Source organism: Chelmon rostratus, chromosome 19 (genome assembly GCF_017976325.1).
Source record: "Chelmon rostratus isolate fCheRos1 chromosome 19, fCheRos1.pri, whole genome shotgun sequence".
Classification (NCBI taxonomy): Eukaryota; Metazoa; Chordata; class Actinopteri; order Chaetodontiformes; family Chaetodontidae; genus Chelmon; species Chelmon rostratus.
The window spans coordinates 16567637-16711815 of record NC_055676.1 but is presented as its reverse complement, the minus strand read 5'-3'; the positions used below and the strand labels follow the sequence as shown (position 1 = coordinate 16711815).

Below are 144179 nucleotides of genomic sequence, written 5' to 3'. Positions count from 1 at the left end.
AAGTCCCCTAACAAGCAAAGCTAGCAAAGTCAGAATTATGACTAAAATAAATCAGAACCCAAAGGAATTACAAAAAAATTTATAGGAAACTGTATATTTGCATTGCCAGGTCCTCGACATGTCAGCCCATCTCATTTGATAGACAAGTGATACAGCTGTGGCTGTTACTTTTGACTTTTAGCCAATCACAAACCTTAACGTTTTGTTGAAGTCCATGCTGTTCTATAATGGTTAACAACCAGAAAATAGGACGGTCTTAATTATGACTGCTCTTTTTCTTTTGTTAATTTCAGGAGTTTGGACTTCATTAAAGCTAATTGCTCAATTTGATCGTGGCTTAGCCATTAACAAATGAAATATAACTACAAAGCGTATCATGCGGTGGCCTGGAACAATAACTTTTGTTTCTTAATATCATCTGATATTCATTAACCCCAGTGCAAATACTCTTAAGTAGCCTTAAGTACTGAACCAAAACTCTGATGAGGCATTTAGTTCTCCTGTCTGATGTTGAATAAATATTATTACAGGCAGGAAATAGCTTCATGGATGGCTTTAAGCAAGACTTATTTGAGATTGTGCAGTGCAGATAGTGACTGGTAATCTCCTGCACAGGGTGAATGGGTCAAACATGAAAAATGTTCTTGCCTCAGTAAAGACACTGGAACAGAATGACGAGACTTTTATTTGCAAACCTCCTCCTCATTTTCAACTCATGGCATTTCCAAGGAAAGGAGGAGAAGAAGAAATTGAGTGAGCTGAGGAGAGATTTAGGTCTTTACCAGTGTTGGAAAAGATATTCAGATCTTTTACTTAAGTAAAAACACTACTACCACACTGTGAAAATACTCAAGTATATGTACAAGTAATATTGCATTTAGAACCTTGATTAAGCAAAAGTATGTAAGTATTGCAGCTAAATTTACTTAAAGTATCAAAAGCAAAACTACTCATTCTACAATAAAATGCTTCCTGCCAGTGTTTTACTATTATGTTCCTGGATAATTATTACTGTTGCATTAATGTGTATGTTGCATTTTACTGCTGTAGATGCTTAAGGTTGAGCTGTTGGGTAGTTGAATCTACAGCAGTGCAACATATTCTATAATATCATCATTTGTTTGTCATGCGAGAACCACACAGCTCTAAAAAGTCATCTTGAGTCCAGAAAAACAGCCTGTTTTCAGCTTTGTGACGATGCATTTTCCAGCTAATCCAAGAGGGGTTTTAAATAGTTTATTTAGCTTAAGAAGTAGGAGAATTTTCTCAACTCATAACGGAACACTTAATCCTTCAGAAAAATTCAAAATCTCCAAATCTGGAGAAACATGGACAGGAAGGGTCTGAAAAATTGAACTCTGAAATGTAACAAGTAACTTTAGCTGTCAGACAAATGAGGCAATATCTGCCTCTGAGACATAGTGGAGTAAAGGTGCAAAGTTGCACAAAATGAAAATACTTAAGTACCTAAAATTTGTAGTTACATTCCTCCACTGGTCTTTTCCTTGGTGTGTGAGCTGTCCTGACGTTCACCATAACCTGCTTTTTTCCTGCTTCTGGAAACTTGGAAACTGCTGCCAGAGTGTTCTGTTAGTGCTCTGTCTCCTTTTACTCAAAGCTTTTTATCTTTGTACACTACCTGAGGCGAAGTGGCCCCATCAGAAGAGTGATAGAGTAAGGGGGTCTGGGTAGGCAATGTCTCATAAAGTGTGAGCAAGCCGTTCTGAATTTGGGATTTCTTCTTTCTTCTATTTCTGTCAGTGCTGTCCTTAATACATCCTCATCAGTGCTGGTCTGAGCCCCAAGGGCGATTTGCACTGAAGCTTTGAAAGAGTAGCTGCCTATGCCTGTACTGACAGCCATGGAAATTTGGGGCACCTGGCGGAGTGAAGGCATGTGGTTTGCTGACTGGTGAGTTTAGCGTTTGGGTCCAGCTGGAGAGCATTAAAAACTTTCCTGGAGCTCTTTTTCACCGCCTTTGAAATGACTTCCTTGGCCTGCGTAGAGTTAAAACAAAAATCTGCCACATCTGGCAATAAAGTTACAGGGAGCCATCAAAAATCAATGCACGCTTATAATAATGATAATCATATCATTATAGTATACATGCAACAAAGCCAGTAATGGAACATCAGTACAGTTAACAGTAAGACATCTATAAGCTACAGAGCATAGCCCAGTAAATGACACCTTACAGGAAGGTTAATGTTTATGGCTCTGGTGGTCATGTATGTAAATCCTCAGTGTTTTCTCAGGCTTGCGTCCTAACATAAGCACCCAGATCAGCCTAGCCCAAGCTTATAAAAGGCTGCTTTGGATGTGTCTCATTCAAGCAGACATCCTCCCACTCAGATGGTGAGTGTTGCTGGATTTAACGCAGAGGCACGTTAGGTGAGCTGACTTTGCTGGCCACCGTTTTTCCTGTTTTTCAAGTGGCTTACCTCACCGGAGAATGGGTCTAGAATGGACTGGAGCAAGGCAGCAGTCTCCGGCTCTGATTCGCTGTACGGCTGCCCTGTGGAGAAGCTGAGTGTTAACACTGATCAGCTCAGTCTGGGGTTGATAGTTCTGTGGTTCTGGCAAGACGTAGCCGTTTAATGTTACAGGACACTGGCTTCTTCAGGTCGTTCTCCTTATGGTCTTTGGTTATGTCTGACTGAGCTGATCATTGTGCTGGTGCTAGCCTGAGGAACATCTGTCCTTGCTTTAACCCCTATGGCACAGCATGACATACCTGTGTGAACCCCTGACAGGCGGTTGGGTGCTTTTTGAACACCCTTTTATGCTTAGTCAGTGCTTATGTCTGAGTACATTACTGCAGATTTGAGCCAATCTGGGAGCATTTAGCTAACATTCAGGGAGCTAAACACCCACACACATGTCTTCGTAAGGCGGTGGAGACCAAAACAAAGCTAAAAGGTAGCCAACAAAAACTCACTTAATGTTGCTTTAAAATTGCCATTTCAGCTTTAAAAATGCATTTCGAAATGGCATTTGCATTCTGTATATAGGCTAACACGTGGACAAAAGCATGTTATACTGCACAGATGACCATTGGCATGTGCCTGCTGCTGTTAATCCAAACACATTCACAGAAGGGATGAATGATGCCACAAGGATTTCACTGCCGCTTACACTCAAGGCATTTGTTTCCAAAAACATAAAAAAAATTGAAGAGGAATCACAGCAATACGCCAGGTGCTAATAGAAAATAAAACAGAAGGTTCAAAGAGGACTAAGACTGATAATATCGATAAGGCGTTTATTTTAGATTGTAGACCTTCTATAAATAGCAATGAAAAATTACTATAAATATCAAAACTCCTTTTTCCACTATCTTTTTTTCATAGATTACAGTATGGAGACAAAGCCTCCAAAGGCCTGTTTGTGTGCGATTCAAGAATCATTTTAAAATAAATACAACTAAAAAGCTTCATATGTAAAAATACTTGCGCAAACATGATCTGAGCATTTTCACATCCCTTCTTTCTGTCTCCTTACTTGTGTTGAAATGTGCTGGGCCCTACATGGAAAATGTGTTTTGGCTCTTTTGCCATGAAATCCTGCACACAAAGACCACTTATCAGTGCGTGTTCTCGTTGTCAGTACATGTTTTGTTTTGCTGAACTGAATCAGAGATGTGGGCAGCTCGGTGAGGCAAACCTAACCAGTAGCATCCGGCTCCAGCTTCTCACTGAGCCTCATGATCGCACTGGCGGGACGGTGCAGGAGGGGATCAGAGAGATGCTCCCACACGCCCCTCCCATCCAGAGAGGCAGAATCCATGTGATCCCTCCCTCCCTCCCTCTCTCTCCCTCTCTCTCTCCCTCTCTCTCTGGCTTTGACGTCAGACGTGCTCCTGTTCGGTTGCTATGGCAACATATTTCCCTATACCCCCTTCCTCTTCCCTCCCTCTCTCTCTGCTCTGGTAGGTCCACAATGGTACAGCCAGCATCTTGCAGTACAATGGTTGCAAGGTGGTGAGCTGGGGGGGAGAGTGATTCAGCATCAGCAAGCCTCGGTTCCGTCCACCTCTGCCTTTTTTTCTTTTCTTTTCCTCATCGCATTTTTTTTTTTTTTTTTTTTTTGGGGGGGGGGTCTTTTTTTCCCCCCCGACTCTTCGCCATTCTTTATGAGCGTTTAAATGAAGCCTTGAGCTATGGTCACCGCGATGTTTCCCGTCGGGATGTTTTGAAAAGGACTGTCACCGGACTGGGATCGTCATCAGCTGGCACGGAATGGTAAGGCCCGGGTGGGTTTGTTTAATGTGGATGCTTGGACCCCAGCTGCTGGCAGGGTGGAGTGATGAATATTGATTGGAAGGGAAGGTTAATGAAGTCCACTAGCGATGCCTCGACGGGGAACGGACAGGGACCAGAAAAAAAAAAATCAACCCCATCTTGATGCGTTCACGGATGTTGAACAAGCAGCGCGGTGCGGAGATTTTATTATGGCGTTAGTCTTGACCTGACAAAATGTTGTGCATCCGCTCTCCATCTCCATCCACTCAAACATCCTGCAGCAGGCTGAAATACCACAGCTTGATCATTAGTTTGTGGCAAAATGGACACCGAGAATCAACATCACATAATAGGCTGCTCTCCAGGCTACTTATCTTCGTTATTGAATATTCTGACTTTAAAATCAGCCCTGTTTAATCAGGCATTTATTTCTGTCCACGTATTCCGACTAATCTCACACTCTTGGCTGTTGTGCAGCACGCAATGCATTTTTGATTAGCAGCACAGGAGTGGTGCAAATGGATGAAGGGTGAGTGATGCTCTTCAAAACACAAGGCTTGCATGGGCTACATACTGTATAGGCCTACATGCAGAGTTTGTCCATCCTCCCCCTCAGAAGTCAGCTGCGCACCTTGTGCATTATGCAGACCACCACTACTTCGCCAGGGGTATGGGACCAGCCTCAGAGCCATCAGAAGTGCTTGGAAAGCAGATAGCCAGTGTTGTAACAGGTATTTTTCTTTTTTCTCCATGGTGGTGGTTTTGGTGCTGGAGCTTTAAGTGTTTGTGGAGGCTTTGTCATCACTCGAAGCCATCAGAATGCAGAGGAGATGGGATGTTATTCACCCTAATGTGGGCTACATTCTGTGCAGGACACGTTGGATTAGAAGAGATGAAGTTACAGAGGAAGGTAATTTGTCTAAAGCTCCTGCGTGGATTATTAGAAAGACATTTCATCTGAAAGTAAAGCCACATTGCCTGTTATGCTGATCGCAGTATACAAAAGGTGTTCTGAGCGCATCACACTGAGCTCTCAGGCGTTTGTGAACACAGACAACCGGGTTTGTTATGTTTGTGTTTCCAAATTTCACATCCTTCCGCGTACTTGTTTGGTGCATGCCCACAGTCATAGACTAATTACTGGTGTTGTGCCGTGCAGGGGGGAGCCGGAGTAGGTTTAAAGGTGTCACAACAAACTCTCTGTGTTCAAGGCAGGAAAGAGAGAGAGGTTTTAGCGCTGTGACCTTGGGTGCTGAATTATTCAGGAGCAGGCTTCCATGCTTGTGAAAGTGCTGCAGGGAACACGCTTAACAATTAAACAAAGCTTTTTATGGGTGTTTCTGCAGTGGCTGAAGTGGAGTGACATCTCTCTGTGAATAGATAAATAGGTTGCCTCTCCTCTTCCTCTTCTTCATCATCGGCTCGTGGTAAATCATGTGCCTTGAATGGTTCTTCCGTGTATGTCTGCTGAATTGCTAAAGTAGCTTCATCTGTATTTTTTGAGGTAGTAGCCACTGCAGGTCTGCACAAAATGATATTCACTGATATTGATTTTTGGGTAGGCAGCTTGTTTATCCAATGGAAAATCATCAATGGAAACAGCCAACAGCAGGCTAACGTTATCTTGCAGTACACGATGCTTGCATTTTAATTCCATTTTGTTTTGCAGACTTGGGAGCATCAGTATACTAATCCTTTGTTATGTAACAAAATGAAGCAATGTATTTAGATGAGATAATGGTGGGATTGCAGGCAAGATTAATCAGCCAAGTGAGGAACTAATGATTGTTTTCATTATCAATTAATCTGCTGGTTATTTTTATTTGATTATTTGTTTGGCCTGTAACATATTACGAAATGTCTTGTTTTATCCAACTAATAGTCCAAAACTCAAATAGGAAGGAACATAGAAACGTGGATTTCATGAGAGAATGATAGGAATTACATGTGTTGGAAATCAATGAATTTGTTAAACACAATCAAAAGGAATAGTCTACAGGATTTGTGGTATGAATTAACTATCATCGAGATATAAGGCCACCTATGTTTCCAGACAAAAAATGTATTTAATTTCTGCCGCGATGGCATCTCTCATTCAAAACAGCAAGAAAAGACGTAGCTTGATGATGTTGTGAAGTGGCGTGGGATCATGGGAGTTGTTTTCATTGTTAAACAACAACGATTGCTGATGTTCACGGACGAGGTAATGTATTCAAGTTTTATTCACCTTACCTTCAGTCATGTTCACTGAATTCCTTCCTCGCTCTCTGCCGTATCGTCTGCTGTTTCATGTGTTTTACAGGAAGTTAACAGCAGCTCGCGGGTTAAAGGGGATATGACGCCACTGACAGGCGACCAAATTAAACGCACCATTACCTCAAACAAAATTTCTCTGTGTTTAAATGTTTAGGGTTGCAGCAGTATACCGGTTTCACTTTATACCATAGTAGGAATATTATGTATCATACCATGCACATTTGCTTATCTATGGCATTGAATTCTGCCATATTATAATTTAATTTATAATTCTAGCTAATCTAATCATAGAACATTTATTTAAAAGCTCACAGCTGATGTTATTTTTCATTTATTACCTAAGTAAGATGCCATAGTGCTAACATGTAGTTAAAGTTAGTTAAAGTTTCATGTCTGTTATGACATAATGATTTGTGAAATTAAAATAAAGCATTTGGTAAACTGTCTGTTTTTATTGCTTTAATGGTCATTGTAGCTGATAATAATAACAATAATAATACTCATTGTGTAATACCATGATATATCCTGAGATGGTCATTGTGCAGCTGCAGCCTCTAGTAGGAAACATTTGTAAACATATTGTAAAATACACAACTAACAGAAAAATAGACAGCATAGGTCTGGTTGATTTAATGTTTTAATGGGGAAATGTTTCATAATATAAATTTGAATACCAAACCAGTTCAGCATAGCTGGTGTGAAGATTGATGGAGGCTGAATGTGAAGGACTCCTTCCAAACCCGTTCCTGCTGACCATCAATTACTTAAATGTCCTCATCAGTCTTTTGGCAGCCATTCTGCTGTGGTTCTTATTATTTTACGGAAGGTCAAAGTCGTCATCAGAAGAGGACGGATTACTGAGGAGCACTGGTGTAGTCTGTCATCACCCAGTGACCCTGGCTGAGGATGGTTCCTGTGGTCTTAATAACCCCCCCCTCCCAAAATATGAACTCAGATTTGTTCAATTCAACAGTTTTGTCATGGCACAGAACTGAACAGGGAGGGATGAAAGGAGATAGATGAACAGTTAGGTGGTTTAGGGGTTAGCTAGGGGTTGTATGAGAGAAAATAGATGTATGTAAGGGTGAGGAGATTGGTTACCCTGCATTGTTTTTGTGAAGTGTGTGCTGCTACCAGAGCAATATCAGTATGATTGGCTGGTGTGCTTGCATTAGCAGGAATGAGTTTATTGTGTTTTCACATAACTGGGTTTTATTTACCCTGCCTGATGTTGATCAAAATGTGCCTCTCAAGGCTTTTATGGTCGGAACTGCTGATATTAAATTGCACATAATTATCGTAACTGTTTTATTATGTTGTCGGACCATATTTAGATTTGAACTGGAAGCTGTATGAGGGAAACTCTTTCATATCACAATCAGTGAAACTACAGCCTTATTTTGTTCTATTTTTTAAACCATAGTCTTATAAATGAAATTAAACTGTTGCTGCACGATCCCCCCAGGCTGCAGTATTGCTTACCACTACAGACAAACAGAAAAAATGTGCCTGTAGAGCGAGATGCACAGTTACATAATTGGATTTGATCTGACAAATATGCAGCTTTTATTTGCTTTTTGCAGACAGCTGAGTGCAAGACTTTAAGCTGTGTTAGATTCAGGCCCAATCTCCGTGCAGCACATCTGTGAAGAGAATTAAGAGTCACTAAGGGTCAGACATGTAGCAACACAGAGGCCATCAAAAGGATTTTAGAGGGGTCATTCACTCAAGACTAAATACAATTCTGCCTTGTATCAGAAATTTTCTCTCAGTTTGTTCACATTAAACATTGGTGTTACTAATCGCTGCTGAAGCTAAATGCACAGCAGCAGAAGAAAAAAAAAATCCATAATCCAATTTGTTTGTTGGATGCACTTATGATCGGGGCATATGAAATGTTAATGCATCAAGCACAAGGTGTGGTACAATCTATTGAGAGAATAGGCATACTTTTGCAGCAGTGGTCTATTTTAGAAAGCATTGTCCACTGTAACCATGGCATCAGAATAGCTCTGTGATCATGTCAAAAGATATGTTTTCACCATCTTATGTGTTATAAATGAGTATTCAGGAGGCTGGTTTACAAAAGGCTGCGTGGTTTCAATGGAGTCTTCCAGTCTTGGCCTCTTCCTCTGCTGAATATGTGATTTCAGGCTCTGTTTAAAAAGCTGTAAATCAGATGGATGTGCCCGTGCACCTGCCAAAGCGGTATATGTTGCTACCATGCGCCTTATCAGAAAATTGCTGTGCAAGCGGTTCTTCGGCTAACATGTTTGTTGTTTACTTAAAATGAATCAAGGGATGTGAGTGAGACAACAGATGAGAGCAGAGACAGAGAGGATAAGTGTATTTCAGCTGTAAAGAAACAAATCAATAGATGTCAACGAGCATTCAGATTCTCGCAGCCTGTAGATGAGCTCGGGAGTCTGCGCTGTCTTGTTTTCCTGGCTGGATCTGCAGTTTGAAGTGCTTCCCTTCCCCTCCCCTGAGCCCAAATGGGAGGCTGTACTGCGTTTGGCTCAGGCTGCACAGTAAAGGCAAGGCAAGGCTGCATACTGCAGGAGAGGCTGAGGCTGCTGAACCAAACACTCACAATGGAGCTCTGAGGGAGGGGGAGGGGAGACGGTTGCAGCGAGACTGGGAGCCTGGGAGCAGGAATGGTGGGAGCGAGGGAGGGACAAAAGGGAGGCAGGAAAGGGAGAACGCAGGCTCTCATCATTGTTGAGGATGAAGGGGAGAATGAAGACGTACGTGGAGAACGTCTGTGGCATTAAAAAAGTGTGTGTAAAGCTGAATGACAGAGGGAAGGCGAGTGGTGAGAGGGGAGGAAGCAAAGATGGATTCGACAGGAAACAATAACACTGGTGTGGAGTGGACATGTAGGCAGGCACATTGTGTCTCATCAGTGCTCTCTAGTGCTATAGCAGTCAATTAATCCATTTAATGCACACATAAACATTGTCTTTTACTTAAATCCTATATGGCACTAAATCCTGACAAGTCTCCCTGTATGTATCGTATGTATTATATCATGGGCTATACTCAGAAACACTCGGTAAGATTTGTACTGAGCGCAGAGTGAATGCTAGTGGGATTTAATGGCTGCTCATGGATGCACCTCATTATTGATCATATTCACACGGCAGCCATTTTCCTGTGATGTCACACTCAGGGTGGGAGGCTAAACCGCTGTTATCAGAAAGCATAATGTCATGCTGCTGTGTTCCAGGTTGTAACCCGCATAAATGTATGGAATCTGACAAAGCGGCATCATTTCATCGTTTCCTGATTGATCAGCATCTGAAAAGACTGAGGGACATCGGGTCATATCTCAAGGTAAAACAACATATTTGATCACCATTTAGCTACAACAGCTAACATTAGCTTTCAGCCACTTCCTAGCTAATGTAACGTTTGGTAGTGCTGCATGATGTGATTGGAAAGGCATGAATTACTTCTTAACCAGGGCGTGTGCAGAAGGGGGACTTGAAATCTGATTGGCCACCCCATGTGCCACCCCCTTATTGTAAAGTTTGATTGGTTGTCTGCCCAGTGAGAGGCGGGACCTTAGTTTGAACCAAGTACTTTTGAATGTGCATTGGTTTTTTGTGTATGTAGCCTGATGTTGGAGGTTTCTTTTCAGTGAAAAAACTTGTATGGTGAAAAAAACATAGGAATGTGAGAAAAAGTAAGATACTGCAATTAAATTACATATGAGAATTGTAAATTAATGCTATTCTGACCTGTGTGTGTGTGTGTGCGCTTGTACATACTTGCCACCCGGGCATAAGTATATATATTTCAAAATTAATTCACGCCTTTCCTATCGTGTCGTGTATCAAATGGTAATATTAGCTAGGAAGTTGTATGCTAACGTTAGCTGTTGTCTAACAGTTGCTTACAGGTAATCAAATATATTGTTCTACCTTGAGATTTGGCCCGATATCCCTCCGTATTTTCACTATTCATTGTCTTTTCAGTTGCTGATCAATCAGGAAGTGGTCAAATGAAATTGATTTGTCAGATTCTGTTTCTTTATATGACTCGCAACCTGGAACAGAGCAGTACGACATTATCCCTTTGAGCTTCTGAGTGAAATGTGGCCGCCGTCTGAATATGGTCTATTTCAAACACTTGCTGCTCTAACACTGTTGAAACACATATTTATTACATAACATATATTTATTTTTAATCTAAGACAAGATGTTACTTTTTTGACAAATCTGTGTAAAAAAGATTTATTTTTCATATTTGATGTATTTCACTACTAATGTTTCTGTGAAATCAATTTCTAGTCAAACACGCCTTTCAGTCAAGGGACATTTTCAGTATATATTGGCGTGACATGTCCCCTGGCTGCAAGTCAAGTAATGAAATGGACTTTCGTGACACATGGGAAATATCTCACATCCTGTCCTTTAATCATAGCATGTATGTCTTCAACCTCACCACTAAAAAGCTTTGAATGTGCTCATACACCTGCTGTGCCGAAGCTAAAAAACGTGGTCATATTGATTTATTTTTGTCTGACGTCATGGTGTTTCTGCTGATCCCCGCTTTGTTGGCTAGCATATAGTAAAATATTTATATGGATGTTTTGCATTTTATTGTAGGGTCAGGTGCTTCTGTCCTGCTGTGGTTGATCTAATATGGTTAATCAGGCATAGGGCTTCATTATGTGTCTGTAGAGAAGGCATACAAGGTTTCATGTAATAGGGTGTAATATTTGTGATGAAATGTGTGATCATCAAAGGAAGGAGAAAGAGGTTAATTGTCCTTGTGTACTTTTAACTTTTTATCCACGCAGACAGACGCTCATCACCAATAAACTTTTACTTTTTACTGCAAACACTGCAATCGTCATAGATATATCACAGGTGTAACTCATAATATTAAAATTAGCTCCGTTCTATTAAAGTGTACCGGCGAGCCAGCATGCATAATAGACATTTATAATATCATATACCAGGTATCATATTCCTGTTATTGTGCATCCTGACTCTGTGGTATGTCTTACTGGAACACTTAGATGCAATGGAGCCATCATTTATGTCATTTATGACACCGGCACCTGTCTCTGGCACACATAAATGGAATCCAGCCACTGGTAATGTTTTCAGTTACACCTGTGTTCAATACGTCTAAATGTCCGGTGTCTAAATACAAGCATGTTCACCTTTGCCTGGTGATTTTTTTTTTTTTTTACCTTTTGGCCTCTAATGATGCTGCATTCATGTACAGACTGTAATTGACAGACTGTAAAACTGCTCATGTCAGATTTAAAGACGAAGAAATTAAGAATTTCTGACACCATCGATAGCCTTCACTCTGCCTAAGGAGTGTCAACAAACTGCCGGAAATATGGCTGCAATGCCACCTTCACTAGTGGTTCCATCTAATAATTGATCTAATAAAATCCAATATTAATACGAATAGAATCAATGCAGCTAATTTTATAGGAGCTACACACTGTTTTTATGACTTATGACATAACAAATGTAGCTATTTTAATATATTGGCAGCATAAACAGAAAGATGTTAGGAAACATGTGCATTGGGTTATAACAGTTTAATTACATTCGATCACGCCATCATCATTTGTTTAACAGTAGTGGCTCTCAATGCTGGACCCTGCAGCCATCCAATCAGAGGCCCTTGGCTGCTAAACTAGCAGGTAAAACAGAAAACTGAAAGCATCCGACAGAAGATCATGCCAGGGTTGATACTGCTGGGAGGACCCTGCCTCATGCAGCATGATCATTGGCTTGCCTGAGGCATTGTTGTACCCACAAGGGCGGATGTAACAGAACGCCCAGGATCCAAATACCAAGGACCAGCCACAACTGCAGAGCACACACACATGCATGCACACACACCAGCACAATTCAGCATCAGCAAGGCCAACGCTGGAGATTAATGGTCTGCTGTATCAGTAACATGCATTAGCCCATTCAAGATAATTAATACCTCCTCTCTGTGTCTTTTTCTTTCAATCTTGAGTTTCTTAAGCTTTTTTCTTAATAAAGTTGTCTCATCAGTGTAACAGACCCGGCCTTTTGTTATAGTGCAATCCATTTGTGTCTGAATGTGTTTGCAGGAGAGAGACAGAGGCTTGTGTGTGTGACTCTGTTTCAGTGTATGTATGTGACACAGAGCTGCATTTGGTTGTGCTTGTCTGCAGAATACTTCACATCTTTCCATATATTCACAAGAGGAAACTGAGTGCAGTACAGTATGTTCGGATGTCTGCTTAACTAGAGAGTCGGTACCAAATCAATTGCAGCTGTTACATCCAAACATGGCACAGTAAATACATGTTGGTTTGGGCTTGATGGTCCTGTGTGAAATTGCTTTGGCACAGGCTCTAAGTTGTCTCTTAACTGGTTTGAATTTGTGATCACAGGCTAGAAATTCAAAATACACGATCAGACATCAACAGTCGATACCAGAGGAAGGATATGCCAGTGCTGCTAACGTCCTGCTGACTGCTACAAATTGCCAATTTTATACAATCTATATTGCAAAGAGTCCAGAGCTCCTGAACATCCTGCAGAAGCATTGTTGTGTCAGGAAGGCTGGGACTTAGGGGGAACTGAACCCAAATGCAGACACACAAGGGGGCGCTAGGTTCGATTAATAAATTTATTAAACAGAGGGAAAACACAAGACAACTAAAACTCAGGGAACTAATGAATAACGACACACAAGGGGAACAGAATTCACACCACAACGACGCAACACAGGGAAAGACAACACATTAACACAAGACACCTGAGAGCTAGGGACCAGACTATGAATAACTATCAAAGAATAAGATAACAGAAAACGCTCCCGAAGGAGGAAAAGACAAAGGCTATAGAAAACGGAACTGACTGAGAGAACTAGATAAGAAAATCTCTCAACTCAAAATACATTCCTAGAAAACAGAGAAACAAGAATCTAAATAACAAAAGTAATCAAACAGAAAATCACTCTTATATGAGGAGAACAATTCGGCAAGGCTATGAACTAATAAAGGAAAACAGAAAACTAGGTTATTAATGTTTCAAACGAATAACACGCACAACGGAACTATGGCCTGGGAAACTAAACAGCTAGGGAAGGGCAGACAACACAGGATGGGTACACTACATAAAACAAGACATGAACACGAACGAAGAAAAGAACAAGATGACAAACTAACTAGGACTGTGGCAAACTAAAGACAAAGACGAACCAAGGAACAAATCAGACATGAACAGAAACACGGACATGAACAAAGGTAACGCAACAAGAAAACACAACTCGGACAGAACAAAGGAATCACAATGACAAACACTCACTTACTGGCTAGAACTGTGACAAAGAATCATGGGCAACAAGGTTACATGGACATGGCTAGGAAACATAGACAAGGTAGTGTTGACGACGACCCGACAAAGACAAAGGGGAAGACACAGACTTAAATACACTAGGGAGGAACACTAATGAGACACAGGTGGAAACAATCTGACAATCACACGGGAGGGAAAACACAGGAAGTAAAGCAACCCAAAGACACATGACATGAACCTTCAAAATAAAACAGGAAGTAACCAAAACCAGGCAAAGACAAGACACAATGGGAAGCTTAACAAAATACAAACAAGACATGGCAAGGATAGAGACTAATACAAAACATGGCATGACTGAGACAAAAGTAACTAAATGAGGCAATGGCAAGAATCAACAAGAGAAACTAAACAAAAACCGGCGTGCAAGGCACGGGTCATGACATGTTGCTCCCTAAACTCTGATGCAACGCTAAGCAACACTCCCGAGGAAGCCTCAAGAGCAGTATACAGGAGGGAAAACTTAAAAAATTGTGGCTGTTTCTCTTATTGTGCAAAGGTTATCTAACTGCGCTGTCATTCCCCTCATTCTGTTCTTTCACTGAAGATCAAGCTACCGTGGCATGACTTGCTACCATCTGTTTTTTACACTTGCAGTCAGGCTGGATGTCGAAAGTCTCTGCTATTTTGGTACAGCCAAATTGTGCGTGTGAAACCAGGTATCAAAATCAGTATCAGTTCCAGCTGTGATTAAAATGATACGCAGCTATAGTTTTTACTAGAGCTACTAAACAAACAATGGAGTAGCACTGACGAGACCTGTGGAGGTAGGAAATACTGCTCTTTAGAGACTCTGATCCGCACACGGCGCAGCGCTGCACGAGGGGTTTGTCAGGAACAGCTTTCATTAAACGTAAATTAAGTTGATCAGCAGTTTGGCTCTGATGCTGTCTGACCACAGCCCTGTTACTGACTGATCCTCACCACAAAAGACAGTCTTTGACAGTCCATCACAGTCTTAATGGCAGGACAAGACTCCATGTGCAACTGAAATGTGGCTAAAAACATATCTTGTGCTATATTGTAGTTTTTGATAACTTTATCGTCAAACTGCTTGTGCTTTTGTTTATTCAACCTCTCAATCACCTGTCGTTGGTTTGCACTGATGAGACACATTGTAGACAGACTGATATATGGACATGTTAAGAAATGGTGCTGAGTGTAGTCTTAGCTGCAACAAGAGCAGCATTTCAACCCACGATCAGCAGAAACTGGTCAGAGCGCTGAACAAACAAGCTCCGAACGTGCTCTTTCGCTTGCTGTCGGACTCACAGAGGGAACAAATGGCTGTAGCGTGATTTGATTTGTCATTTTCATCGCATCTTCGTGATTAGGCTGCTCCTGATCATTACACAAATCAATTTGTCTTCCGCGTGACACGACAGTCAGCCGCGTCCTCGCTCATTATTGTTAAGCTGTGTAAATGACAGCTCTGAGGTAAATCGTTTGTAGCCTTTAGTTCAGATGCCGCATAGTTTTACGGTTCAGCTTCAAATTTTTCTGATCAGTTTATCAGGTTTGAGTGAACATGAAAGATGTAGTCCAGTTGAAATTGGAAACATAAAAAAGGCGGAAAAGTGAAAAGCTATAACATCATGATTCTGTTTTTCTTTCCTCTTTGTCAGCGTTTTTCTCTCTTTCTCACTAAAATGGTGTTGAAATAGGCCATTTCCTTTTTTCAGTACTATGAGTATGTGCAAGTGAAACTACATATTCACCATATAGAGTATTTGTCATATATCTGGTGAGAGGTCTGTGCTAATCAATGGATCCTGATATCAAAACGCATTCATCAGAAATCAGCCATTTGCTTAACAGCTGACATACGATTTTACAACTTTATGAGCTATTTCTACATTCATGAGGCTGTTTCATAGTGATATCATTCGATTTATTATATTATATTAGAAGAAAACCACCATCACCAGTGTTAGTGCATGAATGTAGCACTAAAGAGCAAGCTACCGATCTTCATAGAAGATCCGGGCGGTGTTTGAATCATTACAGTGTGTACTGCTGGAGGACAAACATTTTGGCTGTGTGATAGCTTTAATATCGTATGCACACAGATGGTGACAGATTAAAGCGGCACAGATGTAGCTAGCTTGGTGGCGGGGCTTATTCAGTGTTGACCTGTTAGATTAATAGCAAATATTGTGCTGGTTAATGTGGCGGCAGCGATGTTCGTCATGTCAAACATACAGCTGTGATGTGAAATGGCTGCAGCGGTGTAAGGGATTGCTAAAACCCTCACATAATACCCTTCATTCTTTATTATGTCTCCTCCTCGTCTTTTTGTTCCTTTGACTCTCATTGAATGTCGTGAATGATTATTCTGCTTCCTCCAGTAATGTAGGAACTATAGTGAATCAGTCCATAAATGCTCCACATTTGAGGGCATATGCACGGCTTTGGCATATGGCCCATACAAATGCAGCACACTCAATGTTAAATTGCAGACAGCGGGAATGTCAGCGATCATTTCACTGCGTGAAGGTCAACCTAAATAGGCCAAACCCGATACCTCACACCTTTATATCCCACATCTCTTTTTTTAAGGCTGCCCTGTAAGGAGACGTGCAACATTACTGGGGGATGTTGAGGCGTTCGTGTCCTGGAAGTCCTGCACTTACCTCCTGACAGCAAATTGCAAAGCCACATCATTTCAACCGCTCTTCTGAAGTCTGTGAAAGATGCGGACACACCAAGCCATCTGGGGACATTTGGTTGCAAAAATCTTTTTGCTGTTGCTTCACTGCCAACATTAACGCCACATATCACTTTATTCAGAAGACATGATCATTAGCACAGCGGGAGCTTCATTACCTGGAAAACCCTTGAAGCCAGAGTCACTGTGGGCTGTGGCTGCAGCCCATATAGCTCCGGTTTAATGTGGGAGCCACTATAGTTCTGAGCTTTCTTTCCTCTTTTTTCCTCCCTTGAAATGTTTTGGGCGGATCTGCCAATGAAAAAGCTCCAGAAAATGTGCAAATCTATATTTTAGCCAGATTGACCCATTAGCTGCAAGGCTACTTCTCAGTAAAAGCCTCCAAACTTGGCTACACTGTTTTTATGTAAATGTAATGCCTGACAGTAGAAGCGCTTTGAAAGCTTCCTTCATGTATGAAAGCAGTATTAAATATAACCCTGTGAAACTGCATGCATTATATCATCAGTGTCTAAATAAACTCATAACTCACAGATCCCCTGAAGGTTGCAGAGGTTAATGAGTTCAGTGTCAAAGTGATAAAATGTGTGTGGGTAAGTGCATACAATGTCAAAGAGAAGAGGAAATGTTCATCATTTTGGTTGTTGCCTGAACTATTTTTATCATTCAAATGGTGATGCACAACTCCATTCGACTATACATTTAGTTTTTTTTAATAATCTATAGACACTGTGGACATTTGTATGTGTAGACTTTCAACAGGGTACATGTTTAAGCATTTTAAAGGAGTGACTCAACATTTTTGGAAATAAGCTAATTGGTTTTTATGCTGAGAATTAGATGAGATCAACACCACTTTCATGTCCGCATGTTGATTATGAGGCTACAGCCAGCTGTCGGTTAGCTTAGCTTAGCATAAAGACAGGAATCACTGAGCTTCACAGGTGCTGGTAGGCTGATTTTGCAACCTTTGGACAGAGCCATGCTAGCTGTGTCCACGTTTCCAGCCTTTATGCTAAGCAAAGATAACAAGCTCCTGGCGGTAGCTTCATATTTAATAGACAGACATGAGAGTGGTATCAGTGGTGGAATGTAATTAATTCATTACTGCACTTTAGTATGATTTAAAGGTACTTGTACTTTGCACTTCTTACTCCACTACATTTATTAGACAGCTTTAGTTACTAGTTACTTTTCAGACTTCAGTTTTTCATACCCTTTCTGTCCAGTAAAAACCTGGTATCTCCAAATTTGGTGATTCTGAATATGAAGTTGTCTGATAAAATGACAGATTAAGTGTTTCTGAGCTAAATAAATTATTTTAAAAAGCCTCTTGGATTAGCTGGAAAATGCATCGTCACAAAGCTGAAAACAGGCTCTCCTTGGTAGCACCGGCTATTCAGGTCATTTTTCAACACCAGCATCTTGAAACACAAAGACATTGGTTACTTTAGCCATGATATTGAGAAGAATCGATATATTGGTCAATTCTTGTGTTTCAAGGAGTGGGTAGTGGCGATTTGTTGTTTTTCTCACCTTTATTGAGAATGATGGGGGCAGAGTAGAGAGAAGGGAGCCGTCTATTTTCAGGGAGGAGTCAATCCGTCACTAGCAGAGGTGTAAATAGTACAAACAAGGATTCCATCACTGTGCACATGTTGAACTCTTTACTCCGAAAGACCTAGACAAATGAAACTGCTCTGCTGTATATTATATAATGTATATTGCAAGTGATCAATCCAGGTGTACACAAATGTCTACATTGCAGCTCATTCTCACTCTGGCTTTCCCCTCTTTGTGTCTTGCAGGTATTTATGAGCAGACATTTCTTATATAACTGCAGCCAACCAATCCTGGATGTGAAGATAGCCTTTTGTCAGGTGTGTGTTCCTTACAGGTAAAAAAGGTACAGTATTCATTCACTACCACTTCCCCTTCATTGCTCTATATCAGGCATGTCCAAACTATTCCATAAAGGGCCGTGTGGCTGCAGGTTTTCGTTCCAACCAAGGAGGAGCACACCAGGCCAGCCAATCAACATCAAGGGATCACTGAGTTATCAGCTGAAGACTGAGCTCAGCTAATTAAGCTGGTGTGCTCCTCCTTGGTTGGAACGAAAACCTGCAGCCACACGGCCCTTTATGGAATAGTTTGGACATGCCTGCTCTATATGTTGTGCTATTGTTGTGTTTTTGTGTGTGGTAAGCAAGACAACAGTGTGAGTTTACAAACACTTGCATCTCTGTAAGAATAAAGATAAAATGGAGCATAATCCTGTTAGATCCTTAATTTGAAGTCCAAAATGGTTTCCGCCAGCGATAGTGTTATTTTGTTGCGGAAAAGATCTTTCTCAGAAGGTGAAGAGTTTCCAGCCTCGTGTTCATAATTAATTTCACGCAGAGCTAAATTTAATTCAGGCGGACCGGATTTTCCATTACGTTCAATACCTCAAGTGTTTTTCTGACACTGTGATCTCAACTAAAGACAAACGCAGTGAAGAGGCTTCCTACCTGAAGCTTAATCGCTCGTCTCCTCTTGAGTTGTAACAGTGGAAATGAAAAACTCCAGTGGGGATGTAATTTCATAAACTGTGCAGTCACAAGTGTGTGCATGTGTGTGTGAGGGAGGATTGCGTGGTTTGCTACAGGCTATTCCACTGTAGCTCAACTTATTACGACGCTTTGCATGGAGTGTCTGCATTGCACGTGCATGTGCAGCTTGGTGTTTAATAGCCACTGTAGGTGCCGCTGGCTGCGCAGTAAACGCTGCAGTCCAGTGTATCAACATAATTGGATCATAGCTTTGGATGATTTGCCAGCCATGTTGGATTGAAATGCATTACAGTCACATATATTAATTTTTCATGGCATTTGTGGGAAGTGTTTCAAACTTGTTCCCCTCAGTAACACACAGCTTTGTTTGGTCTGTCAGCTGTGTTGTAATTACCCAGCCTGTAATTAACTGATATTTTTGTTGTGGCACCGTTTGTTCAACTGCTCTGCCCAAGTAATTATGGCGTGATTATTGTGCGCACGTTCATAAAAGAATAATGCCTTTAGTCGAGTTAATACAGTAAAGTGCCTGTGTTGTCCTTACATGGCTATTGTAGAGTTTACATTCTGCATGGAAACAGTGTAAGTGTAAACTCAGCTGTACGTATGTCATGTCCTGTTTTTGTGACCTTTCCGGTTTTACCAATTAGCCCCAACACACACTTTTTTGTTGATTGGAAAATACCAGCGTAGACTCATATTAAACGCAGAGTAGATATAGACGCAGCTAAATACATATTGCTGTTTGATAATGTACAATCTGAATTTAACAGTATCTTAAATGGTATTTAGGACTTAACGATTCCCTTCCAGGTGTTCTATTAATAGCCAGGTAAGTAAAAGCAGAAATCATCGCCATCGGCACTAACAGAGTTTTTCTGTCTTGTTTGCGTCGTGCAGGGTTTTGGAAAACAAGTGGATGTGTCATATATTGCCAAACATTACAACATGAGCAAAAGCAAAGTGGACAACCAGTTCTACAGTGTGGAAGTGGGAGACTCCACCTTCACAGTTTTAAAACGTTACCAGAATTTAAAGCCCATTGGCTCCGGAGCTCAGGGAATTGTTTGGTAGGTACTCAGCGCTGGATGTCTTTTATGTCCTGTTTTACATCATATCATGCTATTTGATGTGCTTTTTTATGCAGTATTTAATTTGCAATTATCTCTTTTAGCTGTTTGTTGTCTTTCTAATTGTCTTGTAGTTTATTGCTATGGGGGATTATTAAGGGAGGAGAATCTCTGCTTATTGTTTTTATTGTTTTCTGAGAGCAGCAAAATGTAATTTTAGAGAACTGTAAGACGTTTCCATGATTAATAACGGTGTAACTTGAAAGTCAAAGTCCTGAAAACCCTGTAATGCCCCATTATGCCCGACCAGTCGTAACATCTGGAAGCACAGCGTGCAGCCGTGTGAATCATCTTTGCAGAAGTGTTGTGGTGAAAGAGAATAGATCATCTCAGGGTAAAGCTTGTGAACATGTAGAAACATTTTATGAACAGTTTTATTTGTTTAATTAGAGGATCAATTGGACATATTTTTTTGTTTTAGTCCTCTGAAGGTAAACAGGTGGATGTTCTTTTAAATAAATCTGAATGACTTTTATGATGCAGGTAAATGTTTTCAATCAATGACAACAGTAAAACAGGCCTATATTTTAAATTATGATCAGCTGAGAGGCACTAAAGTTATTATTTTAAATTCAACACCCTCAATTAAATATACTTGTAATTAAAAAGTACTGATTAGCTGAACCACAGAGTAATGAGGTGGTAAATTGTTTGTTTCCCAAAAGCAAATTGAGGAAACTGGTGGCTCTCCAGCAGGAAAAAAGCAAATGAATCTCTTCATATCTTAATTATTTTGGTGAATTTTATGGACCTTTTTGAAGCAAAAGTGCATGTTTCCTCTGAACAACTGATGAAACTGTGAAAGCGTTAACTTTATTTTATATTAAAGACAAAGATAATTGTTGCTGCTACTTTAATTATGTGTCAAAACGTCAATAGTGTTCTTCAGTAGAAGCTAAGTAACAAGTAGAAAGCATGTTAAAAGCCAAACACAAATGCTAATAATCACAACATTTAGTGGACGAATCAGGATGTTTTCAAATGTTCAAATCTTTTCAAATGTGGAGCATGTGGCCACTTATGATATTTTCATTCACCATAAGCTTATATCCTCTGCAGTGCTATGAGGTGATGACAGATCTGTTTAGAATATGGATGTGAGGGCCATAAGGATGTGGACACTTAAGTGAATCCTTAATCCGGATTGCAGAGAGAGCTCGTGTTCATTGTAATTCATCTCATGCCTGCCCTGTCAGAATGCAGTGGAGCCACTGCCAAGGCTCCACTTAAAGGAATGCATCATACAGACTAGTCAAATGACCAAACAGACCTTTAAGTTGTATTTATGTTAACGCAGTGTCACTGTGGGGCTGCACCTGCCTTGCAGAACCTCCCTGGATTGGCCCACGTTGTCGTTTTTTACCCTCTTATATAGTGTTTTTAAAAATCTCTGGCTCTCAGCACTCTAAACCCCCTGCCCTCCACTCGCCCTCCTTCATTGTCCTCCCTTTGCTTCCCATGCCCTCGGCCCTTCTCCCCTTCCGCTCCAAAGCAATTTTGTGCATTTGCAAAGGAGCTTGGACGGGCTGTAACTGCTAATGCTGGGACTGTGCCCATCTAAAGGATATTGTAGAGATGGATGGCAGGGAGACAGTGCAAATCTAATTTAACCTGCTCTGCTGTGTGCTACTTGGCTCTGCCCGCAGCTGTCATCTGGTGTCATATGGTGACGGTATTACCGCAACCAAGCCACATAAGACCCCAAAGACTGATATAATATCTACTGATTATAGAGATCAAATGGGACACACTGTGGAAATAGTCTCATTTAGATGTTAACAAACACATTAACAAAATATCACAAGACTGTGACGTGTGTTTTTATGCTGGAAGAATGGGTTTGTCACAATATGATTGCTTACCGTGCATTATCTTCAGCCTAATTCCCAAATAGATGCCATAATCACAATGACATAAACATCTGTTTGATTTTGCACAGACAATTCCTTTCTGCTAACAGTTGTAACACGCATGCACTCACACAGAAAAATACAATGTACGTCCAAGAGCAATTACACAGTAAGTATGCTTTCTGCTATTCTTATGCAATCAGGAGTCTCTTGCCCCTGTAAAGACCGAGAACATGGTAATGAGGGAAGACTTGTGTCACTGGCGCAGCTAAGACTCACTCTGCCAATGGTATCGCCCACAAACATCCCAATCTGTGCACATCTCTGCCCTCATGACTTATGTGCCCGGTCAGGATGAGCTTTCAGAAGCATCTTAGGGGGGATGAAGGCTTTAAGTAGTTTAGCTGGTCATGACATCATCTTTCACTCAGCTAGAAAAGTGATGACGGGCTCAAATCCCTATTGGATCAATGCTTTTATGAAGCCTCCATTGTTTCCATGGTCACACACCACCCCTGGCCCACACTCTCCAGAGACAAGACGAACCACAGTGCATCCAGCCCAGCCATCCACAAACCCACACGCAGCCTCGTCTTCATCGGGGTTGCAGCGAGCCTGGATACAGATGCCTTGAAACTCAATTTGCAGCATCTTTCAGGGAGAATTTGTCAGAAAAGGCACAGTCTAAGACGTAGCTGAGACTGTGATGTGCGCGGCAGCTTTACGGCTGCTTGTTTCTCGGCGGTAGTGCTTTTCATTGAAAGCAAACATAAATCCGCACAAAGAGCTGAATTCCCAAAGGGTCTCAGGGGTTGGGATTGTGTTGAGCCAGCAGAGAACTCACTCTGCTGTAATGACCTCCAAAATGGGTTGAGCCACTTTGTGGAAAAAGAAACCATTTAGGTTATAAGTTACATTTATCCCTCCTGCTATTGTACAATTTATTGTTTTTATAATACAGCAACTTCCACAATATTAGTAATAATGCTAGAATCATAGTCATATTAGAAATGGGAGAAGTCAGTGTTTATGATCTGCATGGTTGTAAGTGCAATAAAAGGAATAGTTCGACCTTTTGGGAAACACACTCATGTGCTTTCTTGGTAACAGTTAGTTGAGAAGATCAATGCAACTTTCATGTCTGCACAGTAAAGCTAATGCCTTGAGTTAGCTTAGCTTAGTGCACAGGCTGGAACAGCTAGTCTGGCTTTGTCCAAACATAACTATACCTGCCTACCAGCTCCTCCAAAGCTAACTAAAAAAACACATTTCATCAGTACAAAACCTGAAAAATGTCAAATGATGAAGGTTATTGATACCACTCTTATCTGTAAACATGACCCTGGGGCCAGGAGACGCTTAGCTTAGCTTGGAGCTGCTATCTTCGCTCTGTCCGAAGGTGAAATGTGTTGGATTATTTCTTCGCCGGTGAAGACTGCCTGGAATCTTGTGCTGCATTCATGTAATTTCACCAGAGTGGGAACAACAGGAAAACCTCCCGATTATCTTGAGGGATATTCAGGCACTATTTCAAGATAGCTACCCCCGCTGTTAGACCTTTCTGGTCAAATAAAGGATAATTAAATACAAATACATTGTGTGTAGCTCTAGATTGTGATTGTATGAGTGTGAATATCAGATGTGATTTAGACTGACAGTGATATCAATCTGCTCATCTAACGTGCCAAGATGGTAAATAAGCTAATTTCCCCAAATGTCTGAATATGATTTGAATGCTTCTCTGATACTAACGAGGTCATACCTCTGGAAAAAGGTTCTCCAGATAAAATGAAGAGTTTGAAAAAAGTCATCTGTCATTTTTTTCCACACCTCTTTGTTTGCTCCAAGATGTGAAAAATAATCCTTTTGTTTTTTGTGACCGATGACTTTCAGGGTGGATTGGCGCAATGTCATGCGATGGCGCACGGAGTGATTCACCCACCTATGAATACTAAATTCTCTGTGGTTGTTCTTCTGCAGTGCGGGCTATGATGCTGTCCTGGACAGAAATGTAGCCATCAAGAAGCTGAGCAGACCCTTCCAGAACCAGACCCATGCCAAGAGGGCATATCGGGAGTTGGTGCTCATGAAATGTGTCAATCACAAAAATGTAAGTGACTCAGCTGAGGACTAACAGGGCTTGGAAGGAATGTAGGAAGAAGGAGAATGCATCCATTGTCCAAATGAAGCAGTTTTACCCCAGTCACTGTCTGTTTTTGGTTCTTGATAAATCCCTTTGCTACAAAACAGAGTCGAGCAACTGCAATGTTGTGACCGTGCTAAATTCACTGCCTCCAGAAATGTACCAAACTGGCAGGAGAGTGAAACAGAGAGCACTTCAAGGCATGAATGTAATCTCCAGTGCCGCAGTTTGTTCCCGTTTCTTCCTCTCCGTCTCTTTTTCCTCTCATCCTCATTCATCCCCACTCTTTTGTTCCAACTCACTTCTTCGGTTTTCTCTGTCTCTCGCTCAGCAGTGTCCTTCATCAGGGTCATTACCAACTCGTATCCCCGTGCCTCGCTGTAACTTACATTGTTTTAACTGCTGTATGCTGATCTCCTCCCATGTTCTTCTCTCCTTCAGATTATCAGTTTATTAAATGTCTTCACACCACAGAAATCATTAGAGGAATTCCAGGATGTGTGAGTATAGTAAACCTTTGCATAATTACATTTCCATGAAAATGATTAATTTAGCTCATGTAGCAGGTAAAGAAAGGCTAATGGTTTTCATTTAAGCTGATATATCATATGACTAAAGAATGGGACTGATTTTATTATGCATAATGTGCTTATCACTCCTTCACACCTGCAGCTGTGTAGTCGGTGAAAGTCCTGTAGGTGTAATATGAGGCTGCTGGATGTATCCTGTTCTCAGGCTGAATGATGAATGAGAGTGCTCTCACATTTAGAAGCAACTCATGAGATGGATTCAAACGTCTTTTGTGTCAATTTGTCAGCCAGGAATTGTAAAGGGGCTGCAGAATTATCAGTTAACTCATCAGTCACGCAATTAATAAGTCTGTCAACCACTCATTCATCAATAAAACCTTTCCTCAGGTACCTAGTGATGGAGCTGATGGATGCCAACTTGTGCCAGGTGATTCAGATGGAGCTTGACCATGAGAGAATGTCCTACCTGCTCTACCAGATGCTGTGTGGTATCAAACATCTGCACTCAGCCGGCATTATTCACAGGGTAGGAAAGCGAGACGCCTCAGTTTTCTTGTGTAACCTCTGAATATGGGTCCTGTGTTTTTCTATCTTTTGGGATAGCAATTCGTGGTCCAACATCAGCAGGCTGGCCATAAACCTTGACATCACCTTGGTCACCCATTTGGCAATCCGAGACACCCAGGTGGCACAGAGGAAACTGCACTGACCAGGGTTTAATCCCTGGTGCCTCCAGCTGGCTTTGCTGGCTGTCCCGGCCAACACAGTTGGCAGTGCTCATGGGGTGGGAAGCCTGTGAGCAATCATGTCAGCGCACCAGCAGATTTGACTGATTGGACAGAGCACCTACACAAAGGGAAATAGGATCTAGGGGATATAGCATGTGTTACGTCCTCCTCCTCCTCCTCCTCCTCTTCCTCCTCCTCACTGGCTGTTTAATTGGAGGAAGCACATGGCCTTTTACACCCACCCCTGGTCACCAGTGGGAGTTGCCACAGTACATGAGGAAATGGCAATTCCAGATTGGAAGAAAAAGTCATCATTACTTAAGAAAAAGAAAGCAACCCAAATTATTGCTTTCAGCTTCACAATTTCCAGTCTCAGATATTCTGATTACAACTAAATGTGACCAACAAAAGCAGGTATTTATTTTCTAGTGGACAGAAAAGATTGATGCCATTCTCACGTCTGTGCAGTAAATCTGTTATCTTAGCTTAGCTTAAAGACTGGCAACAGGTGGAAACAGTAATTTTCTGCTAAGGCTAGAAATATGGTTTTAACAAACAAGATATAACACGGTAATTATTGAGCCTTAGAGGTGCTGGTAGGTGAAGTTTGTTAGCTAGCTGTTTCCCCTTGTTCCAGTCTTGAGCTAAGCTAAAGCCAACAATTCAGTGTTTAGCAGACATATATGAGAGTGGTATTGATCTTCTCATTTAATGCTGGGCAAGAAAGCAAATGAGCGCATCCATTAAAGAGACCGTCCATTGAAACCTGTCAGTAGAAAAGAGGGTTTCCCCAAAATGCACAGTTTCTCATGCCAGTCATTTCCCATCTCCAGGACCTCAAACCAAGCAATATAGTGGTGAAGTCAGACTGCACCCTGAAGATCCTGGACTTTGGTCTGGCCAGGACTGCAGGCACCAGCTTCATGATGACCCCTTATGTGGTGACTAGATACTACAGAGCCCCAGAGGTTATCCTGGGCATGGGATACAAAGAGAATGGTGAGAATTCATGATAAGCATGGATTAAATTCCGACATATTTCATGGATAACACTAAAGTCTATATATTGTTCTCGATATTAATGCACACAAAAAGTCTATTGGTGTATGTGTCACAGTATTTGCTAATATAGTGTAGCATAAATGAGTTTATTGGAGCTATTTCTTCTCTCAGTTACTTTCTGGTGGTGGCAGTGAAGAGTGGAAACTAAAGTTAATACAGACTGGGAGGCAACATCTACCTGTAGACTAAAGCTTTTTAAACAACTGCATAACAAAGTCATTTTATGAAGTGAATTACATTAAAGCAGCAGCATGTCTGTGTGAGCGTGATGTATTTTTAAACCAGTGGGAGCCGATGACTTACTTGCAGTAAAAGCTGCAGTGGAACAGACAGCAGCAGCAGCTTCTGACTGCAGCAGAAAATGCAGATGTTTGCCTTTTCATTGGTATTAATGATGAGGAAATAAATGAAAAAAAAAAAATCCATGAATGCCCCCACATGAAAGCATTATCTGTGAAATCTTGAAGACAATTCTGGTTGAGTCGCACTTTGCAAATGATCCAAAGTGAATTGAAGTGTTGCAGGTATGAGTCACTGATTAAAAGCCCCCAGAACATCAGACATGTGATTGAATGCCAGCTGAAGAGTTATGACTCATTAGCCATATTCCTCCCATGGATGGAAGCCTGTAGACTCCCAGGCTTTGAATTTCCTGCTGCTACTTAGTCCGTCTGAGGCTCTGCTCTTCTCTTTTTCTGCTCTTCTTCTCCTCTTTGCCCTCATCTGTATTTCACTCCAGTTTATCTCTACATAACCTGCTCCTCACTAATAATTTTTTTCCTCACTGAGTAACAGCTAGTTTCTAATCACTGTTCTTCTCCCAGAAAGCTTGATGTGTTTAACACTAACCTTTGCTTTCCTCTCTTCTCTTTTGCTCACCTCTTGTGCGCGCAGTGGATATATGGTCGGTGGGGTGCATTATGGGAGAAATGGTGCGCCACAAAATCCTCTTCCCTGGCCGGGACTGTATCCTTACTAACATGCAGGGACGCTATCTGATGGTAACACGATTTTTGTTTGTAGGTTTATGTCTGCAAAAATATATACAAAAATCCATCATTCTTTGTGCCAAATGCCACCATCGACGTTGAGTTTCAAGTGTCTCAAGGTGGATTCAGCTGCTTTGGTTCCATCATTTTGCATTTCTCAGTTACATTCACTTTGAGGATTACTCTGTACCAGGCCGGATGTTCTCTGTATGTTACAGAGGTGAACTAAACCACACTCATATCTGGCTGTCTTTGTAACATGTTCGTATCAATTCCAACTGATCTCCTTTTAACAACACTTTTAATTTAACCTGCAATAACATTACAGAATAAGCATCATAAATAGAATAAGCATCATATATTCTCAAGTCAGTGTGTTTGAAGTTAATTCTGGTTCAATATTCACATATTCCGAACTACATGTGCCTGTACGTCAGTTCGGATCCAAACTAACCCTTTAAAACATTAAAGTCGCAAAATAACACAAACAAGCTAACTGAGGCAGCTGTAGACCAACAATTGCCGTGTTCTGCGAGGTAAAATCACCGTTTTTCTCGAAGGAGTCTGGTGGCTTTGGAGAGAGCGATAAAACGGCTTCAGCTCCCCGTCTAGAAAAGGTCTATCTCTCTAGGGATCCTTTCTATAATGTCGTCTGACACTTATAATAACAATCTGAGCCCGTCTTTTTAGTGGACTTACTTTGACAGACGCGGGTGCCTCAAAGGATTACGTAGCAGCCACTGCAGCCCACTGCCGGCTGAGGCGACCAATTCCGTTTAGACGCTAAAATATGTAAAAATAAGGCCCAGGTTTAAAAATGAAGAATTACCCTTTCAGCTTTATTCAGTCTCACATTTTGAAAAAAGGAAGTTCTCTCTCTGTCTCTGAATATTTAAGTGTGTTATTCAGGGTGTTTCTGGAGTGCTACCTGTTGTGCTCTCCTGCTGTGAGGGGGCTGTAATTGCCTCCCCAGGATGACTTCTTTCAGTGGGAAGGATTTGGATAAATAGTTCCCATGCTGAGTTTGTGCACATGCCATTTGAGCGTGCCCACACATGTGAGTCAGACATACTTATTTAGCATTCAGTGAATAATTAATGTGTTCATTTTGAACATCTGTTAATAGCAGCTTAGTTGAACTGACTTGAGGAAAAGTTCAAAGGTTAAAGGTGTAGGCTGTTAGCATTTTAGCATCCAACTGAAAAAGTGAGATGGCTGCCATCATGAGGAAGTCTAAGGATAAGTTTTTGAGGTATTCTGTATGTTCTTTTTGTCAAATCATCCCATGAAAAGAGCAAAACCAACAAAGATTTGATCCTGCTGACAAGAGCTATTGTCAGTGTTGCCAGAGCCTTATAGCTAATTCCTCATTGCCATGTAAAACAATTAAAAACATGTGAATGAGCCACACCATTGCACTGGGTGATATACCCCTTTATGTGGTGAACATGGGTATTGTAGTTTATATTGAGTCTATCTATAAAACTACAGTGCCCAGCTGTTTTAGGAAGTTATTTAGGTCTTTTAAACAATGAAAGTATATACTCGTGACACATTTTGTAGGTGTTCATTAGGAACAAATGAGCTTGAAGCTGAGAGCCACAGACAGAATCTGAGCATATTGAGAGACGCTAATGCATTGTTGGTTTTTGATGTTTTCGCAAAAATATAAAACACCACCAACCTCACGCCTTAAAATCATGCTTTTACTGTAAATTGTCGAGAGGCAGATGAGCAGGGAGAAAAACAAGAGCAGTGTGTCTCTTGGCTGATGCTGTGGTCTGTACATCCCTGATCATGCAGCCCTTGAAAGATTAATGCTGTGGAGAACTAGAAAACCCCTGCAATGAGCTCTGCAATATCTCCCTTCTCCTGTCTCTGCTCTCACAAGCACCTGGAATGCTCACCATCTAACACTCCACCCCTTCTCACTGTAGATCAATGAACGATAGTCATGCACACTTTTGTTAATCTTCTGTTTATAGATCAGTTTTGGACGGCTACCCTGTTGTGGCTAATCTTAATTTACTTCATAGGCTTTTCGACCTGAAGTATTGATCTGGCTGAAGTTATCTGCAACCTCTTGAGTGTCGGTCAGATGATGATATAGAATAGCAGTGCACATACACAGGTTACAGCGCAGTGAGCCTCAGGGTGATGAGGTGTTCAATGGCCATTTAGTTCAACCGTGTGTTAAATAAGTGGCTATGGAGTGAAGGTTTCTGGCTTACAAGTACAGTAACATACGCAGATACTGTACATGATGGCATCTCATGCATATTGTCATGTTGTAAATGTAGAAAAAAAATCATACTTAATTTTAGGACTGTATTACACTCTGTTATTTGCTATTAACTTGGAAAAATAAAGTGCTGAGTCATAGTGAAAAGGAAGTTAAAGCCTCTTTAGCTTCATGTGACATATTTGAGAGTGTAGCAAAATATTTGGTCGGATTTGCTTCATTTGATTGCCCCAATGCAGGTGTGACCCACTTTGTTAGGAGAATAAAGGTGAAATGAATAAATTAGGCCAATGTAAACAAAGCTTTTGCTGGTTGAAATCCAGACACACCCCTCCCGCTAAAGATGCTGCTCTGCTTGCTAGCATGCTAGCTAACTACAAGCTAACGGTCGAGTAAGAAGAGATGTGGCCTCATACTTGAGATGCATCACTTCTTTTTCTACCACAAAGGTATAAAAGCTAATATGAAAAAAACATAAAATAAAATTGGCTGATACTTTCACTTATAATTTAACCCCTTTTGAGAATGACATTTTTAACTGTATATTTTGTGTCAAAAATGTGCTGGAAGTGAGATGCTAGCTAACATTAGCATTATAACATTAGCAAGATGTGGACGAACTAACCAACTTAATGCTAACATTAGATGTTAATCAGCTAAGGTGCTCTTAAAGATTAGCGTGTTGTATATGCCGATTTTGAGTTTGAATAGTAAGCATTATATTAGCTTTTTATCTTGAGTTGAGAAGGAGTTAAAAATTTGAACTCAAGAGAGGTAGGCTAGGCTATAGGCTACATCACAATCTGTTTCACATTGTTTTCTGTATATAGCTTCTGTAGCAGGCTAGCATCACCCACACTTGATGTGATGTCAAGCAGGTTGTATTTTTTTAGGTAATTTAGTACGTATTTGTTTCACATAACAAAAGATAACATTTTTTTGACCTGGCAACAACATTTGATTAACATTAAATAAAGTACTGATTTTAAAATCTGGTAAAATGAAAAAAGAAAAACGGTATAACCACGTCATGTATTGGGACCCTGGTCTCTTTCCATTGACATGAGTTCCGCAGTTCGCCAAATCACACTGATGAGATAAATTTATGTTGCCTCCCCTGAGTACAGGATGACTCATCAAATATTTCTAAGTTTTACTGGAGAAGAAAATAGATGATTTTGATTTAGCATGCGAAGAGCAAACAATCAACACAAGGATACAGGCTTAGAACATGGAAAATCGACTTAATGAAAGTCCTTTAGGACATAAGTTTTAAGTGGTTTTTGATAGCTGGTGGTAATGCGAGTGTGTGTGTGTGTGTGTGTGTGTGTGTGACCCCAGTGGACATGTGGTCAGTCGGCTGCATCTTTGGAGAGGTGATAAGAGGGACAGTGCTGTTCCCTGGGACTGACCGTATCCTTCTGACCTCCCGCCGCTCCCTCGCTCTGTTTCACATGTAAACCTGAATATCATAGAAACCCCGCTTTCTTGAGAGCAGTCAGGTTCAGATGCATGATGCTTCAAGACATGAATAACTCCAAACACAGTGGAGCGTTATGCATTTTGCAGCGTGCACCGACACACTGTGGAAAAACACCTCTAGCTGTCTGAGTGAATCCTGCAACTTGCCAAAGAGCCATGGATAAGAACCTTAGTAGATAAAAAAAAATTGCCTCGCTGAGCACTGTGTGGATCATGGCCAATGTGCAATGGAGACAAAAAGGAGGTGGAAGTGTGTGGCGTTCCAGCAAGATGAAGTAATGGGGATCTCTGGTGGCTCTGGCAGCTAACTGCCTCAACTGGCAGCCTCTGTGAGAACATGGGGAGAGGAGGGGGTAATTCTGAGTGTGTGGAGGGGTAAGAGAGGAAATATTTATCATCAACAGGGAGGGGAAACAAGTTGATGTACCCCACAGCCATATTTGCACACACACACACAAGCACATGTACAGGCGCACATGTCTCTTGCTAATTTAAAACTTGTATATTCTCATCAGGAGGCTCTTTTATGACCCAGTTCCTGCTTTTTAGATAAGCTTACAGTTGAAAGGGGAATATACATTAAGTATTTCATGCATTTTAAACAGACATGAAAGTAAAAAGTTAATGAGTTGTATGGAATAAGGGATCACTTGAGATATTGTGTCCCAGGAAGGCAAAGAATAATAATTCCCACAAAACCTGAGGGTAGAATGGAGAGAAGGAATGAAAAGCTTCAATAAAAACAGTTGTATTGATAGAATGTCTCAAACATAAACAGGTTTTATCAGTTACTGCTGAAATATTGATCAGATGCATTTTGAGGCCCATAATTCTCAAAATGATCTCACGTCACTCAATGAGACGGACGCTTCGTTTTGGGGTTAGATGGGATTCAGCTGTTTTGAGATCAGAAATACTTTAAGTAAGTTGGTGATGTTTGTCCACTTTTTTTAATTTGGTCTCATAGCTTCCATTATCATCAGGGACAGCCTTTTATGAGCTAAACAAAAGATAACCATTGTCCTGAACACACATAGCATGTGTGTGGGAGTCGTACCTGAGTGGACACTGAGGCATGCAGGATGCTGTGTGTTTCCCTTAATCCTGACCCCCCACACCAGACATCGACCAGTGGAACAAGGTGATTGAGCAGCTGGGCACGCCCTCACCCGAGTTCATGAAGAAGCTTCAGCCCACAGTGAGGAACTACGTTGAGAACCGGCCAAAGTACGCAGGCCTCACCTTTCCCAAACTCTTCCCCGACTGCCTTTTCCCTGCTGACTCTGAGCACAACAAACTCAAAGGTGAGACTGTGTGATTGAACTTCATCGTAGCCATTTTATCAGATTGCAGTGACATGTTTGTTTCATTCTTGTAATGGTCCACTGTCCGTGTGTCCTCTATTTTATTGATTGATTATTTGAATTTAAAACCTTTGCATGTCTCTCACTCTCTTCTGATGCCAACGTCCTTGTTAACCACAGAAATTCTGAAAAGGTATAAAAATGTACAGTTTGCCTCTCACGTAGGACATAACATTTACACTCAAGGTACTTACACCAACTTACACCACACATGACTGAGTACCAAGCAGATGCTCTTGAAACCATAATGCCTGCTATAAATCATTACAAAAATATGATGTTTATTGGTTAAATCTTTCATTTTATTTATACAGACAGTCTTTATAAGAGAAATTACTTAAATGTTTCCACAGCTTTTTGAAGGATCACAACAAAATTTGTATGCCTAACAGACACCCATGTGCCCCTCAGGATGAATTATAATAACTTTGGTAATGCCTTAATTTTTCACTTAGCACACCAGGTCATCAGGTCAAAACTGCTAATTGTCCATTATTTTGGTTTATGATTAAACGGCTGCAGAAATAATGACATTCTCATCAGCCTCAGATGTACTTTATTTTCATTGATAATTAGCAAAATATTAGCATGCTAACACTCTAAACTTAGATGTTGAATATGGTTAACATGTTACCTGCTAACCATCATGTTTGTTGCAATTTTCATTGTGTTAGCATGCTAATTTGAGCATTTAACTCAAAGCACTATGGTGGCTGTGGACTCTTGGTCTTACTTCATATATAGGAAATTTGTTGTTCTTGTCAACTTTTACATAAAACAATTTTTATTTTCCCATATCTCGCCCTTGGGCCTCCACATTGAACTGAAATTCTTTCACTAAAATGCGTTTTTGCACCCTGCTCTGTGAGCCTCGGTGAATTCAGCTTTTTCTTCTGCAGAAGGTTGAACAAGACATCATTCATTTCTGCCTGTCTCAGTTGAGAAGTACAATCTCTCTTCACAGTTTTGTAAAAAGTGGAAATTCCCTCCAATGAGATATAGCGAAATATGCTTTTTCTGTTGCCCCGCTCTTGCATCAAAGCTCCTGTCTGGGAAAACTCTCATGAATCACTTTTGTACTCTGGCTGCTTCCTGCTGTGCACGGCAGTGTTAAAGGAAATGCGCCCAGAGAGAGAGAGAGTGGGAAGGGTGTGAGACCTTGTTGTAGTGCTGCTGTTTTGTGTGTTTTGTACTGTCACAGGTTCGAACTGAGGCAGACATCCTTTGGGCTTTGGTATTTTTGAACTGTAGGAGGAAGAGGCAGACAGAGAGCACTGCAGGATGAAGAGACGAGAAGAAAGACAGACGAGGATTGAGGAAAGGTGGAAGGAGAGCGATAGAGGAGTCATTTTACAGATTTACTATCCTCTTGTTATCGACGTGTCGATGCTGAAAAATGCAGACGGTGCGGCCGGCTCATCTGTCTTCACTGTTCTCTGTTTCCGTTTCTTCAGCCCTTCGCTGCTGTAGAGCTATTTATAGTGGGGTCAGTGCGTGTAGGAGAGGGACGGTGTGTGTTTTAAGGGTTCTCGATTTCAGATCAGTCCAAGAAGGCCTGAGGGTAGAGAGACTGACAGACTGCGCTGATGCTGGCAGCATTTATATACGTCAAGAAGCCAAATGTCCTTTAAAATACGAGGCTTTTTACATACTGATGCCCCAATATAACTACATTTAGAAAGACACCAGTGGGAGCAGGTGATGGCTCAGATGCATTATTTCAGACCAAGTTGACTGAATCAGCCTGAGACCTAGATTTTGTGCTGATTAGAGATAAACAGATATGAATATGGGACAAGACAGAATCTTGAATTTCAATTAGCTGGAGAAAGGAAGAGAGATCCGGATGGTTGGTAAAGTATTGCAGGATTATCTGCACTTCAGGTTTCCAGAGCTCTCACTCAGTAAAATGATTCTGTTTATTTGCTTACCCACATGTGATTGAGGCTTTTTGAGATTCTGGTTTCCTTTGACAAGCTGCTGCTGTTTATTGTTCCCTTTAATCTCATCCATTTCTCTCTCTCTTTCTGCTTTATCCTGGTTTGATTTCCCGTTGGCATATTAGAGGAATATTTCCTTCCCACGTGATCTCAACCAGATGTTTTTGTTTGTTTGCTTTTTCAATCCACAGCTAGCCAGGCCAGAGACCTGCTGTCTAAGATGCTGATCATCGATCCCGCTAAACGGATATCGGTGGACGAGGCCTTACAGCACCCCTACATCAACGTGTGGTATGATCCAGCTGAGGTGGAGGCGGTGAGTAGGCCTTTGGCAGAGCTGTATATTGATTAGTATCCCAGGCTCAATCCTCTCCTCCTGTCTTTGAATGGTCGGCACTACCTTGTACTTCCATTGGCGCACAGCAAGTAATGACAACCCCTCGTTTTATTTCATTCTTTTTTAAACAAAAGCAATTATAGTAATAGTAATTAGTAATTTAAACGTACGTTTTAAACAATATGTTCTGTATCAGTGAAAATCGCTGCATCAGTGCATTTATGATTGCGTTTTTAAATCTTTGGTTCACATCTCATTTTCATTTTTCTCTCACTTATTGTTTTACACAGAACCTTAATAGTTTTTAAGCTTAGTAAAAAAAAAAAACTTTTGCTACTCCTTCAGTGAAGAAAGTCAATTTTTTTGCTGCTACTTATAAAGAGAGCATTGTTCTGTTCTGTAATGTAAGACTGGTGGTGTTTCTGGTTGATTTGGTGAAGTCTAATTTCTTCATCAGCGCCTCATTAGTATGAGGTGACAGTGAGATTGGGAAAAAGCCATCTGCAGCTAAAGTTGTACAGATACCACTTCCACTTGCAGCAGCACGCTAATGAGTGCATGACCAGCTGACGATCTCCAGCATTATTGTTCCCTTCATAACACAACATGGTTAACAGCAGCCTCTGTGAAGACGCCACATGACACACCTCCATTGTAGTTGTTTTTAGAGGATTTTATGACTGTGCACTTGTCTAAGTTGTCTAGTTGTTGATGGTTTTAATGATGTTGTTAGCGTTGATGTATGATATGGCTGTGAATGGCATTTCAACACGTTTTCTGCTGTTTTCCCTTTCTCTAATGTCATCTCATGCTGATGAAGGCCAGAGATCTCATCCAAATATCCATGGTAAATAACAACCGCCCTACATCAAAAGAACTAATTCAATGGGACTTGTTTATAAAGAGTACTTGGACATATTTGGGTCAGCGCTGTCAATCATTAATCACGATCAAAAAGAATGTTAATATAGACGATTTAGAGAATATAACATAATCTGCATACTGTATGGCATTGCAACATGTAATTATTGTGTAGCTGTAGGTAAAAGAGGTGCAGTTTTGTCCATAAGGCTGCATGTAAAGTACCTGTAGGATGTTGAGAGGCTAAGAAGTGATAAACCTGTGCTAGAAAATGACTTAAAATAAATCTTTGTTGGAGGGAAAACCTCTTTCCTCTGTCTTCTGCTCAATGCTGACCTGTAACTGTCCCTCCAAGGTCACATCAGAGAGGTTTATGGGTGGTCCCGTCACCTGCAGTGGGATTATGGTGTCACAGTCTGGGGCAGGGTCACTATGAGTGATAAGTTAAATGTAGATGAAGTGACAACCCTTTGGGAGAAGAACGTAGAAACCATAGCTGGCCAACCCACCAGATTTGTTCTTGTCTCACTGTCTGTCAGTTGTTTAAATCCTGATGTTCAAGGTATGAAATATTTCAATATATGTGTGTGAGGACAATGTATTGATATTGAACTCTACAAATCAGCCACCATCATGTGTGATTAAGGACCAAAGGACCCTCACTGTTTACTTTCCTTCATCTACATCATTACTTTTCTTCATAATCCACATGTGCGACTACTTTGTAGCCCAGCATGTCTTTGTGTACACACAGCACACATTAAAGTGTCTGATTACTTTAACAGCCAGATGCGCTCCTCATGTTCAGATATTCTTTTCACCCCCATGTTTTTATTTATTAGTCAACGATTTCATGTTGCAAAACTCAGCGCATCATTTCGTAAACGTGTAGATTCTTGTATTTAAGTCTTTGACTCCACCTGGTGATATCCTGAGATATCAGCCATATAAATGTCAGGTTAGACGAACATTGTTGACTGGGTCGTCAGCTAAAATGGTTGTGCTCTCTCCCCTTTAGCCTCCACCTCAGATCTATGACAAGCAGCTGGATGAAAGAGAACACTCCATTGATGAATGGAAAGGTGAGAATGACTGTCTATCTATCTATCTATCTATCTATCTATCTATCTATCTATCTATCTATCTATCTATCTATCTATCTATCTATCTGTTTTGATGACTTCCTCTCCTTCCTTTCCTCCCCTCAGAACTAATCTACAAAGAGGTGATGAACTTTGAGGAGAGAACGAAGAATGGCGTTGTGAAGGGACAGCCTTCACCTTCAGGTACTCTCAGTGCATAACCCTAATCGCTCTGTAAGTGAATTTACTATAACCTTACTGGAGTTACTTGTAAATAGATAAACCCATCGTGTTGTTGACCATGTGTCCTCTGTCTCTTGCATCTCCTGTTAAAGTTAAATGTTGTGTGGTGTTGTGCCAAGTGTATTTGTTAAATGGAATTGTTGGACAGCTAAGCAGTAATTGCTGAGATTGCCTTTTAGTGCACAATATTTGATAACAGATGGTGTGTGTACTTTTATTAGTGTGTGTACGTCTATGTATGACATGTCACGACTTAAGATTTGGGTCCTTTGGGGGTCCATCACAGGAAATTTCAGTCCTCAGCTGCTGCTTTTTCTCTGCAAAGGACCAAAGCACGTTAAGTGCAGTTCTTATAGATTGCCACAGAGAGGCAGTATGGAGTCGTGGTAGCACTTTGTGATCCATGAGAAAAATAGCTCATTGCTTGGTTACAGCCATTCACAATTTAAAACAAGTAGTGCATTTTGAAGATTAGAAAAGCAAAGTAGAGCTAAATCCTGCAGAGACAGCAGCATCCTCTGACCAGGAGAGCTAACTGCTACATGTGCACAATGAAGTCTGGACGCTGTCTCTCCCAGTCCTTACAGACAAACCTGTGAATAGAAACCGTCTTCCAGAAGGTTTATAAAATAGCGAATATTAGTATCTTGAACAACTTTTTTTAAAACAGCATAGAAACACTTTTGTCTGGCTTTTTCTTTCTTTTCCAGCTGAAGTTAAGTGTAGTGACAGTGAAGAGCTCATCGGGTGAAATGAACACATAATGCAACAGCTTCTTGTTCTTCTTCTTCACTCTGTCTCTTTCAAATTCACCCCCTCCACCTTCCGTCCGCTGGTAATGAAGCAGATGGGCTGGCCTGGTGTCTGAGTGTGGCAGGCTCGGTGCACTGCAGACGGTTTTACTGCAGCAGTTAAAGCAGGAGAGCAGAGAGCACACATGATGCCTCAGACAGAGCTAGACAGGCCCTGGGGCTCTTTCTGCGTCGCTACTGCTGTCTGTTGGACTTTTTAACATCTTAAATGCTGTAATTATTATTTATAGAGATATTTCCAGGCCAGCGCTACAGGGTTTGTGTGTGCCACGCTGTACACTTACACTTCGTATCTCTGGAAATATTATCAAAAGATGGAAAAGTAGTTCAGTGAGGGCAGTTGTGTGGTACAAGGCTGAGACATGATTTAGACTTTATTAGCAGTGCCAAAGCAGCACATAACAAGAGCTATAATCCCACAACCAGGTGTTCTCCCCAGATTGATTAATTTCTGATTTAAAATCTTAATTAATCCTCCATATAAGAGATCTTTATTGCTGGTGTGGTTTAAGCCGGAGTCATCTGTCAAGACTTAAACTTGCGCTGCACCCCCATGGTGACTTTTAACAGATAATTCTGATATATTCACTGTTGGAATTAAAGGCAGCCATTAATCCTGCTTTGTTCTCTGTTTTATTTTGGGTCATCTGAAGTGCCCACCAGTCTCCATTAAGCAATTACCTCCCACAGGGACCAGACACAAACAGCAGATTTATAGTTTGCCTGCACTGTTCGTGTCCTCTGCAGAAGTTACAGGACTAAAGCTTGGAAGTGAAAGTGGCTGTTTAAGTGATTTCCTCATATTGGCAATATCTTTATATTCTCATCCTTATCCATTTTAATCTGGCTTGACTCTTTCATCCCCTGTGGCAAAAGCTGACTGTTCGTTCTTCTATTGATTTGCTCATAACCTTATCAAAGAGAGCAAAAACCGGCACACTGAGGGTTTGATGAAAGTGCTGTCCAAACCCACAGAGGGTGAACAGTGTGGTTCCTTGACGCCTCCTGCTCCTACTTCGAGAATGGAGATGAACACGCTTGTCTGCTAGTCCAAGGTTTATCCCCAGATCAAGGCAACTTTAAAGGGATGTGTCAACCTCCAGACCTACATTTATACTCAAAACATTTATACTCTGCACTTATGGACAAATCCCATCCAGGTCCATAAAGAGTAAGTCAATGCATGAAAATCACAACAGATGCATTCAGGCTCTTGAAATGGAGTGTTAATCTCATTACTAATGACAAAATAGCAGCTGAGTAGACTGAATTAAGAGTTCTTCAATGAAACCTCCAAAAGTTTCCTGCTAGCTGCTTCAGAACAAGATCAATGTGAGAAAATCGGATCATCATTAAAAAAAAAAAGTGAATGCCTGAACAAAACAAATGACATAAAAGTACGTCATTGAAAGCTGCTTTTACACGAGGCCCAGCCACAGCAGAGCCCTTTTCAGGTACATAAATCATAAATGCTGCAAGATTATTTAACTGATGCAGTCTTAACCGTGTAGGGTTTGTACTGAAAGGCACAGCTTTCAAGTGGCTACTTGCACGATTATGATTCCACTTTTAACGCTGCAGCCTTTGACGATCTCTCCTGTGAAATCCACTGGACCCAAACCTTACTTCCCCTTTGTCTCATCGTAGACGCGCTGTGATCGTTTTGTCCCGCAGGTGTCGTTGATGTTGTTGACGTCTGGATGTCACAGAACAAATTCAGCTGTTTTCAGCACTTAAAAAGTATCTGTTGTCGTTGTATTTCAGCGCCTGTCTTCGCCAGGACTCTTTTACGTTGTAACCCCCTGCTGCTGTTGATTCCCTTAGCACAGGTGCAGCCGTGAACAGCAGCGAGAGCCTCCCCCCCTCCTCCTCCATAAACGACATCTCCTCCATGTCCACCGACCAGACCCTGGCATCAGACACTGACAGCAGCCTGGAGACCTCTGCAGGACCCCTGGGGTGTTGCAGGTGACTAGCCGCCTGCCTGCGCAACCCCATGTTCTTCCGAAGGTGAAGAACCCAACCTGAAATGACCAACTGAAAATACTAAATTAAAAAAAAAAGAGTAAAGATCAAAATGAATATATTAAGAACAAAAACATGAGTTATGGAAACACAGAATCTGAAATGATGAAATCTAAAGCCTGTGCATTGTCATTCAAAAACAGCAGTGGTATTTAAACTGAAGTAAATGAGCTGAGATATATGTTAATGATCCTCTAGTTGCTTTGCTTATATTTACCCCACATATCTTGTATATGGCATCCAAACAAAAATGACCAAATGCTTAGACTTGCATCTCCTGTAAAGTGCATATTGGCTGGCTGCTGGTCTCCCAAATCCTTACAAAAGCATTTATGCCCCAATCATTGTGGCAAGGTGGGCCGCCATTTTGCTCATCACTACTGTACAACACAGACTTCATCCTCCTGTCCTGCTTTCCCTATTCGACCCTTACGTAACGACACCGCTGTATTTTACCCTCTAGGCTTGGTCTTAGACATCCCCACCCACCACAATCCCCAATGTGAGGTCGCCTGATTTGCGTGTTTGTATGTGGTTATTCTGCAGGGACATGTAGTCGCTCTCACCCAGAGCGGCGCCCCTGGCGCTACCTGTAAATAATGTAATTCTGTACAGCTGAGGGGCACACGGAGTGGGACAACGGCCAGTACACTGGGAGTTTTTTTTTCCTGACTAGCGCACCTTGCCACATCACTGCTTTCCACCTCAGTTGCCCCTGCCTATTGCTGTAGTCCTGCATGATTAGATTTGAAACAATGCTAATCTCACTGTATGCTAAAACGAGTCTGTATAGAGACTTTTGTTTATATACGATGTAAACTAACTCCAGACATGGGGGGGTCTGGTCACAGGTTAGGACTGCGTGAGTGTGTGTGTGTGAGAGAGAGAGAGAGTGTGTGTTAACTACAGGCTAGCCATTAAGACATTAGTAAATGTCAGGGCTGAGTTCGGGACTTAAAGGGTCAGTACACTCAGTAGAGTGAATTATTTTGATTGTGCTCAGACTTCTACCTTTAAGGAGTTTAAAAAGTCTGATTTGTGTGTAGTGTCCCTTTTATTTCTCCTGGCAGTGTGTGATCGGTCCCTCCACCACCCCATGGGCTGGCCTGCAGCCCTGCATGTCATTGTGTACCATTAACCCCTCATAGGCACAGGAGGTTGGTCTGTTTCACTGTGGCGTTACCACACGGTCGGAGACCATTCGTATTTATTGGACTGAAGCATAGGAGGCTTTTAGGAAGAGACACAGTTCGCAGTTTAAAGGTGGGCGATGAGTGTTAACCTCGTAGCAGCGGATTATTTTGTTCTAAAGTAAACTCACATATATTTTACTGCACAAAAACTCACAGAAAAAAAGAACGCAGATGGAAGCCCAACAGTTACTACATTGTTTCTTAGCTGGAAGATTTATTTATTGATTTATTTATTTTGATAGATGGAAGCTGAATATGGCAAGTGCCTTTTGGAGTGAAGCATCACAAGTGCGGAAATTATGTTATTTTTGGTATTTTTTTCCTCTAATTCTTCTTTTTCTGCCTTAGAACTATCCAAATCCCAGAGCCAGCGAATTTGATGGAAGTATTTAAGGAAATTAATAAATAAATATTAACAAAACCACACTGTTTGGCCAGGTTTCAGCCGGAAACAGTCAACTTTAGTGGTGTGAAATTACATGGCTGTCCTCAGATTTTATGGCTTATGACATATTTATGCTTATTCTGTAGTTTCACACAGCATGAAAAGTTGTCTGCCATTTTGCATATTGATTAAAATTTATTTCTCCGTCCAACTAAATGTCTAGAGAAAATAGCATCACGTCGAAACAGCATTTGCACTGGAAGGTTTGGCAGCTGTAGACTCTCTCGCTCCCTGCAAATCCATTCATTTTACATTTAAGAAGCTGCAATCAGAGGAGCCACAGTCAGCACCTCCATACCCAGGCCATCCCATCAGAGCTGTGAATATGCAGTTAAGGTGTTACTACAGCTTTCTTTTAATGCTTTAGATAAAATGCACTCCAGCTAGAAACCAAGTAGGTGATCTGTTAGTTGTTTATTTGTGTATATGTTATTTAAACTAAGTCTGAAGTGAGCTCACATTATCTTGGTTTCCGCTGCCATGTTTCATGTTTTCATGCTCGTAACGAGGAATCATGTTTCACCCTCGACTCAATAATTTCTGTGCTAACAATTCTGCTGGTGGAGAAAATACATTTTAAGAACTGTGAGCTGTGCTTGTGTGAACAAAACAAGCGCCTCACTTTATGTACAGTCTGCATAATGCATCAGATTACCTGTCTCATCACCTGACAATCAGGTAACAGAACAAGGTTGGAGACAGAGGACGCACTTGAGGATGCGTTCACTGTCCCTCGGTGAAACAAGCGGAGTCATCTGTGTTTGTTTCTAACATGTCAAAAACACCATTTACAACAATTTCTGTGAACATATTTCCTGCTGAGGGAAATTGCATGGCTCATGTGGTATGTCCACTAGTTTAGGATAAAGGCTCAGCCCCAGTCACGACATTGTTAGAACCTTGTGATGACTGCACTGTTTACGTATCTGTTTCTTAATGTCATTTAACATGTATCTCTGCTACAGTGCAAGTGGTTCACTTTTTGCATGGAGTCCACCTAAAGCACCCTGTCGCAGCACGTAAAACGTCTCAAAATCCATCTTCCAAAACGATATACTTCACTTCAAACGGCTACCTTGTTAACACTCGTCGTGCCCGTGGCTTGCGCACAGTGAACCGCACACGGGCTTACGGCGCCTTCGCAGAGCTGAGAGGGTAACTGAGGGCGGCGTCTCCAGAATAAGCTACGGCTAGCTTGGCTTTCTGTTCAGGGTCTGGCCAGGGCAATCCTTCAAAACAGGGTGCAACTTTGAAATTCTTTGTGTTTTGAAAATGAATTTCTCACAAAGGAGTCGACTCCTACACAAATACTCACGGTACTGTTAATCTACAGGGCATTTTTAACCATCCTAACTACATTATTCTTTACATGTTCTGGTCACTGAGTACAAACACTGAAACTATTCTTTTTTTTTCTCTCTGAATGTGAATTTTGGATCTTTTTATAAGACATCCCTCCGGACAATTCTGTTGTAAGGAAAAGGTGCTTCAGGAAGCAGAGCTGGTTCTTACACAGAAACAGCTGGGTCGTCAGCACTGAATGTAGAAATGAATTGTTTCACCCACGTCATTGCTGCTCTGCTTTGTCATCAGTGTGTGTGTGTGATTTCCAATTAACCAGCATCGAACACAAACTGTCTGTAGTGTTGAACTGGAAGACGTGAGATGGTGACCTTGGTTGGTATTGCTTTAGGGAATGTTTGGCGGAGAGTGTCGGCACAGTCGCGTGTTTGGAAGTAGTTCATGTGCGTGTTCATGTTCAGCCACTTAGAATTAGAAACGTGTCAATTGTCGATCCTGCTCCTACTTTTTGTCACAAGGAACTTAAAATGATCTCTTGTGGATTCAGGATTAGCCAGATTCACGTCTGTTAGCCATTCATTTTGGCTGACTCGTCATTCAGCCATAATGTTATTGCCAATATGATGCGTGTCTCCAGTTAGGATACATCTTGTACTCAGCTGTGCCAACATGAAATCTTTGGACTCAGTACTTGTGATCCCCAGCCTGTTGATTTTCACCTCTTTCTTTCAAATCGTATTGTAAATAACAACAATCCAACAACGCAATAAACACTTTATTGCACTCAGACAGGGAGGCAAGCTACTGCAAGGGTCAGGTGATGCTAAAAAGTCAGAGTCTTAAATGTGGACTGAAATGTGGAACTCTACGATGATGAAACCCTGTATAGCTCATCTGAATCAGGTGATGTTGTTCTTCAGTTCTTTTCAGATTCCTTCTCTCTCGTTTCTTTTACTCCGTGCTGTTTTAATGAATCATTCTTTTGACATTGTCAGGTTGAAAAAAAAAGAAAAAGAAAAAGAAAAAAAAGAAATTGTATCTGTTTCACGCTGATCTCGAAGCTTCAGGCTATAGCGTTTCAAATAAAGTCAAAACAAATGCAAAAGAAAAAGGAAAAAAATTACTGAAAGCTGTTACTGTAAACACATTTTAAAGGAACTGTGTATGTAAAAATAGTATATGTATGTGATTGAAAATAAACAAAACCTTTGATCTTGGACTCCGGTGTGCATTTTTATTTTGCTTGCAGTGATTTGCAATTCAGTGTGTTTTCTCAGCACCTGTGCAGACTGACACAGGGAGTCCCACCTACACAGACTCTGTTTCAGCTTCAGGTCCCCTCAGTTCTGCTGGTTACACAGTCTAAAAGCCTCCATCTGATAGTGTCCACTGACCTTTGTCAGTATGTATGTAAGTATTATCAGAATGTACTAATAGTATTAGAGTAAAAGTATTGATAATGCTGTAAAAGGATCCCAGTCCATGTTTTAGTATCATAGCTGATGTTTTTGGATTTATATTGCTGCTGCATTAATGTGCATGTTTCATTTTACTGCTGGAGATGTTTTAAGTTGAGCTCATTTTAACTACTTTATATGCTGTTGGCTAGTTGAACCTACAGCAGTGCATCATATTCTATAAATCTAAAAAGTCAACTTCTCATGAGCTGAGACAGAATAATAACCTGTTTTCAGCTTTGTGTCGATGCATTTTCCAGCTAATGCACGAGGGTCTTATATTATTTATCTGAAGATGTAGGAGAATTTTCTCAACCCATAAAGGAACAATTAGTCTGTTAAAATCAACAAATGTGGAGATACTTGGTTTTAACTGGACATGAAAGGTATGAAATATCTTAATTCTTTATACTTTACATCTTGTTATCTTAACTTTTAAGTAACACAGCAGATTGTGAGTTGTGACACTGTGTGAAACGTAAATATAACAGTGAATTTGTAAAACATTAAAACTCCTTGAAAAACAGAGTCAACGTATCAAATGTTCAAAATGAGAAATTTCGTTGTTTTTTGAAAATGATATTTAATGCCAGCAACACGATTCAGAAAAGTTGGACAGGCTCATGTTCAGCTCTCTGCTGCATCACCTCCTCTTTTAACAACACTGTCAGTGAACTGAGGAAAGCAGCTGCTGTCATTCTGAAAGTGGAATGTTTCTTATTCTTGCTTGGTGATTTCAGCTGCTCAGCAGTTCAGGGTCTCCTTTGTGATATTTTACGTTTCATAATGCTCCAAACATTTTCAGTGGGTGACAAGAAGAGACTGCAGGCAGGCCAGTTTAGCAGCCGTACTCTTTCGCTACGGAGCCCTGCTGGGACACGTGCAGAATGTGGTTTGGCTTTGACTTGCTGAAATAAGCTTCCCTGAAAAGGACATTGTCTGCTTGGCAGCAGATGTTGCTCCAAAACCTGAATATATGGTTCAGCATTAATGGAGCCTTCACATATGTGCAGGTTCTCCATGTGCCACGTGCACTAATGCCCCCTCATACCATCATCGATGCTGCCGTTTGAACTGTGTGCTGATAACAAGCCGGATGGTCCCTCTATTCTTTAGCCTGGAGGAAATGAGCTGGGGACCAGAGAAGGCGGTGGCTACGGGTTTTTGACCTTGCATACAAAGATTTCAGATTCTTTGAATCTTTAATGTCTGTAGATGATGAAATCCCCAAATTCTGTGCAGTTTTACATTGACAAACTGTTAACTGTTGCACTATTTGCCAGCGCAGTCTGTCTCAGACTGGTGAGACCCTCCCCATCTTTACAGCAGAAACACTCAGCCTCTCTGGAGGCTCTTTTTAGACCCAATCATGTTACTCACCTGTTGCTAGTTAACCCGATTAACTGTGAGTTGTTGCACCAGCTGTTCTTTTAGCATTTCACAACTTTTCCACTCTTTGCCGCTGTCCAAACTTTTTTTTTTAAAACATGTTGCTGGCATCAAATTCTAAATGAGCACTTCATTAAAAAAAAAAAAAAAAAAATCTCAGTTGCATCATTAGATATGTTGTCTTTGTGCTATTCTCAATTTAATATGGCATTTCAATGTTTTTCAAATCATCACATTCTTTTTCTATTTATATTTTACACAGCGTCCGCATTTGTTTGGAAACATTTGTTTTTTTTGGGAATCTGTACATCTGGAAAGCTGTCAAATAAATGTTTGAAATATTTATTTCTGAGGAGAAGCATCAAGTGGAATAAAATGGAAATACTCAAGTTTAACTACTGTAATTTTGTACTTAAGCATAGTACCTGAATAAAGTTACATGTCACCAAATATATCAAGAAATAGTGAGTGTTGTTATACTGTCCGTCTCTTTACTCAGTCAAACAGATCCTCAGACATATTATTGAGCTTTTATGGGCTGTTCATTCATTTTTTCATGTTATGAACTACACCATTAGGTAATTAAGTGAAAAATAATCAATGATGAAAACAGGAACTGGTGCCATACGTGGCACTATAATCATCTTCACCCACATTTTCACACATCAAACTCAAAAAACCTTGAGAGACAAAAAGTAAACAACAACAGGAGACTCACATGAAAATGCATTTTTATTCATATTAAGTTCTTTTGTGTATCAAGTATCATGTCATGAAAATATTCCACTGTCACAGGCCTTCTCTCTGTCTCGCCCTGCGTCCGTAATCTGCTCCTTTGTGTGGAATTTGCAGAACGAGGTGCCGCTGTCAGCTTGGCTTAAGCCTATTACTTCCCGGTGAAGGGTGCAAAATGAGAAGCCTGGGCTCCCCCCTCCCTGCTTCAGTTGTTCAGGCACTTTTTATAACTCCATGTGCACATTCCAGATGTCCTGCACTGACCAGCAGCAGGTTTAAATGGGACCTGGTCTTCAGAGGAGGCAGCAGCAGGCCTGTGCACACATACTTCTTAAGAAAAGCTCAGGCCTGGACTCTAATGTGTCCTGTTTTGTACCCATTAGAAAATCCACACCGGGTGCAGACGTTTGGTTTACAGCTACATAAATACACCTCATCAGTATGCAGTCACTTTACAGACATTCACTTATTGTACACTGGCCCTAGTGGACTCATGCACCATCATGCACACAAACCATTGCTACTGAATCTAGCACCCAGGCTAATGTCCTCCATGTTGACACACTTGATGCTGTAATCCCCTTTTTTCACAGTTATGACCCACAAACACAACTCCGCATTGTCGCTGTGCTGTGTCAAAACCAGCTGTGTCAGGTGGATAAATCGTCGAAACAGTACAGGAGAGTATCTCAGACGCGCCTGCAACCTGCAGTTCCCAGGAGCATTTATAGAGTGACAACGGCTACACGCCCGTTTACGGGAAGAGCACAGTCTGTCACCTGAAACTCTGAATTCACGACAGACGTTTTTATTTGATCTGGGATGTACGCCAACGACCCATCGTGCAAGTCTTCAAATTATTTTTCTGAGCTACAAAACATTCTTCAATCAGCATCAACTGAAAACGTGCCATATCCATCTGAATATGCATCAAACCACAGTGCAGACTAACAAGTAGTGTCTATGATTATCTATAAAATATTTACAGTACAGGCTCTTTTTTTGGTCATGGGGTAAATAAAACAGCACAGAAGCATCGGCACATATACAGTATATTTTCCCAATTTAACACACAAAGACCGACAGAACATTCAGTACCACCTCGCAGAGACTAAACAAACATGTAAGTGCAGGGAAATAGAAAATATCACACACTGATAACTTTGCTTAAATATCCGATAAACATTTAAGTATTACTTTCATTTATTTTTACATACATATGACACTGTGTTCTTGCTGCACGGTTTCCCTCTATGTACACGAGCAGATACAGAAGTACGTAGAACAATAAGATGTTTTTGGTTAGATTTTAAAAGTGAAGCATCTTAATGTGTCCGAGGTTGTTTTTTTGTTTTGTTTTTTAACTGAATACAACCTTTTTAAACATTTCTCTCCTACATGGCTCGAGGAGCTAAAGTCTAATAACAATAACGGACTATGGTGAACTGTGCCTTTACTCCACTTGCCAGTCAGGTGAGTGATCACCACCACAGTTTCTGAGTAGGTTGGAGTGTCTGTGAGCTGTTTAAATAACGCTGTATTTACAGATAATGTCAGTCTGGCATCACTCCAGGTGATGTCTGCATTTATACAGGCGGCTAGCATTAGCCCTTCTCCTCTTATCTCTTAAATCTTAAATAACCTTCGCAGTGTAACTTCCCAACTTGCCCTCAACAACCAGCAGCCAAATCCTGTTTGGAGCCCTCGAAATGTTCACATCAAATAATAAACCATTTCCAGTCTTCCAGACCGCGTTCCCGGCCCTCCTTCACTGTATCCAGATGGTGTTGTTACGATCTGGTCGGCGGGGGTCCGTGGCTGCGGTGGTGCCGGTTGCAGTGAGGTCACTAAACGTGGAGAAGAACTGTTCCATCTCTTTCTGCAGCATCTGATTTCGACGCTCAGCGTCGTCCTTAGCGCGCTCAGCGTTGCGTAGCTTGATCTCCGCCATGGTGTACTTCTTCCTCTCCTGGTCTAGCTCCTCATGGAGGCTCACCATTTCGGTCTCCAGCTCCAGGTTTCGCTGCTCCAGGCTGCAAAAGATGTGAACATGGGGTCAGCAGAAGACGCAGCATTCACTGAACCGCCAATGACAAAGGAATTGGGAAACAGCTGCAGCTCATTTTCATGAAGCTTAATGAATCACCCACTGTGGCTTAAGTCATCATTTCTTAAAATGTGTCTAATGATGCTGAATTCTTTAAGAGGTCTGAAATATCTGTTTAATCAATGCTTCATGCAAAACGTTCTGTTTGAGGGCATCACACCACATCCAGATGTTTTATTGTTATACTGTAATTCTTTAGCTCATGCTCCATTGCAGTCATGTATACCTTTCTTGCACATTTACATTTGTTTTTGTACAGGTGTATCATGATACAGGTGTATCATCTGCCAGTCTGCCCCATGAAAAGATAAGAAAACAAAAGAAAAACAAAAGGGCACCACCGTACTTAGAGATTACACTATTAAAGGTTCACATCTTTAAAGATTTAGTCCAGCGTTTTAGGAAATATGCTTATTTGCTTTTTAGCCGAGAGTTGGATGAGAAGATCGATACCACATGGTATACGATACGATGTCATGTCTTTATGGTAACTAAAGCTATAGCCAGCAGCAAATTAGCTTAGCACATAGACTGGAAGAAGGGGAAAACAGCTAGACTCCCTCTGTCCTAAGGTTAAAAAAATAAAAAGTCTATCTACCAGCACCTCTAAAGCTCACTAACACACATTATATCTCATTTATGTAATTTGTACAAAAGCCAAAGTGTAAAACTAACAATTTGTTTTGTGCGACTTCTTGGCTTGAAGTAACAGCAACCTGCCAAGAAACATTCCAGCAGAAAACCACAACTACACCTTATTTTTTGTATGAATGAAACAAACATACAGCGTGAGTCAGTGAGCTTCAGACGTGGTTAGTGCCAGGCTGGCTGTTTCCTTCATGCCATGCTAAGCTAACCGTTTCTTGGCTGGAGCTTCATTTTTAGTGTAACGATACGAGAGCGACATCGATCATCTCATCTAACTGTCAGCGGAGAGTCGGAAACCTGTACATTTTGACCTTCATGAAGGTGGCTTTTATTTTGTCATTAGACTGAATTAGTTTTCGTTAGCTACCTGTTAATGTGTGTATGTTCATGCCCTTGATTTATCTTCAGCAACTTCTTTCTAATGTTGTCAAAAAACACCATTTTTCACAGATCCTACCTCTTTATCCTGGCCTCGTACTCGGTCTTCTGCTTGTGCATCTCTTGTTTCAGACTGGCCACTAAACTGTGCAGAGCACTGTGGCTGCTGGGTCCGTTACCAACAGCGTAACCGTCACTATTGTCGCTGCTGCTGGTGCCCCGGCTGCTCCTCCCTGCTCCATCTCCACTCCCTTCTCTGTTGCTATTTCTGCCCTCCCCCTCCCCTCCTCCACCAGATTGGGGAGGCTCATTTTCCTGCGTTGGTCCGTCCAGGTCCTCGTAGTGAACTCCGTAGAAGTCCTGCTCAGGGCAGGTGGTGGTGGAGGAGCGACAGGAAGTGGAGTTGTCAGGAAGGGAGATCTCACAGGAGGAGGTGGACCAGGTGGCGCTGTCGACGCTCTGCTTGTCCTCACAGCTGCTGTTCAGACATGTGTTGGTGATCTGGTTCTGCTGCTGCAGGTTCTGATGGTTTAACTGGACGTTGTCGTACGTAGACAGACGGTTCTGATTGGTTATTTGATCCCCGTTGGAGCAGTCACGTGTTTTGTTGTTCTCCCGTAACGTGACGCAGCCGTTTGGTACCCAAAGACCGTTGCGGCCGTTCAGACTTCCCGTGCCATCGGTGCTGGAAATGCCCAAGCGTGCAACACCAGTCCCGTTCCCTCCGGCGCTGCTTCCGCTCGTCACGCCACTGGTGCCCATTTTTGTGCCGGAGCCTTTGTGTGTCCCACTGCGCCGGACCGGTAAACTCCCACCACCGGTTAAAGTCTGGCTCCTTTCCTGACTGGGGTCGGAAGAGGGCGAGGAGCTGAAGGAGCCATTTGTGACTATCCCACTGCCTTTATTGAAAGCCGGGTTCTTTTTAACAGTCAGAGGTGGGCTGCGGGTGAGGTCAAAACGGCCGATGACGCCATTACGAGGGCTCGCTGATCGCGGGGAGCCGCTGTTGTCAACATGGCGGTGCGAAGGAGATTCAGGTGCTTCCCAAACACACTGCCGCACCACCTGGGTGTTGTTGTTCTCGGTGTTCTGAGACACCATAGTGATGGCCGAGGTAGTTGTGGTGGCTTGGCGCCGTTGCGGTTCGATGTTGTTGTTGTTGACAAGCTCGAGCGCCGTGGGGCTGTCCTCATCCCGAGGGAATAATACGTCGTGGCGGCCAATCAGAACAGCCATGAGCTGCTGGACCAGAACGGTACCTGACAACATGAGAGTTCCCATCATTACCTTCGTAATGTTTGTGAGATTGAGACCAAACGTCACAAAGCGAGACATGACCAGCATGAACACTGACCTTCCATAATAGCTACTGGATCCTCAACCTTCGGCCTCAAGATATTTGGCCCGAAGACTGTGGCCAAATTCTGGACGCTCATTTTATTCACTCCTGAATATGACTGGACTTCATCTAGAAACCTGGCAAACAGGAAAACATCCATTTTTCACTGTTCAATAACGGTCATATCATATAACAATATAATGGAGTATCATCAACAGTCAGTGAATACCTGCAAATGTACTTGAGAAGGTTGTAGTTCACTGGAGGTAGACATTCAACAAGCCGTCGCAGCTCCTTCAAACCCTGAGGATGATGGACACGTTTTAGGTCACACACATTCAGTCCAGAACAGTAATTCTTTATATTGATCCATACTGCAAGTCATAATAACAAAAGGGGCCATTTACAGTGTATTAGATATAAAAATCACACCCGCAGACCAAATGGAGAACAAAACAAGGAAGAGAAATATAAAAAAAAGACGTTTGCTGGAGAAAACGGCAGCTGCACGATCAGAAAACATGTTTAGCTGAGCGATCAGGCTCATTCAAAGAAAACAAATTCATCAAAAGATTCATCATTCAAATCACCTTAAAACGATGAGTACAACATTATTCCCATCACTTTCTGAGGTGTGTGTATGAAGGTATGTTTACCGTGCAATCAGAGAAAAAGTGTTTTTGTCTTCTCACTAGACATGAGTCCAAAAAACGAATCAAATGAAACAATTATTAAACGACATGATGATTTATATAATTTATGATCCGTCACTGGTGAATCTGGAGTGATCTCACAGGATCACTCACAATCAAAAAATTATAGTTAATCATTATTTTCTTTATTATTTTGATGCACTAACGAAGCAAAAGATGCTAATGCCGGGATCAGACTACATGTTTTTTTTTTGTCTTTGACGATGTTCACGATGTCAGATCTAACGATCACAGCGCCATAAACTCTTGCCATGTCTTAGTCGGGTGACTGGCAACACTACACGTATGACCCCGACTAATCACAGCAGATTCTCACAGTACGGATGTCATCGAACATGGAACATGTTCATGGGAGATGCCACACCAGACGTGTCAAGACAAAAACATTCTGGGTCTTTTCGTCGGTGTGTCGTGGGGCGTCAAGACTGGCCATGACTCTCATAATCGGCTGGTCACGACAAAATCGGCTCAAAATTGGGCTAGATTTGTGTAGTCTGATCCCGACGTTAGAGAAACCCTATTTAGAAGTTAGAAGTCAAGACAGGCACAGCAAAGCAAGAAACAGCAGAGCTGAGCGTGGCTGACCGGGCAGCAAGAGGCCACCTTTAATGCCACAGAACGAGACTTCGGATGATTTATGTGAGAGCTTTTCAGTGCTGACTTCTGTCGATATATAAACTGAACGAAAAAAAAAAAAACTTCACGCGGAGGAATAAAGCGTGTGAAAGGCAATCTGTCGGCAGTCAGGAGCTCTTGCTCACCATTTCATCATCTTTGCCGAGAAGCTTGGCGCAGGCCAGGAACTCGTCGTACTTGTGGAAGGGGATGACGGGCTCCGGCAGCTCTCTGAGATACAGCTTCAGCAGAGAGGCTACTGTGTGCACATCCGTGTTACTGTAGAGAGGGAAGAGAAGAAGAAGCGGTGATGGGCCGAGGACTGAATTCATTGCGGGTACGTGGCATGGAGGCGAATCATGAGACTGATGAGGAGAGGTGAGAGAACACAGAGATCCTCAGTTTGTGAAACACCACCAATCAAATCTAGAAGCTAAAGGAACAGTTCAGCCGTTTGAGAAATATATGAGTAAGAAGGAAGAAGATTGATACCACTCTAATCGGTCTGTTAAATATTAAGCTACAGCCAACAGCCATTTAGCTTAGCTTAGCACAAACACTGGAACCAGTGGAAAACAGCTAGCCTGGCTCTGTCTCATGCAACATAATCAACCACTGTAGCTCACTAACTTTATCTTTTATCTGTAACAATAATTTATTGTTCCAAAGGACTATTTTGTGCCAGAAAGTTGCTGCTCAAAGCTGTTTCCAGTCTGTATCTGCAGTCAGCTGCCAGTTAGCTGGCAGAGCTGAGCAGACAGAGGGGCATCGACCTTCTCATCAAACTCTCTGCCAGGAAGCAAATACGAGTATTTTCACAAATGTTGAACTTTTGCTTTAAAGGTCAAGTGTGTAGGATTTATTGGCAGAAATGGGATATAATAATCATAATTACAATTTTGCTAGAGTATAATCTGAGAAATCATTTAGTCTGCCATGTTTCTACAGTGGCCCAGAATGGACAAACCAAGTTTACTCTGGTTCTAGAGAGTTTCGTTGCCACCATAGATTCTTCTATACACTTGGAAAGGTAAGAGTGAGGTGAGGGGTCTTCAGCTGGTTGCAGTAACCTCACCACTAAATGCCACTAAATCTTTCAAGCTGGACCTTTAATGGCCAATCAAAATGCCCCCAAAATCTCACGCTTAATGAGTTATTGGAGGTTTATGTGGGAGAATGGAGCGAACTGAAGCAAGCAAGGAGGGCACAAGCAGCAGGAAAGCAGACAGGTACAAACAAAAGCAAAGAGGGAACAACAACAACAGCAGTCCTGGGTCAGCTCAGATGATCTGCCAAAAGGCAAGAGGATTTCCACCGTAGGCACAAAGACACTAATGAGCCAACGAGTGGGCAGCTGGTCAGGCAGGCAGGAGGTTACAAGGCCTAATGAGGGAATTAGCATGGCGAGGGACTGTTAGGAACAAAAATCAGACATGGGTAGAGACAGAGGAGGGCATAGTCGTTGCTACAATTTCTGTTAAAGCAGAAGTAGGAGGGCAGAGATGTCACTGAGCAGCTGACATAATGGGGGCACTTCTGAGTTTGAATTTGTACTTGTGCGTCTAGGAAGTGGTAAGGTGCTGATGTACAGCCTGGACCCTGACAGCCCTATGCAGGTTTTATTTATGATCATCAGAGGACGTGGAGTGAAAGAGGGAGGAAGAGCAGAGAGGCGGAGAAGTGGAGGTGGTTTGTTCCATCACTCATGCATTCCTGTGTCATGCTGAGTTATGGATGAAGGTTGTCACATCACAAAACCGCTCTCAGTCTCTCAGTGCAGCCACCTACGCACCGCATAATATGACGGCAGATTTTAATGTAGCTGCCAGCTGATTTTTAAGGTTGTGGAAAAATGATTTAGCTTTTTTCTTTTCCACATTAACATCTGGACAAAATGAATGCGTCCTTTTTTTTTTGGTTTTAATCTAAAGCCCAGACCACTTCCACACTCGCTAGTTGTCGGGCTCCAGACAGAACATTGGTATTATATGATCCCTATCAGTGGAATCACCATGAACCTGCATGAATTCACATGCAATGTGAACAGTAAATCTGCCTGAATTTCTCACATCAAGTTCAACTCTGGTGAACTTTGAATTCACTGCACTGACCAATAGCATTAGCACAGCTGGCATTCCTGGCTTGCTAGCGCGTTAGCCGTTAGCTCATCAGCTACTGCACCTGCAAATATTCCGTACCACATCAAGCATTCATCCGCCTATTGTTGCAAATTTGCCTGAATGAATTTAGCTGTTTAGCACCACTTTCTGGTGTAAGCGAGCATAATCGGAAACAATCACGCTTGATCTGCACACACTCGCACAGCCCAATCAGGCAAGTGAAAACACCTGTGTGGGTGGACAAAAGGTGTGCAGGGGCTTAAAGTATGTGCTCAGTGCTCGCGTTTGCTAAATATTTGTACTAAACGCTGATGCAGGTGCATATAAAAATTCAGTTGGATTTAATAAAAAGAGGCACGATCAATTTAGAAAAACTAGATTTAAAATTAAATTTACTTTTACTGTAGATGATCTGTTGTAAAATATCAAGAACATCAATTAAAATAATCCGCTTTTATCTAGTAATTTAGTTCTATAATCAGAAATATCTACCATCTCCACACCCAGTTTCCTTACTTGTTTCTTTGTTGTGTGATGCAGGTTTCCAGTGCAAACAGGTGCTGAAAACCTCTTTCATTCAAATCTCCTATTAAAAGCCTCTGGAGGGTTTTGTTCCAGGCCAACAGGAGCAGCAGTGTGGTTCCAGAGGTTCAGAGCTCCACCAGCCCACAGTCTGAACGGATCACCTTCACATTAACATGCACCGAGGAAATCCAAGCAGCCGGTACGCTCATGTGTTTCCTTACCAGTCAAAAGAGGGTTTTTCTCCGCAGTCGAAGGCATCCTGCAGCTCTTTGACCAGGTTGGCCTGTCCTGGCAGCCTGAATAGACCCTCCTCCCGAAGGCCCCATTGCCGGATGAAATCCACACACTGCTCGACCAGCATAGGAGCGAGCTTGTTCCCAAACCGGCGTTCATAACGCACCGTTTCCTCCAGCTTCTGACCAAAGATCCCTGAAACACAACATGTTTAAACTTATGAGATTGAGAGATGCTACAAGAAATCAGCATTAGGTGATTCTGTTCTCATCCCCTTTTCTGAACATTTATTTATAATAATCATAAAGCTTTTATTTGAACACTGTTTGTAGAACATTTATAAAAGGAGATTTAAGTGTTAACCACAAGTCGTTCAACATATCAAAGAAACGGAGAGCAGTGTCTAGTTCTTTTTTCTGTCTTTTAAGTTAAATTATTCAGGGAATGATTCTTAAATGACAAATATGATGCTCCATCCTTTGAAATATTAACACTGTTTTAATATCCTGAACTATTCAACTGTGTCTCCCAGAAGTGAAAGGAGCGTTTCTCAAAGAATTAGAAAAAAAAACCCCATTAGCTTCGCATCTGCAGCTTAAAGCACATCAAAGAGAGCAGTTAAATCGATTGAAAAAAAAAAATTCCGATAAGGCCGGCTAGACAGCCCAAGCAAAAAATATGTACACCCACAAAGCCTTAGCCTGATGATCAAATCTCTAACTTCCTGCTGAGCGCCTCTCGCCTTTTGTCGGAGGCAGTCGCCGTAGGGAAAAAAAAAAAAAGTGGACTGATTTCCATTTGCAGCCGTCTCATGTGGATGCAACACAAGAGGGGATTAAGGCAGCCTTCCTGAGAGATTTGGACCTGCATACTTTTCCGGTCTCCAGATACAGACAGAGGCTACTCACACACATGCAGACACGTGGTACAACAAGGTGCCGCACAGCGACTGCATTACACTGAGCTTAGCGGGACCCTCGTGCTTTTGACAGCATTTGACAAGAAATGCAGCTTAAAAACAAGTGACGTCAATGTGAATACACTCTAGTTTAAATCAGCATTTCTGCGCAGGCACACTGGTGCATCACGTTCATTCAGAATTTCCTACTTAACTGATGCAAATGCTTCAACCTGTTTTTCATGATTAGATGAAAGTGGATGCTGTCTATGGTTGTTTTTTCACTAATAACACGATGGTCTGTTGTCATACTCACCCCTCTTGAAACTGACACAACTTGCAAGCTTCCGGAGGAAACGCCTATTAATAAATTTGTGATAAGATAACATACCAGAGGTGCAGAATATGAAGTGCCTGCATTTTAGCATTTTCCAAAAGCCAGCCTCGGGGTTTGCAGTTATGACAGAAACAAAACAAAAACAGCAGAAATAAAAGAGATGCATCAGTTTGATAGTAGGTCAGTCAAACTGTCTTCATTTCCATCTGTCAGAAAATGTTTTTTTGATCATCTTTCATTGGAAAAGAAGCTTCTCAGATGTTAACGGTGGAGTTTTGTGTTCTTTCTCCTCTGGCTCAGTCGCTTTTAGGGTCTTTTTCCACTTCAATCTTTGCAGCAACCCAAATAAGACAAAACAGTAAACAGCCACAAATTCCCAAGAAATATTTGAAGCTGCGTATCCATTTTCCAAATCTTAGACGGATCAGAGTGAAATATAGATAAGTTGAGCTCCCCCAGAGAAAAGAATGATGAATATCCACATGTAACAAAAACAGCATCAGAGAACAAATGAGAAAAAGTGACTGGATGAAAACGAGGTCATCCCTCCAGACGTTCTGGTCATGAGTCTGGGAATGTTTTCCTGGGGTCACATGTGACTGTGTGTGTGTGTGTGGACCAGCTTATGAAGAGTGTGTGCATGTGTTTATATGTATGGTTGCCGTTCCCACAGGATCCGGGTCGCACCACAACCACAAAGACTGCAGCACGTGAGAGCGACACCTTCACTCTGCAAACACTCAGCAAAGTCCTTCAGCACTCGCAGGTTCTGTCAGCGACACAGACTGACTGCTGCGCACACACACACACACACACACACACACACACACACACACACAAGACATTACATCGACTTACATTAATTTTCCTGGAGACTTACACCTTTACCATAACCCAACTCTTCACTCTAAAATGTAATCATTTACATTATGGGGACATTTTTGGTAAATAAGTCTACACAAGGAGGCCCCAGACCCCATCGGTTTACAGGCACCTATGACAGTGGATTGTGACATGGAGTCGACACATTTCTACATTTAACTATGTGTCGTTACTGCTTAACTTAACTACCATCGAATGGATTTTAAGATGTACTGCATACCTTCTCGCGACGTTAACGAAAGTGACAAATGATTCATGTGTCCGCCCGGTGATTCGGATTAGCTCAAAAACTGAATGGGTTCTTCCTTCACCTATGCTACACCCTTCCATCAAGTTTCATGAAAATCGTGCCTGTAAGTTTTTCCATAATCCTCCATAAACAAAGGTGAAAAAGGTGATTTTACGTTACTGAAATTTGTTGTTGTGTTCAAACATGAAACTAAGCAAACTCAAGCTGGCCTAAACCCTCTCCTCAAAGGCTCCATGCATACAGCATCACTGCTATCTTACATTGAAATGCACGTACCACAGCAGATATTGTGTTTTGTATTAGAATGAATATTTAATATATGAAACATGGTTGCTCAACACTGCATATCATGGCTGGTACCCTCACTCACACAGATGTATTTCTGTTGTCGTGGTGTAAATAGAAAGAAATAATAACAAAAAAATAATGAATATATAAAGCTTGCAACATGTGAAGACATTTCATATGAGATGTCACTCAAAACATGACAATTATTTGACTAATATTCATGATATGGACAGGAAACTATCAGTTCAACCAGAATGAAATCACAGCTCAACACAACAGACTGTTTGGTTCAATCTGGAGCTCAGAGGCAGAATATAAATTCCAGGTAAAGTGGTCTGATGTCCTTCAGCTATCACAGCAGCTCAACACCTGTTTGACAAACACTGACAGACTCAGGAGCTTTATTAGATTTCAGGCTTGCACCGGTTCAGACTGGAGGAGTTTCAGCTGAAGGTCTATCTGGTGTGGAGAGCATCACACTTCACTGTGAAGTGACTCGAACTGTGGTGTGACACCAAACTAAATATTTGCTGTAAATTAGGGTGAAAATGTCGGCTGTCAAACAGTGTTAACACCAGAAACAGGCACGTCAGAAATGTAAGGGTGGTTGGAGGTGGATGTTTGCTGAGAAATATTTAGTCCAAACCAACAAAAAACAAACGTCTCTAGAGGCTGAACTGATATCGCTACTGAGTGTCACTGCACCACAACTATAACACAAAAATGGATGAAATCAACAGTCTGGAAAATCTCCTGTATGAGAGTTAATTTGAAGAACAGTTTAAAATTGGCTTCTTAATTTCCCACATAGCGTCAATCAGTTCAAAAAGGTCAAATTCAGATGCAAACTCTTCACAAACAAACGATTGGTAATTACCATGAAGTAAATCTCCAAAGATCCAGATGGAGAGGCCACAGCTGCACATCCCCCCAAGGTCTGACTTCAAACTCTCGTCCAACTGTTTGCTCAAGCCGGCCAGTAATTAATTCAACATCATAGCAAGTGTTCAGCACAACATGACAGCAGCTCTCCTGTGGGTCAAACACAGGGGCTTCGTTTTGGGAGTTCCTCGCTGTCTGTCACTCTGAACGGCATTTCTAATCACACTTCAGGGGCACCGACCAGCCAATCAGGGCTCGGTTGGTCTCTGCTGCTACTGCAAAATGTGAAAGCCTGGAATATGTGTGTGTGTGTGTGTGTCTGTGTGTGTGCTGTCTGTATATACATATATGTGTGTGTGAGAGACAGCGAAAGCCCGGCTCCGCTCCAACTTGGAGCCACCTTTCTTGTGGCATCTTTGACAAATGGCTCGTCCTTTTGAAGAGCAGTCAACTGCAATAGACATCAAACTCCCTGCACTGAAAACAGAGGGGCCAGCTCAGCCTCATCTATTCACTGTGTCACCGAGAGCTGCCCGGACTGCCTGTCTGCTTACAAACGTCGCACTTGTTCATACGCAATGTAGGCCAGTATCTGCCAGTAAAGTCAATAACAAGCCATAGTGGCGCAGTAGGAGACTCAGCAATCGGCACACTGATCCCATCAAAGTCAGGAACAACTTTAGTACACTTCATGATCGCCATTTTTTTGTAGTTTATGTGACGCACGTTATTTCATTTCAACACGTTCACCCTCTTTGTTTAATAGCGCTAACAGGCTGGATAGAAAATGGTAACAAACATGAGAGTGGATATTCAAGCAGCACGAATGCGGTCCTCTTCTGGATTTCACAATTTAAAAGACAAAGCAAATATTCCAACTGACTAAAGCTGTTTAGACATCTTGTCGTGGTGACGTCAACTATTCTACTGATGCAAACAACATGTGGTTGGAACAGCCGTGTGGAGTAAAACAAAGGAGGCAAACTGTTTCCCTGCAAACAGACTCTGGAAACATGTCTGCTTTAGATAAAACTTTGAAGATCCAGCACTAAGTTCCCCATAGTCCTCTGTTTAAAAATATGTAATCACAATATAACAGGAAAGTCATACATGCATATCTTGCACCTGAAAGTTACTGCTTATTCCCGTCTCTATCATGCACGCGCAAATGGACGTAGGTTACAGTATCATCACTGTGCACAAGCAGGCTTTCAGTCCTCAGTTAAACACACTCTGTGCACAGAAGGAAGCATTTTGTCAGTGGGATCAGAGCAGGCAGCAGTTTGATGTGGTTGAACTTCGAGCAGAAATGGTTGCTCACTCACAGATTCGATAATAACACACTTATCCATCCTCTAGTGCCGCAACTGGAAACTCATCCACATGAACACCAAACTGTGTACAAACCTCACTCACATCAACAAGTGAACAAGTTTTCCAGCAAATTAAAACAACGACTGCGGGTGTACTGACCTCCACCAAAAGGGGCCCAGATGACCCGGCGGATCGTCTTCACCCAATCCTCCATGTCATTCTGGGTGCTGGCCATAAGAAGGTAGGTCTCATGGTTGGCTGTCATCCGCTCTCTGTCTCCCCCTGTTCAAACAGACGGAAACATGGATGACGACAGGATCCTGCAGGCAGCAAAGTAAATTCAAACTGTCCGACACAAAAAGAAATCATCAGATTCTGCTAATCTGATCTCTTCATTCAACGCAATCAAGATTTATGGGACTGAGTAACTTTCAGAACATTTTAGAAGTTAAAGATCCCCTCCAGGCATGATTTCAAGCCATGCCTGGAATAATAATTTAGGTCTAATATGTTTTTTTTTTCCAGAAAAGTTATACATTCTTAAAATTACATCTAAAAATCCAGAATCTTTAAATATGCAAATATTGTTCTTTTTAAGTGTACGTGCGCTGGAGGATGCAAGTATCCACATCACACTCGTAAAAATGTTTTATACTGGACTCTGATTGGCTCACAAACTCGTTCTGATGTCACAAAATCATCAAACTCAGATTTAAGGCGAGCGTAGAGAAACTTTCCTCCTTCAGCAGATAAATGTGAAAACTCTGCCCATACAATATTCTGCACAGTGAAGGTCAAACATTCGAATGAAGTAAAAATAGGGAAAGACATTTTTGAACGAAGCACAAAGCAGCGTCTGGCCTCCTGGTGACCGACACAGCACTGACTTTAAATGTCCTTGGACAACACGGTAATTTACTTGAACCTAACCACTTGGTGTCTATAAAAAATAGGGCAATTTTGCAGGTGCACCTTCCATTTTAACTCAACCACAGTAATAAATCAAAAGAAAGGCTTATATCTCTGGACACAACTGTATGTTCTATTCGAGGCCATCCTGATTCGACTTGTAGATAACGGCCGCAAGCGCTCTGCTGTCATGTGACACCGGATGGATTGGAGCGGAGGCTCTGGACATGCTTCGAATCTGGCTGCAGCGATTACTATGACAACAGAACCGTTTGCACGGCTCCACTTCAGCTTCATAAAGAGGCAACAAACAAACAAGGAGTCCTGGCATGTCGCAGAGATGCACTCGCTCTATTATGGGAAGAGATGAGCTATTAAGAGACGGATGGTGTGTCACTCAGCGGTTGAATTATTCATGACTTTGACCACCAGGGATCCTGCTCCATTGATTGCATCACAGGATGAGACCTGCGTGTTGCATACAAAAAATATTTATAGACTGCTACAACACAATATGAAAGGCCAGCGAAGGGATCAGGTCCAACATGAAGTTCTAATGACTTGACTTGAAGCAGAAATTGATATATAAACTGTTTTAGAATGCAAACCAAGACAGTCATTTGTTTTTAAAGTGAAGTTTATTCGCTAAGACTTGCATGCACCGGGGCAGCATTCTTGGCCACAAGTATTTTATGTGTGTTTTTGCATTGCGCAACATTTCCACTGTTTCCACACTCCCATCACTGATAAAAATTTAATGTTACAAGTGAAGATGAGTGATGCTGGTGCATGGTGGGGGGCTCCCAGTGGATGTGCAAGACACTTTTCAGTGATAATCATGAGCCTGCTTTGAAAGCGAGACCGTCCTAAAATCTCTAAAAAAAAAAAAGCATTTTAACAGTTTTCAGCAAATTGATTTCTGTAGTTAATCATTTAATAGGTTTTAATGTTCCAGTGACTAATTCAAATGGATCCATTGCTTCATTTTCCAGATACAAACTTTTAGTTTGTGTCTATTTTATCATGTATACAGTAAGTACGGAACTCTTTATTGTGAAAATTCACTTGTGATAATTACCACAACAGATCATAGTGATTTCTCAACAGCCATGAAAAATTAGCCGTTTGTATTTAAACGTGACTTCATGTATGGGGTTGCTAACTTTCTTATCAATGCATACATAGCTATAGAATTTTAGTGTTGCTGTGACACCACACAACTGTCAAATTTGATTGTTATCATTGTACCCATTATTGCTGTAGTGATAGGAGTTATTAATACCCCCAACCACCAGGGGGCAGCAATGATGCGTTCCTACCTGTAAACTATCTATTGTCTTGGTTCAATTGTCTTGGTTGAAGAAGATGATGCTGGACATACATATTAACTGAGCTTTGTTTGTTATTTATTTTAAAAGTAAGTTGTACGTTACCACCAAAAGTAGTGAAATTACAGTAACACGTTACTTCCAGCACTGGTTATTTGATTCAAAGGCTCCCAGTTTTGGATGATCTCCGTCTTGATCCTGATTGGTTTAAATGTAAGTCACTTTGGACAATAGAGATAAGTGAACTTAACGTAACAGGTTCTCCCTAAAACCTCTTTGCCATGATCCAGCTAACTGTCAATAAAGCATCACTTCCTTAGGTTTGGGTTAAGGACTTGACAACAGCTCCAGATGGATTTTAAACCAGCTTTGAATAACTCCGTTACCCCTGTGCAGCTTTATTTGACTGTGAGATTGATGCTCCCTGTCAGTCTCAATGAGATCTCGTTAGCCAGGAACAGATGCCAGTGTTTGCCCTGTGTGGTATTCTACATGTTCACAGTGTTTATCCACTATAGGCTCCCTTTCCAAACACAGACCTCGTAAAATCCGGTGACTAGAATGAACCTGAAGTGAATTAAGCCTGTATGTCTCAGAAAGGCAAAGGAGGTATTAACTGAGGAGTCATTATGTAGTAAAAGTGTAACTGGAGCTAATTTCAGATATTCAGGCTCATGTTGCTTTCTTCATGTAACATAAAAATGTTATTTTCTCAGCATCAAGATGTGCTGCACAGTGTCTGCAGATCCACCTCATGAAGTGTAAAATTAGTACTTTCAAAACAGCTTGCTTCTAGCATTACATACTCACCTCACGGGCATGATTGCATGTATCTGTAGCTGTAACCTCAGCATCACTTTTACTGCACATTCTCAGCAATTCCCAACTGACCTGATCAATTAAAGCTACAGACAATTTACACACAATTAATCAGATGCATTTTCTGAGCAAAATAGAAAATGTTCTCTGGTTCTAGCTTTTAAAATGTGAGGATTTGCTGCTTGTGTTAGTTGTTTATTATTGCAAATTGATTTTCTACTATCTTTTTATCTCTATAATGGAATTTCTGATATCTATTTCTGCACTTTTAATTCGATTCCATTATGAATGTGTAATGATTTTCTAGCAGAGCAGCTACGACATTTGCTGTGTATAATAATTAAAATCAGGTTTGAAATGTGACAGGTATTGCATAAAGCAGGTGACTGTTGCTTGCACTCACTGCAGCCAGTATAATTCATCCACCCACCAGTCCATCCCATAGTGAAAATGCCTGATTGAGGCTTGCACAAGCCAACTCTCCCATTAAAGACATTGAAGTTTTGATCCATATTGTGATCTTTGTCCAGGAAGCAGGCTCTTCCTATTAACAGCAGGGTAGTGGTTTGTGTCCCTGATCCAGTGATTAGTCGCTACCCGCTATTGATTCGCCCTCAGGGCTCTCATTAATTACACTCCACATGGAGTACACACAACTGTTTCACTCTGCCAGTCACACCCGCATCCATAGACCTGAACATGCAAAGCATCACTTGGGTTTCAGCCACATCGGTATTAAACATACGGACTCATTTCCACCCATTCTTGACCGTGTGCTCCATCCGTGACTACAGCAGAAGTCCGGAGGCGGCTTCGGCTCACCTCTGCGATTTTACCTGCGACGCGCCAACAGATTTTTAACGATGCAATTTGTCAACAAAGCGTCAGGATGAACGAACCGGCCGGTAAACGTGCAGCTGCTCACCTACATGCGCACATGTGAGTCGATCTGCAGCCGGTGGAAACGCTCCGTCGCTCCAAAAACGCTCCGAGGCAGCGCGTCGGGTTGAGACCATCAAACCCGAGTCCTGCGCGTCACAAACTCCTCACAGCGGCCGATACAATGATGAGTTTAATTCAGAGAGAGAGAGGATGACAATATCGATGTTCTGGTGTGTCCACTGTGAGAGAGAGACCGTGTGAGACCGTCACCACCACGGCCGTGCCCAGCTTCAGCAGCGTCCGAGGCAAAGCCCCAAGCCCCCAGCAAAGTTTCTGACAGCAAATATAAATCTTTATTTAAGGCTCTAAAACACATAGTGTCATTTTTTAAATAGATGAAAGGCTTTCTTAAAACATCTGGGCATTGTGGTTTCTAGTAAACAAAGCTCAAACAGGATTAAACAACACATTAACTGTGGACTACTTTCAGCTGTGGATTAATACACATTTGACGCTAACGCGCTAATGAGAAGTAGGCTAAGTGTGGGGAAGTAAACAGCACTGCCCATGTTTGCGGAGGTCATGCAGTCCAACAACGTGCTTGATTTATGTGTTTCAATGGACAACAATGGGGGTCTGTGTCACAAGCTGCATCAAACTTTGGCCACGCAGGCAATATTTGTTTATTACAACTACAATGATTAATTAATTAGTTAATTAGCTGTCATCTATTAAATTAATCGGCAACTGTTTTGATAATCAATTATTTTTTTAAGAAAATAAGTCAAAGCCTTTTAACGTTGATATTTTATTCTTCTTTTATGCCAGTAAACCAAATGTCTTTGTGTGGACAAAACAGGATGTCACTCAAGGACGTCATTTTTGCTTTAAGAAACACTGACTGAAATTTTTCCACATCACAGCTGGTTACAAGCTGTTTCTGCACTTATTTTAGTATTTTAGTATTTAATTTAGTATTATTTAGTTAATATCTTGCAACAAAACCGAATAAGTATATTGATGCAACAATATGAAGAGAACAAGCTCAGTTATGTACACCTTTAGTGAAAATGAGTCACATTATTCAACCCCATCAGTCTGGTGCTCTGTGTTGACCAATGAAGTGAATGTGTCGGATGGTTTCCACAGTCTCATTGGCCAATTTGGCGCACAAACATTTCTCAGTCACAGGCATCTCCAGCCTGACGGCAGCGCTGCATTGAATGTCGTGCCAAGTAATCGTGATTCCCCGGTTTCCCCGCGACTGCTTTTGTCCACATTTAAAATCAATCATCTCTTCACATGGAGCCTGTGTTTCCACTACTTGCGTGGAAAGACAGTATTTCCCTTTTGGAAAAAAAAACCTGTTGTGAAGCTGTTAAGCAAGTGTGCAACAGGATTATACAGCATGCCATGGTTATTACAACACACTCCTGTTTCTCTTGCCATTTCCTGTTGATGCTCAGCTTTCTTCCACATTGGCTGAATTGGCCATATGGTTTATAAAGACGGGTGATACGTCAAACTCTATTAGCACAAACACACAAACTTTCTGGGCAAAACACTCAAAACTGTCAGTACAAAACTTGCGAGAGAGCAGGTATTTGTACCCTTCTGTAGGCTTGTGAGCTCCATTACTAGTATTAGTACGAGGATTAATCTTGTGCAAATATATTGTCAGAACACATGAAATTGCAGCAGCTGGATGGTCATCCATTCTCAGGCTGCTAACTTGAATAACAAACCTAATCCAGAGTTTAGAAGATAACAATACAAGTGACCACAAAATAATACCGGCTGTCTTTGTGTGTATTTCAGTTACTTTCACTGTCCGGCAGAAACGTGTCAGTCAGCTTCCAGCCAGCTGCCTTTCCTTGTGTGTGTGACTCAGGGTTTATATGAAAAACAGACTAAAATCCAGCAGCTGCAATGATTGAATCATGAGTTTGTGAATGACATAAGTGCTGTAAGCTGCTCCAAGCATTAATGAATAGTGTTCCATTTGCATACTTGGCAAAGATGATTTGTTGAAAGTGCAATAATAATACTTGAGTGCATGAGGGCTCATTGTTTGGAGACATGTTTTTAGCCCAATCACAAACACAGCATTCCCAGATAACGCAGCAGGTCAATCAGTGGTTTGACTCCAAGTTAAAACCACCATCAGATGAACACTTAAACAGAGAAGACTGGAGCCACATCCCTATGAAGAACAAATATTAGCTTTTTAATCCCCGCTCTGCAACTTTCAGCCAATTTCCTGCAGAAAGATCAAAACATAGCTCAAACATCATCTTGTCGCTCGAGGGGTAAATTCTCCATATCTGCCCACTAAATGAAATGACTGGAGGCTCCCGTTTGACACGTTCTTTATCAGCTGTGGTGAAGCTGCCTGCAACTATTATTCTCACACTGGTTGCAGTGTGACTGGCACTGCATCTCTGAAAAAAAAAAAAGCCTCGATCATCGCTTCTTAAACGAGACCAATCCTAGCAGGAGCTCGCAGCCACAGACAGTCAAGGAACATCAGTTACAGCACGACTGTACCTGAAGAGACAACCGTGACAGCTGTCACAATTCCCCTGATTCACCACGCTCCTGCACACCGCTCCAAAGTTTTAGAAACTCAGCGGTGAACAATCGTCGGCTTCACAGAGGCGTGCAGAGCGGTGCTTTGGAGGACAGCTTGTATTGAAGAAGGCACACGGATCAAGATTCCTTATTCACCTTGAGACTTCATGAAAAAGTTCAGGAGAAGAGAAAGTGCCACACCCTTTCAATTCTCCTCTGTAATTCCAACAGTCTCCTCAATGGAGCACCAACTAAAACGACAACTTTATTTATACTAACTTCTATATGTTATACCAAAATTGTTCTCGAAGTGCCTGCAGACAGGTGGTTAATACAGTCAACCTAAAAAAAACTGAATGCAGCACTAAACAAAGGAAAGCCACTGCTAAAGTAACCTGCATGCATCCTCTTTTATTACATAAAGTATATAAATTATAACACACTTCTGAGTAATTGCACATCCTTCAACAACAATAACAACCATAACATACGGTATCTTTGCATCATGTTAAATCATCTCAAACTTTTCCATTATTTTAAGTTGCCTTCTGTGTGTGTGATAATTACTATGTGAGTTGGGTTGAGCTCAAGCGGCTAACAACTGTTCATTCCGGCTCTGACCACCGGCCTTAATAAGTGGCCAAACCCAGCTGCAGACTAGTCTTTAGCTAATGGCTCAGAACAGGTGGGAGACAACAAAGGATCCCACTGTGCTGTAATTGCTCACAAATACCTGGAGCCCCGGTACGCTTCGCTCTGACCTGCATCTCTGGAAATAAGTCCAGTAAAACAAGGCATGCAGAGGGCTGCACTGGATGACAGATCACACAGTAAATGCTTTAATTTTTTGAAGATGACAGCATGATCTTTTACCTCAACTGTCACCCCCAGAGGATACTAGTGCTGCTATAAAATGTTAAGCGGCAATGATCATGTAAACTGTATGTATTGACTAGTCTTTTTGCTGAAAGGAGTAGGTTGGAAATGCACTTATTCTCTTTCTTTCTGTGAATGGGATGAGAAGATTTACACCACTCTCATATCTGTCTGTTAAGTATGAGCTAGCTCAACACAAAGAAACTGTGAGGCACATTAACACCCCAAAAAAACTACAAGCTGTTGATTTTTACATTTCTCTTTTAGACACAGTGTAACATTTTACAAATCTAACTCAATGCTGTTTTTCACTTCTGCACTGAGCCAGGCTAGCCGTTTCCCCCTGCTGCCAGTCTTTATGCTAAGCTAAGCTACCTGTCTCCTGGCTGCAGCTCAATATATATGGAACAGGTATGAAAGCAGTTTCCATCTCCTCATCTAACTTTTGTTCTATTCCTTTAATGTGGTCATTTAAAAAAAGAAGAAGAAGAAAGGACTGTTGTTAAAATTATTAAGATACAATACAGAGTATATAAATGAAACTGTAAAAAAAAACCCAAAAAAGTATGGCATGTCCTACCTTCAGAGCAATCCAACAATGTGACAAATCTATGGAAAGTTTGTGTTCACCTCATTGCAAGGGTGTAACAATAAAGAACAGTCAGTTTGTTTTAATTTAGGCAAACATTGCCCAAAAGGGAGTGGGTGTTAAAGTGTTAAAAATGACCTAAAAATGATTCAAAAGTGGAATGTATTTTCTCTGAGACTTGGTATGAAAATGCTAAGTTCTTCCAGACTTTGATTGTGCTGCTTGCCAAGTGGAGGAAGCAGCTGCTGCTGGCCCAGAGAACAATGCAGACACTATAACTACCTTGTTTAGCTTTATATGACAATGTCATAATTCTCCCACTGTGTGTGTGTATGTGTGTGTGTGCGTGTACAGTGGGACATTAAATGAATACACCAGTGTCTGTTCTCCATTGTCTGCAAGCGTCTTCTTGTTTGCATGCAAGCAGGGGCAAGTTGAGATTCAATATTGTGTCTAATGATAGTCTCCTCAGAAGTCCGCACATCATAAATACCTCCAACAGAACAGGAAGTCACTCACCGAGCGACGAGCCACACCACCTCGCAAAAAAGATTCGTCCATTCATACGAGAGGATGACGAGGATTAAAAGTGGAAACGAAAACTACATCCATTTGCCTTTTCATCTTCGGTTTACGAATGATGGCTCCCTTACACACAGAGTTTCATTCATGAGTGATATCACTTCCAGATGATCTAATGCCTCTGCAAAGTACAGCTGTTACAACAAAGACGTGTCTGTAGCAGAGACATCAGTGTATGTTTAGAGAAATACAGCCACTGTATCGCACTGAGAGTTACATATAAAACTACCAGGCTCAAAGTAGTCAAACAGCACGCTTATTATCATTACCTTGGTGTGAGGACAGTAAACCAGATAATCCATACTGTGGTAAACTATGAATCGCCTGATGAACCATCTCCATGTCTCCTCCACACTCCTGAGCAGAAGCCCCCTGAACGGGCTGCAAAGTCGCGGCGGCCTGGGTTAACCTGAGGACGGGAGTTCCTGACTGAGGAGCCGCTCTGCCAGTTTCTGGCCTGGCTCAGAATGAGTGAGTGAGCACAGCTGAGAGGGTGTGAAAGAGAAAGGGAAGGAGGGGAGGGAGGTGAGGTTTGAAGAGGGGGTTGGGGAGCACACACACACACACATTCACATACTTCTCTTAAGCACTGTAATGGGAACAATAGGCAGATCTCTCTCAAGGCTTTGGTTGAAAAAGGCCACTAGTTAGACCCAGGGCACGACCCCTTAAGCAAACATGGGTTGTCCCATTCACACTGCAGTGCTTTGTTGACATCTTCAACCACAAACTTTTTAGAGCATAATGATGTAATATTGACTTATTGCATGTGGCATCAAATAAGCCTCAAAATAACATGCAGACAATATTGAGAGTGTATATAATTTTAATTAAATTTTATTCACTTTACTAATCCCAAAATCCCAAACTGGGAAATTATTCTCTGCATTCCACCCATCACTGTAAACACATCAGGTGCCCGGGGAGCATATAGGGGGGTTAAGTGCCTTGCTCAAGGGCACATCAGCTGGCTAATGAGGGGGGGGGGGGGTACTCCACCACACCCAAGTTTCTCTGCCAGTCCGGTGGGGGGAATCGAACCGGCGACCCGCTTCTCCAATCTCTAGGCCCCCCTATATATACAGAGCATTATAACCATCACAAGGATACTGCGTTACATTATATTATTTTGTTCAAATTTTGGTAGTGTAATATTTTGTATCAACAAAAACTCAACAAAAAAAATATACTTTTTACTATTTAAAATAACTATTTAAAACAATTAGTGCAGATTTAAATGAGTAAAACGAATGTAGACAAAGTTAAAGAAAGCAGAATTGTGCTGAAGTGAGTATTTTTATAATAACTGACACAGTGATGATAAGAAAATTGTACAAATGTCATCAGTTTGGAGAGCGCAGAGCCTCTGAGTCTGCTGCCATCTTAAATCTATTTGAACAACTGATTCATTGTTAGAGTCATTTACTGTTATTTATTTTTTGATTTGAAGAATGACCTTCCCAAGATTTTAGTCCTGGTTGATTTGGCGACACCTGTGGTTACTGGCGGTAACACCAAATGCGATTTGATGCTACAGGTCGCATAGTTCTGAGGGCAGCAAAACAAAACTGCTGTTGCATTAAAAAGAAATTTTGTCAATAATTGGCCTTTCTGCATCATTCTGTGAGCAAGTATGATATGATTTCATGCTGCACACGGCATGAGTCTGCAGACAGCAGGGCATAATACAGAATTACTCAATCAAAATATTTGACAGATTAATTGATAATGAAAATAACTGTTAGTTACAGTTGACAGTATGCTCACACCATCTTCATACTATGCTGGCTGATAGTGACAGAAATAATTAAAAGACAGAATAATCAAAATTAGAGCAGATCTGACTCTTTCATATCCAAAAAGCCTAAACTCTCATCACAACTTGTGTACTCGTCATGGTGCGCAGACTCCTGCAGTATGTCTGCGACTACATCTTCCCATGCATCTACAGCAGGTGCCCTGTTTCACCTGACCCCCACCAAGGTATCGGTGGCTAATTCTTTTCCTGGTGTCACGGTGGTCCTGGCCTGTCAATCGATGTAGTCTGAAGGCAGACACCACAACATTAGCCTCCACCTGAGTCCCCAAAGGCATTGTCTGGTGGAGAACACAGAGTCCATAGAGTTGCTATGGCTATCCATTACCATCTGATGCTGAATGGGTTACAAAATGAAAAGGAGTGGGGAGGTCAAAGGGGACGAGGGTTGTTTGGCTCTACTGTCCGTCAACAAGCATCCATGGGGGAGAAGGTAATTGTCGAATGGAGAATAATGGCCACATCAACTCCAAATTCTCTGTATTCTTTTGCGTTGAGAGGAAAACACGATACCTTGACTACTTTGGTTCTTGAGGCCAGAACGATGCAAAACTTTAAGTTCAACAATGTATTTCCAGAGGTGAAAGAAGTAACCAGATCTTAACTACATGTACACTACAAGTAAAAGTAGCAATATCACAGTGTAGAAATACTTTGTTTCAAGTAGAAGTCATGCATTTAAAAGTACAAAAGTGTTGAAAATTATAAGTACTCATTATGCAGAATGGCATATTTCAGCATAACTATATTATTGTATTATAATGACTGATTATTATTGATTATCATTAATGTGTTCAACTAGTATCGAAGTTGATAAGGTTCATTTAACTACTTTATTTTGTTTATCTGCTGGTAGCTTGTGAATTTCCCCTCAGGATCAATAAAGTTTTATCTTAATCAGTAATGTTGCATCCCATTGATGCATATATATATATATATATATATATATATATATATATATATATATTGTTGATATTGTTTTGTAGTATTAAACTGAGACTGCAAAGTAACTGCTAGCCAAAGTTATCAAATAAAAGCTGTGGAGTAAAAAGTACAAGATTTGCCTCTGAATTGTAGTGGAGTAGGAGCAGAAAGTACCTCAAAATTGTACTGAAGCACAGTACTTGAGTAAATGTACTTAGTTACATTCCATCACTTTCTCTTTGAAAACAAGATAAAAGCGAGTGATTCAGTCGCTACATATTCACTCCTCTGTTCGCACATTAAAGGGGGTGAAGTGCGCTGGTCAAAGGCAGCTGTTGAGCAGGATACGAGCGAGCGGCGTTTTAGTGAGTTGTCATGGGGACAGTCGGGGAGGCATTGGGTCAGTCCGTTCATGGAGGTCACAGGGCTGTCAAAAAGCCAAGTGTCTCCGTTCTGATTTCATGCCAACTAAATAAAGAGCTATGTCTGTGTGTCCTGCCAAGGCTGCTGTAAATATACCATTATGCAAGGGGAATCAATTTCAGCTTTAGGAAAAGGAAACACGGCTCAGACTTGACTTGTTCAGAGCTTGTGTTGGAACATAAGTCGACGCGATAATTATAAAGACTAGAGACTAATGCAGAGGCGTAAGTGAGTCGTGCAGTGTCGGCTGGTGTGTTTTGAAGGATCGTACCTGCCTTTTGGCCCATTCACTACAAACACAGCATCTCTCTAACAATGCTCTCTTCTTCTTTTTCCACTGTGAAGAACACAGTGCATCATGTTTACGATGATGGATTATATTCTGTATCTTCTAGTTTCAAGTTTCCTAAAGTTGGTGTTCGTGCTTCCCTGAAATGGAAACCAGTTGCAGCCTTCAGGGCAGGAAATCTGAATCAAACACTCTAAAATAAACTTTGTCTTGCTTTGGAAAACGGCTGCGATTAGCGTGAAGTACATGTGATTTGTTGGAAATGTGCTAACATACAGGTATGTACCAAAAAAAAAGGAATGATCCTTTAATACTTGACTTGGTCAGACCAAGTATACTGTATATACTTACACTTTGCTCTAATTACAGCCAATTTCCAAAGCAAAAAATAGTGTTTAAAGCCGAAACTGACAATTGTAAATATGAATCATAAATGACATTTATGGGAACTCTCGGTCATTGCTATGAAACCACAAACATTCTGTTCAACCTATTTATTTCAGTGGTGACTCACAGTATAACGTGAGATTAATTCTAGACTAATTCCAAACATCTTTAAACTATGCATGACAACACTTTGAGGTTTGTTAAAATACCAAAATCCTTACGAGTGAACCATTTAGACCTCGGGTGAACCATTTAGACCACTGACAGCTTCAGCGACTACCGACTGGGGGATTAGTATGCCATTAAAACGTTAAGAGTGTTGAGTTTTGGTGAGGGCTGGCAGCTGTTGTCACTTGAACACTTGCACGCAATGCTGGGAGGCTGACGCGTTACATCAGCGACACAGGCAGACTGATACTTCAGAGGAGGCTTCTGGAAAGGTGCAGCACACGCAGATCCAAGGGGAAAACCTTGAGCTCACTAAAGCCAACCTGACATTAGTCTTTAATGTGCTTTTAGCCTACTATCATCAGCGTATATGCAGAGAATTCATGCTTCATGTGTAGCCAGACGCACTTAAAGCAAGCAGTTAGACACTCTGTTGTACTGCAGAGTGAGTGTGTGTGTTTTCACCTCTGTACTGTGTGTGTGTGTGCTGGGATACGCATGTGTTGTCTGCCTGTGTGAAACATGCAGGCATCCTTATGGTTATGTAAACATATCTCACAATCTGTATGCAATGCATGCCAAGAATTCATACTTGGGGTGCGCTGTGCGACCCCAAACAAATAGACTCCCACAGTGTTTGTCAGATATCCAAACAGGTTTTGATTTAAATGCAGGATGTTGTCAGTGCTAAGCCTCATACACACTCACATTCACACACAGTTGCAGATGCTACTGTAAAAAGGGTGTGATTTAAGTTGAAATTTTAGATTTTTTCTGCTGGATAACACCTCATTCACCTCAGTGTGCTGCTTTGTTTGCAGCTATTTTAAATATTAGAGCTTCCATCTTATTTTCTACCATAAAGAAGGGGGAAGACATCCAGTAACAATTATGCTGGAAGGATAAGATGTAGACAAGCACCCTGGCACTCTGAAAAGGGAGTGAACCTCACTTTATCCACTGCAGAGAAGGAAACATGACAAAGTACCTGTTGCTCTGCTCACTAATACCTTCTAATATCACCTTTCAGCACTGATGAGGGCTTCAGGGCAGACGCACACCTGCACTCCCCCAAGCCAGAATTGGTAGGTTGAGTCAGCCGGGCCTCTGGGAAAGCCTTTTGAACTATTCACAGAGGGTTATAGAAACCTGACTGCTGGTTTATTGTGGGACTACCGGAGGCAGAGCAACTGATTTAGTCTGTCTTTCCCCACGAGAACCAGAACAGACAAAGCTTGAGTCTGGATTTAGGCGTGTGAGCTCTGGATGTGCTGTTGGCCTTTGACCACAGAGATACGAAAAAAAATCATTAGAGCTTGGTCTTAAGTAAAATGCTTCTCATGATTTTCCTGAAGTAATTTTGTGATAAAATGAATCCACCGTGGTCATGTGTCACAGAAGCATTAATCAACATTTTCATTTACTAGATTGCTTTAGGAGATTGAAGGGCCTGTCAGAGGTAACCATTATTGTGATAGAAAGTAGAGATAAATCTGACATTCATCAATCATCTCCCTGCGTGAGTCTTCGCACCCCTTCATATTTACACTTAGTGACTGATGAGATGGAACATGGGATATGAACGGCGCCATTTTTGGTGCAAAAATAGCGGATGTGTTCCCAGAGCAGAAGCATCTGTGTAATAAACTGTGTCTGTTGGTGCCAGTTATTTTCAGTGTGTGTTTCTGCACACATATCTGTGTGATGGCCAAACTCAGAAGCCATGCACCATAAAACTTCCTGTTGACTCGCTGCCCAATCATTTGGACAGCCAATGGACAGCGCCCATCAGCTTCGGCAAGATAAGCGTGTTTTCATTTTGGCCGTCGCAGCAGTCCTGTCTGCGTTGCCGCTCCACATCCTCGTTGTTTTCTCTGACAAAGCCAGCCAAAGCGCTGCCGGCCCGGGAGGGCCGCAGTGCAGGGGGAGCGCAGGCGAGCCGGGTCAAAGAAAAAGATTGGTGGTGATCTAAGTGGAGAGACAGAGAAACGCTGACCTGGGCTTTGGCTCTTTGTGTGTTTGAGAGTGCGTCGCCGGACTTTTGCTGATGTTGTTCGGTTCGTTCTCTTGTTCAAGCCTGTGCTATAAATAAAGCTTTCATTAAGTACAGTCATTGGTTTGGCTACTGAGCTACCACACGTGCATGTAATGTATTTTTTTTTAAGTAAATTTACTGTTGCTGCGAAGTGTGTTTTAACCACACACGTCGATTCCCTCAGGGCTTCATTGAGGTGGCTGATTAATCTGGCAATTATTTTCTCAATTAATGAAGGAATGATTTGGTCCCCTTAAATAATTAACAACAACAATTTCCCAGAGCCCATGGTGACGTCTTCAAATTGCTTTTTAGGCATGAAGATATTCAGTGTACTCATCTATATATATCATATATGTCATATATATCATATAAGACAATGAAAAGCAACAAATTCTCAAATTTGATAAGGTTGAAACAGCTGTCAATGGACAAATGGATTTATCAACTCTACTCTTTAGTATCTGACACTGTGACCACCAAAACCACACTGGATCATTTCAATGTTGCAGTCTCCAACGATGATGCTTCTTGGATCTGGCTTATGACTGATATATCTGTCAGTATTTATGTTTAAAAAAAAATGCTTAGCTTATGAAATCCAAAATGACTATTTATCAGTTATTTTATACTTTCACCAACTGTCAAACATATAAAATTCTCTTTCTTCCTCACCTCCATCAGCAGTTCTTGAAATCTCATTTCTGCCTGAACATTCTGCATATACAGTACTTCTTCTGCCCGATTTCTCTCCCATCTGTTGCTTCAGATTTTTGCATGAGAACAGCTTTACTGGGATGGATTTACAGGCAGGCTGGGAGCCATGAATTCAGGAGTGTGTTCTGTTATCTGCCTCAAGCAGCCAAGCAAAGTGAAATTTGACCCAGCTATGAGAACGCTTTTTTCGCTAAGCATGATTTTTCATCCTCTGGCAGTTTTTTTTAAAGCTATGTATCTACTACAACCACACCTGGGTGTCTTTTAAACTACATATGTGGTTTAAAAGCGTGTCATTATACAAGTGAAGACTCTGATGGTTAAATCCTATTCACACCATTTCATTGGTGTTACAAACAGTGCAGTGTTCAGCATTGCTTAATATTTACAAGTTGTTGCAGTGTGTAGGAATTGGTAAACTTTGTATTTTGTCCTTCTTTACTTTCGGGTTAAATATGTAATATTTTCTTCATTCATATGTCAAGATCAGTATAGTGCAGTGCACTGAAACACAAAACACAATTACTCTCTGTAGTCTGCTACTGGGCTGATTGATGCCCAGTGGAGCTGTAAACATGCTTATTTGTAAACTGTAAAGTTGGGCATTTTAATATGGGGGTCTATGGGGATTGACTCACTTTTGGAGCCAGCCTCAAGTGGCCATTTGAGGAACTGCAGTCCATGTTGGTTTCATTTTTCAGCCCTGGAGGCTGCTGCTCGCCAAGGACGACAAGCCTGAAAGTGAAAAACAAGCAAACAAACTAGACCTCTGTAGCGCACTTCCCAGCTTCGCTTGAGGCTATCGGTTCGAGGCTACATTAGCCACTGCTGATATAACATACCTGAATCTTTGACTGAACTGTCGGTGACTGAGTTGCATTGTGGGTAATGTTTTGACCAGAAAGCTGGAATAAGTGGAATAAATATGGTGTAATATCAGTACATACAATTTGGATACTTTTTAAAAAAACTATCCATTGAAACTCTGAGTATAGGTAAATGTGCTGCATCCTGTTTGAAGGCCATGAACTCTTCACGCCTTTTTATATGCTGCATGCAGTTCTGTTTTTTTTCTATGGTTATCAGTGACAGTAGATAATAGAATCTTCTCAATGAAAAGTCAATGAGACTGCAGGGTCTAGAAAATGGATTATCCTGGAAACTGTGTTCAGTATGAAAGGAGGATCTTCATCAAGCTCCAAGAGATTTACAACAGAGCAAAGCCCCTCTATAAAAAGACATTACTGCATAAGAAATGAAACATATTGTCAGAAATGATAACTCCATCATTCACAGAGTATGTTTGCAGACGTTGGTATAGAGGACAAATAAAAAGCAAGCTCCAGCGATGCCACCAGAACAGCAGGAAAATCAGGAGTGCACGAATCATAAACTGCTCGTCTGAATTCACAGCTGCAATAAACATGAAGCACAACTTGTAAAACATCCATCTGCTGACATGATGAATGGCCAGCATTTTGGAAAAGACCCTTTCTCAGTGAGACCAGAGAGTAATTTGCAACTCATCTGCAAGTAGCTTTGTGTCTTAAGTTTAAGACAAGTAAAGCTGCCTGAGGAATCCTTTCACCCCTTTCTGCAGCCGCAACTGAAACTGAAGACAGCGCTAAGTCTAATAATAACACGGCCACCGTGATGAAACTGTCCAAACCAGATGCAAACGTGTTAGTATTCATTACTGTTATGTAAAGAGACAGACCTGGGTTGGAGTTAAGATCCATGGGGTGCAGAGGAAGATGTGCCCCCTTCTCAGCTGGAGGTTGAGGGAGCAAAAGCCACGCTGTCGCTGCTGACCGCCGGCCCCCCGGTGCCACTTCTTCATCTGTTCTTATTCTTAGTTAGATTTGTCTCCTTCTCATCCTGCCAATACACACTCCACTGCTCTCGCTACTGTCCTTCCCACTCCCCCTCCCCACTTCCTTCGCCTCCTGCTTTCCTCCACCTCATATAACTCTTTCGCCTAAAACTTCATTTTCTTAAGTCAACGGCAGGTCAATGTGACACGCCAATCAGCAGCACTTAGGCAAGGTCAGGCTAAGGCTGGTCTAGTCTAGCATTTCCTCTACATACACTTCTGACAAGGGAGCTGAAAGAGCAGAGGAAGCATATTTCTAAGAAACACATGAAAGAAGTGCAGGAGAGAGCGGCCGAATGAAATCAAGTGAGACAGCAAGCCGAAGGCAAGATGGTGTGTCTGCTTGTCTCTGAAGGAAGTGAGAGGGGTGGGGTGGGAGCTGGTGGTGATGGTGGTGGAGGGGGAGGGGGAGGGGGTGCATCGTAAATCAAGCAGCCCTCCCCAAAGTGGGGACCTGTAAATCTAGCGGACGAAGAGTTGGCGCTCGGCCAAATGACTCATCCACGGCGCTCTATAAATACAGCGGTGTAGGGTCGACAAGGCTGCTGCTACTGGTGGCCAAGAAGCCCTGAGACACCGGGGTTTCTCCCTCCTGGAGGAAGGTCTTTAATAGCCTCCTTATCGTTTTTCAATCTCACCCAGACTTAAAGGAGAAGCACACATCATTGGCTTCCATTAAATGGCCCCCTTGAACCTGGGCTGGGAGGGTGATTAAATTTAAGACCGACGCTACCTGTCGGGTTTAACTCAAAGGAAAGAAGCGGGTGGTGAGGAGACATCTAAATATTTATCCAGACAGAAATCAGTTTACATACCATCGGTCTGAACATTCAAGTCAAGTGTCCCCATCAGACAAACATACTGTAGTAGTCCAGGAGAAACTCCACCGGAGGCCAGAATGTGCCCTCGCTGAGACCTGGCCAACCTGATACATGTGGGAGCAGGGGGGTGAAGACGGGGGTTCGAGTGGGACGCTGGTGGATTGCTATGTGACATGTCAAATACCGATCCCCTCAATAGGGCTGTTATGTAAGCATCAGAGCTTCCTGTACTGTCCCTCTCTTTGGCCTGAAACTTGGCCTGTTTGCAGGCTGCGGTGCATTTCCTCTAGAGGATCTCACTGCCGCAGACACGCAGGAATAATAACGTACAGACACAAGACAGGATGGGAGAAGGTCTGGAATTGTCTCACCAGAGCACAGATGAGATTGAGGTGGATATTTCAAACAGCAGATACCACACAGAAATGCTTGCTCATTGTTTGGACAGGCTGAATTCTCCAGTCTCCTGCTTTTTGTCACATACCTTTTTGAATCAGCAGTTCAATCATATACATCAGCTCGTCACGCCATAGTCTGTGCCTGGTTAGGTATGGAGAACGCATGCATGGGTCAAATAAATGTGTGGATAATCACAAAATTGTGTCTTGTTGGAGCATTTATTGTCCTTCACAGCTCAGAAACGAAACCATCTATCAGCACAAGCTCCTAGTTTATCATGTTTTTGTGATATGACAGCTCTGTTTGGAGCTAGTGGAGGATGCATCATTAAGTGAAACACCTCCCCTGTACAATAATACAAAAAGTGTAGCAGGCAACATTGCATGTCCACTCATCCTACACGTTATCCTCTTGTGCTGTTATTGCAGCTGCCTTTTCCCATTTGGTGGTTGATCAGTCATGGCTTTATGAAAAATGGGCCTCATCATTCAATGTGCAGTTTGAGCCATTATGTGAGCTCCCACAGGCTTTGGTCCCATCACAAAAATACACAAACAGCACACTGTGTCGTTACAGTGAAACATAAGAGCAGTGTAACCACTGATCAGACTGCTGTTGAAAACATATAAAGCCATCAATCATATATGTTCCAAAGTTGCAACCTCCCACTTAGAGAACAAACTTTCATGTTAATTGTTAAATCCTATGCATTCACTGTTATTATTCCAGTCTCTCTTTTAGTTTATTCAAATGCTTCCATGCCAGAAGAGGGAAAACATAGATAGGATGCATCTTCTTTCAAAGGAATATTATTTTGAGAAATTATTTGCTTTCTTCCCAAGAGTTACACGAAAAGATCAATACCACTCTTTTATTTGTCCTTTAACCACTTAGCTTAGCATAAAGAGTGGAGACAGTGGGAAACAGGTAGCCCAGGTTTGTCCAAAGTTGACAAAATTCCCCTGCCAGCCACTCTGAAGCTCACAAGCACATTATATCTTGGTTGTTTAATCTGTGCAGAAAATGAAGTGTAGCATCATCAAGTTGTAGTTTTAGAGGGTGGTGTGGCCTGTCTTGTCAAAGGTTGGATGAGGAGAGTGATGCTACTATAGCCATCTTAATTTAGTATAAAGACTGGAAAAGACGGACAATGTCTTGACTTCTACGTCCATCCGGGGGAGGCTCTTGTGACCTATGGGGCTAGCCAAAGGTTTCAGTTGGCTAGTGTTTGGTAGCCTTGCCAGCTTGTCAGCTGCAGTGACTTCCTGGGATCTCTGCTGGTTGCCTGGACAACAGAAAGTCACCACTCCCATTCAAGACAAAGTCCAGCACATCTCCAGTTGTCCATGTGAAACAACTGTCACCAGTCTTTATGCCAAGCTAAGTGAACAACCATTTTTTAAATTCAATTCCAGAAGAGTTCATGCCTTGATTTTATCCTCGCTCTTGAACATAACCCCCCAAAACTGCGGCTGCCTCACTTTGGAGCAGTTTTATCTTCCTCGGCTGTGGCACTCCATCTCTGTTCTTAACAACCATTGCTTCAAACTTAGCGGTGCTAGTCGTCACACTCAGCTTGTTCCATTGCACACTGGAAATAATGATCTGATAACTGTAAAGGGGCAATATTTTCTACAAACAGCAGACTTCACCTCACTATCACTGAACCAAACATTCTCCAGAACTTCTGTCTTAATGAGCAGCCTGTGTGAATCCCACACAGAAGGGAGGCATCCTTGTCAGCGAGCCCAATGCCCCCTTTGACAAACCCTGATCATTATAAGAGTCTCTGAGTGTACAATAACTAACAGCCTGAGAGCCCAGACTCCCACAGCAACTCCTGCAAGATACCTCGAGAAACCTGGTCAGTGACCTTACCTAATCCATAAAGCCACATGTAGACAGGCTTAGCAGACTCCATCCTTTCAACGATCTGTGGGAGGGTAAAAGATGTTGCCTCTGCTTTGAAAACCAGCTGGAGTCTGCATTGTTACTTTTAAATCCATTTGACAGTCAGCCAGAATTTCCTTTCCAGCACCTTGTCACAGGCTTTCAGTTGAAGGGAGTTTGAGTTGTGTGCAATCTGTTTGAGCACAATATCCCCGAAATGATCTGCTTCCAACCTCAAGTACCGTACAATGGTGCTGCTCTTAAATTCTATGCAACATTTTTCAATCATGGTACTCCAACACGATCCAGACAGGTTTCATCCATGTCCACTGCCTTGACATTGATGAGTTTTCGAACTATCTCAGTAACTACTGCCAAGGAAACTTTCTCAGACTCCAAAAATTTCCCCTTTTCTCCTGAATAAAGGTCTGCTGGGTTTTCTTTCTCAAACTGCTTCTTACACCTTCCAACTATTCCCCCAGTCAATGTCAGCATTTCCATGCCTCTGCAAAGACACACTAAGCAATGTCCTGCCTCCGCCTTCTGGCACACTGAATGTTTTTCCATGGCTCGATAAGGAACATGCAAAAATCATTCTCCGTTGCCTCTATTATCTGCTCCCAACCCAAGCCTCTGCTTTAGCAACTAGGCTGGCCTGCAAATAACTTTCAGAGTAAGGAGTACCAACTGTGGGCCTCCTATTTTAGACTGATATACTCACAGGCATCAACCAGCAGGACTTTGAGCTACCACTACCAACAAGTTTTTGGGCACAACTCTAATTATCCATTTACATAACAGAGGCATTTGAACAGGAAGGATGGTGATACACATTTGAGTTAGCATCTAGCTGTCTTTGTTTTGAGGTTGAATAATTTGGTTATAAGGGTAATTATCGATTTATTTACAAGATGTTAGGGTTAGGGTTAATTAAATTATATGGCAATCCATCCAATAGCTGTCAAGACATTTCACTAAAAAACAAAAATCTCACGGTGGTGCTAAATGAAAAGTCAGGGGATCACCAGAGTCAGAAGGATTTATCTATGAATCAATGTCTGTGCAAAAGTTCATGGAAGTTCATGTTAGAATAATTATTCCTGGCTCCATTTGAAAGAGAGACCGTGCATGTTTACTATAATATCAACACGATGCTTTCAGCCTTCTGTTTCAAAATGCCTCTCTCATATCAGGCTATAAATGCTTCATAATTTCAGACTTTGTGCCGCAGCACTGAGCTCCAAATGAACTGTCACAATCTCAAACACAAACATCCTCCCCTGAGATCCTCCCTGGGGAAAATGTCACTAATGAAGCCAGTGGGTGGTTGTTTTCAACGGTGAATGTTGCATCAGAGGCGGAAACTCTCCAGTTATTGGATTGCGGGTTTAGAATGTTAAGGAAAATAAAACTGGCTGATATCATGACCCAATTCAATATGAAACACATCTGTGCTGCCTTGGGGGGAAGAGAAAGTGCCATTGTCTTTACTCAAAGTCAAACTATAAGCATAAGCAACATGCAATGTAGGCAAACTCAAATTCACATTACGCTCTAAAATTATATCTCCAGGTGATACTGAACCATTTTTCCAGCTTTCATGCACTATTTTCTGACTTTATGCTGCCAGGACATTGATATCCACTGTATGTGTTCGTCTGAGATGGCCCTCTGCCACTCTGTGATGCCGCGTGCTTGGGGTCATAAATTCTGATATCAAGAGAACAACAACAGCCAACAAGGGATGTGAGTCTCAGAAGCCCCATATGAGAAATGTCAACAGCAGCTGATTGCCAGGCCACAACTCCTCCAGGAGGCCACATGCCGCTGTGTCACAGACGGCGGGTTATTGACTTTATATCCGCGCTGGGAAAACACAGATGTGCGTAAACATGTCCACACAGCCACACATATACAAACATACACCGAGGAGGAGGAGAGAGAGGAAGGAGAGGTTCAGTTTCTGACCTTTCTAAAAATGTCATATCTCGAGGCGACAAACAACAAACCACAGGCTCTGACCGCACAGGCGAGGGGGAGACGTGCAAATGAAGATAGACGACACTTTTATATGCAAAGCAGAGTCCCGTCACTCAGGCCTCTCCGGGCTTCATCATTTTTACCACAGCAATATCCATAACATCAATTTCACTCCATTCCCTCTTAATGCAGGCCTTGATACTGTTGCTGTATTCCTCCTGGATTTATGATGCATTAGAAGCTGTGTGGGCACTATACATCCAGCTGCTTATTAAATCAATACATCAAAATGTACCGTTGGAACAGAGAGATGCCCGTTTGTATCCTGTGTGTCAGATTAATTTGATCAAACTTGCGTATGCATGAATATATGTTCTAGCTATGTGACCGTAAAGTGGGTGCGGGAGGTGGTGTAGGCGTATGTGTGTTGGGTGGAGAAGGAGTTTTATTTCCTGGAGATTTTTAATTTATTATAGCCGGGTGGGGCTCTCGCTCTCTCCCTGAGCTCCATGGAGTTCAATGAGGAGATGAGCCTGGAGTCACAGTGTGTGCATTCTTGTATTTTATTTTAATGATGATATTTTTGTTTATGTTTTTTATTCACTTCTTTTTCTCTTTTACTGTATTTGTTTTTTTATTTATGGATTATTACAGGTATCCTCTGTCCTTTCCTTTTGACACATGATGCTGATGTACTGCTACACCTTTTCGTTTGAAATCTGCTCTATGTGAACTATTTCTATAGCAATGTCTGATTTGTTTTAATTGTGTGCATCTGAACTGTCTGCACTATCGCTGTGCTGTAAGTCTGTTTCTCCTTCTTAATCAGCTTTATTCTCTTTTATCACAATTTGCCTTCTATTTTATTTGACTCATCTATATGTCTTTATATATTGTCTTGTGTTTCTTAAATAAACCTTGCTTTGATCATACATGTTTGAAAGACTGTGACATGCCTGCACACTGAGGAAGGAATTTACCAAAACCTCTGCTCCTCCTCTGCATTGTAATGAAGAGGAAGTCAAGGATTTGGAAAACTCCTGATTTTGTGTGCAAAACAGTTGCCTCTCTTTGAAGCACACCTTGGAATAGAACTGCAGATGAAGCTGTGAGCCTGTTGTGGGATTTAAATAGTCTGCGGTCTTCCAGACACTCCATAAACACCATTACAACATGTGCGTAGAAGAGCTACAGATAACATGAAATGATAAAAATAGATTGTACTAGTTCAGCCTCAGAAATGAACATGATTTGGCATAAAGTCGCGCCAGCGGTCATTGAACCTTTGTTTATATGACACACTCATACAGCTAATGCCAGCACCAGGAGTTATCCATGACTAATGTGACATGGGGGCCTATTTAAAAAACCACCTCCATACACCCTGACACTGAAGTGTCAGCACCACAGATTAATATGCTTCCTCAATTACTCCACTGGGGCTTCTTTAACCTTAAACACTGATGCCCAGAGGGTAATATTCTCAGCCTGCCACGTTTATTACCATCAGCGAACAAGTGGAATAATTGTTTGGTTTATTAAAGCAACCTCTGCTGACTTGCTGTTTTTTTTTTTTTTTTAAATCTAATTCATCCATTCATCATTCCATCATCAGCGTTTGGTGCTTGTAGTCTACATGCAGGCTTTTAAGTAACTTCTGGCTTCCCCATAATGAACAGTACAGTCGTCTGTGGTCTTTTAATTACATGTCTGTCGTCGTTTTTCAATAGTAGCCATTCAGTCATTACTCTTTAATAAGAGGCCTGACTATATAGGTAAGATTATCATGTTGTCCTGATAAAGCACATTCGTAGACTGATTATATAGAGACAGTTTGTATTCAGCTTTCTCATTAACCAGAATAATAACGATAAGAAGAGTCTCCAGTCTGATTTACTCCCCCTCTGCCTCGCCTGCCTACTCACATTTACATTGTGATTATCATAACTCAATCACACCGGTCACATTGTGTTAATAAGACATTCACCTCACTGACATATGACACTCATAAATCACTGCAGAGGTCATCAAGTAGGCTTCCTATGGCTACTCATCAGGCACAAGCAGCAACAAACAGTCACAGGATCATGATGGAGCATAATGCACAGAGGCACTAAATCAAAAACGGGAAAACAAATTTTCACATGAAACTCATTAAATGTTATCGAGATTTGTGCTGATGGCAAAGTGATAAAATATGTTTAAGTAAAAGTTAGTAAACAAATTCTGAATAATAAACTACGAAACCAACATATAAGCAATTGAAATGTAGATCTTATGCTCTACAAAGCATCTGTAAACTTCATTATTTACTCATATTACCAATGTGCTATGATGAAACTATTTCTGCCCTTTTCAATCATGTCACCACAACTAATTCAAATCTGTTGTTCAATAAATTACATGTTAATGACAAATCCTCAAATGAGGCAGCTCTCCTACTGATTTATGTATAAGGAAATTTATTCACATTAACTCACAGCAGAGAGGAAAAAAGAACTATTATAGATCATTAGTTAATTGCTTCTGTTTGTGATAACATGAAAATGCACTTAAGCATTATTTTTATTTTTCTCTCTATTAGCTTAAGCTTTCTTATTTGCAAAATGCCAGAAAGGAGACATAACAGACAGGACTGCATGTGAGGATTTATTGTATTAACTGTAATGACCTCAAAAACCACATGAGGGCACTATTACCTTTATTTTGATTGAAGCTCTGACGCTCTCCTCAAACTTCGCCACAGCAGTTGTCTGCACATTACGCTGCTTTATAAAATACGCTGAAGCCAGACGCAATATTCTATATACTGAGGAAGAACCTCCTCGACTCTTCAGGTGTGTATTGCAGACTCAGGCTCTGCCCTTTATGCTCGAGGCTGTCCACCTGCCCATGGCAACATGATCCCGAGGTCCTCTCATGAATGAATGGATGGTGGCCTCTGGGGATGAGCAGGGAAATATTCCTATAATTCAGCAGCGGTGACTTGCTGTGGCCTGACCAGCCACTCTAACTAGACTACCAAGAGAAACAGATAGAGATAAAAACTGAGCCTGCGGCAAAGAGAGAGAGTGACATACTGAACTCATACTGGAGCCAAGGCTTTGTTTATTAGAGCTCGGGGAAAGAGGAGCACACTGTTTCTCCATCAAAAACACAGCGGGGAGTGTTTCCTGTGTTGATTCTTGTTTTATAGGAATGGGATGATTAATCACAGTTGGACCACAGGGGAGTGACATTTAGCTACAGGTATTCATGCAACTTTGACAGGTAAAAAAAAAGAAAAGAAAGAGGAAGTGTCTGTGCCATTTTGTCTAAAATCCTAATCTGCTGAATGCAGCCTCTGCTTGAAGTCTCAAAATGGTGTTATGCCACACAGCTGTATTCAGATCATACCTGACATTCTTGGGAGGATTCAACAACATCAGATAAAACTGCACACTAATCCTGAGCGGCAGGATGTCCTGATATGTATTCCAGATATATGGACTGAGAGAAATCCAGTTTTCATTCTGTCAGCTGTCTGTGTGCGAGAGATACTCTTAAGAAGCTACTTTTCCTGTGATCCAGGTTCTAGAATTTAAGCAGTTTGCAGGTAATCCTAAGAATAAAAAAAACATTTAATGCAAGAAGTTTGACAGCTGTATTCATGCATTTTTGTTGTTATTCCTCTTCCCTTCAGCGCGGGCCCATGTGTGCTTGCACATGTTGTAACGTGTCAGCGTGATGGAAGACAACGTCACCGCTGCTGAAAGTCTTGGTTTGGGCGAGAAAAACAAAAGCCCCATTGTGTCTGCCTGTGTGTCTCTGTCAGACATAGCCGTGATTCCAGTCTAAATATTGTTAGCCACGTAGTGGTTATTGCTTGGTAAGCCCCCCTCTCCTCCTCAGTGACTCTTTCTGGGGGTTTAACACACATCATCCAGATGTGGATGTGCACAGCGAAAGAGACGAAGACAAGAGAAGAACGAGCGAGAGGAACAGAAAAAGCATCAGAGCGAGCACAGCACAGGTGAACAGAAGCTGCAGAGGTGTTGTCTGAACTATTTCGCACATTTCTGAAGGCACAGAGTAATGAGGTAAAACTTTCCAGAAAAGATAAAAATACAGAGTTGTGTGTTAATCTGAGAGTCTCCCTCATCGTACAGATGTCCCGATGCTGCTATTCAAGCCCCTGGCAGTCAACCGATAGCCGGCTCGTGTTCAAACCTCCCTACCAGCCTTACAAGACAACGGACAACTCTGTACAATTCTGATTTCCACCCCCCTCCATCACTTCCTGTCTGTCGGTCTGCCAGACACTGTCTATGCGCTGTGTTCAAACTGCAGAGCCCCATTTAGACCAGTGGAATATATGTGTTGTGTTTTCCTTTCATTTTCTCTCTCCGCTTCTCTTAGGCCTCTTTATTTGCTGTCTCATAACAAGCCATGTCCTTGTTTTCCATCAGCATGAGGGCGGGGTGGATGCTGCAGAAAGGGGAACACAGTTTAGTCGTATTAGTGGCACTTGCTGAAACTCTCTCTTCAAGTGAGCTGAGTCCTGATGTGTTTCAACAACCGGCGAGGGCCTTGTAGTGAACCTGCAGGTACTCATATTCTAATCCACATGTTTTGATCTGTGTGAGTAATTTTGCGGCATCTGAGAAACAGCCATAACAAGCCCAGCCTTTGGTAGATTTAAGAAGAAAGTATGAGCCTATGTGTGCAAACCAGACAAATCTTATGTGAGAATAAACATTAAGAACAGCACTTGGAATAATTTGGCGCTTTTGGATATGTGCTACTTGTTTTATTGCAGATACTACTGTATATTACTGTACTTGATCAAATAAAGGCTGCATATTGTACATGTCTATGTGTTAAATATGAAGCTACAGCCTGCAGCCACTTAGCTCAGTTTAGCACAAAGACTTGCTGTTTGCATGCTTCATTTCATGCACAGATTAAATAATGAGATATAATGTGGTAATTAGTGATCTTTAAAGATGCAGGATTTTGTCACCTTTGGACAGAGCCAGGCTATATGCTAAGCTAACCGGCTGTAGCTTCATATCTGTCCTCCAGAAATGAGAGTGATCTCGATGTTTGGGTAAGAGAGCGAATAACTGTATTTCCCAAAATGTCAAATATTTCTTTAAAGTAAGATTTATGAAAGAATAAGTGAAAAACAGTTTAAGTGATAAAATTATTATTATACAATACTATGGTGCTGCTTCTACAGACTTGCTTGGTCTGGAGCAGCTTACAGTGGCTAATGCTAGCTAATGCTATCCAACTTTAGCTAGATGTTCCTGTAAGACTGAATGACTGAACCAGTTTGCTGACTTTATGACTCTTCTCTGCTTCATCTTGTCCCATAACTGTAACTTATGGCTTCAGTTGTCTTAAAGTTTCATGATCTCGTTTTAGTGAAAGTACCGAAAAACCATCAAGTGCTTAAAAAGGTTGATAAAACACTCATATGATGTAAAAAGATCCAAGTTTTCTGCCTCCAGCTGAAGTTTCTATTAAGTCTAAATCCTCTGCATGTGCTGTATAAATTATAAAAACATTTTATACAAAAGAGAAAGAACAACAACCATTGGATGAGGACAAAAACTTTGGAAATGCTACATATACAGTAACGAAAGCCTCATCAGTCACCGATGACTTTGGTTTCAAAAAACAAAGATCTGAAGGTGAAGTCATTAATTATTTTGGACATCCTACTGGTACCTGCCCCTGAATTCTGAACTTGAAAATTCAGCAAAGATTTTAGGACAGAAGCTAGTAGGAAAACATTTGTCCTTATTTATTCTCTAATGGTAACTAACATGTCATCATACTTCTTATATTCCTAATGTTAATGTAATGACATTAATGTTTTCTTTTGTTTTTGTTTTTTTTGCACTGTAACTGCACTGTGTTAGCACAACTTTCAAAGTATTAGTGTTATGACTCATTGAACTTCAGTCTCTTTTCCCAGCATTAAACAATACACTGAAGCTATTGGGAAAATTTGAATGCTTGACAGCAAAAATTGAAAATGCATCATATGGTGCAATATCAATATGTCAACTTTGGATTTATCGTTGCTGTATTAAATGGTAGTACATTATCCCCGTGGCCTCGAAGTCATGCAGCGCTGAAACGATGGCAGGTTGAAACTGCTCCCCAATACTTTACCACCGTCACCATCACTAAGTGCAACAAAACACACAACACGCCTTGATATCCAACAAAGATAACCAGGCTAGATAGTCCCACAGCTCACATCCTTTAAAGTGAGTTAAGTGGAATATGGCAACTTGGAACAGAATCTGGTAAACAGTGGAAATCCTGTTATGACTGCTATTGCACATAGAGACAACTGAGTCACTGCATTTCAAGTATCCTCTCCTCTTATTCAGAATTTTTACAAAAAGCTGATACAGTGCATTGGCATGTGACACCTGGACAGAGGAAACTGAAAACTGAAAGGTGTCACAATGATTGTGTGAGGCATATGATTGCATGGGAAACAGACTAACGTTACCTGGAAACTTGCTCCTGATCAGAGATCTCATTCAGGAGTGCCTTCAACCACAGAAAACATTTCATCATCTTCATTTTTCCAGAGAAAAGTTGGCTCCCCCACGCTGATGCAATCTGTCCTAAATGTCACCAATCCTCTGCAACCTTTAAACCGTTTGTTCAGCAAGTAATGTTGTGGGTGGGATCTCAGTATCAAAATACCATTCTAAAAACAGATGACTTGTTTTATTTTCTGTTCATTTTTCATGCATTAAAAGGGAAGCGAAAATACAAAGTTTCATTTTTCAAACTTCCCTTTTCTTCCTACTGTCAGACAAATTTGCCTAAACTCACAACTCATTATGATAACTGTAACACAATCAAAAGCTTCAAGAATCAAGTACCTCATATCTAATGTTTTTAGACACGAAGTGCTGATGCATCAAAATGTATTCTACCATGGCTTATGGAAAAAGTGCATGTTAACTAAACTGTTTCATTGTTTCTCCTAACCTCTTCCAGCCATTAGAACTATTAATCTCAAGCTGACAAGTTTGCTTTCAGTGTGAACATGGAAAAGGCGGCAGACAAAAGCAGCAACCGAAAGTACATGCAACTGGTACTGTTAATCCTCATCTGATGCAGAAACTATTAGCTAGCCAGCAAAGTCATCCAAAAGCAAAAACACCATATTTTCAAGTGAATCTGTGACACACCTGGACTCAGCTCTGGCCAACTGCCCAAAAAACGTATTTACTTTTGGCTCAGTCTGGGCAGCCTTTAATTGACCTTCTGGTGCCAAATGTTAGGATGCACTACTATCTGCTGGATCACATCGTATTTGAGTCTGTGTGCGTCCAGTGAAAGCAACAAATCATGTGAGAAAATGTCTTGAAACTCGTATTATGGCTTCCTCTGAGAGAAACTGTATGGGATAAACATCAGGGAAAAGATAAAGATAAACAGAGTACAAGTAGCTGCTGCACACATCCTGTGTTTTGTACAGTGTTTGACTGTAGATAGATCAACTGGTGCTGCTGATGCACTCTGCTACTGTATCTTTTACCAGCTGTGTCTATTTCCCCAGTGTGCATGTGTGTTTTAAATATCTATTCCATAGACTCACATTCCTGGCATCGCTCCGCCTGGGAAAATACCCCTCTATCCCTTTGTGTTGCATTCAAACATGTTTCCATACAGTCTCCTCTTTTAGTTTATGTGTGTGTGTGTGTGTGTGTGTGTGTGTGTGTGTGTGTGTGTGTGCGTGTGTGGTCAGTGGTTTAAGTAAGCCTCTGAGCCAATGAGACAATGAACTAAAGGAAAAGTTTGACATTTTGGGAGGCGCAGCTCTGTGCTTTTTTTTTTTTTTTTGCAAAGAGTTAGATGAGATCTTTTGTCTAGATGCAAAATATTAAGCTATGGCCAGCATTAGCAGGTGATTATCTTATCTTAGTATAAAGTCTGGAAGCAGCGAGAAACTGCAAACATTGCAGTACTTAGAGGAATAGTTTAAGATTTTGGGAAATATTGCTTGTTTGTTTTCTCTGCCAAAGAATAAGTGGAGAAGATCAATCCTACTCTCATATCTGTTCGTTAAATAAAAGGCTACATAAAGACTAGAAACAGTGATTATACCCGCGTAACACCAAAACTTGAGGTTTTTACAAATGTTTTTGTGTATGGATTTAACAAATTAAGCTTTATATCTCGGTTTCGGGAAGAAAGACCACACCTTGAACTCATCCCATTTCCACACAAAGGTATTTAAGCTCAACTGATCCATTTGCTTTCCCTTTGCCTGGCATCCTTCCCCCCAAACAACTATTTTCTTTTCTCTCTGTTCTCTCGTGAATACAGGAAATCACCGATGGCGCTATCCCAAAAAATCCAAGTCTCCAAACTCCCCTGGCTCCCTCCTCTCATCCCGCCTCCATCTGACACTGCTTCATCATTTGTTCACGACCCTGAATTCTCAACTCATCCCTTCATCCCTCGTTCTTCTTCCCCTTATCCCTTCCTTCCTCTACCCTCACCCCTTCATCCCACTTCCCTCCCTGCAGACCCTTAATCCGGCCCTCTTTCATCATTTTGGCTCCTCCATCCATAATATAATCCACATATTTATTGGTGTGGCCTTTGGTTGTGAAACCTTTACTTTAATCTTTAGACAGAATTAAATAAGCTATTTCCTCCTGCTTCCAATCTTCAAGCTAAACTAACTACCTGCTGCTTAAAGCTTGATATTAGTGTGCACATAAGAGAGTGATATCAATCTTCTCATCATACTCTGGGAAAGAAAGCAATATAATCATAGTTCCCATAAAACTTGTCCTTTAAAAAGAAATAAAAAAGGTTTGTGTTGGATGAAAATGGCAGATTTCACCTCCAGTCAATCTGTCAAAGGTTTTATGATCAGAGACAAGACAAAGGGTTCCTCTCAGCAGAACAGACACAAAGTGAGAGCGCTAGAACTGGAAAGTAAGGGAGAACTATCAGTGATGCAAACTTCACAACATATAACTTCCTTCTCTACCCTCTCTACTCCCTTTCCAGGGATATTTCCCTGTGACACTTTCACGTCTGTTTTGTGGCCTCCTGAGCATATAGTGCATACAATAAATAATCCATTTTGTTTAATGATGTGCATTCAAGCCTGCTGCACAACCTTTGTGTATCAAATCCTTCTCATCCTAATAATGTAAAAACAGACAGGAGAACTCTTCTTACATGCAATCCCAACAAAAAGCAGGCAAACAAACGGTTAACACAGAAAACAGCACGAATAAAGTCAGGAAATGGCTAAATTCTTCCCTGGATGATTTGTTGCAGACAAGAGTGATTAAAACCTTCTGTTTTTGTGCCTGCTTGTGCTCCGCTCAGCACTGCCATCGTCACTTTGTCCTCAGTCAAGATAAAAAGTGATTAGATTGCTTTAACCTCTTCCTACCTGGAATGACCTCGAAAAGAAATTTCCCCCCATCGTCGCCGCTGGTTGGATGCTCTGAAACTTTGTTTCCGGGTAAGAAAATGGTTCCCTGTGAGTAAACAGAACAGAGTGATCAGAAGCAATAACTCAGTTAAAACTGGATATCCAACAAAAGGACTGGTCACTCTTTCGATGTAAAATTTTCCCAGCTTCATGCTAAAATGTCCTTGTTTACGACCACACACTCCTCATTTGATTTATGCATTCAGTTTATTTACATGTAACTGCACATTTGCAATTTGATCTAGAACCATTTGCACATTTTCTTTAGCAGTTCTCTTGAAACAGCAGCACTCCTGAGCTCAGCTGAACATCAACTCTCGTTCATTATCGCAGGAAAAATATATTTAAAACACGTTTGACATGTCTGTCAAAGGATTCCGCGTCGTCATAGGTATCAGCATCCCCGTCAGCCAAGAACGTGGGCACATGTCCCCAGGGACGGGTCTGGGTGATGGAGCTGAGCTGTTATAAAATGTGGCAAAGTGGCAGCATTTACAGAGGATCAACATCTCTCTGCCTCAGCTCTGTCCACAATGATACATCATCTGTGACACCAAAGGCCAGAGAGCCTCTGCTTTAAATAGCAGGAGCATCAGCATCAGCTTCATCCACTGTCAACCTCTCCACGACCTGACTGTCGAGACTCTGTTAGAGAGGTTGTGGGCCAGATCTGTTATCTAGTCCTCACAGAGCATCATGACACTCTCACTGACCGCACCAGAGACACCAATACCAATAATAACACAGGCTTTATTCACCTCGAATACTGCTGATTAAACTACCCAACAAGATATATTGTAAGTAGCTCCAGATCAACCAGCTGCAGCCTTAAAATGCTACTTATATTTGAATGCATCATTAATAATAATCCAATAATATCACATAATCAATAACACGTTGGGTGATTCAGCTGCCTTATTAGTACTTTTACTTTTTTCTTTAACTTTAACCACTGATATTCATTCATCAAAACAATGAAACAGCATCAACAGATTTGGATAATTAATAATGCTTAATGCATTTATTTATTCTAACTACTCCAATGTGAGTATTTGTTTTCTCTGTATTTTATGATTGCAAACTGAATACCTTTGGGTTTTAGGCAGTACGTTGGATGAAACAAGCCATATGAATATGTGAAGTTCGGCTTCAGGAAATTGTGAAGGCCATTTTTCACTGTTTTGTACATTTTTTGGGCCAAATCAATTAGTTGAAAAAAAAAAAAGATTGTCAGATTGATCGATGATGAACCTAATAGCTGCTGATGAGTAGTGTGAGATTACATATTTTAAACTGGATTCACAGCACACTTAGCAGTTTGGTAACCTTTTTAAATTACCAAGCACTTGCATGTGTTAATCCTACAGAATGACAAGGTAGTTGCTTACTTCACTTAGTTTTCTTCCAATTAGGGAGACTATAAAGACGGATTACAGCACGACCAGCTGCACGTCGATCCCTTATGCACTCAAACAGTGACTTCTCACTTGATTAACAACTGAGACATCAGTGCCACAGTGCAGCATCTGACAGTCATTAGAGTGCCCTCTATCTGGGTTAATGTTAATGTAGACAAGATGTGCATCGGTGACAGTATGAGGATTAAGGACCCACGCACATTAGCAGGATCTGAGGGGAGTCAGTTTCCTTCCTGCTGAGAGAGAGAGCTCTTTAATGAGCCATAACTGTGACAACCAGGAAGTGGAAACCCTACCTGAGGCCCCAGATGAAGTGCTTGAAAGGGGGTTATAAAGATGGGACAGACATGGTCCAAAGTGGAGGAATGAGGGAGAAGAAAGAGCTCGTTTGATGTGGCTGTCAGCAAGAGAATCTGCTCAGCTTCAATATCTTGGGATTAAAAGCTTCTTTGAGAACTTTTCTTTCAGTGGACACAGATCTTTTATGTCGTGCACACCGTACTGATTCCAGGGAAACAGGAGATGACTCAAATGAATCGTGTGTGGGTGAGATAGACTTCATAACTGTGCGCCTTTTGCACTGTGTATATTCTTGAAAAAGAAGAAAGGGACCTGTGTAGTTCCTCCATACTGTAAAACCCCAACACCACTGATATTCCTCTCCTCCGTTTTTAAGCCACAGCCACACTTTCCATACTGACATCCTCCCTGGTGGGCTGTTGTTTGCTGCAGACAAACCCAACCACAGACAGAGTAATATTTACCCAGCGAAGAATATAGTAGCCTGGCCCAACCCAACAGGGCAAAAAACCCAACCTATTTTGGGGTGTTTTTTGTATTTTTATATTGTCGTTAACTAGGATGAGATCATTTTTTGGAAGCGGTGTAATGACACAAACTCAATTATCTTTTGTTCTCAACCAAAAAGCTACACACAAACACACACACAAGAGTAAAATCTGTTTGAGAAAAGCGACAGCAGGAAGGCTCAGGCTTGTAAGCAGCAGCCCAGCCTGTCAGGGGGCTCTCTCTGAGGCTGTGTCCAACAGCGCGCTCCAAATGAAATCAAACTTTGTGCGTTTTCTCTGACTGGAAGCAAATACCACAAAACTGACTCGGGGTCTGTTCACTTAATGGCACAAGTTTGTCTGACTGGCCTGCATATCCTGCAGCAATTAACTCCATATGTGATGTTCTGTTTGGTCACAAACCAAACATTTTACCTCTGTGAACATTCAGCTTTGTTTGGAGAATATTGACAGTTATAGGGTAAATATCTAGTGCCTCATTGTTCCCTGCAGCCTTGGCTGTTTCATTAATTGGGTCAGACAGGCTTTCTCAGTAAAAAGAAGACACTGCCGGACAAATGATCCACTGGCTATCCACTGCTAATGTTTATCTTGTTTTAGTGAGTCAATACCATTAAAAGTTGTAATGGTGATGGTAAAAGTGGTCTACATGATATAGAAGATTGGGAATAAGAGGATGAAAAACTGAGAAAAATAATGCAATTTTTCATAAACCTGCAATGAACATTATTTTTTGATGATGAGTGTACGTCCCTCTCGATTAGCTCTGTTTTGGTCTCCAGCTCCTGAAGGAAATTTTGTATATCTCTTTAGCAGCTAAGTGCCCCACTGTGTTCGCCAGCTGGTTGCTATGTCTGTCATTTTTGTCATTCTGATGGTTGATACTGCTTTTTAGAGCAGATAAAGACTACACGACACAAGAAAACGGTGCGATGAGAACAGTGATCGTGAACCAAAAGAGTGAAGCTTCAGGTTGGAAAATAAAGCTCAAAGATGCTACAAAGCTCCACAGAGAAGAAGGTAACTACAGAGGTTGGTTATAATTCTCTGAGGGTTCATCACCACCAGCGACCTCTTTGCCATAAAAGTAGTCATGTTAGGGTAAAAACATTGATTATAGCACCAATCATAAATCAAAGTGTGAAAAGCTAAAGATATGACAGTAGATTTTCATCTTTCCTGTGGTGGTTAATTATTAGGCTGCTGAGTTAGTGCAGCAGTACAAATATGTTGGAACTGTAACTGATGACAAGTGACCTTCGAGCTTCATGTAGATTGGTGTGTAGGAAAGCTCATCAGCGTATGTTCTTTTATCATTAGCTTTAAAGTTTTAATGTTAACAATACATTCTTGTTTTATTGATGAGTTCTCACATTCTCCTTTGTCAGCTGGCACAGGTCATCCCTAAAAATAAAAAGTTTGCGGGGTATCGTCAAAGTGTGCAACAAAATTGCCCACAACCTTGAATGACCTTCCTCATCTGGACAAGGTCAGGACTTTGAAGAAGACCCAGTCAATCCTAGAAGTTCAAGTTCAGTCCTTCTGGCCGCAGATACAATCTGCCAAGATGCAAGATGGACCAACAGAACTCATTTGTCCCTGCTGACACTGGCCTTTTAAATAACTCACAAATTTATTGTTTATCATTTGTCTGATCATTACATGGATACTGCTGGCTGTACAACAAATCACCCCTCAGGGATAATAAAGATACCTTGACCTTCTCCTGTGTCTCTAGCATGAGCAAAAACTGTTCTAGGCTACTAAAACATCAATCAAGTGTGAAGTTTAAGTTAAGAGATAACCTTCGTTTGTTAAATAAAGATCTGGTTTGATGGACGAGTGTAGAACATGGAACATGTGGCAAAATAATAAAACGCAGGGCGATATGTTGTGGGGCAGAAATTGATTTCAGATTGCAGACACATAAATGCTCACACTGAAGTCAATTAAGCAGAAGTTATTGGTGTAACAGGTAATTTAAGCACTCATTAAACCTTGTCTGCTTGATCAGTAGACCTTTTATCCAATAATTACGGTTCTCCAGCTTCTGTGACCTCTCAGACACAGGAAGTCAAACTCAGTGGGAGACCTGGACTTTTCGCCTGTGTGGACTACAGTAAACACATCAGTCTGTCTATGTGTTCATTCTTTCCGCCATCTTAGTCTCTATTTTTGCCTGCTATACGATCTGTCTATTCAAGTGGCGACGGTTCTTCTGTTCGGATCGCTCCACTGAGTCCATCAATCCAATAAATGTCATCGTTATTTCACAGTTATAAAACAGGTAGTTCAGGTCTTCAGCTACAGTGGCTGAGCCTCGCTCACACACCACCGTAAAACACTCAGTGCATCCACAGCTGCGACCGCATAACATTCATTAAAATATTAATGTGCCAGTCAAACTCAATAGGGTGAAAAAAATAGAGGACTTGTCCATTAATTTTTATTTACTTGGCGGATTAACTGCGAGCAGTTAGACGTGATAAACCAGGAGAAGGTGATACTGAGAAAACTGAAATCGACATGAGGGGGATTAAAAAGTTGGCACACAAAACAAGGCTGTAACCATCAAACAGTATGAGAAGTGCTTGACAGACTTGATTTTTTTTGACAGTAATTCCTCTTTGTCTGGAGCTTGGTCTGAACAGGTAATGCCGGCAGACATCACACCATCTCCAGCATTAAACACAAACACAACACCGGACCTTCGAGCAAATAATTGTGCTACGTGCAACAAAATCTGGGACCGAGAGCCATATAAGCCTACAACAAGGACAAGAATGGTCTAAAGCATGCTTCTTTGACAAACACACCAAATCCATCACACACTACAAGATCCCTAAGACAACAAAGCGAGAAAGCCTTCGGTGATTTATGTGCAAGCAGCTGGAAAACACACGGTGTCCTGTCACTTTCTTGCAGGAATACCTGTCACTGCTGCTGCTGCCTGCCAGAGGCCTTTTATCTTCATCCAAGAGCTCTCATATATAAGATTTCATAAAATATCTTCTGCCTAAACTGTGACTGCATTTTGAAAAACGATTTGAGTCTGAGATTTCTTAAGTCATAAAATGTAAGGAAAGAGAATATAAAATGCCAAAGCAATTACGGTGAAATCTTAAATAAAATAAAAGCACCGAGCCTGAAGGGTACAAATTCCTCTGTGAAAACGTAAAACCTTAACAGGCAAAATGTAATGGCTCAAGAATGTTAATAAGTTGTAGTTTTTTCAGTTCATTCAATACAAAACTGGATGATTTTTGACCTTGTGAGACACATGTGTTCATGGCCATGTTTTGACATAACATAACACAGTATATCAACATTAGCTGCTTTTCATATGTTGTATGTTGTATGTATACTCATGTTCACACTGTGTGCTGTATGTATGGACAAGTACCACAAAATGTAAACTCTGGGGTGGATGGATGCATCAAAAAAACACAGGACTTGCACCCAGGACACAGCTGTTTGTCTCCCGTGTGACACCAAAAGTCAACGTTGACCCATTATAAGTTACATAATGTACTAAATCTGACTATTGTACAATGTAAACCACGAGGCTGAAGGCTGCTGGTACTGTCCATGATGATACATGTCATTTGCATTTGGAGGATGTGTTGGCAAATGAGTTGCAAATGTGGAGGCTTGAGCATATTAATGTAAAGTATTGTGTGATATTATAGACACATACTGTACGCCTGTACTTAGTTTATAGCCTATTCAGCTGAACTCTCAGTTCCAGTATACCCACACCTTTAAAACTGGAGCACACCTGCAGGAGGCATCGCTGCTTTAGCTTGCAAAGTATACAAATAACCACCCACAGGATAGGCAGGAGGCATATTCCTGCTCATCAACTATTTTCCAGTGAAATTAGTTTGCATCTGTTTCAGCTGGACTCTTGGTTACAGCACCTTTAAAACTAGAGCACAGCTGCACCAGCCACAGGACAGAAAGAAACCATACATCCTGTTCATTTACTCTTCTTGAACTGTCGCTTGTGTCCTGTATTGTTTGTGTGATCAGTTAACAACATCCACACTTTCAATAATACATAACCAATACTGTGAAACCTCACTGGACTAGAAGTTTAAAATGAGTCCAAGAACAAAGTGGCCCACAGTTAACAAACAAAAGCTGTCACATCTTTGTTTTATTAAGCCAGAGAGAGGAACAGATGAGTAAAGTGAGACATCTAAATAGCAGACTGCCTGGAGTCTTAGATGATAAACATCCCTGCAACATGAAGATAACTGGCTACCAAGGGGGAAGAATAGCCTAAAATAGAATAGAATAAAACCTTGATTTACAGGATATCTTCTGAAGTGATAATATGGTGACATTTCGTTTTAATATACCAAAGGTATATAATGTTTTGAGCTAAAAAAAACTGATGTGGTCATGTGGATACCAGGTACCCAGTAATAGAAATGAGTATATGAATATACAAGTACGAACATGCTCAGCAAATTTCATGACTGTCTCCCTGCAACAGCATGAGATATTCTGTGTGTCAAGAGTTGTTCCTCTGGGGAGCATAAATACCCACAAGGAGTTCAACATGACCGTTAAGTTTAGTCTTGGTCAAGGTGAAAATGAGTCTACAATTGATAGAACAATGCCACTGTAGTTACATTTATAGCTTTAATAAAAACCTATTTGCAGACTGCAACTGACACTGACTGATACAAAATGTTCTCTAAAACATGGGTGCAACAAAAACCCAGGGAGCTGCAGTAGTCATTTTGTACAGTATTTTCTGCCAGTAGAAATCCTACAGCCATACCAGTCGTGTCTATAAAGTATATTACCAGTTCTCCTTAAAAACAGAGATCTTAGAAACCATTTCAGATAAAAATAGAAGCTTTATGATCCTGTTCTTTTGCCTCAATGAGATAAGTAGTCGAACAGTGTACTGCAATACAGCAAGGTATCATACATGCCTTTGCACATGTGCTCCACCCTCATGTTGTAATAATTAGTGATTATTTAAACTCTTTCCTTCCTGCTACCCTTTATGTGGACTAACTTACTGTGACATGCCTTAAGGGTTAACACCAAACCTTAAGCAGGGCTTTGATTTATTGGTCATTGCATTAATATAAAATATAAAATATAGGATAAGGATATAGGCCGCTGTCAAACCTTCGAAGCAATATTTACATGATGGGATTATTTAAATTGTATGGCTGGTTAGTCCTACTAACAAACAGCCAGAGACAAAGAGCGTCTTAAAATGACAGTTCCTTTTTTTTTTTTTTTTGATGATGCTGGGGTTTGGATATTAGCTGTGGCTAGAAGACCTGTGATTGGAAATCTCCCAGCAGTCCAAAATGAACATTAGCAATCAGAGCTGAGTAAACAGAAATAGCTTAAGCCACAAGGCAGCATACTCTTTTTTTTAAACCATCCACCAAAGCAGACATCTTTTGTGTATTTCTGATATCTGACTCTGCTCTCAGACCTCCCTCCGGGGCAGCTTAGAGGACACACTGGAGTGGATTATATGCCACGAACTGATACTGCTGATTCACATTTTTGTCTGACAGGTGACCTCTGTCACTGAGTGACCTGCCACACAAAATAAGAGGCAGCTATTTTGCATGTAGTACCTTAAAATGCCTCTGGTAGCTTGTCCACAGTTGCTACTGTACTGTTATAATCTGGGAAGCCATCAGATGGATAGGAATTAGAAGACTTGTATCATCACAAACTAACCTCAGCCCAAAAATAGAATGGAATGTAAAGTAATATCACTACAAGTTCGTAACTGGTAATATAATAATAATATGGCAAACTTGTTAGCAAACAGCTTTTTACATAGGCTGAGAGAGGCATGAAGTCCAATATCCAATCCAATGTAGCTCTGCTTTGGTCTCCACCAACTCTTGAGGGAAATAAGCTGCGAAATGCTCCACTATGTTCACCAACTAGTCGTTGACTTTATGTCAGAGGTTTGGTGTTGAGCAGGTAGTGCTGGGACTGAAGTTTCGGGCAAGAAAACCAAAACATTGAGCTGAAAGATGCTGAAGTGCTCTGTAAGCTGAGGCAAACTAGAGAGTGACTCACGTTTCACACACAAGTGGTCATGTGACCCATTGTTGTGATGCAAGTATAAATTCATCTTTAATGTGAATTAGCCAAACTACAGGCATTAACAGGTACGATTCTATTTTGCGGGACATTACACAGGCTGATACATGTAGCAATTGGAAAGTGAAGTCTTTTAAGTCGGACAAGGTCTTTCGCCTGGGGATACCAACTGAAGCCCCTGCTGTGTGTGAGGAATTCTGATTCAACACCCCAGCTTCTGCACCAGCTGCATACTCCGTGCCCCCCTCCACCCACACCTCCTCACAACTTGTACAAATACCACTACACCTGCACATACCTAAAATAATCATCATAGTAGTACCCCGTTACCAACTGAGGTATTGGAGAGAGAGTAAGTGCTTGGAAAACTGAACTTGCAGGAACTTGTTGCAAGTCCAGTGAGAGTTTATTGGCTTTTCCATCAATCAATACAGAACTTATTAGACATGCAGTCACCATACAGGAGTCAGAGGGTCTAGTTTCTATATTTAGTGTCCGTCCAGAACTGTCTCCCATTTAAAGATCTTTTTTTCATGCTCTGTGCACTGAGCTTGCTGAAGACAATGTCTAATAAGACAATGTCTGTATCTAAATGTAATTGTCTAACAATTAATAATGTCAGAAATAAGAGAAGATGCAGTAATTGGCTTTTAGTATGTCACTCATGCATCAGGTGGCACCCAGCCATGTCCACACAAAGTCTGTGTTTGGATCTATAGCAAGAAGATGATGTCAGGCACCAGTTTAATGACGCACACTACAGGCTGTTTGGATAATGTCCACATTATTGGCCACATCTGCGAGTCAGATCACGGCTGGATGTGATGTGACTCCCTGGAACCTTCGCACCTCACGAGTATACATACAAGTAGGCTCTGCTATGACTGGATCGCACTGTAGGAGTCACAAGTGTAACCGTCGTCTGTGTTTGTTGATGTTAAAAGTGACTACAGTGGTACTGTAGCAGTGAAGGTCAGACAAATGAGACAGTGTTAAGGCTTCATCAAACAGCAGTAAGACGACACAGTCTTGCAGTATGAATAATTACAGAGCTGCAGTGGCATTTTATTTACTCTCGTTAAATGCCAAGGTCAAATGGTTTCCAGCTCAAGCAGGGAAAACAAAGGATTTTCAGTTTATTGTTGCACTGTTGCATTATTGATTTAATGCAATTTCACATGAAAGCCAACTACTTTCCTCCAGATCATCTTTTCTGAGTTCAGTTGCGTCCCTCGCTTGGGATGAATATTAATAAACTAACTTGTAAGACTTCTTGTGGCTTGAATTGTAATACCCTAATTAAATGTTAATATGTCTTTCGTTTCTTAATGAATTATAATAAAATAAAATTGGTCGAATGTATTCATTCACAATTCCCTCATTCATTCATAATGTTACCTCACTTAACTCACTGGAATATAGATACAATGCTAAGTGGTTTAAATTACAATAATCATGTCATTTCACCCACTGAATGAATGCTGCCTTTGTTTATGGCACAGCTAGATGAAATCTGAGTTGTGTGTGTGAGAGAGAGGGAGAATGTGAGCGAGTACATGCATGCTTCTGCGTGCATACATCTCCATGGACGAGTAAGGGCAGGCAGATGGCATGTTGTCGCTAAGCCCACACGTGTCGTACCCTGCGCATGCTTTTCGGTGACCCTTCACCTCCATCTGACTCCCATTCTTCAGATTCCACACGTTGCTCAGAGAGGTTTGGCCTGACTGTATGGGACACAACATGGTAACCTATATTGACCATAATGGAAGGCTCTTTCTAATAATGTTGTCTGCAAACATCAGAATTCCTCTGAGCAGCAGCAAAACAACATCTCATCTCATTTCATTTGGTCTTGAAATTTATTTTTAACATTTGTAACTCTCTTGTAAAACACTTTGAAACGTGCTACATGAATAAAATATGATTGATTGATTCCTGTATAAAGTTATTAAGAACCACTTCAGTACAGCATGTTTACTGTGTAATGTGTATTGCACTTATACATAAATGCACAAAAAGTTGACACAACAACATAATGAACAATTGCAACAGTCCTTAAATGCTGTAAACTGGTTCAAGTGAATCCTCTTGTCTGGAGAGCATTCATTTAGTTCCCCATTACAACCATTACAACCATCCTATGAGCATTTTCTAGGCTGCTGCAAAGGTTAAAGTGGATTTGATCAATATTCATATAATGACAATGGATCAAACGACAATGTGTAATATGAAAGGTATTGCTAGTAGCCATACAGAGTTATTGTCTGACTCTACAGTTCCCCTCAACTCTACGAAACTTTGTAGCTTCTTTCAGCTCATTGCTTTGGTTTTATAATCTGTACCTGTAATGTTTGGGTTCACACCCCAGCATTTATCAGCTTAAGAGCCAGATATTACCTTCAGGAGGAGGTGGTGACCAAAAACAGAGCTAAAACAAGATGTGTAAATTGTATGCTAAGGCTTAAAAGCCGATCAGTGTAGGTCAGTTATTTGTTTAGAGCTTCTTTCCACTGCCTCAAAGTGGCCAAAAAATCAATTATTGCAGGTTTGTCACATTACTTTTGCCTTTACTTCTAAATGACAAAAGTCACATGACCACACAAGGACACTTATCAGGAAAAGATAAAAATAGGTCCTATGTTGCTATTTGTGATTAGCACAGTCTCACTATGTTGTGGACCTTCCTCATTTCAAAATGAGATTTAGAAAATGGTGTAACTGGTGTAAAGTTGTGTAATTTCTACATAGAGCAAAGACAAAGCATTGTGTTGTGAGATTTCTAGAAAAGTAATGTTCATGCTATGGACAATACCATGAGTAGGACTTGAGAATACCGACACTCATAAATAAATAAAAATCATGGACAAAAAAATAATGGAAAACCAATGAAGTGCTCTGAATATTAATCAGGGAAAGATTTCTGATTCACCCTTTGTAGTTTAAATATGTGACTGCTCATGTTTAACCAGTCCAGGCTTTGTTGGAGTCTGTGCTATCCATAGACAGCGGAGAGGGGCAGATGTTCCTGCTCCCACTGAGGGGGCAGCAATTAGGCAAATGTGACAGTTAACAAATGGAGACTTCACAGAGCGTCAGAGAATTAATTAATAGCTGGTCTAAATATGGCTTCACAACTCTTCATTTTGTGGTTCATGGCTCAGGATGGGGAGATTTAACTAACTGCACGTCAGGAGATGTACGTATCGTGATGCGTTAGTGAGCTTGTGTGTTTGCCCTGATCTTGAACATCAGTGTTAGATGCCAGGAACAACTTCTCTCTCCTCTTTGTCCTACTTGTGTTCTTTCTTTCGGGACTTTGGGAAATCTAGACAAGTTATCTTGTATTCTGTTGGGTACTGTGTCATGTTAGGTTGTTGTTTTTGTGCTATTCCGTGCTGCTCTACTTTGGAGGTCACGAAGATTTAAGGACTTTGAACACACTGCTCTGTGCCTGACCTAGTTTTATTGATATTTCCCATTCTCTGCAAAAACTATTTTAGTTTGTTTTAGGTATCTGAAATTGATGTTGGCTTTGTTTCCTTAATGAATAACATATCTGGGTGGATAAATAAAGATGGCAAGAATATTTCGATGGAAAACAAATTGTTTCTTCTTATATCCTGTAAATTATTATGAAGAACTGCTCCACAGAATTTGCATCAGTCACAGCACCAAGAACTAAGGCGAAACTGTTGGTGCCAAACTGAATATACGACCACACTCAGGCTTCAGAACCAGAGCTACCCAGAAATAGCAGTGAAGAATATCTCCTCTCCCTGTGTCTGGCTGGTGGCCCACCTTCAGGTCTGGAGCTTTAACCTTCAGAGGCTTCTGCTGCTGATGTGGCTCAGGTTTGGCTGAGCTGAGCTTTGCTGGGAAATCAGCCAGACAAAGGAGTGTGGGTAGATGAGCAGATGAAGGTTTCAAATGTGCTCAAGTGTTCAAGTTTCCTCTGGAATAAGAGGACATTGTTTGAGTGGAATAGATTATTAGAAAAAGATGTAGTCCTTTGTGTGTTTTATTGTGCAGATAATAAGAGAACTTTTGGTGTGATACAGCTGGTTTCTAGAAATTAAAAAGGGTAAAATTCCACAAGAAATAACTCAGCAGTTAGCCATGAATGAGTGATTAAGGGATTTGCTTATTAATTGAATGACTTTAAGTAAACAATCTAATAATTAGTTTCCAGACATCTGTGAATCTGACCAATTTCGGTGTCAGCTGTTAGCACTTAGCTTAGCATAAAGACTTGCCAGGTGGAATTAGCCAGTCTGGCTCTGTTTGAAGATTAATTTAGGTGTGCTGGTACGCGGATAACTCTCAGCAAGAAAACAAATGAGCATATTTTCCAAGACGACAAACTACTCCTGTAATACCGCTTGTAATCTGTGTTTAGTTGTGTTCCTTGGCCTTGCCTTTACAGTCACTCCCACCAAACTAATCCCTCAGCAGCCTTTAAACAGAAGTAAATCAACGATAATGATTCTAATTTCTCTACACTAAAGACAGTTTGTTAAAAACCTGCAGTTCCTTTCCAAACTAACCTGGTAAAATTCATTATTTATCCCTTTTTTTTCCACATTTCCACGTGTCTGTGATTTCTCTTTGTAATGAGAATCAGAAGTCTGTCTGGTCCTGCTTCTTTGTTCAGTCTACACATGCTCAGTGAGGGAGGCTGCCTGGTTACAGTAGCGTTAGAGACGGCCTTATTGTGTGCATTACTCATCGTCTCCTCTTCTTTCAGGATAACTCTGTGTGCTGGCTTCAGTGAAAACAAGCTCACAACAGTTTACTACAGTCAAAACAACCTGATTCATTTGAATCCGAGGCAGCTCTTGTTGTTTCATTTGGCTGTTAGATGCATCTGTTCTGCAGAGCCCAGGTGTCCATTGTGTCACAGACATGGCACTTTGAATGTTAGAGAAATACACGTATCTACTAATTCAGTCCATGTGATCGACATTTGTTCATATATTTTTAAAACATAGTAGGAGCAATTTAAAAAATGCATCAAATAACATGATTACAGCAACTGAAGCTTTAGGTAGAGACAGATGGTCCTTTTGTTTGCAAAAGTACAGCAGAGTAATTTTACATTCATGGAAGTAAGCTGGGAAAGTGGGACATTAGAATTCCACTTGATGATTAACCACTATGCATTGTGGGTTTGGGCAAGCAGTGCGACTAAGCTACATAAAACGTTCAAGCTTTATATAATTTACCCTTATATTAGTTTAGTTAGGAGCCGAAAGATCCGCAATAGAATATATGTGGCTTCAAAAAACATGTATAAAACATGAATATATTTGTGTGTTTAGCCATGATTGCTGCAGTCTGTTCTCATTACCAGGTCGTAAAATACCAACAACGTTTTGTCACGGCCCTTAGTGTCTCATACTGACCCAAAAGATACTGTCTGTATGAGACGCCTGAAAGAGAGCCTTTCTAACATGTGGTTAACCTCAAACAGTCACAGATTAGGTTTAGGCACCAAAACCTGGTTAGGTTTGGGAAAAGATCAAGATTTGGGTTGAAATAAATACATTTAAGTACATGATGGAAGTTACGCTGACTTTTGGTTTCAAACGGGACATGAACTCTGGTCTCCTCGGTGAAAGTCTTGTTTGGGCTTGCCATAGTGCTTTGGTCTGTTTGATCACAGACTCAATTGAAGGATGTTGGTAATGATAATCATTTTGGAGTTAGCATTTAGTTGCAGCTCTTCTTAAAACACATTTATTCACATTCACTCCTGGGCCCAGATGTGACTCTTTCCCTCTTATGTCTCTGTGCACCAACGAGCAAGCAACTTGTTCCAAATCAATTAACGTGACTTAGAACAGGTGCAGCAGCTGGCACAGCACATAGGAACCAGATAATTCCCAAATATTTCCGCCTGCAGCATGCGCCTCTGATCTGATCAACTGTTCACTGTCATCGTCTGCAAGTTCTTCAAGTTCTTTGAGCTAACAAGTTAGTTGACTGAGAGTTTGATGAGCTCGGAAGAGACTGAACTGATTTGTTGATTTGGCTGTCAACAGTGCATAGTTGTAAAGCAGCCCAGACACAATAGTAGTGTAATGCACAACAGATTAATGTGAATATTCAGAGTACTAAAACATGTTCAATTATGTAAATTTCTGCATCATTTAAGGACTTGGGATTAGTTGTTCATTGTGCTCGCAGCCTTACCAGGGCCTTGGTCTCCTCCTCGTCTTTGTAATAGTAGAGCTGGTCCCCTCGCAGAACAAACCAGCGACTGTGCCAAGTCTTGACAAAACCTCCTTGCTTCCTGAGCCACCCACACCTGATGACACTGGGCTGTCCCTGCCTTGGGATCTCCATGCTGGCCTGACCGCCACTGCGCTGGGGACTGCTGTGGGACACACACTGGTCATCCATCACAGCAAGCAACCTGCAAAAAGAAAGAATAGTATAGATCTGCTTAGATTTACAGAAGTGGCAAGTTCATTGTAGGTAACAGGTAAGAAAAGCAGCAAACGATGACCACACTTTGCTTTCAAACTCAGAACAGGTATTTTAATTTTAAAGAAATTAGAAGTAAATCCAGTGACTCTAAAGCTTAAAGTCCAAATTTTCTGCAAAATTTCAACCAACAGAGGAATGTACTTGCATGACAGGAAGAGTGTAATAATTACAGCCACCAAAGTCCAGCACAAATGTGGCAGCAGTAACTCTGCTCATTTAAACTATTCATTCATACCATTTAATGGAAAACATTTTCTTCCAGTAGAGTCAGTAGATGCATCACCTGTCTTTCTCAAAAAAAGCAAATAACATCGTAGCTTCAGAATCTGTGTGGCAAGATACCACTTTTTTGGGTTTTTGTGATTTTGGAGTCCAATCACGGAACATTGTGGACTTTAAGGCAGACAAGGTTGAGTGTTACAAGGAGACAAAGGCAGAAGGGGAAACGTGGGAGGAAGCATTCATAAAGCAGATAACAGGACCAGAGGCCAAACCTCTAAGCTCTTTTATCTATTTTTTGTGTCACCCACCTACACATACTGGCCTTCTAGTCTTTCTCTTGTCTCACTGTAACATTTTGTCTCTGTCTCTTTGAACACTCAACCTTTTCAGCTGGTTTGAACTTTTAATTTGACAGAACCCTTATTATTCTTCTCCAGTCAAATGTGGCAAATTTCCTTGGCCGAACCAAAAACTTTCCCACACATCACACGAGTGCACCCACAAACAACACCACACATGCAACAAATCATCCAACACATATAGTTTCCATGAGCATAATAGTGCATTATTCAAACCTCTGCAGCATTTGGTGACATATGCTACTACTCGGAGACTGCTGCTGTCAGCTTTATGCATTGCCATGTTATCAGTGGCTCTGGTTGAGCTTGCCTTGGTGGAAGTCCAAACAGCCCACAGAACCAGATGAGGACCAGATGCAGCCCAGTAGTGTTCCAGGCAGCAGTGTAGCAAGTGCAGTGGGGCTGCTGCGGTGATTTCAAAACCACACAGTTCAAGTACTTGTGTACTGTATGCATGTGCAAGCACAAACATGCTCACTGCTCTGGATTCCTCTGAGAAAATAGCAGTTTTCCACTTGTTTTGCACTGCGGTGGCCATAACTTACTTATTATTTTTTGTTCATCTCTGTTCCACCTTTGCTCCACATTCATGCCTTATCTAAGCTGGAAAAAGGGGGCAGTGGTCTTAATTCAACAGCGGTGAAAGCCATCATCTGAACAAAGTTCGTTCAGTGGAAAATTCTTAATTGTGTGGGTTCATTTAACACTAAAATTGGAGGGAATAAGCTCTATTCCTGCTGCTTCCTACACACTTGACTCTCTTTGCTTAAACAAACTGTAAGTACACACACACACACACGCACGCGCATACACAGACACACACACACACACACACACACACACACACACACACACACACAGCATAAATCACAGTTTAGGGTGGACACCCATCTGTTGATGGAGTCACCTGCTGTGTTGCCAGTCTGGTGCCACAGCCCCTTTACAATTTCATGCCTCCTGCACAAGGCCTAGTTAACAGCACTGCTGGGACTGGCCTGTTCTGCAACAAATTGAAATGGTAAATAACTCAGGCAACTTGGCACTGGCTGAGAGAAGAAACACTACTTAATTTTACATTACACTGTGGTACAGAGGTAATAAATTGCTTGCAGGGATAGAAGGCACATTCATGACTAAATTTAGAAATTGACAGACAAATAGAGGAAGATGTAAGATTAGTGGAAAAGTTAGTGTTTTTTTTAGCCCTTGCAGGAACAACATGATAAATTGTGACCTTTCATTTCAATATTCTAATTCAATATTCTGGCTAAAAGCCAGTTTGTGGGTTCTGTCAGACATATGTAACAGGGATTTGGGGGAAATGATGTGTTAACAACAGCCATAAACGTATAAATCCTGTATTTTACGCACAATATGAAGATTAACTAAGATGCGACTGCTTTCAAGGTGAACAAGGTACAGGAGAAAACATACAGTGCTTTTTTGTATATTAATGTAAAACATAATTTTTTTGGTCATTCGTTCCACCACTTCGGTTAAGACTGAAATGTCTCAATAGTCTCAATGTCTCAAAGTGCATGCAGTACCCACGACAAGTGGGCTTAAACTATTACCATCTTAAATGAAGTGACATCGGGACATGACCAATGACCTGCAAAATTAATGACATTCCCATCAGCCTCAGCTGCACAATGTGTTTTGTACTAATTAGTAATTGTTAGCATGATCAACTAAGATGCAGATCATGGTAAACATAATCTGCTAAACATTAGCACATGAATGCCATAATATGACACTGAGATCAGCATGTTTGCATGCTAATGTTAGCATTTAGGTGAAATCATTGCTGTGCAAAGTGCAACCTCACAGAGCTGTTAGCATGCCTGTTTCTCTCACTCTTCCAACATGATATTGCGATATATTACTATACGATAACAGTGATCACAGTTTTCAGCCTGAAGGCTGGTGATCCCAATGACCAACCTGAAAGCCAATATAATCATTTTATCAAACCACTTTGCATATCCGAGCAATATGGATTTCAAGGAGGTTATGTATTGTTTTGTTTTCTAGATTAAGAAGCAAAAATCATTGGAATATTCTGTAAAACTGAACTCACACTCGTGGATTCTCAGCCAGCGTTGCTTGAAAAGCTGTTGACTCAGAAAAGATTTGCTGTATCTGACAGGGAACTGATCATTTCCTCTCTGACTCACTCCTCTGGCTTTTTGCTTACTTTATACAGTTTGGTAGCAGCACAAATATGACATTCTTCTTATGAACACATTTGCACAACGCTAGCACATATGCCTGTATAACAAATCATAACACTGGTTGCTTTAACCATGAGCTACCAAAGCATTTGCTGGGGCTAATATACCAGATTTCTGTGAAGCAACAGCCCAACAAGGGCTAAAGGCAAGGTAAAGGTGACCTGTTTTCTGAACATGGATTTTAAATGTAGCTATGCTTTTTTGCATACACCTCTCCAGAGAACCCCCTGACAGTGCCAGATGTGGCTGTAAGCACATTTATGAAGCAACTGCAAAGTCCCTGCAAGAACACATCACTACCTGACTGTTTTGTCCATTCAGCACATTGAAAAAAGCCTCCCAGAGGTGCATCCGTGTCCCTGTAAAACACCTGTGTGTGCAGGTGCCCGTGTCTTTATTGCATCTTCGTATGTGGCAGTGGTGTGTCTGTCCTCTGAGCCTCAGTCTCTAAAATAAGCAGTGGAAATGGATTTGTAATATTGATCATAACATCATAACAACAAGGTTGGAAGAGGAATAAATTCAGCAAGAGTTGCGAGAACTAATTTTGGGCTGAAACGCTTCAAGTATTTGACAGAAAAAGTAAACATATTTGGAGAATGACATTGAAGCCCAATGCTCTCTTGAACACAGCAGTATGATGAACCATTTAATTTCCAAATTGGCAATTAACAATTTACATTTCCATCTGCTGTCTAGTAACACTTAATCTCAACTGTCAAGTAACATTCAAGACATCTTGAGCTGGAGAATTTTCTCACAGTGAGTCTGAGAACTTTGACCAGTCAGTGGGAAGAGACACCCTGACCTTCACTATAAACAACAGCTCAGTATACAGCACAGTCAGCCACACACACACACACACATACCAGTAACACACACTGTACACTTGAAAGGACAGCACAAAGATAGTCACGAATCAGCCCCCTAAGGTTCAGTGGCATGCACTATAATTTCTTAGCAGGATGCGGCATATCTGTGGCTCTGTGGCAGTAAAAATGAGTAACTCCACAAGTTAAAGCAAATCTTTGAAACCAGTACGAGTGTCTGTCTCCATTTCGGCTCTGAAGTATTAGTATTCTCTGTCTGTCTGTGTCCATCAGTAAAATGGATACTGAGCCAGGCCACCTCAGGATCAGAGGCGCCCTGTTGTTGGTGTAAAAATATGCATCTGTCAGTGAAATCATAAAATACAGCTACGGGACATGTCTTCAGTGATGAAAGCTGTTCTCAGAGCAGCCAAGAGGCCACTGAATTGTACAATAAATCACTTTCACTTGTGGAGGGTTGATCACAACCGTTTGATGTAAACTGACACTTGACACGTGATGATGAACTTATGTATGATAAAAAAAAGGGGTTCTGCGCTTTGTTGATGTATGCAGGCTTAAACATAGTGGTAGCAACATTTACACATCAGTGAAGTGTTTTCTTCATGTGTAAATGATGCCCAAAGCACTATTTATTAAAACCCGTACACAGAGGAACTTTGATGAGATCGTATAATCTCTGAAATGTGATACCGCAGACCTTCTTGCCTGTATAGGACCTGTCTCTCAGCATCAGGAGATTGCCTGTCTTCAGTGCATACACAGTGTTTGTTCCCCATATGGGAAAGTAGCTAACAGCACACAGAAAGACAGAACGGCTGTTTGACATGCCTTTGTTTGAACTGAGCTGGCTTGGAGGAAAGGAGACTGAGGCCTCACTTCAATCCACCTCATCCTTTGGGAAATTAAAGTTGTGCTCGGGAAGATTCTGGGTGGTAAAAATACAACCTAAAGTAACCTAAATCATACATTTTGGGCTGCAAGAGCATTCAATTCCCCTAATTGAGACTTTACAGACTGTTGCCCAAACTGCCAAAAATGTTGGTGTCGGGTAGGAATAGTGGCAGGAAATCTTCTGTGACCACAGGAAGTGGCCGGTCACAACAGCAGCAAGGGCGCATTCTGTAGCGAGAAAATTGGACCAAACAAACTTAGATCCAGTACTGCTTTTCCCATCCTACGTGGCTGCTATAAAGCCGAGAATATAAACACGACTGTGCTAAGTGCATTTTACAGACAACTTGTGGCATGATTTCGCAGTTTTCAAACTGTCATCTCTATATTTAGTGTCGCCACTTTTTCACTGTTGTGAAGCTTTCTGTTCTCGCACCGCTCATATCCATTTTTTATTTTGATAACAGTATAAGATTAACCACTTGAAAATTTTATTAACCTTTAAAATGACGTGTCCTTGACTTCAGACAGTCGATTCTTTGGCTGAAATGGCAACTTTTGCTAGCAGATTTCACAGCTGTTGCTAGCTAGCTAACTAAGTGAATGTTAGCTCTGTGAGTTGGTTGAAAATGTAGCTTAAATATGCACTCAATGGCTTAATACATGATATTGTGTTAAAAGACTGACACCAAAGCTACGTGTCCCAGGAAGAAATTTTTATGAGCATTTTTCTTGTACTGTAGAGCTTAGTCCTGGTAGCATACATATGTTAGCATGTTTGGCTGCTTTGCAGTCTACTTGTTAATGTTGTCATACCATGTATTAATTTCTAAAGTTATAAGACAAAAAGATTTCAGGATGGTGACTCACCTCGTGTTTGGTAAACATAATGCTATCTTGAGTAACGGGTCTAATAAGCAGAGCTATAATGTTAGCTAAAACTGATAGCGTCCAGCGCCAGTCCGGTTTCCACACAATGGGCATGCTAATCGTGAATGGGGCTTTTTTTTTTAAAACATAGCCTGAAGTTGTTAGTTAATGATGTACCTTTTTGGCTCTGGAAATAATGCTTGGTTGCCAATTGCTGAAAACTCATAGTAGTGATAGTGCATATTAGGTTACCAATGATTGCAGTGATGCAAATTCACTGATGAATAGCAGACGGGAATTCTTGTCATGTAGCATGTGGCCGACAGTACCATTACCATCTGTCTGTCTTCAGTTCTCAGTTTTGCATTTTTAGCAGCTGCTGCACACCACGTTGGCCCCTGTGCTTGCCAATAAAGAGTGTGCCAACTTTCCCCGGATGATGCAAAGGTCAATGGCTTGTTAAACAGAAAAGTCACTATGGAGGGTCAACACAGTGCTACCGTTTAGTCTTATCAAGTCTGATAAAATATCTTTTGACAACTAGAATTGTATTTTATTTTCTATCTATCCATCTATCTCTTTCTGTGTCTGAAAAATCAGCTTCATCACATCATCTCTCTTTCCTCCAGTGCACCACCACAAAGCCAGTAGGATGTGATTGGTGGATGCACAAAAACTTCATTGTGTCTGCAAGTCGGCATGTTTGACAGTTGATTCAATCCACCTGGCAATGACATGAACTCTGTCCGTTTTTCATTAGCAACCATCTCTTCAAAGCAAAAGCCAATAGATTTAACAAAGTCCATGTTCGGCCAACATTTGCTTGTGTATGTGCACAAACCACCACCAAAACACCATAAAACACGCAACAGAGGAAACATGAACTTCACATTGCCATTCAGTGCAGTCGACCCTTGAAATATCCCCGAGCAACCTTCCCCCTTAAAGTCTGCACAGCAGGGCCTCCGTGACCCACATGTGTTAAGTCAAATATAACCCTCCGCTACCAAAGCTGCTACCTCGAGAGCAGTCTGTTTCTGTTAGACTCCGGCTAAGGAGTCACAGAGGTGAGAGGAGGGCATGTTCCTTGCTGTGCCGTTGCGGTGCTGAGTCGTTGGTTGAGGATGCGAAAGAGGAAGGGCTACTGTCAGATCTATATTGATTTAACACTTAAAGGAAGCTAGCCTTCATTATGGGGTAGGTCACTACCCACACAACACACTGTGAGTCACATAGAGAGAGGTGTGTGGATGGAAGCAGAAAGAGAGATCACAAACATTGAATAGCTTCTTGGACATGACATTTCTATTCACTCCTGCTGCTGATATGCCAAATAAACTCCCTGGCTTTCACGTATGATTCAATTTGATGAATCAGTGTCTATTTTGTCTACAGACCAATTTAGACGCCATATGTGTCCCCCTTCATAGTCTACAATGCAGCTCTTTTGGTATGATGCACTCGTTACCCGCTCATAGGCATCGCTGCCCCCCCCTCTCCATTTTCCTCCTCGCCATGTGTCACTGTATGTCTGGGAACCGAGCAGCAGCCCCGTGGAGAAACCAGGGTGAAGACTTCAGATGGGCCGTTGACTCACATCGCATTTGTTCGACACACTATATAACTGAATGAATTATACTGTTGATGTGGCTGTCCTTTGTAATGCAGTCATATGAATACAGGGGGATGTTTTCCAGATAAAATAAGACGCTTCAGTCACGAAGTCAGAGGGCAAACCGAAAATCACACCTGTGATCACAGTCATTTTCCCCAGAGATGCTGTTTGCTCTTGGGGAAAAGCTGAATCTGCATTTTAACCTTTACAAATGTCACTTATATAGATTCCCTGGGTGAGCTAGTCTGTGTCAGGTTAATTCAGCAGATGCTAAAGGAGCAGATTGACATTTTAACCCTTATTCCCTCTTTGACGATAAAGTAGATGAGAAGATTGACACCATTTTTATTTCGGTATGGTAAATTTGAAGCTGCTGCGAGCAGCTGGTTGACTTGCACAGCATAAAGAGAGGAAACAAGTTAATTTATTTAACGTTAAAGGAGTGGTTCTGACACTTACTCGCTTTCTGGCGGAAAGTAAAATGAGAACTTTGCTACCCCTTCGTGCCTGTATGTTGAAGCTATTGTGGGTACCTTAACAGAAAGTGTGAATAGAGGGAAATGGCTCTGTACAACATCTCTGAAGCTGATTTATATCTCACTTGTTCAATTAATACAAAAATCTGATTGTAAAAACACCAAATCAACATTTAACTGGTGTCATTACCAGTTTATTTGTATTTTTTGCCTGCATCTCAGTTGCTAGAATTGTTGATTTTTACACTTCACCTTAAACCCTTAAACTGAGGCAGGCTAGCTGTTTCCTGTCTTTGTGCTAAGCTAAGCTAGCCATCTGCTGGCTGGAGCATTTATATAACAGGTAGAAATGAGAGTGCTGTCAATCTTCTTTTCTGTCTGCCAGAAAGTGAATAAGAGCACATCTCCAAATGTCAAACTGTTCCTTTTAACTGTGAATTTTCTGTTTTGATCACCTCCCCAGTTTTGCTGCACCTTCAGCCCTCCTTGTCTCCATCCCTTCCTGTCTCTCAATAAACAGATATCGCAGAGTTAGACCTGGGAACAGTCGAGCGCGGCAGCTGACACGGGGAACCTGATCCCTGGGCTCTCCAGCAGCACAGCTTGTGCACTGCAGACATTCCTGGCACACGGGGGTCATCATATCGTCCACCCTTCTACTGTACCTCAGCTCGTGCCTTGTTTGCTGTCAAATCTCTTTTTCCATTAACACCCCAGGTGGAGGAAACGAGTCGTCAGAGATGTCTTTTTTATCCTGTCTGTCAACATTTAACCTTTCCTTTCCTTCTCATCTTTTCAGTCGTACTGCTTGGAATATTTTCTTCTTTTCTCCCTTTCTGCCTCTCCTTTTCCATTGTTAGTATGCAGTCAGGGACACGACAGCGACAGACCTCGCACATTAATCCAGACGTGATTTAGTTTTCTGTTTGACCAGTCGACAGCCAGACAGGGGGTCAGGGTTTTGGATGGCACATGCAACAGTCTTGCCATCTGTATGTCCTGCACCAGAATTAGCAAGGCCGTGCAAAATGCTAGTCCAACGACACCAACAGTACAGTAACTGCACTGTATTTTAATTACATGACGTAAACCTACCTGAAAAGTGCAGGAACAAAAAAGTCATTGCTATGGTCACTTACAATAAATTGGTATTTCAGTTGTGATGTTACTGGCTAACAACGTGGCTAACATAACTGAAGGTTGTACACTTATTTCCTCTTGTGCATCTGTGTCACTTGTTCAACACATTGGGAACACATCATATTAATGAGAAATGAACTCAGTGACCAAATCCATTAAAACATGAGTGATGCTGGAAGTTTGTTTGAAAAGCTTATTACACAAAAGCATTGATATATCTTATCAGTGTTCACTAAATTGAAGCCATTTGCTGCCTTCCTCTGCTTGTGGACTGGCACCATATGTGTTGCAAGTAAATGAAACACATGCAAAAATATTAAGCAGATCCAGGACACCAAAACACAACCAAATGTCATAGCTGCTTCCATCTCCAGCAATGCTCGACAATATGGTGTTACTGCTGCAATCTTATGTAAAGTTCAGCTCCAGGGATACCAGCTTAAAGCATAAATTACATAGCAGAAAGTGTCCCTCAATCTCTCTAAGATTGGACCTGTCAGTCACAGCATTTGCCTACAGCATCTTCACATTCCTATTCGCAAAAGTGTGCAGAGATGTGCTCATGTGGCTCAGGAGCAATGGGGACATTGCCACTAAATCACCAACATATAACAACACCTCAGAGGCTAAAGCATACTATAAAGCTGTACAACCTCAAACAGCAGACTCACCTTCCAAATAAACAGCTCCCTCAGCTCTGACGTGTGGTGATGCACAACTATTGTATCCAATCCAGTGACAGGTGATCAATCAACATCAGCAGAAATCCTGGGCTGAGATGAGCTGAAGTTGTAGTCCAGCTCAGCTGCAGCTGCTGCTTCCCTCCAGAACTCACTCAGTGTGCACAGAGTGGACTGAGTTAGCCGAGGCACAGACGAGCTGTTATAAACTTTCCCTCTGACTGCTCACACCATCTGCATGCTGAGAAAGTCCCCGCCGTGGACAGGATGGCTGTCGCGGTCAGCACAGTCACTCATGGGGCACCATTACAGCGGGAGTCCGCCCAGACACATGCACACCCACATGTACTCACGCACGAGCGCACACTCTTTCTCTCCCAACACTGCAGCCTATGCAGTCCTAACTCCTCCAGTCATCCTGGCTGGTGAGACGCTCACACTCGGTCTGAGGAGCCTGTGTGTGTGTGTGTGTGTTGTGTTACAGAGAGGAGGAGGGAGGACAGAGGGAGGAGGAAAGTGTGTGTAGATGTGTGTGTTTGTGTGAGCATGTTTTAGGAAGTCTTAAGATGAGAGCTCTGACTGAGCAGTGCTCCTGCAGTGCAGCTGACGTTCTCTTGTATTTCAGATTCTGCACAAGCAACTGGCAGCTTTCAAACTTTCACAAGGTTCATAATGTGGAATATAAATGCTGCATTTCCCATGTATCATCTGTGAGTAATTCAGTAAGCAAACACAGAAAGCTGCCCCTTTCTTAAGGTGTCTTCATGATGGCATATACAAATGGCTGCGTGCATGCAGCTCAACAAACATTTATTCAGTGACACTGTCCTCACTTTGGTGCAAGCCCAGCTGTATACACACCAGTGGAAAGTGCATCTTGTTTACTGAGGAGTGGTCTAACATTTCTTCCCACTCCATAGCCCCGCAGTGGTTCCTTCTGAAGAACTTGTCAGAGTAAAGAAGAGCCTTTTTCATCCTGTATGTAACATTCAAAAATAAAAATGTCGAATGTGTTCTATAAATCATAGGTAAGGGCGTTAAACTGTGGTTATGGATGTGAGGCATTCATGGTTTCAGTAATTTACAGCGTCTGCCATGCTTTTACAAACTGAAGAATTCTGGCATGTACATTCCTGAGCTCAATCATGCAATCGCTGAGCTCCTTATTGACTTCTCACAACCTGCCTAATCACCTCACATAGGTTATTGATTTATGAGGAGAGATTCCAACGCGTGGCTGTCATGCAAGCCTTAAAAATGAAAATTAAGTGATTGTGTGTAATTATATACATAAAACTGCACACAAAATGAGATGGTTGAAAAAACATAAAAAAACACATACAAAAAAGTATATTGACAGTCACGACATTCACCACCTGAATAAGATTTTCCTATCTTTAATATGCTGAAATGGCCACCATGCAGCCTACAATTTATATTATCGCCTCAAGTCTTAATATGTCTCAGCCACATCCCCCAATAATGTCCTCATTACTAATAAGGAAGGAAATTCCAATCTGTGTGGGAGGTGGCTGATGTGTCAACAACTATTACTTCCTCAAAATCGAATCATCAGGATGAGAATTAGTTTATATGCATTTCAGTATAGTGAATGTGGGCATATCTGATAGTTGTAGTGTGTGTGTGTGTGTGTGTGTGTGCATGCTGTGATATGACTAGAAGAGCTGGTCACTGCCATGGTGTTGAATGTGGAGGAGGTGATGTCAACAGACCTGATCCTGGCTTGGTTGTTGAGGTGTTAGAGGGTGAAGTGTAGGGTCAGGCTGAACACATTGCCTATTGATCCGTGTGATGTATAGGCCGACTCTAAGCAGTCAGGCACATGCTGTCACATTTGCAGCCTCTATTAACATCTGTCAGCTGATTGATCTGACGGATGACAAATGATTCAAAGTGGCAGCAGTGGTCCATGAATCTATCTGAAGCTTCAAAGTGCCACTTTCCTAAATGCAAACACCATGATTAGATTTTCAAGTTTAGCTGGTTCTCTAGTGCAGGACTACAGTGATCTGGGATCTTCACTGATGTCGTGTTTGGAGCTGCAGTGATCAAATGTGTGGTATTTTTGTTGCAGGCATTTTCTGAAGTTTCTGAAGAGGCACTGTGAAGCTCAGCTGATCCAAAAATGTCCAAAGAGGCGGAGCGTGCGTGGAGCTGAGGCAGGTTGCTGAAACATAGCAGCTAGTGGTCAATCAAAGCAGCCATGACAATAATTATGCATAAGTCTAAGCCTTGATATAATTGATTAAAAAATGCATCTCTTGTACAGTTGTCATAAACAGGGAGTTTATCAGAGACCAGAACATGTTTTTTCCTGCTGAAAAGTTGGACGTTTTAATATGGGGATTAACTCACTTTTCTAGCCAGTCTCAAGTAGCCATAGGAACTGCAGTATGTGGCACTTTTTGGCACTGCCACTCGGTTACAGCACTATCTTTCTAGCCATCCAGACTTGTGGTTCAGCAACCAAACAACTCTTTACTTGTGACACCTTATAATACTTCTACACTACTTCTTTCTGCTTATATTTTTTCATTGTATTTCTATGGGTATTTCATAAGAAAAAAAGCATAAATTAGTAAAAACCTGACACCTATCAGATTTATCTTGGGGCCCTCTTGGGGGTCCTGACCCTAAGGTTGGGAACCAACAATCCCTGCACTAAATCAGGCCAGTGTGTTTGTTTTCTGCAGCCAATTTGAGACCCTAAATGTAACGCATTGGATAGAACTGGTTATTTGTAATGCCAGTGTTCTTTTTTTTTCTTCAGCACAGAAAAGTTAGTCAGTTTTGCATACTGACCTTGGTACAACTGTTGTGATTTGGTAGAACACATTTTGCTAAAGGGTCCTCTTTGTCACCCTGTTTGAAAAGTTGTTATGAAATTGACTGATGTCATTAAAAGAGTCCATTTTTAAATACCTTTCTTTATTTTGCAGCTGCGCAAAGGTATTTATATTTGACTGTGACAATAAAGTAAAATCCAGTCCTCCCAAAAAAATCTAATCTAATCTAAACACAGTGTTTTTTTAAGGTGTTATGAAAAACCTCATTAGATTGAACAAAGATTAAGTGAAATGTTGAGACGAAACAACAGTGCTCTCTGGGCCATCTGTCCTCAGCCATCCTTCAGCATGTTTTATTATATTTGCAGGACGTGGAATGCTGAACATGAAACATTGTGACCTTGTGACGTAAGGAATGGTCATCTGTAAACAAACTGGAGCTGCATCCACTCCCCTGAGATACTTTGGGGGACCTTATCTGATAGGAGATAACTCAGAAGACTCGAATGAATGAATCCTCGCAGAGGAAGCCTCTGGGGATTGAAATGTTCACAATGGGTCTGCTGTTCTCATGGCCTTGCAGTCAGAGGTTTTGGACAGTTGGTGACTTCTGGAACGATAATGAAAATCTTTGGAGGCCTGCAGCAAACAGACAAGAAAGGCTTTCTCAGTAGACCTAGAACTATTTTCCTTTAATTTTTGGGCTTCTTATATTCATTTATTAATATGTGATATGTAATATGTGATACTCACTTTTGCCCCTTACTGCTCTGTATTTATGGCTCTAGTTAAATATTCTCTATATATTTCCCAGTTCTAGTGTGTGTCACAGCATGAATAGTTATATTGTGACTGAAAGAAAGTCATATTCATCATCTCTCAGTCCCTACAGTTAGATAAGATAAGATAAGATGAGATAAGATAAGATAAGACTTTTAATCCCCAGGCAGGAAAATTCGGCACGCAATAGCAGTTGGTGGGGGGGTTATGCATTGTGCATTTTATATAAAGGAAAATGTGCATTTTATACAAAGGAATATATCAGAGAAGTATCAGAAATATTTCTATTAAAATATACTGCCAAAAATTCTATAGAATTACACAGTTTTTACATAAATTGCACATGGGTAGAAATTGCTCTGGTTATGGCTCCTTGATTACCTATTTGCAGTGTTGGGCTCTTAACTCCAAGTGTTATCAGGTGTGTGTAGCCAAGGAGAACAGTCCCATGTTACAGAAAAAGAAGCTCCTCAGATGCAAAAAGGACCAATGCATTTATAGGTTCTTTTTTAATCAATGTTTTGACATTAAGAAAGGATCACATGACTTCTTGTATCTGAAAAAGGAGCCGCTCATGGCGATGAACCGACAGATACTTATCACATGATTTTGCAGTATCCCTACTGGAGCTGCAAAGCTTCTTCCAGCAAAGTGTTTTGGTTTTTAAGGTCCAAAACCTCACTCTTCTGGGCCACTGTCACAGCCTTCATCAGCAGTAAAAACCCACCATACTCAACCTGCTTGAGCATACAGTCAAAGCGACGAGCTGGTGAACATAGTGGCGTGTTTAGCAGCAAGAAGGCCAGATATTTCCCTGAGCAGTTGGAAACGAAAAAAGAGCTAATTACTGGACCTACAGTCATCCGGGGGTTCACAAACATGACTCCAGATCAATAATAATTCTCAATATTCAACGGTTTTCAAGCAAGTATGCCATATCAACTCAATTTATATGTCACTGTCGTGAGGTTATAGCTTGTTTCTGATGCCCCCAAGTGGTAAAAATCAGTTATTGCAGGTTTAATATCCAAAAATTTTTCATCAGACCATCACAACTAAAACTAGAAAATTCCCCCTGGGAAATTTTGAAAGGGACACGGGGTGCGTTTGAGCCGACAAAATTATCTACGTTTTAAAGTTTGAATGAAGTCTCTAGGACAAAGTATGGCCGAGCAGCGGACAATTGAAAAAGGCTGCAAATTGAGAAAACGGCAGATATCAGAGGTAGTCAGTCCCTGATTAATGAATTGCACTCAGCTGTGTTTCTGTGGCTTTCTCCTTGTCTGTCTCTGTTGATCACCTCAGCTGTCTGTGTCTGCTTCTCTCCTCTGCTTCATGTCTCTGTTAACATGAATTAATGAACTGAATCAATAAACATGAATGGAGCTAATGCTAACAGAGCTAACAGAGCTAACACTAACTGAGCTAACAGCTAACGGTGCGAATATCGCTAACGGCGGTAGCGCTAACAGAGCTAACTGTGCTAGCAGAGCTAATAGAGCTAACAGCGTTAACAAGGGGGCGGGGGGATGGGGTTTTCATTATGCATTTGTCTGTGTGTGTGTGTTTATGTATCTGTCGTTGTGTGTGACTGCGTATGTGTGTGTCTTCGTCTGTTTCTGTGGCTTTCTACTTGTCTGTCTCTGTTGATCACCTCAGCTGTCTGTGTCTGCTTCTCTCCTCTGCTTCATGTCTCTGTTAACATGAATTAATGAACTGAATCAATAAACATGAATGGAGCTAATGCTGACGGAGCTAACAGAGCTAACACTAACGGAGCTAACAGCTAGCGGTGCGAATAGAGCTAACAGCGCTAACGCTAACAGAGCTAACTGTGCTAACAGAGCTAATAGAGCTAACGGCGTTAACAAGGGGGCGGGGGGATGGGGTTTTCATTATGCATTTGTCTGTGTGTGTGTGTTTATGTATCTGTCGTTGTGTGTGACTGCGTATGTGTGTGTCTTCGTCTGTTTGTGTGTGTGTGTCTGCTTGAACTACACAAGCAGCCCAACCAGCTCCTACATGGAGATGTGTCTGGTATATGTGTGTCTGAATGTGTGTGTGTGTGTGTGTTTGTTTGTGTGCGTGTGTAACTTCTGCCCCACCTGCTGATAATTACCTCTCTACCTCTCCCACTTTTTACCTGTTCCTGTTCAGTTTTGACGTGCTTGTTTTTAATCACTTTTTAGCTGTTGGTTAGCCCTGCTTGTGTGTGCGTTTGTGTGACTACTGTCTCAACCTTTTTGGCAAAGCGCTTGGTGAAGCTGAGTTTAACTGTTTGTTGGACGGAGATTGTTTTCAAACAATGCCCTTGTTTTGACTGAGCTCGTTAAGATAATCATTCTCAGGCTTGTTGTCCTGCAGATGTGTGTGCGTGGGTTATTGACCGGTGTGTGTGTAAATGACAGTTACACCTGTTAACTGAAAAGCGGCTTTTTCGCTGTCGGTTTCTTCCGAACAACTTGCGATTGTGTCAAAACCGTAGCTGCTATCAAAAAACCGATTACACTGTGAGATGCGGACAAGTCTGGGCCAGATGTACGTGTGTTTTATGTCCAGATATTCTTTAGAAAAATGACAAAATGGTCGACTTAAAAAGACTCTGCGACTCAGAGAACAGGAGTTTGTATTGTATGCAGTGAGATTTGGGTTCGGCGAACCTCCTGAACTAAATCCTCTGGTGAGAGAACCGTACCTCGTATCAGAGTGTACTATAGATCATCGGACTCCCGAGAACTTCCTGAGTCCGGCCATCTCCTCGTTTTATTCCTGACACAACAACTTTTCGTTTTATGGCGATCTAAAGACAGGAGGCATTTCTGCTTTGCTCACAAAACAGCTCTGAATTTTAACATGGGACTTAATGGGAGAACAGGAGGGCGCTGGCTGCACAAAACGTCTCACTATTTAAATTCAGTAAGTCTCTCGGCTTTTTCGAGGACATCACACGAAAGAGGACAAGTTTGTCTACAAAATGAGCCCAAAATTATGCGTGTAGAGTGTAATTTGTGGCCGTAGCGACGAGAAAAAGAGAAGATTTTCAGATCGTTTTTAGACTCTGTGCCACTCTAGCACGCACTCTAGCACGAACATTCCGCGCAATACACACCCATTATAATCTCAAAATTTCCCGCCAAACGATCACTGTCATTGAACAGTGACTGATCAAAAACTATAGGACCAATCAAAATGTGGATGAACACACCAATAGACCAGACTTGGGTCTACATTTTAAAGTTGAAATGAAGTCTCTCGGTGAATGTATGCCTGAGCTACAGATGTTTGAAAAACTCCAATTTCAATCTTGTTTTTTTCGCCCGTCCCATTCATTTCTTATGGGAAATTTATCGCAGTTTTTCGCGTCTTACGACGCGAAAAACTGCGATAAATTTGAGAAAAGTAATAGCACACCGATCCCGAACAATACGCACGTTTTGATATATAATTTGCGAGGGTTTTCTCAAAGCTGCGGGGCGAGTTTGAGGACGAAAACTTGGAGGAAGATGAAAAATAATAACTAGAAAATTCCCCCTGGGAAATTTTGAAAGGGACACGGGGTGCGTTCGAGCCGACAAAATTATCTATGTTTTAAAGTTTGAATGAAGTCTCTAGGACAAAGTATGGCCGAGCAGCGGACAATTGAAAAAGGCTGAAATTTGAGGAAATTTCCCCATTCATTTCTTATGGGAAATTTATCGCAGTTGTTTGCGTCTTACGTCGGCCTTCGATGGTCATAGCTCGAAAACCGTAAGAGATATCAAAATGTGCCGAGGGTCATTTTGAGCCGACAAAATTATCTACGTTTTAAAGTTTGAATGAAGTCTCTAGGAGAAACTATGGCGAAGCAGCGGACAATTGAAAAAGGCTGCAATGTGAGAAAACGGCAGATATCAGAGGTAGTCAGTCCCTGATTAATGAATTGCTCTCAGCTGTGTTTCTGTGGCTTTCTCCTTGTCTGTCTCTGTTGATCACCTCAGCTGTCTGTGTCTGCTTCTCTCCTCTGCTTCATGTCTCTGTTAACATGAATTAATGAACTGAATCAATAAACATGAATGGAGCTAATGCTAACGGAGCTAACAGAGCTAACACTAACGGAGCTAACAGCTAACGGTGCGAATAGAGCTAACGGCGCTAACGCTAACAGAGCTAACTGTGCTAACAGAGCTAATAGAGCTAACGGCGTTAACAAGGGGGCGGGGGGATGGGGTTTTCATTATGCATTTGTCTGTGTGTGTGTGTTTATGTATCTGTCATTGTGTGTGACTGCGTATGTGTGTGTCTTCGTCTGTTTGTGTGTGTGTGTCTGCTTGAACTACACAAGCAGCCCAACCAGCTCCTACATGGAGATGTGTATGGTATATGTGTGTCTGAATGTGTGTGTGTGTGTGTGTGTGTGCGTGCGTGTGTGCCTGTGTAACTTCTGCCCCACCTGCTGATAATTACCTCTGCACCTCTCCCACTGTTTACCTGTTCCTGTTCAGTTTTGACGTGCTGTTTTTAATCACTTTTTAGCTGTTGGTTAGCCCTTTTTGTGTGTGTGTTTGTGTGACTACTGTCTCAACCTTTTTGCGAAACTGCTTTCTGAAGCTGAGTTTAACTGTTTGTTGGACGGAGATTGTTTTCAAACAATGCCCTTGTTTTGACTGAGCTCGTTAAGATAATCACTCTCAGGCTGGTTGTCCTGCAGATGTGTGTGCGTGGGTTATTGACCGGTGTGTGTGTAAATGACAGTTGCACCTGTTAAACTCTTCCCTTGAAAAGCGGCTTTTTCGCTGTCGGTTTCTTCCGAACAACTTGCGATTGTGTCAAAACCGTAGCTGCTATCAAAAAACCGATTACACTGTGAGATGCGGACAAGTCTGGGCCAGATGTACGTGTGTTTTATGTCCAGATATTCTTTAGAAAAATGACAAAATGGTCGACTTAAAAAGACTCTGCCACTCAGAGAACAGGAGTTTGTATTGTATGCAGTGAGATTTGGGTTCGGCGAACCTCCTGAACTAAATCCTCTGGTGAGAGAACCGTACCTCGTATCAGAGTGTACTATAGATCATCGGACTCCCGAGAACTTCCTGAGTCCGGCCATCTCCTCGTTTTATTCCTGACACAACAACTTTTCGTTTTATGGCGATCTAAAGACAGGAGGCATTTCTGCTTTGCTCACAAAACAGCTCTGAATTTTAACATGGGACTTAATGGGAGAACAGGAGGGCGCTGGCTGCACAAAACGTCTCACTATTTAAATTCAGTAAGTCTCTCGGCTTTTTCGAGGACATCACACGAAAGAGGACAAGTTTGTCTACAAAATGAGCCCAAAATTATGCGTGTAGAGTGTAATTTGTGGCCGTAGCGACGAGAAAAAGAGAAGATTTTCAGATCGTTTTTAGACTCTGTGCCACTCTAGCACGCACTCTAGCACGAACATTCCGCGCAATACACACCCATTATAATCTCAAAATTTCCCGCCAAACGATCACTGTCATTGAACAGTGACTGATCAAAAACTATAGGACCAATCAAAATGTGGATGAACACACCAATAGACCAGACTTGGGTCTACATTTTAAAGTTGAAATGAAGTCTCTCGGTGAATGTATGCCTGAGCTACAGATGTTTGAAAAACTCCAATTTCAATCTTGTTTTTTTCGCCCGTCCCATTCATTTCTTATGGGAAATTTATCGCAGTTTTTCGCGTCTTACGACGCGAAAAACTGCGATAAATTTGAGAAAAGTAATAGCACACCGATCCCGAACAATACGCACGTTTTGATATATAATTTGCGAGGGTTTTCTCAAAGCTGCGGGGCGAGTTTGAGGACGAAAACTTGGAGGAAGATGAAAAATAATAATAATAATAAGAAGAAGAAGAAGAAGAAACGCGCGGGATAGTAATAAGTGACTCGGGGCTACGCCCCGAGTCACTGGCTCCTGCAGCTATTTCATAGCTGTAGGAGCCAGTGACTCGGGACGTTGCCCCGTGTCCCTAACTAGAAAATTCCCCCTGGGAAATTTTGAAAGGGACACGGGGTGTGTTTGAGCCGACAAAATTATCTACGTTTTAAAGTTTGAATGAAGTCTCTAGGACAAAGTATGGCCGAGCAGCGGACAATTGAAAAAGGCTGAAATTTGAGGAAATTTCCCCATTCATTTCTTATGGGAAATTTATCGCAGTTGTTTGCGTCTTACGTCGGCCTTCGATGGTCATAGCTCGAAAACCGTAAGAGATATCAAAATGTGCCGAGGGTCATTTGGAGCCGACAAAATTATCTACGTTTTAAAGTTTGAATGAAGTCTCTAGGAGAAACTATGGCGAAGCAGCGGACAATTGAAAAAGGCTGCAATTTGAGAAAACAGCAGATATCAGAGGTGGTCAGTCCCTGATTAATGAACTGGTCCCAGCTGTGTTTCTGTGGCTTTCTCCTTGTCTGTCTCTGTTGATCACCTCAGCTGTCTGTGTCTGCTTCTCTCCTCTGCTTCATGTCTCTGTTAACATGAATTAATGAACTGAATCAATAAACATGAATGGAGCTAATGCTAACGGAGCTAACAGAGCTAACACTAACGGAGCTAACAGCGCGAATACAGCTAACAGCTCTAACGCTAACAGAGCTAACTGTGCTAACAGAGCTAATAGAGCTAACGGCGTTAACAAGGGGGCGGGGGGATGGGGTTTTCATTATGCATTTGTCTGTGTGTGTGTGTTTATGTATCTGTCATTGTGTGTGACTGCGTATGTGTGTGTCTTCGTCTGTTTGTGTGTGTGTGTCTGCTTGAACTACACAAGCAGCCCAACCAGCTCCTACATGGAGATGTGTCTGGTATATGTGTGTCTGAATGTGTGTGTGTGTGTGTGTTTGTTTGTGTGCGTGTGTAACTTCTGCCCCACCTGCTGATAATTACCTCTCTACCTCTCCCACTTTTTACCTGTTCCTGTTCAGTTTTGACGTGCTTGTTTTTAATCACTTTTTAGCTGTTGGTTAGCCCTGCTTGTGTGTGCGTTTGTGTGACTACTGTCTCAACCTTTTTGGCAAAGCGCTTGGTGAAGCTGAGTTTAACTGTTTGTTGGACGGAGATTGTTTTCAAACAATGCCCTTGTTTTGACTGAGCTTGTTAAGATAATCATTCTCAGGCTGGTTGTCCTGCAGATGTGTGTGCGTGGGTTATTGACCGGTGTGTGTGTAAATGACAGTTACACCTGTTAACTGAAAAGCGGCTTTTTCGCTGTCGGTTTCTTCCGAACAACTTGCGATTGTGTCAAAACCGTAGCTGCTATCAAAAAAACGATTACACTGTGAGATGCGGACAAGTCTGGGCCAGATGTACGTGTGTTTTATGTCCAGATATTCTTTAGAAAAATGACAAAATGGTCGACTTAAAAAGACTCTGCGACTCAGAGAACAGGAGTTTGTATTGTATGCAGTGAGATTTGGGTTCGGCGAACCTCCTGAACTAAATCCTCTGGTGAGAGAACCGTACCTCGTATCAGAGTGTACTATAGATCATCGGACTCCCGAGAACTTCCTGAGTCCGACCATCTCCTCGTTTTATTCCTGACACAACAACTTTTCGTTTTATGGCGATCTAAAGACAGGAGGCATTTCTGCTTTGCTCACAAAACAGCTCTGAATTTTAACATGGGACTTAATGGGAGAACAGGAGGGCGCTGGCTGCACAAAACATCTCACTATTTAAATTCAGTAAGTCTCTCGGCTTTTTCGAGGACATCACACGAAAGAGGACAAGTTTGTCTACAAAAGATCCCAAAATTATGCGTGTAGAGTGTAATTTGTGGCCGTAGCGACGAGAAAAAGAGAAGATTTTCAGATCGTTTTTAGACTCTGTGCCACTCTAGCACGCACTCTAGCACGAACATTCCGCGCAATACACACCCATTATAATCTCAAAATTTCCCGCCAAACGATCACTGTCATTGAACAGTGACTGATCAAAAACTATAGGACCAATCAAAATGTGGATGAACACACCAATAGACCAGACTTGGGTCTACATTTTAAAGTTGAAATGAAGTCTCTCGGTGAATGTATGCCTGAGCTACAGATGTTTGAAAAACTCCAATTTCAATCTTGTTTTTTTCGCCCGTCCCATTCATTTCTTATGGGAAATTTATCGCAGTTTTTCGCGTCTTACGACGCGAAAAACTGCGATAAATTTGAGAAAAGTAATAGCACACCGATCCCGAACAATACGCACGTTTTGATATATAATTTGCGAGGGTTTTCTCAAAGCTGCGGGGCGAGTTTGAGGACGAAAACTTGGAGGAAGATGAAAAATAATAACTAGAAAATTCCCCCTGGGAAATTTTGAAAGGGACACGGGGTGCGTTCGAGCCGACAAAATTATCTACGTTTTAAAGTTTGAATGAAGTCTCTAGGAGAAACTATGGCGAAGCAGCGGACAATTGAAAAAGGCTGCAAATTGAGAAAACGGCAGATATCAGAGGTAGTCAGTCCCTGATTAATGAATTGCTCTCAGCTGTGTTTCTGTGGCTTTCTCCTTGTCTGTCTCTGTTGATCACCTCAGCTGTCTGTGTCTGCTTCTCTCCTCTGCTTCATGTCTCTGTTAACATGAATTAATGAACTGAATCAATAAACATGAATGGAGCTAATGCTAACGGAGCTAACAGAGCTAACACTAACTGAGCTAACAGCTAAAGGTGCGAATATAGCTAACGGCGCTAGCGCTAACAGAGCTAACTGTGCTAACAGAGCTAACAGAGCTAACGGTGTTAACAAGGGGGCGGGGGGATGGGGTTTTCATTATGCATTTGTCTGTGTGTGTGTGTTTATGTATCTGTCGTTGTGTGTGACTGCGTATGTGTGTGTCTTCGTCTGTTTGTGTGTGTGTGTCTGCTTGAACTACACAAGCAGCCCAACCAGCTCCTACATGGAGATGTGTCTGGTATATGTGTGTCTGAATGTGTGTGTGTGTGTGTGTTTGTTTGTGTGCGTGTGTAACTTCTGCCCCACCTGCTGATAATTACCTCTCTACCTCTCCCACTTTTTACCTGTTCCTGTTCAGTTTTGACGTGCTTGTTTTTAATCACTTTTTAGCTGTTGGTTAGCCCTGCTTGTGTGTGCGTTTGTGTGACTACTGTCTCAACCTTTTTGGCAAAGCGCTTGGTGAAGCTGAGTTTAACTGTTTGTTGGATGGAGATTGTTTTCAAACAATGCCCTTGTTTTGACTGAGCTCGTTAAGATAATCATTCTCAGGCTTGTTGTCCTGCAGATGTGTGTGCGTGGGTTATTGACCGGTGTGTGTGTAAATGACAGTTGCACCTGTTAAACTCCTCCCTTGAAAAGCGGCTTTTTCGCTGTCGGTTTCTTCCGAACAACTTGCGATTGTGTCAAAACCGTAGCTGCTATCAAAAAACCGATTACACTGTGAGATGCGGACAAGTCTGGGCCAGATGTACGTGTGTTTTATGTCCAGATATTCTTTAGAAAAATGACAAAATGGTCGACTTAAAAAGACTCTGCGACTCAGAGAACAGGAGTTTGTATTGTATGCAGTGAGATTTGGGTTCGGCGAACCTCCTGAACTAAATCCTCTGGTGAGAGAACCGTACCTCGTATCAGAGTGTACTATAGATCATCGGACTCCCGAGAACTTCCTGAGTCCGGCCATCTCCTCGTTTTATTCCTGACACAACAACTTTTTGTTTTATGGCGATCTAAAGACAGGAGGCATTTCTGCTTTGCTCACAAAACAGCTCTGAATTTTAACATGGGACTTAATGGGAGAACAGGAGGGCGCTGGCTGCACAAAACGTCTCACTATTTAAATTCAGTAAGTCTCTCGGCTTTTTCGAGGACATCACACGAAAGAGGACAAGTTTGTCTACAAAATGAGCCCAAAATTATGCGTGTAGAGTGTAATTTGTGGCCGTAGCGACGAGAAAAAGAGAAGATTTTCAGATCGTTTTTAGACTCTGTGCCACTCTAGCACGCACTCTAGCACGAACATTCCGCGCAATACACACCCATTATAATCTCAAAATTTCCCGCCAAACGATCACTGTCATTGAACAGTGACTGATCAAAAACTATAGGACCAATCAAAATGTGGATGAACACACCAATAGACCAGACTTGGGTCTACATTTTAAAGTTGAAATGAAGTCTCTCGGTGAATGTATGCCTGAGCTACAGATGTTTGAAAAACTCCAATTTCAATCTTGTTTTTTTCGGCCGTCCCATTCATTTCTTATGGGAAATTTATCGCAGTTTTTCGCGTCTTACGACGCGAAAAACTGCGATAAATTTGAGAAAAGTAATAGCACACCGATCCCGAACAATACGCACGTTTTGATATATAATTTGCGAGGGTTTTCTCAAAGCTGCGGGGTGAGTTTGAGGACGAAAACTTGGAGGAAGATGAAAAATAATAATAATAATAAGAAGAAGAAGAAGAAGAAACGCGCGGGATAGTAATAAGTGACTCGGGGCTACGCCCCGAGTCACTGGCTCCTGCAGCAGAGCTGCAGGAGCCAGTGCCTCGGAGCGTGCCCCGTGTCCCTAACTAGAAAATTCCCTCTGGGAAATTTTGAAAGGGACACGGGGTGTGTTCGAGCCGACAAAATTATCTACGTTTTAAAGTTTGAATGAAGTCTCTAGGACCAAGTATGCCCGAGCAGCGGACAATTGAAAAAGGCTGAAATTGGAGGAAATTTCCCCATTCATTTCTTATGGGAAATTTATCGCAGTTGTTTGCGTCTTACGTCGGCCTTCGATGGTCATAGCTCGAAAACCGTAAGAGATATCAAAATGTGCCGAGGGTCATTTTGAGCCGACAAAATTATCTACGTTTTAAAGTTTGAATGAAGTCTCTAGGAGAAACTATGGCGAAGCAGCGGACAATTGAAAAAGGCTGCAAATTGAGAAAACGGCAGATATCAGAGGTAGTCAGTCCCTGATTAATGAATTGCTCTCAGCTGTGTTTCTGTGGCTTTCTCCTTGTCTGTCTCTGTTGATCACCTCAGCTGTCTGTGTCTGCTTCTCTCCTCTGCTTCATGTCTCTGTTAACATGAATTAATGTACTGAATCAATAAACATGAATGGAGCTAATGCTAACGGAGCTAACAGAGCTAACACTAACGGAGCTAACAGCTAAAGGTGCGAATATAGCTAACGGCGCTAGCGCTAACAGAGCTAACTGTGCTAACAGAGCTAACAGAGCTAGCGGCGTTAACAAGGGGGCGGGGGGATGGGGTTTTCATTATGCATTTGTCTGTGTGTGTGTGTTTATGTATCTGTCGTTGTGTGTGACTGCGTATGTGTGTGTCTTCGTCTGTTTGTGTGTGTGTGTCTGCTTGAACTACACAAGCAGCCCAACCAGCTCCTACATGGAGATGTGTCTGGTATATGTGTGTGTGTGTGTGTGTGTGTGTGTGTGTGTTTGTGTGCGTGTGTAACTTCTGCCCCACCTGCTGATAATTACCTCTGCACCTCTCCCACTGTTTACCTGTTCCTGTTCAGTTTTGACGTGCTGTTTTTAATCACTTTTTAGCTTTTGGTTAGCCCTTTTGGTGTGTGCATTTGTGTGACTCCTGTCTCAACCTCTTTGGCAAAGAGCTTTCTGAAGCTGAGTTTAACTGCTTGTTGGACAGAGATTGTTTTCAAACAATGCCCTTGTTTTGACTGAGCTCGTTAAGATAATCATTCTCAGGCTTGTTGTCCTGCAGATGTGTGTGCGTGGGTTATTGACCGGTGTGTGTGTAAATGACAGTTGCACCTGTTAAACTCTTCCCTTGAAAAGCGGCTTTTTCGCTGTCGGTTTCTTCCGAACAACTTGCGATTGTGTCAAAACCGTAGCTGCTATCAAAAAACCGATTACACTGTGAGATGCGGACAAGTCTGGGCCAGATGTACGTGTGTTTTATGTCCAGATATTCTTTAGAAAAATGACAAAATGGTCGACTTAAAAAGACTCTGCGACTCAGAGAACAGGAGTTTGTATTGTATGCAGTGAGATTTGGGTTCGGCGAACCTCCTGAACTAAATCCTCTGGTGAGAGAACCGTACCTCGTATCAGAGTGTACTATAGATCATCGGACTCCCGAGAACTTCCTGAGTCCGACCATCTCCTCGTTTTATTCCTGACACAACAACTTTTCGTTTTATGGCGATCTAAAGACAGGAGGCATTTCTGCTTTGCTCACAAAACAGCTCTGAATTTTAACATGGGACTTAATGGGAGAACAGGAGGGCGCTGGCTGCACAAAACGTCTCACTATTTAAATTCAGTAAGTCTCTCGGCTTTTTCGAGGACATCACACGAAAGAGGACAAGTTTGTCTACAAACTGATCCCAAAATTATGCGTGTAGAGTGTAATTTGTGGCCGTAGCGACGAGAAAAAGAGAAGATTTTCAGATCGTTTTTAGACTCTGTGCCACTCTAGCACGCACTCTAGCGCGAACATTCCGCGCAATACACACCCATTATAATCTCAAAATTTCCCGCCAAACGATCACTGTCATTGAACAGTGACTGATCAAAAACTATAGGACCAATCAAAATGTGGATGAACACACCAATAGACCAGACTTGGGTCTACATTTTAAAGTTGAAATGAAGTCTCTCGGTGAATGTATGCCTGAGCTACAGATGTTTGAAAAACTCCAATTTCAATCTTGTTTTTTTTCGCCGGTCCCATTCATTTCTTATGGGAAATTTATCGCAGTTTTTCGCGTCTTACGACGCGAAAAACTGCGATAAATTTGAGAAAAGTAATAGCACACCGATCCCGAACAATACGCACGTTTTGATATATAATTTGCGAGGGTTTTCTCAAAGCTGCGGGGCGAGTTTAGGGACGAAAATTTGGAGGATGATGAAAAATAACTAGAAAATTCCCCCTGGGAAATTTTGAAAGGGACACGGGGTGCGTTCGAGCCGACAAAATTATCTACGTTTTAAAGTTTGAATGAAGTCTCTAGGACAAAGTATGGCCGAGCAGCGGACAATTGAAAAAGGCTGAAATTTGAGGAAATTTCCCCATTCATTTCTTATGGGAAATTTATCGCAGTTGTTCGCGTCTTACGTCGGCCTTCGATGGTCATAGCTCGAAAACCGTAAGAGATATCAAAATGTGCCGAGGGTCATTTGGAGCCGACAAAATTATCTACGTTTTAAAGTTTGAATGAAGTCTCTAGGAGAAACTATGGCGAAGCAGCGGACAATTGAAAAAGGCTGCAATGTGAGAAAACTGCAGATATCAGAGGTAGTCAGTCCCTGATTAATGAATTGCTCTCAGCTGTGTTTCTGTGGCTTTCTCCTTGTCTGTCTCTGTTGATCACCTCAGCTGTCTGTGTCTGCTTCTCTCCTCTGCTTCATGTCTCTGTTAACATGAATTAATGAACTGAATCAATAAACATGAATGGAGCTAATGCTGACGGAGCTAACAGAGCTAACACTAACGGAGCTAGCAGCTAGCGGTGCGAATAGAGCTAACGGCGCTAACGCTAACAGAGCTAACTGTGCTAACAGAGCTAATAACGGCGTTAACAAGGGGGCGGGGGGATGGGGTTTTCATTATGCATTTGTCTGTGTGTGTGTGTTTCTGTATCTGTCATTGTGTGTGACTGCGTATGTGTGTGTCTTCGTCTGTTTGTGTGTGTGTGTCTGCTTGAACTACACAAGCAGCCCAACCTGCTCCTACATGGAGATGTGTCTGGTATATGTGTGTCTGAATGTGTGTGTGTGTGTGTGTGTTTGTTTGTGTGCGTGTGTAACTTCTGCCCCACCTGCTGATAATTACCTCTCTACCTCTCCCACTTTTTACCTGTTCCTGTTCAGTTTTGACGTGCTTGTTTTTAATCACTTTTTAGCTGTTGGTTAGCCCTGCTTGTGTGTGTGTTTGTGTGACTACTTTCTCAACCTTTTTGGCAAAGCGCTTGGTGAAGCTGAGTTTAACTGTTTGTTGGATGGAGATTGTTTTCAAACAATGCCCTTCTTTTGACTGAGCTCGTTAAGATAATCATTCTCAGGCTTGTTGTCCTGCAGATGTGTGTGCGTGGGTTATTGACCGGTGTGTGTGTAAATGACAGTTGCACCTGTTAAACTCCTCCCTTGAAAAGCGGCTTTTTCGCTGTCGGTTTCTTCCGAACAACTTGCGATTGTGTCAAAACCGTAGCTGCTATCAAAAAACCGATTACACTGTGAGATGCGGACAAGTCTGGGCCAGATGTACGTGTGTTTTATGTCCAGATATTCTTTAGAAAAATGACAAAATGGTCGACTTAAAAAGACTCTGCGACTCAGAGAACAGGAGTTTGTATTGTATGCAGTGAGATTTGGGTTCGGCGAACCTCCTGAACTAAATCCTCTGGTGAGAGAACCGTACCTCGTATCAGAGTGTACTATAGATCATCGGACTCCCGAGAACTTCCTGAGTCCGGCCATCTCCTCGTTTTATTCCTGACACAACAACTTTTCGTTTTATGGCGATCTAAAGACAGGAGGCATTTCTGCTTTGCTCACAAAACAGCTCTGAATTTTAACATGGGACTTAATGGGAGAACAGGAGGGCGCTGGCTGCACAAAACGTCTCACTATTTAAATTCAGTAAGTCTCTCGGCTTTTTCGAGGACATCACACGAAAGAGGACAAGTTTGTCTACAAAATGAGCCCAAAATTATGCGTGTAGAGTGTAATTTGTGGCCGTAGCGACGAGAAAAAGAGAAGATTTTCAGATCGTTTTTAGACTCTGTGCCACTCTAGCACGCACTCTAGCACGAACATTCCGCGCAATACACACCCATTATAATCTCAAAATTTCCCGCCAAACGATCACTGTCATTGAACAGTGACTGATCAAAAACTATAGGACCAATCAAAATGTGGATGAACACACCAATAGACCAGACTTGGGTCTACATTTTAAAGTTGAAATGAAGTCTCTCGGTGAATGTATGCCTGAGCTACAGATGTTTGAAAAACTCCAATTTCAATCTTGTTTTTTTCGCCCGTCCCATTCATTTCTTATGGGAAATTTATCGCAGTTTTTCGCGTCTTACGACGCGAAAAACTGCGATAAATTTGAGAAAAGTAATAGCACACCGATCCCGAACAATACGCACGTTTTGATATATAATTTGCGAGGGTTTTCTCAAAGCTGCGGGGCGAGTTTGAGGACGAAAACTTGGAGGAAGATGAAAAATAATAATAACTAGAAAATTCCCCCTGGGAAATTTTGAAAGGGACACGGGGTGCGTTCGAGCCGACAAAATTATCTACGTTTTAAAGTTTGAATGAAGTCTCTAGGACAAAGTATGGCCGAGCAGCGGACAATTGAAAAAGGCTGAAATTTGAGGAAATTTCCCCATTCATTTCTTATGGGAAATTTATCGCAGTTGTTTGCGTCTTACGTCGGCCTTCGATGGTCATAGCTCGAAAACCGTAAGAGATATCAAAATGTGCCGAGGGTCATTTGGAGCCGACAAAATTATCTACGTTTTAAAGTTTGAATGAAGTCTCTAGGAGAAACTATGGCGAAGCAGCGGACAATTGAAAAAGGCTGCAATGTGAGAAAACGGCAGATATCAGAGGCAGTCAGTCCCTGATTAATGAATTGCTCTCAGCTGTGTTTCTGTGGCTTTCTCCTTGTCTGTCTCTGTTGATCACCTCAGCTGTCTGTGTCTGCTTCTCTCCTCTGCTTCATGTCTCTGTTAACATGAATTAATGAACTGAATCAATAAACATGAATGGAGCTAATGCTAACGGAGCTAACAGAGCTAACACTAACTGAGCTAACAGCTAAAGGTGCGAATATAGCTAACGGCGCTAGCGCTAACAGAGCTAACTGTGCTAACAGAGCTAACAGAGCTAACGGCGTTAACAAGGGGGCGGGGGGATGGGGTTTTCATTATGCATTTGTCTGTGTGTGTGTGTTTATGTATCTGTCGTTGTGTGTGACTGCGTATGTGTGTGTCTTTGTCTGTTTGTGTGTGTGTGTCTGCTTGAACTACACAAGCAGCCCAACCAGCTCCTACATGGAGATGTGTCTGGTATATGTGTGTCTGAATGTGTGTGTGTGTGTGTTTGTTTGTGTGCGTGTGTAACTTCTGCCCCACCTGCTGATAATTACCTCTCTACCTCTCCCACTTTTTACCTGTTCCTGTTCAGTTTTGACGTGCTTGTTTTTAATCACTTTTTAGCTGTTGGTTAGCCCTGCTTGTGTGTGTGTTTGTGTGACTACTGTCTCAACCTTTTTGGCAAAGCGCTTGGTGAAGAAGACCGTAGCTGCTATCAAAAAACCGATTACACTGTGAGATGCGGACAAGTCTGGGCCAGATGTACGTGTGTTTTATGTCCAGATATTCTTTAGAAAAATGACAAAATGGTCGACTTAAAAAGACTCTGCGACTCAGAGAACAGGAGTTTGTATTGTATGCAGTGAGATTTGGGTTCGGCGAACCTCCTGAACTAAATCCTCTGGTGAGAGAACCGTACCTCGTATCAGAGTGTACTATAGATCATCGGACTCCCGAGAACTTCCTGAGTCCGACCATCTCCTCGTTTTATTCCTGACACAACAACTTTTCGTTTTATGGCGATCTAAAGACAGGAGGCATTTCTGCTTTGCTCACAAAACAGCTCTGAATTTTAACATGGGACTTAATGGGAGAACAGGAGGGCGCTGGCTGCACAAAACGTCTCACTATTTAAATTCAGTAAGTCTCTCGGCTTTTTCGAGGACATCACACGAAAGAGGACAAGTTTGTCTACAAAAGATCCCAAAATTATGCGTGTAGAGTGTAATTTGTGGCCGTAGCGACGAGAAAAAGAGAAGATTTTCAGATCGTTTTTAGACTCTGTGCCACTCTAGCACGCACTCTAGCACGAACATTCCGCGCAATACACACCCATTATAATCTCAAAATTTCCCGCCAAACGATCACTGTCATTGAACAGTGACTGATCAAAAACTATAGGACCAATCAAAATGTGGATGAACACACCAATAGACCAGACTTGGGTCTACATTTTAAAGTTGAAATGAAGTCTCTCGGTGAATGTATGCCTGAGCTACAGATGTTTGAAAAACTCCAATTTCAATCTTGTTTTTTTCGCCCGTCCCATTCATTTCTTATGGGAAATTTATCGCAGTTTTTCGCGTCTTACGACGCGAAAAACTGCGATAAATTTGAGAAAAGTAATAGCACACCGATCCCGAACAATACGCACGTTTTGATATATAATTTGCGAGGGTTTTCTCAAAGCTGTGGGACGAGTTTGAGGACGAAAACTTGGAGGAAGATGAAAAATAATAATAATAAGAAGAAGAAGAAACGCGCGGGATAGTAATAAGTGACTCGGGGCTACGCCCCGAGTCACTGGCTCCTGCAGCTATTTCATAGCTGTAGGAGCCAGTGACTCGGGACGTTGCCCCGTGTCCCTAATAATAAGAAGAAGAAGAAGAAGAAACGCGCGGGATAGTAATAAGTGACTCGGGGCTACGCCCCGAGTCACTGGCTCCTGCAGCTATGAAATAGCTGTAGGAGCCAGTGACTCGGGACGTTGCCCCGTGTCCCTAACTAGAAAATTCCCCCTGGGAAATTTTGAAAGGGACACGGGGTGTGTTCGAGCCGACAAAATTATCTACGTTTTAAAGTTTGAATGAAGTCTCTAGGACAAAGTATGGCCGAGCAGCGGACAATTGAAAAAGGCTGAAATTTGAGGAAATTTCCCCATTCATTTCTTATGGGAAATTTATCGCAGTTGTTCGCGTCTTACGTCGGCCTTCGATGGTCATAGCTCGAAAACCGTAAGAGATATCAAAATGTGCCGAGGGTCATTTGGAGCCGACAAAATTATCTACGTTTTAAAGTTTGAATGAAGTCTCTAGGAGAAACTATGGCGAAGCAGCGGACAATTGAAAAAGGCTGCAATGTGAGAAAACGGCAGATATCAGAGGCAGTCAGTCCCTGATTAATGAATTGCTCTCAGCTGTGTTTCTGTGGCTTTCTCCTTGTCTGTCTCTGTTGATCACCTCAGCTGTCTGTGTCTGCTTCTCTCCTCTGCTTCATGTCTCTGTTAACATGAATTAATGAACTGAATCAATAAACATGAATGGAGCTAATGCTAACGGAGCTAACAGAGCTAACACTAATGGAGCGAACAGCTAACGGTGCGAATAGAGCTAACGGCGCTAACGCAACCAGAGCTAACTGTGCTAACAGAGCTAATAGAGCTAGCGGCGTTAACAAGGGGGCGGGGGGATGGGGTTTTCATTATGCATTTGTCTGTGTGTGTGTGTTTATGTATCTGTCGTTGTGTGTGACTGCGTATGTGTGTGTCTTCGTCTGTTTCTGTGGCTTTCTCCTTGTCTGTCTCTGTTGATCACCTCAGCTGTCTGTGTCTGCTTCTCTCCTCTGCTTCATGTCTCTGTTAACATGAATTAATGAACTGAATCAATAAGCATGAATGGAGTTAATGCTAACAGAGCTAACAGAGCTAACACTAACGGAGCTAACACTAACGGAGCTAACAGCTAACGGCGCGAATAGAGCTAACGGCGCTAACTCTAACAGAGCTAACTGTGCTAACAGAGCTAATAGAGCTAACGGTGTTAACAAGGGGGCGGGGGGATGGGGTTTTCATAATGCATTTGTCTGTGTATGTGTGTTTATGTATCTGTCATTGTGTGTGACTGCGTATGTGTGTGTCTTCGTCTGTTTGTGTGTGTGTGTCTGCTTGAACTACACAAGCAGCCCAACCAGCTCCTACATGGAGATGTGTCTGGTATATATGTGTCTGAATGTGTGTGTGTGTGTGTGTGTGTGCGTGCGTGTGTGCCTGTGTAACTTCTGCCCCACCTGCTGATAATTACCTCTGCACCTCTCCCACTGTTTACCTGTTCCTGTTCAGTTTTGACGTGCTGTTTTTAATCACTTTTTAGCTGTTGGTTAGCCCTTTTTGTGTGTGTGTTTGTGTGACTACTGTCTCAACCTTTTTGCGAAACTGCTTTCTGAAGCTGAGTTTAACTGTTTGTTGGACGGAGATTGTTTTCAAACAATGCCCTTGTTTTGACTGAGCTCGTTAAGATAATCACTCTCAGGCTGGTTGTCCTGCAGATGTGTGTGCGTGGGTTATTGACCGGTGTGTGTGTAAATGACAGTTGCACCTGTTAAACTCCTCCCTTGAAAAGCGGCTTTTTCGCTGTCGGTTTCTTCCGAACAACTTGCGATTGTGTCAAAACCGTAGCTGCTATCAAAAAACCGATTACACTGTGAGATGCGGACAAGTCTGGGCCAGATGTACGTGTGTTTTATGTCCAGATATTCTTTAGAAAAATGACAAAATGGTCGACTTAAAAAGACTCTGCGACTCAGAGAACAGGAGTTTGTATTGTATGCAGTGAGATTTGGGTTCGGCGAACCTCCCGAACTAAATCCTCTGGTGAGAGAACCGTACCTCGTATCAGAGTGTACTATAGATCATCGGACTCCCGAGAACTTCCTGAGTCCGGCCATCTCCTCGTTTTATTCCTGACACAACAACTTTTCGTTTTATGGCGATCTAAAGACAGGAGGCATTTCTGCTTTGCTCACAAAACAGCTCTGAATTTTAACATGGGACTTAATGGGAGAACAGGAGGGCGCTGGCTGCACAAAACGTCTCACTATTTAAATTCAGTAAGTCTCTCGGCTTTTTCGAGGACATCACACGAAAGAGGACAAGTTTGTCTACAAAATGAGCCCAAAATTATGCGTGTAGAGTGTAATTTGTGGCCGTAGCGACGAGAAAAAGAGAAGATTTTCAGATCGTTTTTAGACTCTGTGCCACTCTAGCACGCACTCTAGCACGAACATTCCGCGCAATACACACCCATTATAATCTCAAAATTTCCCGCCAAACGATCACTGTCATTGAACAGTGACTGATCAAAAACTATAGGACCAATCAAAATGTGGATGAACACACCAATAGACCAGACTTGGGTCTACATTTTAAAGTTGAAATGAAGTCTCTCGGTGAATGTATGCCTGAGCTACAGATGTTTGAAAAACTCCAATTTCAATCTTGTTTTTTTCACCGGTCCCATTCATTTCTTATGGGAAATTTATCGCAGTTTTTCGCGTCTTACGACGCGAAAAACTGCGATAAATTTGAGAAAAGTAATAGCACACCGATCCCGAACAATACGCACGTTTTGATATATAATTTGCGAGGGTTTTCTCAAAGCTGCGGGGCGAGTTTGAGGACGAAAACTTGGAGGAAGATGAAAAATAATAAGAAGAAGAAGAAGAAGAAACGCGCGGGATAGTAATAAGTGACTCGGGGCTACGCCCCGAGTCACTGGCTCCTGCAGCTATGAAATAGCTGTAGGAGCCAGTGACTCGGGACGTTGCCCCGTGTCCCTAATAATAATAAGAAGAAGAAGAAGAAGAAACGCGCGGGATAGTAATAAGTGACTCGGGGCTACGCCCCGAGTCACTGGCTCCTGCAGCTATTTCATAGCTGTAGGAGCCAGTGACTCGGGACGTTGCCCCGTGTCCCTAAATACTGAAAGTTGGAGGCGCCCTGGCAGCCCCGGGGGTTTACAGCACCAACCATCACTGCGGTTTAAGGGTGGGTGTTGCATGTGACCCTATCGCTCTCTTCCTCATTTCTCTCTACCGTCAACTCTCTGATCTCTAAATGCATAAAATACCAAAAAGAATACTTTGAAAGCAACTACAAGTCAGCGATAAGCTTTAGGTAAGAAAAGAGAGGTCATTGACATCTATGAGTAAGACTGTTGATGCTACTTTCAAGAGTAGTTTGCATATCCTTCTCTTGCTGACAGTTGTTTCGAAAGGTCAATACATACAGTCAGACTCAGGCCAGGACATGTCCACACTACAGCAGGTATGTCCAGGGCAGCTCGTCCTGCAAGTGCTTAATTTCCCATCAGGGATTGATAAAGTTGATCCTTTCCAGAGAGACAATAGTGGAAACTTTCCTCCACACCAAAGAGCCGATTCTTTTTCTTTAGGCAATATTGCTCTCTGGTGGCGACTTCTAAAACTTCTGGATTAGTTTCTTTCATGCTATAAACTTTCTTGTATACCTGTTCATCTTTAATTTTTTTCAGTAGACGTATTAATACTCATAACTATTTTATTCAACAAAAATATTTGTATAATGATGTGTGGCACCATGACAGTAGCCTATAATAACAGTGGACCAATGCTTATCAGATTTATTCCAAAAAGACAGGCATAATCAAGATAATTAAAGTAAAATCTCATATTTGGAGTATTCCTCAGAGCTTCGAAACAAACTGAATGGCAATTTAATGCAAAATAACCACATGCTACAATACCATCAGGGAGCCACCAGAGGTCTATGTGTCACAGCAAACAGGGCCACTCAAAATGATTTGTTCAGCATTTTGAAAACCTTTTCTGGATGAAATGATTGTATTACTAATTTCACAGCCCCTTAAGGACTTTTTTTTTGTTATCATATTATATCATGTATGTATAAGGATTTAGTTTGCATTCTTTGAAGCATTTAATGAACTCTACAGTGCAGAGCAACAGTCCCTGCCTCTACTCCACACCTTTAGCAATAAAAGCAGGATGTGCAGACAGTCGTCCGTCATCCAGCCCTGCAGCATCATGATGTATTCAGTATTCTATCCCATTATATCCCAAATGTATATTCACTGGAACTGAAGCCTTTTAACAGTCAGTTCTGCAACTTGACACAAATATTTTGCATGTATTTAAATGTACTATATTGTATTATTCAATTATAATTAACTCTTATGATACCCGACACTTCTTTCTAGTAGATAAAAATCTTGATATATTTCATCTCAATAGAGTCAGAAGTCATAATTAGCCTCATGTGGATATGATAGCATGGTATGATATACCAATCGCACTTAAAAGTAGCACAATTACACAAAGAAACTGACACTTGTCATTAGTCTTCCCAGTAAAACTAACATTCTCTGTCTCCGTAAGTCTGAGGTGTGATAATCAACCTGTTGTGTTCCTCCTCACGTCACATCGGCCAGAAAAAAGTCCCTCTGGGGGTCAGAGATGTGTCGGGTCGCTGGGGTCAAGGCTCCAGGCGCTTGTTGTGTCAGTTTACTGCAAGACGTTTCTGGGAACTGCAGAAAAAGAAAAGAGGGAAAAAAACAAAAAAAGGAGGTCTAACCCTGCATCAAAAGAGCCAACGAATCAATTAATCCCATTTTGAATGAAGCGATATGACACAGCAAGATATGCCTCTTTCACGAGCCTCAGTTTGGATATCTGCTATCAGCGTAATCAATCCCATCACTTGATTTCCTTGTTCACAGTGTTTGTGTGTTGTCTCCAATAGGCCTTGTCATTCTGCAGCCACAATAAACAACCTGTTAAGGGACGGCCAAACTGTAAATACCAGAACATCTATTTGCAGTAAATCAGTGTTATTTACTACTCCGTTCACGCACCTTTGTTTCTGTGGAGGCGGCAGTGACGTGTTCAGGGAGTCAGATAAAGGGTATTTCTCACCAACGCTTTCCTGTTATTTTCCAGGGTCCTTTGTTTGGTTGCGAGGCCTCGGACTGTCGGTTCTCAGGGGAATGAGAGGAACATTCGGGCCTGAGCACTTCTGAACACTCCAGCCCTCACACACAGACTGCTCCTATACCTGCCTGTATCAGTGTGTGTGTGTGTGTGTGTGTGTGTGTATTTGTGTGTCACCTTGTCCTTGTATTGAGGAGATACACCCCCGTAGTGACTTCATCCCTTTTTCAGGGAACTTTATCATGTAAGGCCGTGAAAAGCAGGAAATAAATTTCACTATATGTTACTGCTCTGGCTTTACTTCATAATTATTGTGAAATTAGCAGAAGAATTAATTCAGCGTACAAAATGTGCTGCTGCCTTCCTTGTAATATTTTTATTTTTCCCAAAGTTATGACTTGAATACCTGGATCATAGTTAGAGAATAACACTTCTTCTGATTTATAAGTACATAAAAGTTGACCTATTTCTGCATATGTCTTAAGGACAGCTTGTTCTCAGTGAGTTTTTAAGTGGTGGGGCTTTCATTTGTGCAATAATTGAATAAAGCAGACAGGAAGTGTCTTCTTCTAAGTGTGTCACTTACCAAGTCCGAGCTTTTTGAGTGTCTCTTGAAAAAAAAAAATCCTTGCTTTTAAATTCCTGTCCTGGGCAGACACAACAACAACAGGAAGAAGGGCCATTTTCACAGGTGTCAGGAAGCACAGGAAATAAACAAGCTGAATACTGGAAAACATTTTTTTTTTTGTACCAGTAAGAGTCAGAGGTGAGGCTAATAAGAGATATTTTTAGCTGGGACAGGATTATTTTGCAGTTTTGGGCCAAAATGTTCGATATGATTCTGATCTCCATTAGACATTTTGCACTTTAATGCCGCGTGGTGACGTTCTAAAAGTGGACTCGAGAGAAAAAGCATCTTCCTGTAATCGAGGGTCATTTGCTTGAGCATGAATGACCTGAGGTTTCATTCTAAAAAAAATAAAAAGTCAAATTCACAAGACAATGAATATTTAATCGATTCATTTTCTGCATTTATCACAGACCATTGTATGTGAGCAGATTACATTTATTTTAAATGTATACCAACTTTTCTATTCACAAAATATGTTAGATGATAGATAGATAATGTATTAGATACAGATTTCTGATGATGACAACTAAAGCTGAATTTATCTGTGATTAATATATTTATTGTGATACAATATAATTTGGTAGTTAACACATTTACATTGAGAAATAACCGAAGGGGGAAACTGTATTTCAAAGAGAATCAGTGGTAAATAATCAAAGGATATGAGACTTTGATAAATCTGAGGCTTGATTGAAGACACTACTTTTTTAGTGTATACTTTTCTAAATTAGCAGCGGATGCTGGCATGTCATGCTCTTAACAATGTGAGGATGGTTTAGTCTGCTCACTCAGGAAAATGATTCATTTCAGCTCAGTTTTCCTCCAGGAAGGAAATAATATTATATGCATTTCTCAAGAAAATCTAAAAAGCCCTAAAAGTGCTGCAGCATCTCAGAATTTAAATCATTTCTCGTCATGGCTTTTTTTCCATCGTGAAGTCCCGTCTGCATTACCGTCAGAGCTAAGCTGAGAAGCTTCTCCATGCAGACTCCCCCATCAGTGACAATGTCTGTTATGAAGCCAGTAAATATGGTCTTTGCTCTTCAGTTCCTCTCATGCTATAAGTGGTGAAAGTATTTTTCCACGACCGAGAAATGTTTTCTGCATGGGAACAAAGAATATTTTCCCATTTGTGGAAGTGGAGAAAGTAGGGCGTTCCACGACATAAGAGTCAAGGGTGCCTGAAAATTTCTCAGCGCTTTTTTGCTCCTGAGTTTGGATTTATCGCGTTTTATCATCATGGGAAACAAGAATTCCTCCGACTCAAAAAGACATACTTCTCTCCAGACTTCTTAGCATTTATGCACAACTCAGAGAAGCCTTTTCCTCTTTCTATAAATAAATACCACTAGTGTCACCCTGCGAATAGCAACGTCTCCTCTTATCTTTTTCACAGAGCTCCTATAGAGAATCTAATTAACCTCAGTTTCTATATGAAGTGCACACTCATATTTTACCGTTTACATGCCAGGGATGCTCATAAGTCTGCAGGACTCTCACTCAAAGTCAGCAAGCATTCGGATGGCAAGGATCAACAAAGCACACCGATCTATGGGATGTTTAAGTGAGAACATTTC

At 41.6% G+C, this 144179-nt stretch overlaps 2 protein-coding genes across 9 annotated transcripts; one reads left to right on the top strand and one right to left on the bottom strand.

The window, feature by feature from the left end:
- The first annotated feature begins 18349 nt into the window (after positions 1–18349).
- Positions 18350–39854, top strand: mapk10 (mitogen-activated protein kinase 10). 6 transcript variants are annotated; one of them, XM_041960418.1, is made up of 13 exons: positions 18350–18415; positions 19988–20157; positions 24048–24177; positions 24652–24710; positions 25128–25266; positions 26302–26467; positions 27425–27496; positions 32365–32547; positions 34739–34863; positions 35705–35731; positions 36764–36827; positions 36954–37031; positions 39712–39854. In XM_041960418.1, exons 1-13 carry the CDS (start codon positions 18350–18352, stop codon positions 39852–39854), a joined length of 1422 nt encoding a protein of 473 aa, XP_041816352.1. The 6 variants fall into 6 exon arrangements, with proteins under 6 accessions (XP_041816352.1, XP_041816354.1, XP_041816353.1 ...); XM_041960420.1 differs by lacking the exons at positions 27425–27496; positions 35705–35731 and adding an exon at positions 31103–31174; XM_041960419.1 differs by lacking the exon at positions 35705–35731.
- A 6593-nt stretch (positions 39855–46447) lies between these two features.
- arhgap24 (Rho GTPase activating protein 24) lies at positions 46448–116273 on the bottom strand. Of its 3 annotated transcripts, none has more exons than XM_041959726.1 (10): positions 115847–116273; positions 106239–106461; positions 91676–91763; positions 60118–60240; positions 55095–55302; positions 52375–52507; positions 51130–51203; positions 50916–51037; positions 49641–50820; positions 46448–48461 (listed from the first exon to the last, which is right to left on the bottom strand). In XM_041959726.1, exons 2-10 carry the CDS (start codon positions 106446–106448, stop codon positions 48197–48199), a joined length of 2403 nt encoding a protein of 800 aa, XP_041815660.1. In that variant the 5' UTR covers positions 106449–106461; positions 115847–116273; the 3' UTR covers positions 46448–48196. The 3 variants fall into 3 exon arrangements, with proteins under 3 accessions (XP_041815660.1, XP_041815659.1, XP_041815661.1); XM_041959725.1 differs by lacking the exon at positions 115847–116273 and adding an exon at positions 109651–109733; XM_041959727.1 differs by lacking the exons at positions 91676–91763; positions 106239–106461; positions 115847–116273 and adding an exon at positions 76991–77105.
- Between the last annotated feature and the right edge of the window lie 27906 nt (positions 116274–144179).

Excerpts from the sequence above, each read along its gene's own strand:
- arhgap24 (XM_041959725.1), bottom strand. Across the intron at positions 91,764-106,238 it reads AGGAGGAGACCAAGGCCCTG|GGAACCATTTTCTTACCCGG; the intron begins GTAAGGCTGCGA and ends GTTTACTCACAG. Across the intron at positions 51,204-52,374 it reads TCGGCAAAGATGATGAAATG|GGTTTGAAGGAGCTGCGACG; the intron begins GTGAGCAAGAGC and ends CATCATCCTCAG.
- mapk10 (XM_041960418.1), top strand. The coding sequence starts at position 18,350 with ATGAGCAGACATTTCTTATATAACTGCAGCCAACCAATCCTGGATGTG. Across the intron at positions 18,416-19,987 it reads TGAAGATAGCCTTTTGTCAG|GGTTTTGGAAAACAAGTGGA; the intron begins GTGTGTGTTCCT and ends TGCGTCGTGCAG. Across the intron at positions 24,711-25,127 it reads TTAGAGGAATTCCAGGATGT|GTACCTAGTGATGGAGCTGA; the intron begins GTGAGTATAGTA and ends ACCTTTCCTCAG.